The sequence below is a fragment of the Thermobia domestica genome, chromosome 3, assembly GCF_964235325.1.
Source record: "Thermobia domestica chromosome 3, izTheDome1.hap1.1, whole genome shotgun sequence".
NCBI classification, from domain to species: domain Eukaryota; kingdom Metazoa; phylum Arthropoda; class Insecta; order Zygentoma; family Lepismatidae; genus Thermobia; species Thermobia domestica.
In genome coordinates, this window is record NC_137456.1 from 352,070,365 (window position 1) to 352,183,378 (window position 113,014).

Genomic DNA, 113,014 nt, shown 5'->3' on the forward strand with positions numbered 1-113,014 from the left:
CGACTTCTGTTGAGCGGACTCCATCTTACTTAAACTGACTGGAAACTGAGAAGACATATTGACTGATATGTAACGACAATTTTCTGGAGCCAGACCAAGCCTATTCAAACAACACTCATTTCCTTACCTGCACGTCCCATTATCAAAACAACACTCTTAATAATGCCTGCGCCTAAATATTTTCAGTGGAGCACCATATTGAATAATGAATTATATCACCTTCGCACAAAATATATTCTAACTAACAAACAACCCAAATATTACTAGGTGCAGCTAACGAAGAAAAATTACTTCCGTAGGTCAAGTACATTTCATGGCTTCTAACCTGGTCATAGATGACGAGGGCCAGAAACCATGAAAAGTCCCACCAGAGGGCAATACAATAGAAGCTTAAGTAGATACATATATACTCCAAGTACACCAAGGAGCAAAAGTACATACATTCCATGTTAACAAGCTTACCAAAAATTTTTAAGAAGAATTACAATGTAATAAATTGAATTTGTAACAGACTTAGTTGAAAATAATAATGTAAAGATGGAAGATCATACGTTACACCCTCATCCATCACCTCAAAAAATTTATTTATTTTATTTCTTTATTATTATTATTATTATTATTATTATTATTATTATTATTATTATTATTATTATTATTATTATTATTATTTACTCTAACCAAAGACGATAATAGAAACTGTTCGTTTCAGAGACTGAAAACTACAAAGACACACACTCCATGCAATTAAAAAAAATAAAAATAAAAAGAACCCACTTCATTCATACAAAACCAGTCATACCAGAAAAGGATGTTAGTGTCGGATAAGAAATAGATATTCAAACTTCTGATCGAACATCGTTGCACGCACCAAAGATAATACGTAAATATTACATAGAATAAGAATATATAAATAATAAATATAATAAACACTAATTTACCCTATAAATGGAACAATCCTGACGAAAAATACTTTAGAATCATTTTTTTTATATACCTTAATATCACGTTCCGTTACAATAAACAACAAAGTTTTATATTTGTGATCAGAAATTTCCCAAACATTGGACAACAAGAACAGTATTAACAAATAGAAATGACGTCAATTAATTTTTTATTTTCTGATTTTCTTGAAAAAAAGGAGGTCCAAATCAGGTCCTCGACGAAGAAAAAGAGGAGCAGAAGAAAGAGAGGAGCCCTCCGGAAGAAAAGAAAAAAAAAAAAGGTATGGTGCAACAAATAAATGCATACATATCAGTGGTGTAGCCAGCAGGTTTATGTAGGAGGGGCCTGTCGTTTTTGAAGGGGAGCAGCTACAATGTAGAAAACCAACAATAATGTTTTTGAGGCCTGAAGAAACCGGAGAACTGTTTTCTTCCGGAAAACTAATAACACTGTTATTTGAACTACTACTACTTTCTTTCTTTATTTATTTGTTTGCTTTTTCTAAATTATATTCCAGGAAGTTTTTATTATGTTTAACCAAGAACTACTGCCCCGGACCAAACGCTATAACTTTGTGCATAATTATTTCGGTTTAAGCCCTTGTACACAGAACGCATCTATAAAGGAAACCAAGAAAGTTCCATCGCTTTCTTACCCACCACCTTCGAACATCGATGTGTCACCTGGGGCTAAAACGTACCTGCAAAATCAAAAATAGTCTCCATCAGCATCGATGACCTTCTGTCAGCATTCTGAAATGCATTCCATCGCAGTAGAAATTGGTGGGCCGTGAAGCGAAGTAGGTGTCAAGTGCATTTTCCACCTCTACTAGGGATTTGAACTGGCGTCCTCTAAGGTGATTGTCCAACAAATGGAACAGGTGATAATCGGACTGTGCAATGTGCGGGGAGTATGGTGGATGCAATAGTGTTTCCCATTTAAGGCGTAAAATAGTGTCCCGGGTCATCTTAGCTACGTGGGGCTTCGCGTTGTCCTGTAACAGGAGGACCCCTTTGCGATTTAGAACTCCTGACTCCAGAAGTTTTGAGTTTTTCTTGAATACGGCTCACCTGTTGACAGTACACAGTTGGATCGATGTTCTGACCAACTGTAGCAGTTCCCGATGTACGATACCGCGAGCAGTCCACCAAACATAGGATCATCATCTGGTGCAGTGCTGGTTTCGGCTGTTTTGGATGGGATGGTAACCAATGATGATGGCGCCGCGGAGCTTCGTACAGGACCCACTTCTCATCACATGTCAACACCCTGTCCAGAAATGGCTCCTTCCTCAGACGAGACAGCAAAGAAACACGGAGTCAAACCATGTGGGACCCATCGACCCAACTTGTAGTATTTCGTCAGTTGATGAAGGTGCTGTCGAATGGTTTCTCCAGTTCCCCACATGTCAGTCCACTGTTCGCCTCAATTGCTGCTTGAAGATCTTCATTTTGTACATTGGTGTTGGTTTTCCGGCACGTGGTGCGTCTTTGAGTGTTTCGTCAGTTCTTAAACTTGTTAAACCACCATTGCACTGTTCAGATAGTCACGACACCCTGACCAAAGGCCTGGTATATCTTCTGCCCCTTTGCAGCGGCGTTTGATCCCAGTTTGAACTCGTACAGCATACACGCCGTTATGACGCTCTGTGGAGGTTCCATGTTCACTCTGTCCTTACGGAAGTTCACGGTGTAACTGAACTGCCACAACCAGGTGGTAGGTTGGATATACCCATACCAACAACTGACCTTCGCCTTATCTCAATTCGCATTGAGCTCACGGTATGAGAGCCAATTGAAGAAAGACTTCCACAAAAAGCGACAGAACTTTCTTGGTTACCTTTATACATGACTGTTTTTCTTTGAAATTGCACTTAATTTCTTTAAGATTTCCTGACAAAAATATTTTATTATTCGTGACTAAAAAACATACTTATTTTATTAATAGCTATATCTTACTTCCTATTTTATACCAAGTAACATTAAAAAAAAGCGAATGAAATCCAAACTGAGAAACTGAATAAAAAAGTTTTTCACCAAATTTTCCATCTGATAAAAAATGTTTTTTAAAACTAGTTACGGATTTCCATCTGATAAAAAATAAAGTTACTTACTAATTAAGAGTCTTCATCCCGGCGAAATTAAAATATCGCTAATTTTACAGTAATTATGTGATATCTTCAAATAGATAAAAGATAATTGAAATATGGAACAAGAGCGCCCTAGACAATATTATTTTGCGTGAGGTACCGTTATCACAAGTCACCTAGTGGCTTTCCGTTTTCAGCTGTTTAGGAACGCGAAAATAAATGCCGATTTTCAAAATGGCTCGAAATCGAAAGCAGATAAGTGAGTCGTGATAACGGTTTCTCATGTAAAATTATATTGTCTAGGGCGCTCTTGTTCCACATTTCGATTATCTTTTATCTATTTGAAGATATCACATAATTACAGTAAAATTAGCGGTATTTTAATTTCGCCGGGATGAAGACTCTTAATTTAATAACATTGTTTTATGGTAGTACTTATAGTACCTTGTTAAAACATTAGTGTAATCTGCTATGACAAAAAAAAGTATAGTATTTTGGGTAAAGATGCCCCACTGAGTGAAGACGCTTCAGCTCGAATTGGTCAAGGCTTGTAACTCGTGGTCACAGCACTTGCCATGCGCGTGAAAGGATACACAGTCTTAAGTAAATGTATGTGGAAGTTGCGAATAAAATATAATTGCTTAAGAACTTCAGTCCTTAGTTATTGAAATATAAACTTCGGTGTAAAGTAACCCTATAGGTGGGTTTACTTTGCACAACATACAAAAAAGTATGTTCAACATAAGAACATAACGTTTCTATGCAATGTTTACCCTTCTAGAATGTTGGACTGGTATTCGTTATTTCTTTTCGTAAGCAGGCCTAGCTGTTTTAAATTGCCTCAGCAACGAAAATCTTGAATGTCCAACGAGAATCAAACCCGGAATATCCAATGCGAAAAGCGTGTTAATAACTCTGTTAAGATGAGTGAATAATATTTGAGGTAAAGTAAGATAGAAGTTATCTGTACTCACTGGCCGGCTTGGTCATCCCCAAGTAAAATATAAATCTGTCCTTTGTCCTCTTTCCAATACAGATAACCGACTTTTTTTTTTTCTAAAGTGATATATTGAAAGAGTAAAAAGAGTATGTCTTAAACTTATTTTGAAGCGGAACACTCGAATTTTGTCTGAGAACAAAGAACGAAAGGAAAAAACAGTGCGTGGGGAGTCGAGTTCAAAACCAGCTGATCATATATGCAGAAGTAGGCTATACTGACGTAGGAAAATGAAAATATTCATGGAGTGGTTGAGGTCTATTAAAGACAGCTCTACAATATGATACTGTTTTGTATACAAGCAAGAAATGTATGCGAAACGAAATTTTCTCGAGAAACAGCGAAACTGAACGACATTAAAAAAAAAAAAAAAAGAATGCTTGGTCTTCAAAAGCTCAGTGTACATTGAATTATCATTGAAAGTCATATTTGATATTTCTCTAATCGTAATTTATCTTAACTCCGAAGCATAGGTTGGGAAACACCGGAAGGAAATCACTTCACATAGAACTATACATGGAAGAAATATTGCTAGAAAACAAGTGAAATCATAAAAGGATTTGATGGCGAAATTAGAGCAATATCTTGGTAAGTCAATATTTTTTCAATATTTAATAGCTCTAGAATTTAGGTTCCCTTTCAGCAAGGAGGCTATGTGAGACGTAGATCTACAGTTTAACCTGGGATCCGAATTATATGAGCTTCCACTGAGAATCGTACCCAGGTTTCCCGCACGAAAGACACGTACGTTAACCATCTAACCACAAAATAGCTCAATATTTATTAATATGTACAGTCAGAAACAATATTAAGTAGGCCTATACACTGAGAAAAAATGTAGGTGGCGTACTTAAAAAGGTAGGTTACATGCGTATTCCTGTAGTTTTTGGACTTAACGTACAACAGACGTATAACTGAAAACGCATGTTTTATAATACTTTCTGTATAAGTGTTCCATCTATACGTACTTTCTGTATGAAACAATGTAGGCGGTCAGGATCTCACATGCAAATGGACGTATATAACATATGGCTGACGAAGGTAACATAAGTATATGCATGTGATATACGGAAAACTGTTAAATATCAGACATCCTGCAACGGCATGATGTAACATCTAAGGGCAGTGCCTATGTAGCATACTGATAACGTATGCTCCAGACTGATTTCTGTAGTAAGCAAGAGGATTCCTTATATTTGTACAATATACCGCTGTCCGGAGAACGGATTTTTCTCAGTGTAGGTTGGAGGTTTAAGAAATTATAGCTCCAACCAATATTAAATATTGTTTCTGACTGTGCAGTACGTTGTAAAACCGCAGTTGCATAATGGAATGTTATTTCTTTCCTTAATATAATCTTCACATTCTCAAGTCTCAGCTGAGTACGCTTTATTGTTTAAGAAGAGGATATTCCTTTATACTATATTCCAGTTCCAGGTTCGAATCTGAATGATAGAAAACCAAATGAGGTATTTGGATCCTAGTTTATGCGGTAATCATTCATAACATCGATGTTAAATAAGAATAAATTAATATCTACAAATAGAAACTTTAAGTCGCAGTCAAATATATTTAAAGTGAAATTGAATACATAAAATGCGTTATCTACCAATTTATCTCATTATCGTTCGTGACAGAGTTCTGTTAGTTCTCTAGATATGAGTATGCTTAGAACACATTATTAACATAATAAGGATATGTGGGGACAGGTCTTTAAAACTAGTGCGGGAAGATAATTTGAAAATCTGGGTATTATAATTTACAAAAGTGTACCAAAATCATAGCGAGTCTCGAGTGTGGCAACCCTGGTATAAAGTTAGGCATAATCGAGCGATCTCTCATTCGATAATAGAAATAATCGAATTAAGGGTAGTTCGCTTCTTTTACGAAATCAATTCTTTTCAGTCCATTTCAAATAAGAACTCGTTCCAGCGGATCAAATCCTTTGGTTCCGAGAAGTTATATGAATCCGAGTTTCTTGATTTTCCAATCTGATTCCAGTGGCGACTGCTCCGTAGAACAGAGAAAACAGACTGTTCGCTTCCTTCCCTAAGTAACGTTCGCATTACTTTAAAAATGTTATAATCAAACTGCAATTTCTAAGGAGGAAGTCCATCCGCTGACCTACTGTCACTATTTTCATCTGCACTGCAATGTCATTCAACACTTAATTGTGCCCAGTGAAAAGAGAAGTGTTTTGCATCGAGTATAAACGAGGAGACACGAACCTCACAAAGGTGAAGCTGCTGGTAGCGGTGTCGTTGAGCTCTTTCCTTCAGTGCATTGGACATCGTAGAAATTTAGCTGTCGTTCAATTCAGTTTAATTATGTAATTTTCTTTTGTTAAGCAATAAAGCAATTCGTTCACTTCTATTGTAACAGTTTCCGAGAAAAATCGGAAAGGTTTAGGTTTGGATACTGTAGCTAAATCTGTGCAAACAAGATGGCATAGGAACAGATATGCACTAATTGTTTCAAGCAGAGATGTGCGTCTACGCGTAAAAAACGATAGTTTACGTTTACGTGTCAACTATCCGTAGACAATGTAAACAACGTAGACTATGTAGAATATGTCAACAAGACGTAATTTAATATGGCGTCGTGGACAATAAAGGAGCTTTCTTTTGTCGTTATCTTGCGAAATTGCGTACAAAATAGAATGTCTAGACCAGCGAATAGTAACTTTCGAATACTTAGTTTCGTCTTGATGAAGGAAAATGAAAAATATTATGCATTTTTTAAAATATGCAATAAAAAATTGGCAAATTCAGCAGATTCAAGACTGAAAGCCCACAGGTGAGAATTAGTTTTGTAAATTTCATTATAAAAGCAGTGCTCGAAGTGGAAAATCTAAGGAAGTGGTATGTGCAGAGCAGAGTAAACATACAGATTAGATAATTCCCTCTACTTTTTATATGTTAGTCGTTTCCCTAATCTTTCGCTGCACCGAAGCAAAACAACTGAATGAGGAAATATGAACAAACGAGCAACGAAATCCTTTCTTACATTTGATAGTGGTTGTCTACATAGTCTACACGGGAAAAGGTATAATGTAGATTACGTATAGATTACAGTAGACAATCGCGTAGACGTAAAATTATAGTTTACGGCACATCCCTGGTTTCAAGTAGACAGTGTCGGGAATTTCGTTCTGCTGTGAGGTGCAGGTAGCCAGAGCCGAAACTACTGTTACCTAAGAACACCAACACAAATAAAAATAAAATAATTGAAGTGGAGTGGCTGGGAATATTTAGATCAAAAGAGATATTTGCATAAAATGCAAATCACAACACATCTAAAGGATTTCTTCCCTCTTGGAGAGAAAAGTGCTCTCCTGCAAGAGCCGCCACTCCCTTAAGTAAGTCGGTAGAGCATAAAATAAATTGTTAGTAATTTGGAACAGCAGATCTCAGGGTCTTCTGCATAACAGCCATGGTCAATGACGTTACTATAGTGAGTCAGTTCAAATTTCCAAAATAGGTTAAAAAAAATCTATACTTTAAAATTTACAGGTAGCAGCCTGTACTTGAGCTCACTATCTCATGACTGTTATATGGTTCCTTGGGCAGTAATACTCTCTCTGAGGCCCCATTCAGAGAGCCGGTCAGACATACACAAACAAGGGAAAAATGTCTCCTGGTATCACTTTCCTGAAAACAAACATTTCATTAGTACAGGTACTCACCCTACAGCAAATTGAGTAGACATGAATTCTGGTAAGAGACGGTAGTTTTATTCTCATAGGAACACAGGAACATAAAGATGAGAGTTGTGATGAGAGCCACACTCCAATACACTGATATTATAACTTTCCACGTAGTGCACTACCACACACACACTTTTCATGTATTTATATTTTAGATTTATATCTTTATATCACTGCTTCATAATATAAAATAACAAAAGGGTGGGAGGACTACACCTGATGTTAAAGATCTGTCTGACCTTTAAATTAAAAAAAAACTATATATATATATACACCTTTCTTATCTCCTCATGTTAGTGAGTTTCTGGTCTCTAAACAGTTTTAGAGAGGAGAGAAATATTTCACAGTAATTATCATATTTAAATGAATGCGTAGATAAAACAAACAGATTGAAACTTATAAAAAAAAACTTAATACGTTGATCCACTGTTCATGCTGTTCACTAGTTGTTGTCGCACAGTTCTAGTTAAATTTCACAGAGTCCTTCTGCATTGTCATTCCACTGCGAAGAGAAATGTTCCTTATAAGCTATGGTTCACTGGATACTGACGTTTCACAAGGTGACTTGTGGTATCTCTTTCACACAAGCAAAATAAATGCTTGAAGCCTTGTTCAAAATGTCCAAGGACCCGCACGGCATAAAAGTGTTACCGGCCTATGTTAATATCTCTACTGGAGATATTGTAAGTTACGTATCTCTCCCATACTGGAAGAGTATGTTTTCCCATATTAAAAATGGGTTTTCTTGACGAGTGACAAAGTTTGTGATCTCTTTTGAGTGACGGATAGCACTCAGAGAGGAAAAAAAAACAGGTTAAATGAATATAAATGTTAACTTTCCATTGTCACTTGTTGTAATAATCACAACTTATTTGTATGCACTACAGAAATGTGTACGGCTTCACACATTCTGTGAATTCACTTGAAAGCGATATGGAAAATTGAGTTCTCTACACACTCGCGTAGACTGTTGTTCACAGGACCTCCACGGGAACCGGAAAATTGTTCACACGTGTCCTGGGTTATCAAACACTATGTAAGTGAAGTCAGATGACTTCTTACACCGGAAAATTTCGTGTTCTCACTCGAAGCTACTAAGTTGAACTCCCCTTGTTCTCTCTCGAAAACAAGTATATGTATTCCCAAAAAACAAGGAAACGAGGAAACTCGCCTCCTCCAGTCTCTCTCACAAAGGTTTTGTCCCTTCAGGCTATTCTCACAGGTGGTCCTTACCGCAAAACACTAGTTTGGTTGCTTCTGAGAGCAACTTCAACCCTTCACCCCTGTGACAAGTGCTGCCCTATGCAACTTGCGGAGATCTGTGAACTTTCTGCTCCTAGCAGAAATCTTTGAGAGTATTCAAAACAATAAGTTTTTCTTCACTTATTATACTCATATGGAAATAGAAAATATATGTTAACATACACAAAATTGAATAACAATATTTATACAATACATTGACATTCTATACACACACTGTCATCTCTCCCAGAAGCCGAAGTAAGCCCAATTTCCTGTGGCTGTCCTTCAAGCGTCTGCTACTAATGCCACCATGTTTGCAAGGAGAGGGATATAGGAAACATCTTTGTTTATATTTAATTTTTTGAAAATTACAAGATCCAAATGTCTTGTACGACTAGGGATCACGCTGATAAAATAAATCAGAATTTTGTGCGGTATTTCCAAGAACGTGTTGAGCGTACTACGTAAATATTAATATTATACATAGAAAATAAGTCAAAACAGAGTACACATTTTTAAACTGGTGTTGCATCTCGGGAACAAACTAAAGGCTCGCTGGCTGACGTTACTGGTCTTCTGAGAAAGAGGGGGGAGGAAGTGACGCTAGAGCTCGCTACATAGAAAATCACACCTATAGAAAACTAAAATCTCGCATGTAGAAGCGAAAAAGTTTATGACTTTTGAAACAATACAAACGGTGTGTTTCGACCCACTGTATCAACGTCAGTGTGGTTCCACTAAGGAAGTTCGTAGGCTACTTCCTGTGTATAAAGATTCTTATTTAGTTCCTATTCTGGTTATTTCTTTCCATGGTGAGTTGTGAGGACCTCCCATCTTGAATACTAGGCGACACAAAGTCGGGAAAGAAAAAAAAACTTCTCTCAGCGCTCGCTCTATCTTCCAGCGTTCTGAAATTCATGTATGATTCCCATAGAATCTGCTTATTTCCTTTTTTAATTAATCCTTCATAGATGATTTTAATATATCATTTCTTCCATCATCCCCAGTAAGCTATACATTATTCAACGACTCAGTAATTAGATGCAACCCATAAATACACTATAACTTGCATATAAAAGGAATAAACACAAATGAATTAAATACAATATGATACAATATTGTATTAATATTTACGTACTACGCTCGGTGTTTTACACTTCATTACTCATAATATCTAATTAGTATGAAATGAGTATGTTAATATAAGCAATTAATTATACCAAAAAAACATTATATTTACATATGAATATGTAAATGTGCCCCTCATCTGCATTTCGATATGCAGATGATGGAGAAGGACATGGGCCTTCTACAGTATTTTCCCCCCTATGATTCTAGGTGCTGTACTTTCTAGTACAGGACGTAGATCATAAAGAGGGCACATTTTCGTTCCTGAAAATATAGGTACACAAGACATCCAAGGTTAAAAAAAAATCAAAGTTAAACACACTGTAAACATAATAAATGAAATAACAAATACACAAAACTAAATATCGAGAATTCAGTGTTCCCTAAGTTTACATAACATAAATGACATAGGTTCCCATACATACACTAATACACTAATACACTAATTCACTGAATATACACTAACACTAACACTATTTACACATGTTGTCAAATCCGGTAAGTGATGCATAGATGTGTGACCTGTTTCATCTCTATTGACCATTACCACTGTGATCCTTTTCTTCGTGTATGGCTTCAAGAGAAAAGCATTTCTCGTCATCTTGACTTCTTTTGTCGCTGGATCCCCTAGTGTGTACATATTACGGCCAGTGGTAGCGACAATTTCCCATGGCCCAGAGTACAAGAGCAAGAGCTTCTTCGACACACCTGCTAGAGCATCCGACTTGGGGAAAACTCTAGTTAGAACAAGGTCACCCACTTTGTACTCTACAGTGCGGTGTGACTTGTCGAAGTTGCGTTTTCGTGCAGCAGCATTCCTTTTGTGGTTCTTTCTTGCAATTTCAATATAGTACTGCACGTCACGGCGCTGATCCACTTCTGGGATTTCAAACAGCCTGGCTATGTCTCTAGACATAGACTGTCCAAAGTGACACTCAAAGGCTGACACGCCAGTGGTCAGGTGTTTCGCCGAATTTAAGCACTTCTCAATTTTATCCAGGTATTTGGGCCACAATCTCTGGTTATCATGGCACAATTTCCGTAGTAAACGTACTGTTGCCTTGACGGCGACCTCGGCCATCTCACCCTGAGGATAATATGGCGTCGAAGTGATGTGCCTGATACCAAGATCTGCTAACTCAGTTTTCCAGCGGTTAGACTGGAAAGGTGACCCTCTGTCTGTCAAGACTAGTTCACCACTAGGGTTAACTTTTAGGTACTCCTTCAGTTTCCTTATGGCAGTGGTAGTGTTGGCTTTTCTACACGCGTACAAGCCAATTAGCTTTGAAAATGCGTCATAAAATACTAATATATAATGGACTCCCCCAATTCCCTTGGTTAGAGGCCCTAACCAGTCAGCGCAGACCAAGTAGCCTGGCTTCTCAACAACAACGGGATTCAGAGGTCCCGGACGATAACATTGGGGAGGGTTGCTCTTTTGACATAATTCACAGGAAGCACAAAATCGCCTCACACTTGCCCTCATCTTCGGCCATACGAAGAATTCTGATAGAAGTGGGAGTAGTTTGCTGGCCGACATGTGCCCTCGATCTGAATGGTAATAATCGAGCAGTGGAACTACTAACACTTCTGGGATGCATATTCGGACTCCTTCCCGGTCACGCTTGCATAAGCGCCCGTTCAAAACTTCAAAACGGTGACAAGCACCATTCACCTTTGGTGAGTCCGTCTTCTCTTCGACATCTTTCTTGATCTTGCCGTAGACAGGATCTGAAGACTGCATCTCCGGTAGTATGGCTATCATCTTCCTCAACTCACATGGGATTTCCGTCAGGATGGACATCAGCGACTCCTGGAGGATAGGCTTCCGTGCAACACTGAGGTCTTCTTCTGTGTGAGGAGGGTACCTAGAGTGGTAATCACTTAGATTCTCATTGGACTTGACAAACTGAAATTCGAAATTGAAGTTGGAGAGCAGCATCGCCCACCGGGTGATGCGCTGGTTTGTAAGTCTACAATAGAGAATAAACTTAAGTGCAAGGTGGTCGCTGCGAATTATGAATTTAGTACCTACTAAATACTGTTTAAATTTCACAACCCCATCTATTAGTCCATAAAATTCCTTCTCTGTTATAGAATAATTTCTCTGTGCTGCATTAAACACCCGTGATGTAAATGCAATGACACGAATATCATCATTATCATCACGCTGGTACAACAGAGATGAACACGCTATGTCACACGCATCACACTCTAGAATCAGTTGTTTGTCAGGCAGGACGGTTTTTAGCACTACTTCCTCCTGGAAGATCTGCTTGATCTTTTCCATCGCTGCCTGATGTACTGGTTCCCACTTGAACCTCACATTCTTCTTTAGAAGTTGGAACAACGGATGGAGAACTTCTGAGTACTTCCTACTAAAACATCGATAGTACTGGCAGTAGCCAATGAAGGAACGCAGTTCCTTTACATTCCTCGGTGTTCTAAAATCTAACACCGCCTTCACTTTCGCCGGATCTTTACCGATACCGGATTGCGAAAGATGGAAACCAAGTATGTCCAAAGATTTCCTGGCAAAGTTGCACTTTTTCAGCCTGAGAGTTAGGCCGCCCGCAGTGAGTAAATCCAACACTCTGTCGAGGTGTACTAAGTGATCATCGAAGCTCCTGTCGGCTAAAATTAAATCATCAACATAAGCGCCGCAGTACTCTCTAGCTTCAGATCCAATCAGCATATCTAATGCTCTGACGCAAGAAGCAAGGCTTTGTTTCGTCCCAAATGGGAGTTTCTGGAAAACATACGAAATGCCTTCATGTAGGAACCCTAGATATTTCTGGTCGCTTTCTTTTACTTTAATCTGCAAAAACATCTCGGTTGCATCGACACAGCTGAACCAAGAATTGTCGCATATGTCTTGGAGAACAGATAGGGGTGGCATTGGTCTGTCGGAAAGATCACCTGAGATTTTGGCCAGAGCTCGACCATCAATACAGACCCGAATACGTCCATCACTCTTCGGCGTCACTACCAGAGGGTTAATATACGCTGTAGGCTGTTTCTTGATGACACCCCAGGCCAACCAACGCGAAATTTCATTAGATACTAAATTCCTGAATCTCTTTGGGTAAGGATACAATTTTGTCTTGATGGGACGTTCGTCCGTTACTCCAATCTCATGCTCGTAGTTAGCTATGCAACCAGGCTTGACATCAAAAAGCGCTTGGTGCTTTAGAAGAACAGCTTTCAAACTTTCTCTTTGGGAGGCTGAGAGATCTGAGTAGTTCGAGACAAACTCCTCTATATCTGAATGGGAGGCACGTGTGTTCACTTTCATCCACTCTTCTGGTGGGAATACATGAACTGCCATTTCTTGGGCACTTGGGAATCTACCATCATCCAAGTTCGGGGCACGAGCTGCCTTTTCTCTGCAGGTCTTAGGCTCATTCTGTGCGCTATCCCGTATGGCCTTCCGTCTTTCGTCTGACGGGGAAAAATTACACTCAAAAGTATCTACTTCGTCTATAAAACTATAAGGTTTCACGCACTCTCCATTCAATTCTAAACAACGAACTACTAGATCCTCAGTCTCGCAATCTACTGATCTAAACTTCACTTCTACATCATGAGGATGTTTGAGATGTAGAAGGCCGGTGTCATAGTCTAACACGGCACGAGATTCGGTAAAGAAGTTGGAACCTAAAATCAAAGATCTGTTCAGACCTGAAATAATAATGCCTAGAGTATGAAATTCCTTCCCATGTATCTCAATGACTAACGGCGTTTGGCCTATGATCGTCGCTGATTTACTCCCAAAAGCAGACGTAACCCGTATATTCTTCGCACTCAAAAATGCGGGTGTGGGGTGGCTATTTGAGACAGTGTCCCAAATATCTTTCGAAATTGCGGAGCAAGTAGCCCCTGTATCCAATAAAGAATTAACCTCTTTTCCAAACAAAACTACTTTTATCTCTGGCAGTGAGATGACGTTATTGGTAGGTAGTTCCTCATTACAAGAATCAAACAAATTTCTAAAAATGCCATTCGCCTCTTCATATATAGCCCTATCTAGATCGATGTGTTCTCCATTCCTACTCAATAATGTTAACTTATTTTCCAACATGCCTTCTCTGAAATGCTTCTTTGACTTAATTTCTAAACAAATTTTACAATTTTCTTCTTCTTTTCCTTCTACATTTTCAAAAATTTCTTTTACTGCGGTTTCACATGAGTTTTCATCTAAATGTATATTTTCAACGTTCTCTTCTAAATGTCGCACATACTTGGAATTTAAATTTGACAACTCAGATGTACTCGTTTTCTCCATTTCCATCTTACCGTTGTTCCAAGCACATGCGGACAATCCTCATTCTCTTGTAGCAGAAGCAGAGGATTGGTTACTCCTGGAATTGTTTATTTTTTGGCTGGTAGAAGGGGGCGCACGGTCATATCGTTCTAACAATTGAATTTCCTCGTCCTCGTGACGGAAGGAATTTCCTTGTGGTCTATCCGTACTGCGCATTCCGCCCCTCCTACCGCGGGCTCCACGAACGTTGTTGTGGGTGGAGTGGGAGTTCCCCCCACGTGACCAGCCAGACGACCCACTTCCGCTGCTCTGGTTTCGAGGCGGGGAGCGCTGGTGGTTGTTTTGGTTCGTGTGTTGTTGTCTCTGTCTCTGGTAAGGACGCTGGTTCTCACTCGTTCTGTTTTTCTTTCGAACAGCGTGCTTACCGCTATGGCCAGAGGGGTTATTGTCTTCATTTTCTATGCTCACTTGGAGCATGTTGACCCCTTTCCTCTGGTTGTTTTGGTAGAACTGGTCGCGATTTGTCATCGACGACTGCAGTTCTTGTACCAAATTCAAGAGTTCGGCTATGGATTTAGGGCGAGACGAGACTATTGCCCTAAATAGCCAATTCGGGAAGTGCCTCGGGAGTACCTTTAATAAAGTCGCATCAGACATGCGGGGCTCCAATATACTATTTTTGTGTAGCAAATCTAAGAGATATTCCGCCGGGGATTTATGTACTCTACTATCAAAGTGGGATGTGAGAATGTTCGCCCTTAGATTGGCCAGCCGCTCTTCGCTAAGGTAGCATTGCCTAAAATTGTATACAAAATCTTCATAACTCTTAATTTTGCTTCGGTTCACCTGGAACCATTGGTAACAGGTGTTCCGGACCGCTCGAGGGATGAAGCTGAGTCTCATCTCGTCCGGTACTCCAGTGACCTCGAAGTACCGGTCGAGATCTTGGAGGAAATTAAAAGTTTCAGTCTCTGATTCTGTTCCCATGTACACAGGTATAGTGACGTCCCTGTGAATGAGACCTAGTGCAGTAGCTAAGCTTTGTTTCGTCTCATGGGTACATGAGCGAGACGTCGACGGAACAGGTTCTGTCTCGTGGGAAGTAGCGAGGTTCCCAGGTTGAGAACCGGGCAGATCGCGACTCGAGGCGTTGTTCGGTGAAGTAGGACGTTCTTGTGTGCTGGAGACAGAGATGTTTGCGAGTCTCCCCTCAATCACCTCACTCGTCTCCTTTTGTATGGAGTTCTTCCACTCCTCCATTTTCTTTTCAAGTTGTGTGCACACATCTTGGACGGTATCTTGCATCTGTTGGATGCTACCGTTACATTCAGATCTGATCTCCTCGAGTGGCGTTTCCTGCTCTAGTTCCCCCCTGATCCTGGCTAGTTGGGAAGCGAAACTCACTTCCACTCGCCTGACCTGGTTATTCAGTTGGATTGTGGTCTGTTCGACACGAGACGAGACCTGTTTTACACTTTCCGAAAGCTCTGAGTAATTTTCCTCTAATTTCCTCGTGGTTTCAGTGACGCGTGAGTTGAGATCTTCACGAGCGCCTTCAATCTCCCCCCTGAGCTCTACTGTGGTGATCTCTAGTCGCTCAGTCAACTCCCGTTCACTCTGCTCAAGTCTTGACGTCATGGACTCTAACCGGATTTCAAGACGAGCATTGACCGACTCTATAGCCTGTTCAATCCTTTCGCTATTCTGTCTTGTTTCATTTTGGACCTGTACAAGACTTCTATCTAATTTTTCTAAACCCTTTGAGTTTTCTTCTAATTTCTTTTCTAATTTTCTTTCTAAACTGTGTGAGTTTTCTACTAATTTACTCTCTAAAGTTTTCGCATTCTCCTCTTGTCTTCTTGTACTTTCTTCTAGTTTCAACTCTAACTTTTTCTCTAACTTCTTTGCGTTCTCATCTTGTTTTAATAAAATCTCCCTTAACATAGCTGCTATATTTTCATTACTGATGTTTCCCAAAGAGCTACCTACATGTTTGGCTGGGCTAACTCCACTTTGATTTTCTATCGTTTCTTCCCTTTCCTCCCGCAACGGCACTTCCGGTTCCCTACCTGTAACTGTCGGGACCGTTTCCACCACGTCAGCGTCTCCCACTACGCTGATGTTGTGCTCGTTGTCGCTATGTACTTCAACAAGTACCTCATCTGAGAGCTCGTCAGCTCTCTGACCGAACTCTTCATTCATGAACTCTTTTTCCATACTTTCAAACTGTCGAGCCTGTGCTCGCGTTAAAACCATTTACAATTAAAAAAACGGAGTTACAAAAGTTTCTTCCCCCCAAAGTTCTAAAAAAACTGAATTCTCTAAACACAGTGTTGGTAATCAAAAATATTCAAAACACAAATAAATTTCAAAACACAAGACACCTTCGTTCTTGGAAATTTTTCGGGAAGAGAAAAAAAACATATACCGAAAATTTAATACAAACTGTATGCCGACCAGTGAGTATATAAAGTATACTCTATGCCCTTAACGCTGCTGGCGCCAAGTATTATTGTGAGGTGCAGGTAGCCAGAGCCGAAACTACTGTTACCTAAGAACACCAACACAAATAAAAATAAAATAATTGAAGTGGAGTGGCTGGGAATATTTAGATCAAAAGAGATATTTGCATAAAATGCAAATCACAACACATCTAAAGGATTTCTTCCCTCTTGGAGAGAAAAGTGCTCTCCTGCAAGAGCCGCCACTCCCTTAAGTAAGTCGGTAGAGCATAAAATAAATTGTTAGTAATTTGGAACAGCAGATCTCAGGGTCTTCTGCATAACAGCCATGGTCAATGACGTTACTATAGTGAGTCAGTTCAAATTTCCAAAATAGGTTAAAAAAAATCTACTTTAAAATTTACAGGTAGCAGCCTGTACTTGAGCTCACTATCTCATGACTGTTATATGGTTCCTTGGGCAGTAATACTCTCTCTGAGGCCCCATTCAGAGAGCCGGTCAGACATACACAAACAAGGGAAAAATGTCTCCTGGTATCACTTTCCTGAAAACAAACATTTCATTAGTACAGGTACTCACCCTACAGCAAATTGAGTAGACATGAATTCTGGTAAGAGACGGTAGTTTTATTCTCATAGGAACACAGGAACATAAAGATGAGAGTTGTGATGAGAGCCACACTCCAATACACTGATATTATAACTTTCCACGTAGTGCACTACCACACACACACTTTTCATGTATTTATATTTTAGATTTATATCTTTATATCACTGCTTCATAATATAAAATAACAAAAGGGTGGGAGGACTACACCTGATGTTAAAGATCTGTCTGACCTTTAAATAAAAAAAAACTATATATATATATATACACCTTTCTTATCTCCTCATGTTAGTGAGTTTCTGGTCTCTAAACAGTTTTAGAGAGGAGAGAAATATTTCACAGTAATTATCATATTTAAATGAATGCGTAGATAAAACAAACAGATTGAAACTTATAAAAAAAACTTAATACGTTGATCCACTGTTCATGCTGTTCACTAGTCGTTGTCGCACAGTTCTAGTTAAATTTCACAGAGTCCTTCTGCATTGTCATTCCACTGCGAAGAGAAATGTTCCTTATAAGCTATGGTTCACTGGATACTGACGTTTCACAAGGTGACTTGTGGTATCTCTTTCACACAAGCAAAATAAATGCTTGAAGCCTTGTTCAAAATGTCCAAGGACCGGCACGGCATAAAAGTGTTACCGGCCTATGTTAATATCTCTACTGGAGATATTGTAAGTTACGTATCTCTCCCATACTGGAAGAGTATGTTTTCCCATATTAAAAATGGGTTTTCTTGACGAGTGACAAAGTTTGTGATCTCTTTTGAGTGACGGATAGCACTCAGAGAGGAAAAAAAAACAGGTTAAATGAATATAAATGTTAACTTTCCATTGTCACTTGTTGTAATAATCACAACTTATTTGTATGCACTACAGAAATGTGTACGGCTTCACACATTCTGTGAATTCACTTGAAAGCGATATGGAAAATTGAGTTCTCTACACACTCGCGTAGACTGTTGTTCACAGGACCTCCACGGGAACCGGAAAATTGTTCACACGTGTCCTGGGTTATCAAACACTATGTAAGTGAAGTCAGATGACTTCTTACACCGGAAAATTTCGTGTTCTCACTCGAAGCTACTAAGTTGAACTCCCCTTGTTCTCTCTCGAAAACAAGTATATGTATTCCCAAAAAACAAGGAAACGAGGAAACTCGCCTCCTCCAGTCTCTCTCACAAAGGTTTTGTCCCTTCAGGCTATTCTCACAGGTGGTCCTTACCGCAAAACACTAGTTTGGTTGCTTCTGAGAGCAACTTCAACCCTTCACCCCTGTGACAAGTGCTGCCCTATGCAACTTGCGGAGATCTGTGAACTTTCTGCTCCTAGCAGAAATCTTTGAGAGTATTCAAAATAATAAGTTTTTCTTCACTTATTATACTCATATGGAAATAGAAAATATATGTTAACATACACAAAATTGAATAACAATATTTATACAATACATTGACATTCTATACACACACTGTCATCTCTCCCAGAAGCCGAAGTAAGCCCAATTTCCTGTGGCTGTCCTTCAAGCGTCTGCTACTAATGCCACCATGTTTGCAAGGAGAGGGATATAGGAAACATCTTTGTTTATATTTAATTTTTTGAAAATTACAAGATCCAAATGTCTTGTACGACTAGGGATCACGCTGATAAAATAAATCAGAATTTTGTGCGGTATTTTCAAGAACGTGTTGAGCGTACTACGTAAATATTAATATTATACATAGAAAATAAGTCAAAACAGAGTACACATTTTTAAACTGGTGTTGCATCTCGGGAACAAACTAAAGGCTCGCTGGCTGACGTTACTGGTCTTCTGAGAAAGAGGGGGGAGGAAGTGACGCTAGAGCTCGCTACATAGAAAATCACACCTATAGAAAACTAAAATCTCGCATGTAGAAGCGAAAAAGTTTATGACTTTTGAAACAATACAAACGGTGTGTTTCGACCCACTGTATCAACGTCAGTGTGGTTCCACTAAGGAAGTTCGTAGGCTACTTCCTGTGTATAAAGATTCTTATTTAGTTCCTATTCTGGTTATTTCTTTCCATGGTGAGTTGTGAGGACCTCCCATCTTGAATACTAGGCGACACAAAGTCGGGAAAGAAAAAAAAACTTCTCTCAGCGCTCGCTCTATCTTCCAGCGTTCTGAAATTCATGTATGATTCCCATAGAATCTGCTTATTTCCTTTTTTAATTAATCCTTCATAGATGATTTTAATATATCATTTCTTCCATCATCCCCAGTAAGCTATACATTATTCAACGACTCAGTAATTAGATGCAACCCATAAATACACTATAACTTGCATATAAAAGGAATAAACACAAATGAATTAAATACAATATGATACAATATTGTATTAATATTTACGTACTACGCTCGGTGTTTTACACTTCATTACTCATAATATCTAATTAGTATGAAATGAGTATGTTAATATAAGCAATTAATTATACCAAAAAAACATTATATTTACATATGAATATGTAAATGTGCCCCTCATCTGCATTTCGATATGCAGATGATGGAGAAGGACATGGGCCTTCTACACTGCACAGAAGTGAAGCAGAGAAAGAGTGGTTGACTAAATCCAATTGTGTCTTTTTAGTTCACTGAACTATACGTATAATAATTGAAGGTTATTTTAAATGACAGACCTAGCCTTACCTCACACTGTAAAAAATAAAACATGATTTAAACACTTTTAGTACAGATGTTCAGGGGAAAATTGATAAAATAGTGTTTATAAAGTGTTTCGCAATCCCAAAAGCGTTAATTCTCAAACAACAGTCTTCCCGGCAAACAGTTCGAAAACAAAGCAATGAAATACCATTTGCACATTTTGTACATATATCTGGGACATACTTGGTCATCTGGAGGTATTCAAAGAGTGTCGGTAATGTGTACAGTGTCCTACTGTGTCTAAAAGTACTTTCTTCTTCTTCTTCTTTTTTGCAGTGTACAAAACTTAAAACCGAAACAGAATCTTACACAATTCATTTTTAAAAGTTTTTTTTATAATTCAACGAATTTGTTAACCGGATATTAAGTGATAAATTGTAATATTGACAAAGTTTAGTTTGTTATTGAGAAAGGACTTTAGAAAGGCTCAGAATTCAGTGAAATAAATGTAGACAATGGTCTGATTCATAACCTCTCTCACATTTATCTCACTATATCTAATTTTCAAATTTCCTAACATTTAAGTGTTTGTATTTTCGTAGATGTGCTGGTGGACAACCTGTTCGTTTCTAAGGAGTTAGGCATAGTTATTCTGCGAGTTGTAGTTACGGGTCACTTGCTAATTTGCGTGGCAGAATTCTCTCAAAGGTACAAAGAGGCTTACAATCTCCCCATAAGTCAAAGGGGTGTCTGTAGGAGCTTCGAAGCACCTCTTGCTCCCACAGCAGAAAGAGGTACTCGGTGCAAAATGGTTATTTGATGACGATTTTGAAGATTTTTGTTGGGGATGCATTCATCAAATTTGCCGAGCAGGCTAATCAAATACCTAGAAGATTCGTAAGAGATTGTGTAATCCAATTTGATGCCAAATGTTTCAAAAATAGATACCGATTCCTTAAGAAAGATGAGGGAAATATTTTGCTTCCACTAGTACGCCGATTAAGTACTAGCTATGGTGTATAAGATCTATGGGAGGAATACCAATTTAATCTGAAATGCAACTATTACGCGCACTTCCCTCGCAGACTATTCAGTGTTTGGCAATGAACATTTGATGTAATTGTTTATCCTGTTTCCAAGAATTGAACAAAAATCACACCTTTTTGGCTCTAAAACACTGTTGCCATGTTTTTGGATTCCTTCCCTGTAGGAGTACCAAAGTGCTACAGTTGCATTGACTGCTGCTTCATCTCCTCAGTGGCGTACGATAGCCAAGCTTCATCCCCCGTCATTGTGTCAGAAAAGAAGTCATCTCCATCCTCCCCTTAGCGGGACGAATAATCTTTTGTGGCTATCATACAGTACTTTCTTCTTTTAAGCATCTTTCGGCATTTTTGGCACCTACCTCACCCACAGTTGATAACCCAACTTGTCAGTCACAATTCGATATACTGTTTCTGCAGACACTTATGGTAACTCATTGAACAGTTATGTTACTGTCAACTTGTATAAAGGTAACCAAGAAAGTTCTGTCGCTTTTGTGGAGGTCTGTGTTCAATTGGCCCTCACACCGTGAGTTCAATGCAAATGGAGATAAGGCGAAGGTCAGTTGTTGGTGTGGGTATATCCAACACTACCTGATTGTGGCAGTTCAGTTACAACGTGATCTTGCGTAAGGACAGAGTGGACATGGGACATCAACAGAGCGTCATAAGGGCGTGTATACTCTACGAGTTCAAACTAGAGGTCAAACGCCGCTGCAGCGGGACGGAAGATATAAGAGGCCTTTGGTGAGGATGTCGTGACTACGCGGAAGTGCAGCGGTTGTTTAACAAGTTTAAGGAAGGTGACGGAACACTCGAAGATGCACCACGTGCCAGAAGACCAACACATGTACAAAATGAAGAACTTCATTCAGCAATTGAGGCGAACAGTCGTCAGACATGTGAAAAATTGCGACTACAATTCAGTGTGAGTGCAGAAACCAATCGGCAGCACCTTCATCAACTTGGGAAGCAATACAACTTGGGTTGGTGTGTCTCACATGATTTGACTCCGGATCAGAAGGCAACGCGAGCAGACACCTGTGTTCCTTTGCTGTATCATCTGAGGAAGGAGCCATTTCTGGACAGGTGTTGACATGTGATGAGAAGTGAGTCATGTACGAAGCTCCACGGCGTCGTCATCATTGGTTAGCATCCCACGAACAGGTTTTAAAACAGCCAAAACGGCACTTCACCAGAAGAAGGTCCTCCTGTGTGTTTGGTGGACTGCTCGCGGCATCGTGCATCGGAAACTGCTACCAGTTGATCAAAGAATTAATGCAACTGTGTTCTGTCAGCAGTTGAGCCGTGTTCAAGAAAAACTCAAAACTCTGGAGCCAGCACCTCTGAATCGCAAAGAGGTCCTTCTGTTACAGGACAACGCTAAGCCGCACGTGGCTAGAATGACCCGGGACACCATTCTACGCCTTGGATGGGAACACTATTGTATCCTCCATACTCCCCGGACATTGCACCGTCCGATTATCACCTGTTCCATTTGTTGGACAATCACCTTAGAGGACGCAGTTCAAATCCCTAGTAGAGGTGCAAAATGCACTTGATACTTTCTTCGCTTCACTAAGTTCAAGGCCCACCAAGTTCTAGCGCGATGGAATCCATGGCCTTCCAGAACGTTGGAGAAGGTCGTCGATGGTGATGGGGACTATTTTTGATTTTCCAGGTACTTCTTAGGTGACTTATCAATGTTCGAAGGTGATGGATGAAAAAGCGACAGAACTTTCTTGGTTACCTTTATAGTTACTCGTAGATCGCACTTTCTCGTTAAATCGCCTGTCCCTTCTACGCTCAACATCATGAACTTTCAAACGCCATTTACGAAACTTCTCTTCATCATTGCCTGACCTTCTCTTCACTTAATACTGTAGGTTCGTAAATGACACCCAATCCCCGATGGATTTCAGCTGCATTGTACTCTTTGGCGCTCAGAAATCGTATGAGAGACCTCAATTCACATTTGACTGCATTTTATATTACGGCAACCATTTCTACCGCTACCCGAACGTACGCAAGTTTACTCAGACGATTCAACCTCCATTGTAAGCACATTGTCAGAGCCGGTTCTAGACATCTCTTAAGTGTAAGCAAACAATATTTAGGCGCCCCCACCTAAATGAGAATAAAAGAAGGTTGTAATGGACAAAATAGTTGGTACAATTATACATTTCTTCAATATATGTAGTTTCCCTGTGAATATTAACGAAAAATGGCAAAATCATAACTAATTGACTGTGGATGAATACTCAACAAAGTTTCAATTTTAATAATTAATAGCAATTTTTATTAAATAAGCACAAACCAAATTAAGATATTTACCTATGATGTATTTTGACAAGTACAATATTGAACCATAAAAGTCGAAATAGAATAAAATTTTAACATTACGACATGTATGATTTTGACAAAGACATATGCCCTTATGCTTCATTAAAAACATATTTACATAGCATTGTCTAGTGATAGTATTATGGTAATTATATTAATTCTCGCTTTGTTACTGTAAAGTCCACTTTTCTCGCTTTCAGTTTGGCAAAATCTCTTATTGTTGCATGTGTATGCCATTTTCAATGGACATCAAAGCTAGTCCATTTAATTTCAAATAATTCTTTATTAATTTTAGCTGAATTGTTTAATATACAACAAATGATAAAAGTGTGTGCCTTACTCGATATTTAATTTGTCTTCGATCCAGTAGCGGAACTTCGAAATCAGGTCCCCGTGCAACAATTCTTTTCAGGGCTCCTTAAGCCTATAAAACAATTCAGTCCTTTCATGTACCTTTCCAACATAGACGTTCGAAATCAAGCAATGAGTAACACAATGTAAACACAAGCAGTAGCACACCGAACATTTCTCTTTTGGGTCCGCAGATTCGGAGTAGCCTACAAAATTCAAATAATTGTGTGTATTTGTCCCATGAAATTGTGCTAATTTTATTAAAAGTTAGTTCTGGTGGATCCAGATCCTCGAACCACCTTTGTCGGTGCATCCTTGAACACAAATAACTAATAATGGAAACTATATTTTCCATTAGTACTATCACCAAATGTTTAAAAATATCACTCCATCTAAATCTAATACGACAGAATGGATTCATAATGATTGTTACACTGTTATAATACAACGAGTATATGCATATGCTGCTGTGATTGACAGTGCGAATACTTTAAAAAAAAGTAATACTTATAATACTAATGACCTTTCAATTACCATATGGGGTTACTGGGAAAGAGATAAAGAGTTTGTTATATTTGTTTTTGCGTATATTGTGGGATTGTGGAAAGAATGTCTGTTTTTAGTTGTACTAACGTAGTGGTTGATATAACATCTATTGAAAATAGGGTGACCAGATTCTGACAAGCAAAAAGTAAGACACACGCATAATATAACAGTCTACTGGGTCTGCAATACGCATGTCCTTATTTCATTTAACGTTAACCTTAACTTAATCATTCATTTTTGTTAAGAAATAAAGACGAAAAGGTACTCAATAAAAATATTTAAGAATTCATCACAACTACAAATGCTTTCATGAATGATAAACACAAGATTGCTGAAACAATTTAAAACAATTTGATGGAGTAAAATAAAGGAGTCACTTTTTGAAAAAGAAAATTTAAGTGTGCTGAAGCATAAAATTTTAATGAACCACAAAAATGAGGTTCGTATCAACAGTTGTTTGTCCCTTACCTTGTGAATTTTCTCCAAAAATCTTAACAATTTATTATTCTTAATATTTGACATCTATTTACCAACTAAACATCTGTACAATGCTTGATAATATACCGGTACAGGTACTTTTCGATTCTATGTACAAGGCAGCAACTTGCTGTTTTGCAAAATCATGTCGTGGAATTCTCTACAGGTACAATTATAGTTACATTTGCTTAAGAGTTTCAGCTTCCAACTGAGATTTCTAGGATTCGATGAGTTTGAAATCCTTACTTCGAAAAATTGTAGAAACCGTTGCACTGAAAGCAGCTGCACTCACCACTGACTTATGTATATTTCTTCGTTTTTAGATTACGTTCTATTTCACATTTTCCACTGTTGGCAATGGAAAACTGAGCTGAACATTTTTCACAATATACATCATTATCCGTCTTTCCTCTATAAATGATTAGAGATATTGGTAATTCTGAATTTGGAACACATTTTCGTCTTGGAAGTATCACGAAAGAAAAATGTCACAATTAAACTACAAAGAATTCTCGCAGGCATTAACTTGCTGTGTCTGTTCACACCAATGTATTTAGACAAATAATACTATTGAACGAAGCAAAAATACTTCACTGCGCAAGTCGCTAATGAGGGAATCAAATTCATGTATCATAATTAATTAGAGAGATAATTAATATTTGTGTTTGTGGTTTATTTTTATGGACATACAATGAAACTTCGTGTAGGGCTAAAGATTATTTTTTCCGATTTTCGGAATGTGGGGTTATTTTAAGGAATGAAGGAAAATTTAGTACGGTACAAGGGAACTTCTACTTAACTTGGTTGGCGTCACTGTCGAAACTTGAAATAAGATTGCTTACCGACATCTAAACAAGACCTTCTTAGTAAAAGCAATGTATTGTAAAACAATGGTTTGTTAATTGTTTCCTTTCTGAGGAGTGTTGAAAATCACAGCGGTTTATCATTGAGCAAAAGAGAACCTGTGTGCGCCTTCGAAATGTTGCGAATAAAGAATGAAAGATTAAAGTATTGCAAGTAAATCAAATCAGGACATTTTTAAAAAAGGACATTTCTCGATTTTCTAGATGTCTTTGCAACACGCAGGACACCTCTTTGAAAAACAGTACTGTACTGAGAAATCAGTACGTCTGGTCACCCTAATTGAAAAGCTAAATTGCCCTGCATTTTATCTCATATTAGTAAAATATTCCTTTTCCCTCTTTAAAAACTCTTTCCTAAATCACCGTGCGCCGCGGGGAATTTTCCTCAAACTAGCGTCATTTTTGAGTGTAGCATTTTTTCCAACTGTATACAAGTCCATTTCAGTTGTAAAGGGGTGTTTTACAGTGAACCACGCAAAACGTCGGTTGCAACTTTTGTCCTTTCGACTTTATTGTTCTTTTGATGTATTTTACCTGTATCTCAGTCTGTACACTATTTATTTGAAGCTATTTGGAAATTCTTTTCATTATAACACTTTCTCTAATAAGTATTCACATTTAAAACACAAAATTGATTTTCCAATTTGGCGCTTACTTAACCTGGCGCCTCCTGCAAACGCGTAGTTCGCAGGATTCAAGATCCGGCCCATAGGCTACTACCAAATCCTCAACTTCATCAGTGTTGCCAACCCAGCGTAAAATATATACTTTTCTATGTCTTTATAACGAAGTGTTTATATCATGTTGTAGGGTTTTACATAGAATTATCTATAAATGATTTTATTTCCGTTTTTTGATTTGTTACAATTTTATACTGTTAAATTGGAAGTTAAATTTAATTGTAAATAAAATTTCAGATGGTTCCATCACAATTATTTAAATATTGAAAATTTGTTGTGATCACTGGCAAGAAGAATTTTAAGTTGATCTTGTAACTCTTCTGTATGATGGTCGCCATGCAGTTGACTTATCACAAAGATATTTGTTGGAGAAGCTTTTCTGTCTACTGAACTATACACAGATTTATTTGTAAACTCCAGGAAGTGTTTTATGTGCTAAATATGTTTTGAGAATAGTTCCTGTCCGGTAGCAAGAGATCACGAACGTTTTTTTTTAAATGAATGTCTTTATATGATTGTGCCCGTAAAATAGAGAGTTCTATCCATTAATAATTTTCCGGGTGGAGAAAGTTTGTATTTGGGAGGTATGCATTATTGAGAAGCATCCGTTAACGGAAGTTTCACTGTGTATGTTATTTTTAGTATATACACAGACAACAATACTTTGGACAATCTACTCCGAGTAAATCACCATGGCGAGATTTCGTCCAGCGGGGTTATTGTGTGTTGTTTAATATAAGTTGAAAATATTATTTGAGTATAATTAAAACTTTAAGACACTTTTAAACATGTTTTTCTAAAAAGGCGATAGCAATATTTTTTAGAAGCAAGGTATTTCATCAGCCTTACAAATCATTGTAAACAATCTCTGGTGAAAGGGAAAGTGTCCTGCCACAATCATATGAAAAGCCTCACTTTTAACAACAACTTATGATTCGACTACCAAATCTTGAATAGGCGCTTCGAAGTTTTACAAGAATGGCAACACACTCTCCTGGTCAGTAAGTTGTCCTTCCTTTTGCTTACTGTTTATTGTTACGATGACATTGGCTATACCAGATTGTTGGAAAGGTTTTCCAACGACAGGTTTCACTGACCATTAATACTACTGAGCATTCAAACTTATCATTTATGCAATATCATGTTGACTTAGTACATTTGTTTTGAGAATATTAATCTCATTTGGCTCCCATTTATCATTGTGTTTTGTTTAGAAATATCTGTTTAAGCTAATGGCACATGTATATCTAATAGAATTAAATATTCTCCATAACAGTGCCTTGTAACAGCTAAATGCAGAACGTGACATTGTTTATTATTTGTTAAACAAATCTATTAACAGATCTTCATTCCTTTCATTTACATATATCATATCAAGATACATAAAGATATATTCTCAATAAATAACAATAGCAATAGTAGTAATAACTATCAATCAAATAACCTAACCATTAAGGTGGATCACTAGGTGTTCTCGGTGCTATGCTAAACGCTGCTTGAATAGTGCTGCGTTGACATGTAGTGTCCAGTGCTTACTGGTGCCAGATAATAAAAGAAGTAATCATGGATTTCTGTTTGGATACTTACTGGAGAAATTAGTTTTCGACCCTTACTGCAATTCACGGCTAAGTTCCGCTTCTCGAACTGCAACGCTAAAATCCAGGAATTAAACGTTCAAATTTGGCAGTAACGCATTATGGCGTTCTGCGCAAGTTTCGTCTCAAAATCTATTTCCTTAAATGAAAATTAATATTTAAATAAAATGTGAAACATAACACGAAAAACGATCAAACAATATATCTATTTCGTTATAAGATCGTTACTTTAAAATACTTTACACATACAAATAAACATTTCATAAAATTGAGCACTTCTAGTAAGATCTAACAGCAAGTGCCATCTTGTGTGCTTATTATGAAACGAATCAAGTATTTTCTTTTATTTGTTCCCTTTTTCGATATCAGAAGATACAACCAAATGAATCAGTGTCTTGTGTTGTAGCTGAAACATAACTTTATCTTATAGTACAATATTTATAATACGTAACGTTTCATTGCGCAGTAGTTAAAGGAATGAGCTAAAAATATGTACTGACTTCCGGGTAATGATCCACCGTAAATAAAATTAAAGATTCATTTCTATTTAGAGACGAAACAATTGGGCGACAAGGTTTGGTCAGGCGAGATTTCAGGCCGTGAATTTTTTGGTCGCTGAAGTTTGGATAATGCGAGATTGTAGCCTGCGAGGGTTTGTACTCAAACCTATATAATCAAATATTTGACTTTCGATCTAATGATTAGCAAATCGTTCCATGACTACCGTACATTGACCCAACATTTTTTCTGTTACTTGGTTTCAAAAGTATCGACATCTTTACACTCAGAACTTCCAATATTTTCTACATGGATGTTGTTATTCAGTCTCTTCGATGTTTCAGTGGATGGAATTAAAGGTTTTATTACAATGTTGCAACAATATATTTATATTATTACAGTTTGCTATAAATGTACAATTACAACGTTTTCTGACAAACAAATACGGCACCAAATATATACACAAAGTTACAATTTCTGTGAAGGTCTGCGAAGAAATCCTTCTTAACAGCGTTGAGTAAATGTGCCATTTTTGCTTTTTACTTATTTGATATAAACGGGAAATGAGTTGTGTTTTCTTTGAAACTAGAAGAGATTAAAGTGTTTTGATTTTACTGATTTCTTCCTCAAGTTTAACTAGAAATTTTTTGCTTCGTCAAAATGCATTTACATTGATTTTAAGATTATTCAGGACTGAGTCGAATATTCTCAAAACAAGGGAAATTTAAACTTTTACAAGAAATCAGCAAAAATTAAGCCGTTAAAATAGGAGGTAATATCAAGAAAAAATTAAGAATATCTTTCCATGTAAATAAATACACAAAAAATCAAGATGGCGCTGATACTCAACTCCGTTAAGCCTTACTTTTGTTGTGAGAACTTAAGCAGTTCATTGTATTATTATTATTATTATTATTATTATTATTATTATTATTATTTATTAGTTTTTATAATGACTTTATATAGCACTGAGCACTATTGCTACCGCTGATGATGTTGAATGGTAGAGACTTTAACTAATTAAGTTCTGCATGCTTTTTAAATTCTAAAATTTCGCGACACATCTTAGGGGACTGTGTGACAGACAAGTGTGTCGCGATACATCGGCTGAGAACCACTGTCCTATTCATATCACATAAATCAGAAAGCACATAATGAAAGCTTGATGCAATAACATTAATTGAGACATGTTACTGTGTGGACTTGTGGATTCCAGTGGAGAAACTTTAATCCGGATAAAAAAACAAAAAAAAAAAAAAATGAAATAAAGTACAAAGGTGAACATAAATAAAATACATCAACGTACAAGACAAAGTAAATTATAAGAAAGAAAGCAACGAAGGAATACTTTTCTAAAAAGCTATTTATAGTTCGCATGAATTGTCTGTTCTGAAGTATTGACGCAGAGGAGCATATCTCTGGAGAAGGAATCATATAACAGAAGATATTTCTAAGAAGAACATAGGCATCATGTCAAAATTACATTTCGCTTTCTTGAGATTTCTTAACACTTAGGCTACACTAATATGAACTAACATGACTGAATTATTACTTAGATAATTGCTATAAGAATCCTCGTTCGTACTCTACCCAGTGAATATCATATAATTAAATGCCTTCCAATTGTTATTCTTGACGTATCAATGACTAGATAGAATACGAGTACACACTTGCAATAGATACATGTATAACCCTTGTCAGAAAAATTTCAGGACCACTTTTTAATTGTCAAACTATAATATCACCCAATATTGTATTTATAAGGATATTGTATTTATATTATGTTGTGACATGTGTTGTTTAAACGTACTCCTTTGAAGCGATTCCCAGTAAATCAACCAGGCTGCACGACTCCATCTAATAACATAATGTTACTTGTGTTGCTGATTTAATTAGAGCTTCACAAGTTACGAGATGATGTTAATTTCTTTAGTTCAAGCAGTGTATTAATGGTGCGTTGACTTAGGTAAAACACCTACGAAGCGTGAAACATAATACAGGAAACCTAGCTGTTAGTACTCTATATTATTGGTAGGTCGAGGGTTTGATTACTACAAGGCTTCGGGAGTTGACGACTTTTGTGGAAGACCATCCGCTGTCAATCGACCTTCTTCACTCAATCATTGATGCAAAAGGTGTGGTGCATCGTGATTTCACTCTGAAGAACATACAACAAGCAAGACATTGAAATTATGCGTAATGCAATTTGGAGCTGCCGACCTAAGTTTGAGCATCTCGGCAATGGCTCAAATGCAAAGCCCTTCACTACTTCACCAATTAAGGAATATCTGCCCCCAAAACCTCTTCTACGTTCTCAATTTTCACCAGCGTGATTTCTTTCTGCTCTCCTATGTGAAAATATGGGTTAAATGCAAGCGACAACAAGACATTGCAGGGATCCAAAAGTATGTAGCAAATGTCGTCGGAAGTATTTCTAAAGTGGATTTTTCCTACTTGTTTTCGAAACCCTCGGAAACGCTGGCAACTGTGCATAAACTGGGGTGCCCACAAAGGGGGGCTATGACGCAAACTGCGTCATTGAAATATTTGGGGGGCTTAAAAATCTATATAAATATGTTTGAGGGGTGTAAAAATTAATCGAAAAGATTTTTTTTCCATGGAAGAACACCTACGGATAGACAATTAGGGGAGGGGGTGCGTCATGGACATAAGGGGGTGGGCGCCACTGCCATAGATAATGAAAGGCCCTTCACAAAACAGTTTCGTCAGTTGGTGAGTTCAAAATATCTATCTATCTATCTATCTATCTATATCTATATATCTATCTATATATCTATATACAGTGGCGTATTTAGGGGGGTGGCTTCCGGGCTTAAGCCCCCCCCGAAATCTTACTTAGTGTAGTAAAGTAAATGAAAGATCTTGCACAATTTTCACATTTCCAGGCAAAGCCCCCCCCCCCCCGAAAGTTAGCAAAGCCCCTTCCGAAACAAAATCGTAAATACGCCACTGTCTATATGTATATACAAGAGTCGATCTGAAAGTTTTCTAACAGAGGTTACGCGCATATAATGTTTTTCTACCTGTAATACAATGACAGATGTCTGCTTATTATTATTATTATTATTGTTATTTTAAATGTCAGTACTTTATAAACCAACACGTAACATGTATTTCACAGGACAGTTTCACAAATAAGTTACAGAGTTTCTTTCTCCATTTGTTTTCACTTATAGCCACTTCCACTCTATCTAATCGTAATATTGTTCACATCTCAGTAAAAGCACCGTTAATATTAGATGTTATTTTGTACACAACTTGCCGGCTCAGCACAACTTTTGTGATGCTCAGCTGCCTTGCACATTCTTTTCATATCTTTGGACTAAAATAGTCTTACTATTCCAACAAGTTCACACTCGAATAACCTAGAAATAAAAGTAAAACAGATGTAAATGTTTAAATCATTTCACATCTGATTTGAAAGGAAACATGCAATACAAAGCTCTACAGATGTTATCCAAAGAACTTTTTTTTGTTTTTTAAAATGAACTACTTATTAGTTGTGTCAAAATTCTTCGAAATCTCGTTATTCAAATAATTGTATTCCTCATAGAAAAATTACTTCTTTGTTCAATTAACTATAGTAGTAGAAAATGGATCGATCTGGCTCATATTAGAACATACTAGAACAAGTCAGGAGCCCCTGGGAAATCGAGCACCTTGAACCGTCCACCCACGATCTTTTACGACCTCCATTTTAGGGGTGTATTTGTTCCCTTTTATGAGCACTTTGTAGGGGGTGTACTCGTTCTCTTTATAAGTACATTTTAAGGGGTGGACTCGTTCCCTTTTATGATCACTTTGTAGGGGGTGTACTCGTTCTCTTTTATGAGTACATTTTAAGAGGTGGACTCGTTCCCTTTTATGATCACTTTTTCCACCCCTATTTTAACATTTTGCCATAGCAGAGACTATGAACACATTGTAGAGCATAAGACTACGTAACATAGCAGGGATGTATTCGTTTCCTTTTAGGGGTGTATTCGTTCCCTTTTATGATAAGGGGTGGAAAAAGTGATCATAAAAGTGAACGAGTTCACCCCTTAAAATGGGAACGAATACATCCCTGCTATGTTACGTAGTCTTATGCTCTGCTATGTGTTCGTAGTCTCTGCTATGGCAAAATGTTAAAATAGGGGTGGAAAAAGTGATCATAAAAGGGAACGAGTACACCCCCAAAAAAGTGCTCATAAAGGGGAACAAATACACCCCTAAAATGGAGGTCGTAAAAGACCGTGGGTGGACGGTTCAAGGTGCTCGATTTCCCAGGGGCTCCTGAGTTGTTCTCATATGAGCTAGTATGAGCCAGATCGATCCATTTTTTACTACTAACTATTATCCAAGAGTATTGACATAAGACCATATCAATAACAGTATTTGCCTGCATATAATTTGAAAGTGTTTCAATATGAGAAGCAGGCGTTTGGATATTAACATATGTATATTTTTGAGTGGCATATATCACGACATACCTTATAATATTCACCAAAACGTTAATTTCCAAAACTACAGTGGCGGATCCAGGGGGCGAACGCTCCCCCCCCCAGAAGAGAGGAAAGTTTTTAATTTTATATATAAATTAAACCCATCCCAGAGTTTGGAGCTCTTAAAAGTAGCTCAAAGTAGCAGTATTACAACCCATCGCCCCCCCCAGAAGTTCGTCCTGGATCCGCCCCTGCAAGACTAACTATAGATTACACATTTAGGACGAAAGAGTGTACATGCCAAGTATTACATTACAGTCTATCATCTCTTCCAAGTGAATACAGCGGCATTTGCAACAACGATTTGCAAGCCATTCAAACTCAAACATTAAAGGTAGCCATAGACACAGCTAGCTACCAGCAATTCGGTCGATGGGCCATCAAATTACGGTCCAAAGAAGTTTTTTGGTCCCGTCAATCAAGTAGGCAACTTCTACTTCGTCAGTTGTGAACTAGTTCTTGTGGTGTCAGGCATGGGCGACGATTAGGGGGGGGGGCAAAGGGGGGCAGTTGCCCCCCACGCCCACTTTTCTGAAATGTCCTATTAATGTATATAGTTTCAACCAGAGAAATTTGTATATTAACATTGATATACAAATATTCAAATCATGTCTTGCCTCCCCACTTTTAACGTCCAATCGCCGCCACTGGAGGTAAAGTAGAACATGTGGCTTGGACTGCTTGGCGCCTGCGTAAATACTCAATGGTCGATCGAAATCATTGCTTGCCACCACACTCGCCACGTTTTTAACAATTCCATCTCCCGACGGTGTTCAGCTTGGTCGGGAACTTGTAAATAGAATAAACTTTTCAATCGATCAAAACATGACTAGGCGATGATGAGATTGCTTGCGATATGGTCGAAACGTCTCCATACACAGTGCAATATTTGTGCAATCGTATTGCCCATCGACCATTGTCGGTCACTAATAAAGCAGCCATTAATTCACGTGTATGATCACCTTAAACACTCAACCTGTGTGGACATACGTACCTGGGGTATTGTCATCCTTAATCTTTTGAACTCTGGAATGTATGTTAGAATGTAGAATGTAAACATTCCTGCTAATAGCCATTCCGTAATTGTACTCGCCAGATGAAATTCCCAACCGCCATCGTTGGGACCCCATCTTGGTCTATCGTCTCCTTTAAGAAAATAATATTAAAAATGTAGCTATACAAAATGCAGCGATTTCTGCCGAAATCGTTCCATATAAAATATACCAACTTTAAGTAAAACTAAACTACAGTTTTGACAACAATGGTACATGGATCGTTTGGATGCCAAATAACACGAGAAATGATCTAATGTATGCATTCACTTCTATAGATTTTTGTAAACAATAAATTAAAGTACCATAAATTGCATAATTATTGTTTTAGATGGCATTATAACAAAAATATAAATTGCACATGAAGTACTGATCTTAAATTTATATCCAGCAAAGTATCAATTTTGGACTTAAGGCATTTATGCAAGCGGCTCACGAAATGGTGTCCTGAAAACGTTTCATTCAGTATAACAAAACATTCAACAATCGTTTAATATTTGACGCTTACGTGGTGTTATAGAAGAGTTTTAAGAGAGGTCTCCCATTGGTTAGTTGTAGTAGTGAGTAAATTAGGTCACGGGGTTAGGAAGAGAAAGCGTGTTGTGTTCCTGAAAGATCCTGAAAAGAATATCCTTCTGCCTGTAATATGTGGACCTTTATACAGTGATGCCAATTTAGCTTCTTTTTGGCTAAATCTAGCCTATTTGAAGAGGCATTTAGCCATACAAATCTACGAAATGCTTATAGCCTTAATTATAGCTTATTTTATGAAACTGTTTAGGAATTTTTTGCTTTTTTATTAGCCGTTAAATTAATTCTAAAAATACTTTTTCTTTGAAAATAAAGCATAATTTTTAAAAATTAGCCTATTTGTCATTGTATATTATCATATTCATTGATTTCTCTAGACAGGGGATGCTTTATTATGCAACAAACACTTGTTTTTTCTTCTTCTTCTCTCTGCCCACCCAGAGATTTACAACTGGTTAACAGTGTTGCCAGATCTACTGATTTTGCAGGAGATCTCCTGCTTTTTCTACGTTCTACTGATCTACTGCGAAAGAAAATGAAAAGTAAACAATCTCCTGCTTTTTCCTCACTTCGAGAAGTTAAAGAAATATATTATTATTAATATTGAATTTTCAATGTTTCCTTACATGAAAAGATGAAATTTCTCTATTATAATTTCTCTATTATAGCATATGGCTATAGAGCTTTACTGTATATAAATGAATCCAAAGAATATAACTGTACGACTTCTTCTATATGCATTATGGTTAGCGTTTTACAAGTAAGTGTTGTTTAGATTGGGATTTGGGTTGGAAGAGTGGCTTAGATCATTTCTCCACGATCGTCAGCAAGAAATCGTCTTACGCCACGATCACGTGTGATTGTACCATATAGCTACGTTATCGCTACGTGCATGAAAAACATTTTCCTACTCCACTTTGCTCTTTCACTACGTTTTACTTCACATATGTGGGTATCAAATAATATTAATATAAATCGGGACTTTTCCCTTTCATTTGCTCAACGTAGTTCATCCGAAATGAATTCTGGACTGCTTGTTTTGACAATGGTGGAAAGACTACAAGGTGGTTGCATGCGCATGTTGCCTGGAGCGCTGTCGTGACTGTGACGTCATCTGGTTTGCAAAAGAGAGCAGGAAAAGAGGCGGCTTTAAGTGACAAGTGGAAATTCTTTGTTACTTTGTTCTTTTAAATGATATCGAGAATGTACGGCTGTACGGCCGTACGAATTATTACAGAAAAACTAAGGGAACTAATATAAAATACTTTAGATTTCCTCAAAAAGAAGGGGAATTTCTCCAGAAATGGATTTTAGCTTGCAGGAGACAGGACAAAATAAACCTAAAATATAGTAGGTTTTACATAAAAGTAATAAATAAATGCAATGTTAAATGAAATTATAAAAAATCTATTACATTATGTAGTTTTTTTAGTATTAATAGTTTGTAATAGTAGTATATAGAGCTACAGTAGCTTGTGTTGATTCTGCATACAAAAATCCAATAGTACGATTTAAAAAGACGAACTTTGAGGCAAGACCCGGATTCAAAATCATGAGGGAGGGGAACCGACAGAGGTGATCATTTCTATCATCATTTCCTTCTACATAAGATATTGAGACAAAATTTTCCTCACAGAGGCAGGCATGTAACTCGAGATGGGAGGCACGATGATCTAGGAGGCTGACCTCCCTCGAGTTACGCAAATGGAGAGCACTGAACGCGTTAAAGTAGTTCAGGTCCCATTTCATTCTGCAGATCTGTATTCCCTTCATTCCCTGCAGATCTGTATTTCATTCTGTATTCCCTGTAGCCGTCGGGATGTTGCACTTCAAATTAACTAACGAATGGAACGTTCGTAATAACGATTAACGGTTACAAAGATATATAACAATGTATTAGATCAAGAGAATAAAGTATCCACCTACCATGTCTGAGCGATATTGTCGGGACATTTTTACACTCAGATTTTGAAATTTTTGTTCATTTTAATCATAACTTTGGATAATTACATATACATATTTAGGGGCCCCCTCCAGAATTACAACATTAAGAATGACTGCAGTAAATTTAAAAATATGGTAGATTCTCAACCAATCAAGGAAGCACGGTGGCTCAATTGCAGAAGGCTCACCTCTGGTGCAAGGGATACTGGTCCGCTTCTCGCTCAAGTGAGTTTGTGATGGAACTCCCGCATTCTCATTCCACCAAATTCCAGATAATCATTCACTTGTGTTTATCTTTTGTCTTCTTTAGTCCATGGGACAGAAAAAAGAAAACTTATCAAGAAAATTATGTAATTTTACGGTTTATATGTTTTCTAGTCTAGCTGTAACACCCCTACATCGTCTTCACCTACGCCTAGTATTTTGTTTCTTGCTTGAAATATTCAAGTTGCAATTTCTTTGTTTGGGGTGCTTTGTATATACATATTTATTTCTATATATTTTTAGAATACAATAGTATATGTAACGTTCTATTTTGTACAAATATTTAATAATATTATTTGCTGTGGCGTAAATTTTGACACTAATATTCAGAGAACTGTCAGTTTCAGGAAACCGTTTTCTTAAATACAAATTCTATAAATAAGCGATCAGCGATTTCAAATAAGATTACTTTTTTATAAATCAAAAATAAAAAACGATATTTAAAATATTAAATACGTGCGTCCCTGCTCAATACATTTTTTAGCCTCCCATGAGATTCTGACGAAACTTACGTGAGCAACCTCTTCAAAAAACTGTCCAAGCATAACGAAAATATACGTACGTGCATTTCTGTTTACGAAAACCATAAATTCTCCCTTGAGATATTCTCAAAATTTATATGGGGTTATCAGTAAAGAATTCCCTTTCAAGCAAAATAATAATAATAGTAAATCAAAACCGATCAATGTGTTACGAAAATATACTTGAGCATACATAAATATATAATAATGAAATGCATTAGCGACACACTGTGTTATAGATTATTCAGGCCTATACATACTTGAGTGTATTACTTCAGATGTTTAAAAAAGAAAAGAAAGAAAGAAAAAGCAGAAAATGTAGTGAGTAATATTGGCTTGTTCAAGCTTCAAAGTTGTTTAAAAATGATATTGCTGTTTCTTTTGCTATTGTAAATATCTTCCTTTGAATTCACTTAGCTTAAGCATTGATTACATTACGTTTATATAATTATTGTGTGTACTAAAATTTTTACTTCGTTGAAGATCACTATAAATAGAAGAGAAGTTTGCGTGTAAGATACCAGCGAGCAAGCGCTTGTTAAAAGTTCATCTGACTCTCACTGGCCACGTCTGCGACCAAGATGACGTCATGCGCCAGAGCGACAAGAATGTAGCACTGCATTGCATCCACCTTGTAGTCCTTCCACCATGGTTTTGACTACTGCCCCCTTAATAATGGCAAATTTTATTGCCTACTCCCCGGATTTACATCAAACGCCACCACTGTATGTGTCTACTGCTTTCTCTTGTTTTTTATCTTCGAATCTCCTGCTTTTCCAACTGACTGGTCTGGCAACACTGCTGCTTAACAATGCTTATCGACTCAGAATTTTAATGTCGCTCCCTGAGAGCTCCGTTTGTTACATTTTAATTATTTTAATTTTCGCATTTCATTGCAAGAATGAAACCTATCTAATACAAATTTATTAAACTGTTCGATTAATCAAGTCACAGAGACTGTTTTTGTTTATTAAGGAGACAATATTGACAAATCTTAAAGCCATAAGCCGGAATCGAAGCCGGAAGTCCCACGCCAAAGGCGTGTATGCTAACCGCTTAGCTACGAGTGAGCTCTAATTCAATGTAAAATGCGCTGTGAAGCTTTGTTTTAGTGTTATGTTTATATAGTATATTTTTAACTAATTTACTATTGCATTTCTAATTTTAGACGAACCAGAGTTGACAAAAACAAAAGATCGTCATCAGATTTAGAATTTTCAATAAAACCAGAGCGTAGCTATCTATCTAAAGAAATATGTAACGAAAAAAAAAAAAAAACATTTTATTCCAAATGTGAAATGAAAAAAAGGACATGTCTAATTGTAGGTTTCTCTAATAGTTATTACTGTAAAATTATTATAATAATAAAAATGTTATTCCCTCTTAATCAGAAAAATATACAAAATTACGTTTCTAATATAAGAAAAATGTTTAAAACGATATTTGCAACACATTATGTTCGTGCGGTCCTTTTGACCGCGCGCGACTACTCGCGTTACTTTTTCAGCGCGACTTCTCGAGGGTTAAATGAAAACAAATAGTATATCTAATTAGCTTGAAAACTCGCAATGCAATCATGATGATTCACGTATGTGTATGGAGAAATAAGAAGTGTTTGTAAGGATTATGACGTGTCGAAAGAAGTACTACTGAAAATTGGAACAATGGCAGTTTACACGAACATAACAATGCAACCAGCTCCAGCGTCTCGACTAGCTGCGACGTCATCGACGATGACTTATTTCAATTGAACTAATAATATGTTGTTAACTTTCACAAATCAGATGAGTTGTTGATGAATTTTATTGTACCTAAGTTATAGTGATGTATGTTGTTTGTTAGTCTTCAGCTAATAAAATTCAACATTTCAAATTTTACTATAACTCGCTTATAATCCTACACACAAAAAAGGGGTTTACAATTTGCGTAAAAATGCTTATTTCTGAAGGCCATCTAACCTATTTTCTTCAGAGGTTGTTGGCAACACTGCCTTTATACCCATCTAAGTAACAACGTGTAACCGGCTGTTGGCAGATTTGCGTGCCTATAATAATGGAGGAAAAATTGCAGGCAGCTGTTTGTATGCATTAAATGCTTAAAATCATAGGCGCAAATCTGTCTTGAACATTGGGGGGGACGGGTAAGACGTTCCCATATATATATAAGCGATGTTCAAAATTTTTATGAAGTTGAAAAACAATGCTGTGAAGGATCAGGGGAGCAGAATTGTCTTCAGTGACGTATTTAGGAGGCTATCGGGCTCATTCTCCCCTCGAAATAATTTGTTAGTTTTACGCATTCCACGTACAACAATAATCGTTCTTACCATTTCTAAGAATGTCATTGACTTTCCATTTTCTTATGCTCTTTGTTCAGAAATAATACTGTATTTGTCAAATTTCATTTCATGTAAGAACTGCGTCCTTTTGTTCTTTCTTTCGTCCTTTCTACTTTTCTGTTTCTTTTTCTTGACGTTACTTTCTTTCATTTCGCCTATCATACTTTATCGACCCTTGTTAGTTGTGATTCAAGTCGGCCGTCATCAGTAACACCAAAACTAAGAGGAGTTGATAAGCGAAACTAGTGTTCCACACCAACATGCGCGGATATCAACATGACAGGACTTTAGTTATTATAACAAAGGAACAATTATATCGTTTAGTTATTTTTAAAAGAAGGAAATGTTTGAATTAAAGAAAATCAAAACGGGGGAATAATTAGCCCGGGAAATTAGGAAGGCCCAGAGGATGCTTCCTTTTTTTGTATGAATAGAATAAAGGGTTATATTCACTCCTAAATTTTTGTATCATATCACATAGGATTTATCGGTCTGCAATTCTTGCCATTATAATTTATGCATAAATTAAAATATATTTAATTCTCAAACTCAGGTGGGCAATTGCCCACTTCCTTCCTTGTGTTGGGCATAGCCCTCGAAAGAAAATCCTAAATACGCCATTGGTTGTCTTCAACATTGGAAAGTGGACAGATTTTAGGCTTATTCTAGATAAGGGAGATGAAGTAGTACTACATATCAGTATTACAAATCACTGCCGTGAAAACATTCTGAAATCTGAATACATGCATATTTATAATTGGTATGTTTCTAATTAGGCATCCACAAAGATCCTCATTAAAATTGTTTTATAGTAATATAATAATATAAATGACGACTTCCCCAAAACTATGAAGAAAGAATATCAATTATGTATGACGCAACAATACTCTTTAAGCAAAATGATTATAATCTCAATAACATTACAGGAATCGTTTCAGAAATCTGACGCATGTCACTCTTTACTTAACAGATGTAACCTTAAGATTATAGAGAAAAATGTTCCAGCAATTGAATTCTTTTCTTTGCTTACGAAACATCCTCTCTCAAAAGAAAAATTGGGACACGCGGAAATACGTAGGAACAAACCATGGTTCGAACTAGTAGAGAAGAGAAAATAGGCAAAATTACGTTGGCTAAAATCCGAATGAAGGAACTACACAAAATTTCGTAGACATCAGGCGAGGAACTTCCAAAACTTTTAGAACAAAGAAACGCGATATTTTGAAAGCTAAAATTTAGGAACTTGAAGATAATAGTAAAAATAAAAACATTCGGGACATGTATAAAGGGATCAACGAATTTAAGAAAGGCTATCAACCTCTTTCTTATATATGAAAGAAAGCTGATGGAACAGTTCTCACTGATACAAATAGCATTTTAAATAGATGGAAAGATTTCTTTGACGATTTGCTTAACACGCAGCCAAAAACTAATGTGCGTGGAGAAAGGAAGATACACACCGCAGAACCATATATTCCAGAACCCAATCGAATAGAAGTAAAAATCGCTATAAAGAAATTAAAGAAACACAAATCTTGGGTGTAAACGAAATTCCGGCTGAGTTAATTTTAGCTGGAGGCGACTAATTGTGGAACAAGATACACAAACTCATTCTCCTTATCTACAACAAGGAAAAATTGCCAAAAGAGTGGGAAGAATCAATCACTGTTCCAATCCACAAGAAAGGCGACAAAACTGACTGTAATAATTATCGAAGCATCTCTCTTCTGTTAACATCCTATAAAATCCTTTCAAACATTCTATTAGCAAGATTGACCCCATACGCAGATGAAATTTTTGGAGATTATCAGTGTGGATTCAGACGAAATCGATCAACTATCGACCAAACATTTACCATTCGCCAAATACTCGAAAACAAGCGGGAATACAGTAGTCCGGTACATCAACTATTTATTGATTTTAGAAAGGGTTATAACTCGGTTAGGAGAGAAACATTGTACAACGTTCTTACAGAATTTGGAATACCGAGAAAGCTAATTAGATTAATTAAGATATGTTTAAATAAATCCCAAAGTAAAGTCCGGGTAGGAAAATTTTTGGCCACGAGTTTTCAAGTTAAGAATGGCCTGAAACAAGAAGATGCGTTGTCGCCATTATTATTCAACTTTGTCCTGGAATACGCTATAAGGAAAATCAAAGATAGCAAGCAGAGCCTAGAGCTGAACGGTGTTCACTAGGTTATGCGTACGCTCATTATGTAAATTTAGTAGGGGATGATAGGAGAAAAATAGAAAGAAATGCAGAGGTCTTATTAGACGCGCTTGCATGGACATGGGTTTAGATATAAATGCAGCGATAACTAAATACATGGAAATGCGTCGGGATCGTAATACGGCAAATTATGTATGTGTTAAAATATTAAATAATACTTTTGATAAAGTGGATACTTTCAAATATCTAGAATCAATATTAACAGACGAAAATCATATTCACGAAGAAATTAAATGTCGACTAAAAACAGGGAATTCGTGTTATTATTCAGTTCAAAACCTCTTGTCGTCGCGAATTCTGTCGAGGGATTTGAAACTTAAAATGTATAAAACGATAATCATACCTGTTGTTCTGTATGGTTTCGAAACATGGTCGCTTACTGAGTGCAGAGCATAGACTGAAAGTATTTGAGAACAAGATCCCAAGAGAAATATTCGGACCAAGAGGAACGGGAATGGGGAATGGTGGAAACTTCATAACGACGAACTATGTAAATTATACGGCTTACCAAACATTGTTAAGGTCATCAAGTCTAGGAGGCTTAGGTGGGCAGGACATGTAGCCAGGATGGAAGAAAGGAACGCTTTCAAAGTGTTAGCGGTAAGACCAATCGGAAAACGACTATTAAGAAGACCTAGGCGCAGATGGGAAGACAATATTAAGATGGATCTCGCAGAGATAGGAATACAAAGTAGAAACTGGATCCAGTTGGCTAAGAATAGAAGTCAGTGGAGAGCTTTTGTGAACGCGGCACTGAACCTCCGGGTTCCATAGGCTATAGAGTTAGTTAGCTTACGAAGCATGAGTAGATGCCTAGGCTGATACTACAAATAGATTAAATGCGCATTTACTGAAAAGATGGGTTCTACTGACATTGGATAGTCTATATACTCTTCGTGTGCTAGGGCCTAGGGGAGAGGAGGAGATAAGATTTCATATCAGGTTACGTCCCGCACAGTCGCACGCCTTCATTTTCATTAAAAATGGAAAAGCCAAGAGAAACAAATTTCATCTCACTTTCCTTTGTGGCAGTCGGACACAACTCATCACAGTTATCTGCAAAAAGCACTTTTCAAATCGGATTATTGGGAGAGCCTCCAGTTCCATAAATTCATACAGTTGCTATTGGCAGAGAACAGGTAAAGAGTATAATCACTTACAAAAATGTTATGAAGTTATATAGCTTTAAAGCGAAACAATGTGATACATCAAGAATAGTTCGGATAGTCAAACGTACGATGCATTTATGTAATACTACACTGACACTAGTTTCTAATTTTCGATTTTTACGGCATCGAAGCTTTTACAGTCTTAATATGCATCCATATATCCGAGCATATTGATTGTTCCTGTGTGTTTTAAAGCAGTGTTCGGATAATCAGTACCTGTTGTATTTCTGAAATATAGTTGTATTAATTTCCGTAAAATGTGGTCTTCCTGTCACCACGGCATGGCACGTCCTCAGGTTGTGGATCGAGGAGAAGGCCTCTCGGATATAGAGTTTAGCTGCGAATATACTGAGTAAGCAGTCGCGGACAGACAAGGGGTGATAATCCAGCTTGAGAATTTGGTGTGAGGCTAACAGCCTCATCCTGTAAAAAAAGGATTGTTCAGATAAGTTCGCAGAATCCTCGGATCAGAACTGATAACTTGGCACAAACTCAGCAAAGTAAAATCGACATGAGAATTGGAACATGGAAGATAAGAAGCCTCTATAGAGCAGGCGCGTTAAAATTTGTTAAAAAAATTTTAGAAGTAGAGGTTGTACCTAGTAGGATATCAGGAAGTTAGATGAGAAGAAAATGAAGGAGTCAAGTCGGAAAATTTTACGTTCTTTTACGGGGAACAAATTAAAAATTACCAACTAGAAACAGGGCTTTCCGTTCACAAACGAATACGTAATATCAGCAATTACATAGGTTGGATTTGTTAATGATAGATTTTCTTTTACTTCTCTTAAGGGTCGGTGGTGTAATATTGTTTTAAATGCACATGCCCCAACAGAAAATAAGGATGGCGATTAAAAAAAAAATGCAGTTTCTACGAAAAAATAGAACGGGTATTTGATCATCTCCTGCAATACCATATGAAAATTCTGTTAAGCGGTTTCAATGCGAAGGTAGGACCAGACGGTATTTTCAAACCGATTATAGGGAATAAATGTCTGCATAAGAAAGGTTGGGACAACAGCGTTAGACTCGTGAACTGTGCAATACCCAGAAACCTTATCGTGAAGATTACAAAATTCCAACATCGCGACATTCATAAATATACTTGGACTTCATCAGATGGAAAAACACGTATTCAAACTGATCATGTTTTAGTAGACAGAAAAGAACAGTCTAGCACAACTGATCTTCGGTCGTTCAGAGGAGTTGATTGTGATAGTAACAGAAAGACTATCGTTGAATAAAGGAAATATTCAATATCTGAAAACGGAGAGGTTTAATTTTTTTAAATAGAGGAGAGTCAGGTGAGAGGAGAGCCAGATTGGAGTGTTGAATAGATTCTCGGTTTTAGAAGGTTCGGAGTGCACTAGTGTTCAAGATACTTGGTTGAAATTAGAGATAACATTAAAATTTCAGCAAAAGAAATATTGGCGCACGCAGAAATACGTAGGAACAAACCATGGTTCAACCAGGAATGTACTAAAGTAGCAGAGAAGAGAAAACAGAAGAAACTGCGTTGGCTACAAAATCCGAACGAAGTAACTGCATAAAATTTCATTGTCATCTGGCAGAAAACTTCTAAAACTTTTAGAACAAAGAAACGAGGCTTTTGAAAATTAAAATTAATTAACTTGAAGATAATAGTGAAAACAAAAACATTCGGAGCATGTATAAATGCATCAACGAATTTAAGGAAGCCTATTAACTTCGTGCTTATATATTAAAGAAACCTAAAGGAACAGTTCTCACTGATACAGATAGCATCTTAAATAGATGGAAAGATTTCTTTGACGATTTGCTTAACACATAGCCAAAAACTAATGCGCGTGGAGAAAGTGAAATGCATCATAACCGTATATTCCAGAACCTAACCAGACAGAAATAGAAATCGCTATTTTTTTTAAAAAAATAAACACATATCTCCGGGTGTAGACGAAATTCTGGTTGACTTAATTTTAGCTGGAGGGGAAAAGTTGTAGAGCAAGATACACAAACTCATTCTCATTATCTGGAACAAGGAGGAATTACCACAAGAGTGAAGAGAATCAATCATTGTTCCAGTTCAGAAGAAAAGCAACAAAACAGATTTAATACTTATCGAGTCATTTCTCTTCTGCCAACATCCAATAAATCCTCTTAAACATAGTATTAGCAAGATTGATTCCATACGCAGATGAAATTATTGGAGAGTATCACAACGGATTTAGGTAAAATCTATCAACTATCGACCAGATATTTACCATTCGACTAATACTTGAAAATAAATGAGAGAATACAACATTCTGGCACATCAATTATTGACTTTAGACTCTGGTAGGAGGAAAACATTTTACAACATGCTTACAGAAAAGGTAGACTAATTAAGATATGTTTAAATGAATCCCAGAGCAAGGTTCGAGTAGAGAAATTCTCGTCCACGAACTTTCACGTTGGGAATGGCCTGAAACAGGGAGATGCGTTGTCGTCATTATTATTTAACTTTGTTCTGGAGAACACGATAAGGAAAATCAAAGACAGCAATCAAGTCCTAGAGCTGAATTGTATTTGCCAGGTTATGACGTATGCTGATGATGTAAATTTAATAGGTAATGATAGAATAATAGAAAGAAATGCAGAAATCTTAATTATCGCTTGCAGGGATATAGGCTTAAAAGTAAATGCAGAGAAAATTAAATAAATGGAAGTTTGTTGGGATCGTAATACTGCATTTAATGGATGCGTTAAAATACCAAATATTTTCTTTCGACAAAGTGGATACTTTCAAATATCTAGGATCATTATCAACAGACCAAAACCATAATCACTAAAAAATTTGATGTCAACTGAAAGCAGGAATTTCGTGCTATTATTCAGTTAAAAATCTATTTTGTCGCTAATTCTGTTGAGGAATTTATAGCTCAAAATATAAAACGATAATCATGCCTGTTGTGCTGTATCGTTGCGAAACATGGTCACTGACTCTGAGGGAATATCGCGGACTGAAAGTATTTGAAAACAAGATTCTTAAACCAATATTTGAACTCCAAAAGGAACGGGAATGGGGAAAGGCGGAAACTTCATAAAAAGGAACTGCATAATTTTATACCGTTTACCAAACATTGTTAGGATCATCAAGTCTAGGAGGCTCAAATGATCAGGTTATGTAGCCAGAATGGAAGAAATTAGAAACGCTTTCGAAGTTGTAACTGGAAATCCAAATAGGAAAATGAGCGTTAGGAAGACCGAGGCACAGATGGGAGGACAATATTAAAATGGTTCTTGCAGAGATTGAAATTCAAAGTAGAAACTGGGTTCAGTTTTCTAAGGTCAGAAATCAATGGAGAGCTTTTTTAAACGCCGCAATGAGCGTCCTGTGTCCATAGGCGTGCTATATTAAGTTGTTGATACATTTAACTTGTTTTTATTTGGCAGAAATGTTATTACAGGAACTAAAAGTTTTTCTGTAGTAAAGAGGGTTTCGATACGAGGTTAGCTATTTACGTTAATACTAAAACAAATTTGGTGGTGATTTTGATATAAAATGGCACCCATACTTTCTTTCAAAGTCTCTCTCTCTCTCTCTCTCTCTCTCTCTATATATATATATATATATATATATATATATATATATATATATATATATATATATAGCTATTCCTGTTTGTATGGACGCCCTTTTACTAGACTTGTCCACCGCCCTCATTAGTATCCCAGCACGACCCTGGTCACGTATGCCACTTATTACTGTTTGGTTAACCGAAAACTACTTTAGGCCACTGCTGTCCTTTGGGAAGACATAAAATCTCAACAATTTTAACCAGGGTGTAGAGTATTAAAAGTGAAGAACAGAGTTCGTTGACGCAGATGAATGATCCACCGGAAGTGGTAGAAATCAACCATTTCCGGTTTTAACATTGAACAATCTAGACTAAAAAAGGTCCTGGATAGCGAGTGGCGGTCTTCTGCAATCGATTAAACATTACAAGAATACATTCAGTAAATAAGATATAGCTCTTCGAAATTTATTTTCTGATTTATGCCTTGATAGTTTCAGGTAAAAATGCTTAATTTACTACTTATAGTACGTACATGATTATTATGAAGACCGTATCTATGCATGCGTTATAAAATATCAAAATATAATTTGTAGATTATCGAGAAATACTGCATTGTTAACATTTTATCCTATCTAAACTGCGGTGCACACATTCAGATTTTTAGGATACGTCACTACCCCTCACACTTCATATGTTAATCCATTTGAATATTTTCTCTGAGGTATTTCATGGAAAAGATTTTTTCCCCAAACATTTTCAAAATTTGATGAAGTTCGGAAGACTTACTGCTCAGCAGGGCCGTGGCGTGGAAAATCAGCGCCCGGGGCGAGAGTATACGACGGCGCCCCCATACATATATTCCAAACAATTTTTCCTATCTTTTTTCCTTTTTTCTCCCGAATTTTTCGCCCCCCTTACTTCGGCGCTCGGGGCCGTCGCCCCGCTCGCCCCACCCTACGGTACGGCCCTACAGCTCAGCCGCAGTGAAATTACAGAAAACATGAAGTCTGGTAAGCAATAACTTTAAGGTTTACTTAAATGAAGTGCAAAATCAGAATGGCAAACATATTCAACATATTCTGCACTGGAATATTTCTCCAAAGTATATTCTTCCTTTTCATTCTAGTTTCATTGCAATATTCTTACCATTCAAAGTTTTATTTATTTTTTTAATGGTGGATCATCTCGTACGTTATCCTATATTCGAGTCAATGTCCAAAGAGATTTTGCAGCAGCGGGGGTAAGAAAGACGGGGATGAGATCAATAATGATAGTGGAATGAAGAAAGAATTAGAAACGGGAAAAAGCTAAGAACCCCCCCCCCCCCTCAACTTTTTTTTTTCACTACAAAGTCTACTTGATGCGGGCTACGTTCATACCAGGGACCTCTCACACCACAGATGGGTTACTCTACATGTCCTCTATCTTGACCGATTCCGTATACATTACACTTAAGTGATTGCGTTACTTTTATTTCATTATCAGCCAGGCTAAAATTCTCTTAACGGATATTGGTCTTCAATATAAGAATAATTTCAATCTTAGATGCGGTAATTATTATAATATGGTACGGGTACTAATAATATGAGTATTGTGTTAATTATTAGTGATATTAGTTCTGAAGCGAACCAATAATTTATTTGTAAAATATTCAAATTATGATTAAATGTAATTGTGTAAAATTCTTTTACAGCAGTAATTTAGTGACCCCCGTAGCGTACTAGCTAACGCTCTCGCCTTCGGTGCAAGCGGTCCCGGGCACGATTCCCGGTGGGAGCACTCGGTCGAAAAAGTGTGAAAAGTTTTTTCAGGCCGGCCATCTTGAATGAACTTTTTGTCAATCACATTAGGCAAATGCCAGGCTGGTACCTAACTTATAGGTCCCAGGCCGCTTCCTTTCTCCCTAATCTTTCCTTCCTTCCCCTTCCCCGGATAATGTGCTAGCCGAGGGACCAGGGCCGGATTTAGCATTTTGGCGCCCCTAGGCCCAATAATTTTTTCCGCTCCCTAGTCTGGTTGAAGTTACTAGTCTGGAGCAGTGATTTGAACATTGGCACGCACACGGCGCATGCACCCCTAATCACTCCGAGCAGTAGCGCCGAGCCAGCCTAGTGGCAGTGGCAATACGACATCCCTACAGCCAGTTCTCCCGTGTTTGAGATCAATGTTGTAACGAAGTTGATGCATAATGTTGAAAAATAGTTTAACTTTACCAACAATTATTTGTTCCAATTAACTTCAAAATCAGAATTCTTTATTAGCCTCATTTTTTAAAATCAATTCAAAAAATATGTTAAGTTATGGCTATTTATTTTTATTTCTAGATATTTTTTAATTTTTTTCTCTCGGCCGTGCGCCCCCTGGGAGCTTGCGCCCATAGGCCCGGGCCTATTGGGAAATCCGGCCCTGCGAGGGACGTCATCCCTCATACGTGACGGGCCAAATGGCCTTAGATGCCGAAAGCACAGAAATCGAAATCCTAAATCCTAAGCAGTAAATATGAGGGTCTTGGGCGAACATAATGGTATGTCACATTTTTTAACTTTCGAATACAATGGAAAAGACTTATCATTCCCATGTAATTCAATGGAATGACACATACCACATAAACTTTCCCTGCCATCTACAGGAACATTTTCGAACTTAAACTACCTACTCACTCTTCCGTGGTTTGATCACAACCCATTTCACCTAATAACTCAATTCCACCGAAAGTGGCGTTTATCATTATGTTTGTCCGAGCTCCCCATACATAATTATTTTGTATTCTTTCCTACCTGTAAATTCCACTTCGGCTCTCACCAAACAAAACAGAGCCACGATGAAAAGTATTGTGCTTAGAACGCAGACGAAGAATCGAACTTTCACCAATGCTAAGCTCACTTGAGGCCCTCGCATGTACCACGAAACTCCTGTCTGAAATAAAATAAATATTTATTCAATTAAGCCTGTGTACACTAACATAAGCAATATGTAATCGTTACTAATATTGTTTACTTCGACACTTTATTTCCATGTTCCTCGGTGTTGTGTGCGAAACATTAATACACTTAATTCACAGTATGAACTCTGTTTAATTAGGAACTTACCCTGAGAGGAAAGCATTAACATTTTGGCCCCTTAGAAAAATATGAGACATGAAATTTAGCCCCCCCTGCGATTTAAAATCTTAATAAACATGTTTATTGCTTCCAGGAGACAAAAGTAAAACCCAGATGACGTTTATGCTTCAGCGTAGAGATATATATTTTGTTCAAATGATGGAGCAGCACTACCAGGGCCACAAATTATTTTCAGTTATTGATAAAGTCGATCACTCCATGTTCACAAGTTAAATAGAAAACAATATTTGAAAGATCTTAAAACATTAAGAAATATACAGGGTGTTTCAAAAGAACACCGACAACGTTTGGGAGGTGATTCCTCACACCAAGATAAGACAAAAAGTGTAGACCAACCTGGGTGCACAAATGCTTCCTTTTGGAGTTATAGGCTGCCGAAAACATGATAAAAATGAACTTTAAAGGTCAATAACTCCAAAATTATGGGATCTACCGTAGTCGGGTCAGCACTTCACTTAGGAACTAATATGTGCGCTATTCAAATATCCATGTTTCAGAATCCTGCGATACCTCTGCAACAATTTTCCTAGAGGTAGTTGGTGAGTACTTCAAATTACATGCCCTCTATAAAAAGTCGCGTGAGTACCTTAGTATTCCTGAACATGGATTTTTGAATAGGGCACATATTAGTTCCTAAGTGAAGTGTTGACCCGATTACAGTAGGTCCCATAGTTTTGGAGCTGTGGACCTTTAAAGTTCATTTTTTCATGTTTTCGACAGCCTATAACTCCGAAAGGAAGCATTTGTGCACCCAGGTTAGTCTATACTTTTTGTCTTATCTTGGTGTCAGGAATCACCTCCCAAACGTTTTCGATGTTGTTTTGAAACACCCTATATATTATACTAGAGAGCTTTAATAATAGACATTTTAGTGAAGTGGGTTAAGATCACACATTCGTTCTATTTATGAGTTTATTCCATGCTTCATTTATACATCCATTCCTTCCATTTAAGAGATTCTTATGTGGTGGACTTATTCTACGCTTCAGTTATACATTCATGCTCTTGTTCTATCATTTGGAGTTGACTTGAGTTGATTTTAGTTTAGCGTCCCTTTCAGCAGCGAGGTGCTACTGATTAACGTGGAATCCGAATCACATGAGCTCCCGCCGGGAATCGAACCCGAGTCTCCCACGCCATAGGCGCGTACGCTAACCGCTTAGCCACGAAGGAGTTCTGACAAAAGTTTATCAGGCCTTACTTTCGCTTTAGTTCACCTCTGGTGCTTGGGGTCCCGGGTTCGATCCCAGCCCCCGCCAAGTGAACTTTTTGGTGGACAAACACCGTGTCCGTGGGTTTTCTCGGGGTTCTCCCGTTTCCTCCCACTTTCTTCATTCCAGCATTTTCATTTATTTCTCATAATCACCGTCTCCTTTAGCCTAACCGGCATAACCGTGGGACGTAAAACTCAAAGATTTCATTTCATTTTTTTATTTTCGCTTCATGCTTTACATTGTCCTTACTAAAGTTTAGTTCTGTATAATTCTGCAAATGTATCAGCTGGAAATAAACCACGCGTTTAATACAAAGTTACAAACATTGGTTCTTTAAAGACACTTGGTCCTGTTGTACGCTGTTTAAAATGACGTTGACTTCTCATTTGGAACTCTTGCTGGTCCTTTTTACCTTGTTCTTCATATCAGGGGCGGATCCAGGACCGACTTCTGGGGGGGGGGGGCGGTGGGTTGTCATACTGCTACTTTTAAGGGCTCCAAACTTTGGGATGGGTTTTATTTATATGTATAAAGTAAGAAAGTTTCCTCTTCTGGGGGGGGGCGATCGCCCCGATTGCCCCCCCCCTGGATCCGCCCCTGCTTCATATTAATAATGATAGACGCTTAGGAAGAAAACGAATTAATTCTAGGAAACTATTAGATGTTCCCAGGTGTCATCCATAGTAAAATGAAGTAATTACTATTTTCGTTAATATAATTGACTTGAATTGAATTGAAGCGCTTGGAGGATAAAGGTGTTATGTAACAAATTGAATATGATGGGAAAATTGACTTTCACAACTTTGTTCGTTAACATACCACCTTCATCGTTTCTAAATATCTGCACTCAGACGAGAACTCACTACATAATATGTTACGTAGCATGATTAACATATAACACGTGCATGAATCGCCAGAATGCAACGTTTCAGAAAACATAACATAACACCTTTATCGTACAAGCGCTTCAATTCTAAGGGAGTGGCTTATTTGCAGGTACGGCGACATTGCAATCTCATACGATAAATGTTTGAAACCTAAGGAATACTGCTTCTGGTATCATTACTGCTAGATATTGCTTTTGTACTATCTTTTTTTGTAACTGTACTTTCTATAATTATGGTTCATATTCATAGATTTCTTATTAGTTCTACAGGCTTTCCGACAAGTCCCCGCAACCCAGGTTCGATTATCACAAAGACCAAATTTAAGTGTATTTAGTATACACTCCATTGACTACTTACATATATGAACTACGTATCTAACGCATATACTTGTGCTCCAACGTTCCTCAACCAATATACATGCCACTAAATGTTTCCCAACTATGCAACTGCAACCACTCACATGAGGCATGGCTTCGCAACTGGAATATTCGACGTTAGCTTGACCGCAGAGATGTCAGACACTGGTTCAAAGTTGGGATATTAGATATTGCTGCCTGTAACCATGAAAGAAGTGTTGCCAATACCATAACTAAAATTACACTTGATATTGTTTTGTGTGTGACTGAAACTTAAAGGGGCGAGGACTTCTGAGACACCCTGTACAGCGTTAAAACGATCTATTCTTGCCTATTGCAATCATTTTGAACAGCTATTCCTTTAAGTACGTATGTGACACACAAATCATATTTGCTATTATTAATATTTCTCCTGTTAACTTTCAAATTTTGTGACACCGTGTACGAGTATAACTATATACAAACGATACCTCTATCTATCTACCGTCAAATGGGGTGAATAGAAACACATTTTTGGCTATATGAGAATATAAGTCTGGTAATGTTAAAGATTTCGCGTATCAGATTATTCCAAAAGAAAGGTCTTAATATGCTAATGAATTTCAGTAAACGTCATATTAATTTATCAACTCCACTTTTCTTCACCTTGATTTTTCTTAATGTTTCTATTCACCCCTACCCATGGGGTGAATAGAAACAATTACTTTATTTTCATTGTTGTTTCTTTTATACTATTGGAAAGGTAAAAAAGAAACAGCGTATTTGTTGAAACGAACTATTTATTTAATACCTGCAAGATATTAGTTCAATAAGACCAGTATTACGTAAGTTACAAACTTATAAAACAATACAATGCACAATATAGGTATAAATGACCATATAGTTTTGATGATATTTGAATAAGATTTAAACCACTGAAATCATCAGGGAAACTTATCATGAGTTGAGTTGATTTTGAGGTTTACGTCCCGTTCAGTAGCGAGGCTATATGAGACGTGGACCTACTGTTTTAACGTAAAATCAGAACTACATGAGCTCCCGCCGGGAATCGAACCCGGGTCTCCCACGCCAAAGGCGCGTACGCTAACCGCTTAGCCACGAAGGGGCCCGAAAGTTATCATATACTTAAAGCGTGCTGACGAACTCCTAATAAAACCCAACAGTTTCGTTCTGAAAATTTCATTGTTTATGTGCTCTCTTATAAAACACTCCCACATATGCATCATGTTCCCATTTTCGCACTTGGGTGCTGAATAGTCTCATCGAGTTTTAGCTTCTCATTTTACCACAGCAAAATCACCAGCTTTAGAAAACCATCATCTAGTTCGTGATCGTCTGGAATGTTGTCTTCTGGAGTGTTGTCTTTCTCCTCTTCCGACAATACAAATGTAGGTTGAGTTTCGTTGTGATTTGATGAAAATGTATCATTTTCAGAAAACAAACCAAAACTCTTACCAGAAACATCTATTCGTATTCTCTTCTTGACTTATTTAATTTTTTCATCTTCTCTCATGCTCCTGAGAAGATCCATAAGGGAACGGTTTACAGTCTGAGATGACTTTTGCTGTTCTGTTTCTTCTCGTTCATTGTCTTTTCTTGGCAACATCCTCAGTATTTGGTCTCGACAAAGGGGAAAAAATCCACACTTTTCAAATCCAGCCCTGATATTTTCCTCCTTCAGTTTCACACTTTTTTTTTTCAGAAGACTTGGAAATTTGTTCTTAGAGATGGTTGATACATTCCTATCAGGTCCTTTTTTCTGCTCCTCAAGAATTTTCCACTCCTTGAGGAATTTCAAGAATTTCCCAAGAAGTGTTTCTATTCACCCCACTAATTAAAAATCATAACAATAACCCATAAAGTTAAATTTTGATTAAAAATAATTTACAAAAGGAAAACTTTTACTATGAACGTCAGTAAATGAGACAACAAACTACAAAATAGGCATATGTTCAAATGCAACAAATATGAAAATGTCATACTTACCAAGAAAGTTTAAGGAGCGCTAAAATACCGTGTAAGATTTCAGTAACACATTAATGCTACTGCAGTCTACCTCAGTGTTCCCAACTCAGTAAAACATTTTGTCTCTGCCCTGGACACTTTAGCCGTTTAAAACTATGTTAAGAAATTTCAGTTTTCTTGATTAATTTATCGTCCAGATAAATCCAAAACTAATCTGGGAGTTTTGTTTCTATTCACCCCCATGTTTCTATTCACCCCATTTGACGGTATCTATCTATATTTAGAGTGCTGCAAAGATCTGGATACATTCACGTAATTCCAAGACATCTCTGAAAGAATGATATGTGGTTACGAACAAGGAATAAATTAAAAAGGAGCCAGATTTGATAGGGTATAGCAACATAATGATAATAATTTTGATGTAGGATCTAGATTGTAAGCATCCCCTTGATTTTTGAACACTTGGGGCATTAAATTTTCCTTGTGTACTAACTAACGTAAGTGGAAATCAATACCTTTCTTCTCCACCTTAAGACCAGTCATTATGAATATCTGTACCTCTGAAGTGACCCAGAGGGAAAAAAAAAAAAACTGACACAGCAAAAGATGGTCAAATTGAGCACCTCCTGCACGATGGCATTGCTTCATTTTCACACTCAATAGCTCTAACACTAGTAAAGTTGCTAGGAAACAACTTGAGTTTTGTTTTTGTGTTGAAAAGTTACCTCAAAACGATATACCAAATGATTCTGTTCCGATTTAAAACTTCGGATCTGAATCAAAAATGGCTGCTATGATAGACTAATACTGCTCCCTAGTAGTTGCTCCTCCTTCTTCATTATTTCTACCTAAAGAATTTTCCGTCATTTATTATATACTGAGAGCGAGTGCGGAAGGCTGCAACAAATTTTCATTTACGACAATGTTTTAATACGTATTTGTTAGACTATGTTTAAGTGTGTTTACCTGAATCCAATGATAGAGAATTCCAAAACCGAAAGCGAACAGAGCACCAACTGAATGCGTAATGTAGGATGTGGTGACTTGAAAGCAGCCGGTCACCATTATTCCAATGCAAGATATTATGGTGATCACCACACCCACTATGTTCAGCACATACAACTTCTGCCTTCCTATTGGCTCCGTTTTGCAATAATCACAAACTTGGCGATAACGAACCCAAGCGAAAACTGCATCTGAAACAAAAGGAGAGAGGATATTCAGTAACGGAACACGCTTGATAAGTAAAACATGAAACCGTAAGGCAAGTAGAATTGTGTTGCTTATTTGCATCCCTGTGATATATATCACAGGGATGCAAATACGCAACAAAATTCTACTCGCCTAAGGAAAAAGCTACTAGCCCACATCCCAGTTTTTACAGTTTGAAATAAATAATAGTGACTCGCCCGCACCGATGACCCACTCGCCAGGGGCGAGTGGGCGAGTGTTTATTAGTAGTGGACACAAAAACCGGTTTCGGTTTTCTTCAGAACCGGTTCGGTTTTCTCCGAAACCGGTTATCGGTTTTCTTCAAAACCGATTCCGTTTTTTCCAAAATTTGTTCTATTTTTGACCAGAATGGTGTTTCGTTGTTCTCCGGAAACCGAATCCATTTCCACAGAAATAGTTTTATGTGTTTTCGAAAAGTTTTCACCGAAACCAGTTTCGCTGAAAACCGAACTGGTTTTGGAGAAAACCGAAACCCGTTTCGGTGAAAAACCGAACCGGTTTTTCGGGTTTCGGTTTTTATAGAAACCGGTTTTCGGTTTTTATAAAAACCGGTTTTGCCCATCCCTAGTGTTTATTTGCATCCCTGAATATCTCAACAGCCATAGTGGCAAGTATTTAAAATAAATTATACTTACTGAAAAGAGAGAAAAACACACACATCTTATTTTACAAGTGTTCCTAAACCTCCCTTAACGGATACTTTCTGATAGTGAATCCATCCAAAGTGTGGACAAACATTTTTCTCCAGGCAATCATATATGTAATGTTATGTGAGAGGAAACCTTTAATTTTATAGACACTTTGAGATACAGAAATAGAAGAACGTTTCCTCCCCTACGTTTTAGTAATGTCTTCATAACGGACTGGAATTATTCTCAGCTCGTACTACATGGAATAAGGGTGCCTGTAGGCAGGGCCGGATCCAGGATTGTCTGAGGGGGGGGTGCACCAATAACTACCAAAATAAAAAATCACATTGAAACTCTTCAAAGTGACATGTGACAATATTCTTTACCCCTGACAACGATGATGCATAGAACGGAGGAAAAGATTTTAAAGCGGGTCGCAAGCGATATGCAAGGAAAAAAGTGTTTTCTCCTCCTGGCTTCTGTTTTATTTCCTACTTAACAAATGCTGTATTGTTTTCCTTGGTGAATCCTTTTCTTTCAACCTTCTGAAAATCGACTTAAACCATTGCTTTTGTAAAACTCTACTTTTTTTTTTTTTTTAAATCCTCAAACGGAAACCTGAAGGCACAAAGTTTCAGAAAGTGTTGGTATTTTCACTGCTAGCTTCTCATTTTATATAATGTATATTTACAACGAAGGGGGAGTGCACGTGCACCTTTTCACCCCCTAAATCCGGCCCTTCCTGTAGGCGAGTTTTAGGGTGGAGCTTGCACCCATGAGAATATTTGCCGGGACAAAATTTTCTACTGAAAGTGGTACGAGGCTGCCTCCTCTCTATAATTGTATTTCTATTACAGCTACTGAACTATCTATGCATGATATTAGAGGTAATCTTACTCTATTAATGTCTTTTGTTTTTCAGATTGACTGATTAGAACAATGGATCTGTAGCTAAAAAAATGAATCGTCTCTGAATTTGTGGCAGTGGTTGTCCATAATCCCTTGTAAACTCTTTATGGGGATATTCTAATGGACATCAGCAATGTGTGGCGTTGGGTGAAGAAGTTCAGAAACAGAGAAACAGAAACTGCAGGTAATCTGAGCAGCGGCCGGCCGACTACATGAATCACAAATGCAAATCGAGAACGTGCTGATGAATTGATTCAAGGAGACAAGCGTGCTACAGCTCAGAATGTTGCTGATGCATTGACTATCTCAAGGAGTAAGTCTTGCTGACTTGGGATATCATAAAGTCACAGATTCAATGACTTTGATGAATAAAACAGCTTTAAAATCGTGGGTCAAGAAGGAAACCGCCGATTTTTCCCAAAGTTGTTTTGATCCCTTGGTTCGGAGATGTCGCAAATACCTTCAAAATCATGGAGATTATGTTGAGATGACAGTTGAATTTAAAATATATGTTCATCAATATATTTGTATGCCAAAGGAAGCATTACATTTTGATCCACCCTCGTAGAACTGAAGTTAAAAATGTTGAATTACGAGGAGGGAGATTTTTGAGGCATGACTGGTAAATTTAAAGGGATAAATTTAAATTAGGGAGAAATAACGCTAAATTTTGAAGTGAGAAAGGTATATTTAGGGATTGCGCTGAAACATTTGCGGGATTGGTACATTCATGTCCAAAATAATTGTCGCATATCTATAACATGTATGCATTGTAAGAATATAATGTGATAATGATTTTGCAGGGTACTTTTAATACTGATACTATGTGTATAATCGGGAAATGTATATTTGTGGTAAATTTCATAGGAAAAGAATTATAAATACGAAATTTAGAATGAGAATGAGAAAACAAATGTTGCTAAATGGACAAGGAAGTTTTATTTTCGTTTTATTGTTCTTATTTACTGTTGTTTTGACATTAAATCTGCCACATACATGTCTTTAACGATTATACACATACTAACATTATAAGAAATACCGGGCGAATTCGTTATCAAATTATACTCCTACAACAACGTATTTATAGACATGCGACAATAATTTTGGGCATGAGTATACCTCTGGCATGGAAAATAATTCCTACAACTCGTTCAACTATTTCCTTCAACTGTCGCAGCAGTTACAAGCAAATTTCGATCAGAAACAAAGTAGTGTTCGAAGAGTTACAGGACACACAAGTATTGTAGGCTTTTCCCCTAACAAATTCATAAACCGTGACGAATGTTTCATTTTGTCTACATTTATAGTTAATAAAATAATCTTACATACGTACTTAGTGGGTTACTTTTACTTCTAATACAGTCAGTAAGGCAATTAAGACAGTTTTATATAAGAATATTACCACAAAGCTCATATTTTTCAAGCGGTCCCGGGTTTGATTCCCGGTGGGGGTCACTCGATCGAAAAAGTATAAAACGCTTTTTCAGGCCAGCCATGCTGAATGAGGTTTCCCTGGGTTTTCCTCATTCACACCAGACAAATGCCAGGATGGTACCTAACTTATAGGTCCCCTGATAGTGTGCTCGCCGAGGGACGTCATTCCTCATACGTCACAGGCTAAATGGCCATAGATGCCAACAGCCCAGAAATCTAAATCCTAAATCCTAAATAATATTTTCCAGTAGATGTTGATATAAACGCATTCTCCAACTATTACTGTCATTTGTTTAAAGAGTTAACCTTTTCCCTCATTCTCCAGTACTTTGAACGTTGAGTCCAGTAATTTGGTATTAATCTATTTGTTTTTAACAATTATGATAGATATTTACTGTATATAGGCTATATCAATAGTGCACAGAGTTACAAAATGGGCTGAGTAATCTCTGTCCAACGATTATCCCTCATTTATAGAAACATAATTGGTGTCCGTCCGTTTTCCAGAGGAACTTTTGGGGGGCGCGGTGGCTCACTGGTAGAGCGTTCATCTCGGGTGCTTGGGGTCCCTGGTTCGATCCCAGCTCGTGCAGTGTGGACTTTATGGTGGACAAACACCGTGCTTGTGGGTTTACTCGGGGTTCTCCCGTTTCTTCCCCCTTTATTCATTCCATCATTTCACTCATCTCTCATCATCACCGTCTCCTTTAGCCTAACCGGCATAATCGTGGGACGTAAAGCTGAAAGATTTTATTTCATTTCATTATAACTTTTTAAAATAATAATAATAATAATAATAATAATAATAATAATAATAATAATAATAATAATAATAATAATAATAATAATAATATGTGTGCCTAAGTCATCAGCTTTTCACATAGGATAGATTTAGCCAGACGCACCAGAGTTTGTACATAGATAGGTCTTCACCAGATGTAATCGTGTACAAAGCTGTTTTTTAATTTCTGAATGAAAGGGGGTGGGGTCAGAGTTTATACATATTCCTGGTTGTTTGTAATAACACTTGCCCATATATTTTCGGACGGAAGGAATGAAAAAGATGTAAGTTGCAGAATCGTGCAGACTAAACAAGCATTCAATACGAAAAGAGGACTACTAACATCAAGAAATGTGTCGTTGGACGTTCGAAAACGATTTATTAAGACTCTGGTATGGAACGTGGCGCTTTACGGGTCAGAGACATGGACATTGAGAAAAGCTGAAATATCCAAGCTGGAAGTATTTGAAATGTGATGTTGACGCAGAATGCTGCGCATCAATGGCGGCGTAAGGCAAACTGGGGCCCGGGGCCAGTGAAGTAGGTTGGGGCCCCTTTTCAAACAATCGTGATTTATACACTTCTATTTTTGATATTCATTTACATAATCATTCTTTCTGTTTGCTCCTTTCCCGTTGGTGTGTGTGTTTAGATCATTATAATCTGGGATATATTAAACAAATAGAGCTGACATTCAGCATCCCTGTCTATTTTTTAAATGCTTAGAACGCCTTCAGGCTGGTATCTACAAATAAAACTGGACCACGATTATCATTGCATATTTTTTTCTTTTTTTATTCGTTTTTAAACAAAGGACACGATAGAAAAAGGATTAGGGATACAAGTGTAACGGAAACTACAACCCACAACAGAAATAACAATTTTAAGGACAAAGAAAACGTAACAATCAAGAGTCCAGAATTTATCCTACACCTATACTATCGTAGTATCAACGCGTACTGTAATTAGATGGAATAGTGGAAGTAATGCTCCTAATAATACAGAGCCAAATTTACGTACAAAACGTAACAATGAGTTGATATTGCAAAAATTGCAAATAATAATATAACCGATGCTATTTTTAAATGTAAGCTCTGTTTTCTAGAATATTTTTGTTCGGTTCTCGCCTTTGGTGTTTCTCCTGCGCAATTTCTCATATGATTAAGTTTATTCATAGTTTCTCACCTGTCTGAATTTACGTTAGATGGGTTTTATTTGATTAGATTTTTCTTCCTACAATTAGCCCCATTCACTTTAACATTCGGTGTCTCTCCAGTGATAATGTACGATCTATTTAGTCCCTCTGCTTTTGCCGAAATATCATTGAATAGTTAAGCACTAGAATATTTCTCTCCTGCTTGTTTTTTTTTTTTTTTTTTTTTTTTTTTTTTTTTACTATTGTTTCCAGATTTTGCACTTGTTGTATGATTATATTATTTTGTATTTAATAATTCAGTCATATTTATATTATGTCACTTATGACTATTTCCATTACCATTTACTAACATTTAATATTAGAATATATTATAACAGAAAATCCTGAATATATTGAACAATTGGGGATATTATAGATTAAATATGTGAGCACAGAATTCTACTACGGGTTATACCATCCTACTTTTCATTACCACCTATCACCAGTCAATTGACAAATCTTGACAGTTTTTTATTACTCTTTTGGTACTTTTGGGGACGCGGTGGCTCAGTGGTAGAGCGTTCATCTTCTCTGCTTGGGGTCCCTGGTTCTAACCCAGCTTGCGCCGTGTGGACTTTGTGGTGGACAAACACCGTGCTCGTGGCTTTTCTCGGGGTTCTCCCGTTTCCTCCCACTTTCTTCATTTTACCTTTTAATTCATTTCTCATCATCACCGTCCCCTTTAGCCTAACCGGCATAACCGTGGGACGTAAAACAAAGATTTCATTTTCTTTTGGTACTTTTGTAATTTTATTGCCTTTACTTGAAACATGAAAATACTTTCGACAGTAGTTCCACTATCATATTAGCCTATGTTCCACCAACATTCAGAATGGTACCTTCCTTGCTTTGGTAGCAGCGAAAGTCTCAACTATATTATCAGAATCCAGTGGATGCTATTTCATTTTCAATAGAAAGAATGGCCAGATTCGTGAATCTTTCCTGACTCATTGTGGAACGCAAGTAGGATTTTATCAATTTCATTTTGATGAAAAACCTTTCACATGATGCGACAGATACGGGCAGTGTTATCAAAATCTGAAGAGCGGTTGCCAAACTTTAGTAAATTTCAGGCACCATTGAAGATACATATTTCAGGATACATTGTGGTGAAAAGTCAAGTTGTTCTTTATCTTTCTGAGAACACCTTAGTGAACGGATCCTTACAATCCTGAAATAATAATAGGCCATCCAGGTCATTCGGGTAGAACAAAGCCAAATCAGAGCAACATGCTTTTAGCCTTTCCTCGCTCTCATCATCTAGCTGCTGCACAAAGTTGGCCATAGAACGCAGGAATCGAAATCTGCCGTTCAGGTCATGCATCTGAGTAAAATAATCATACATTTGTTGTCTCATATCTAGAATTTCATTGATAGAGCGCTTCACTTCGGCCTGTACAGTCAGGCTTCATTCTTTGCTTCTCCAGGCATGCATCTCCTTCTACTATGTGTACCCACAGTTATGTTCCATGCCCTGCAACTTCTTTCAGCTGTGGATATGATTTCCTTGCCCAGCTCAAGTCTCCAGATATTAATGGTGTTAACCAGGCTCTGTAACTGTAAGAGTTTGATTGAAACTCATATCCTGAGATTGAAGGCATTTTTGGATCCGATCAATATATGAGAGATTTGCAGACCAGAAATATAGTAAAGCGATGAAGTTAAATGACTGGATGCTTGCAAGAAGACCAGCATCTCTTCTAGTATCAAACGTTTCAATCGAAGTGTCACGTAGATCTTCCAACAAATCAATTACTTCATCCAATTGACTAGAAAATGCCTTTAAAGCTTCTGCTTTTGAACTCCATCTAGTGTCATTTTCACGTTTCAGACCAATCTTTACGTGATTTTGCAGCACATTCCATCGGTAAGTAGATCTAGAGAAGAATACCAACAAACGTTCCATTGCTCTCAACAAAGTCACCACCAGAATGTTAACGTGCGCAGCATGTAAGCCACAAGGTTCAATGAATTATTGTTACAAGGAACGAAAATGGCCAAAGGACTTATATTCCGTATCAAAGTTTGAACTCCAGAATATTGCCCGACCATTGTAGCCTGATTATCACAAGACTGGTCTCTGGAATCTTAATACCAAGCGTATCACATTGAAGTTTCTTCAGTATTTCGAATGATTTGTGACAAGTGTTCCACATGAGAACAATCAGGAGTTGAATTAAATATAATGCTGAAGTATTTTGATTATTTGAACACTTGTTTTCTTATTGAACATTTTCTTCACTAAATTTGTGGGTTGAAATGTAAATTCATACGCCAAAAAACAAGAGCAGAAATGGGGAAACCAGGTAAGCAAACGGGTTTCGCTCGCTGGAAATTCGACTTGTAAAGGACAAAAAAATAAAAACAGAAGGAAAACAAGTGAATCAGCGACTATAGCGTCTGCACCAAAGAGCTTTTAATTAGGAACAGAATGCTAGTACCTTAATAAAGAATTATATACGTTGATTCCTTCTTTCTACCCTTCTCTTGAACTGATATATAAATAAATAAATAAACATTGATAGTTTAGGAAGCAGGCTAGCAGACGGGGCTCCATTACTTGCATCATAAGACCTTAGAATGTAAATAACAAAGTATACTTTAACTTTCATTATATTTTAATCTACACTCAGCTTTTCCTTTAAATTTCTCTGAGATCATTGAACAGAGTGAAACTTTTATTTTATTCATATTTTAATCCACATACATTTTTTCCTTTAAATTTCTTTGGGTTCCCAAGAGAGTAAAACTTTTATTTTATTTATTTTTCACCTACATTCAACCTGTTTTTAAAATTTTCTTGGGGGCCCCAAGAAAGTGAAACGTCTTATTTTTTCGCCCGCATTCAGCCTTTTCCCTTAAAATTCTTTGGGGGGCCCCAAGAGTATGAAACATTTACTTTATTTTTCACCTATATTCACAGCTTTTTCCTTTAAATTTCTTTGGGAGCCTCCAAGATAATGAAACTTTTATTTGATTTATTTTTAATCTACATTCAGTTTTTTCTTTAAATTTCTTTCGGGTCCCCAAGAGAGTGAGGCCCGAAGCTTATAGTTTGTTTAGCTTATACGGAAATCCAGCACTGATTAGCTTTACTAGACAGATATTTCTGTTGTTTTATCCGTTATTTGGTGTAATAGTGATTGACAATTAATTGCGTTTATATTTAGGGAAGGTGTGGATTATAAGCCTTGACGGCCCTTGTACGGCTCATGCTAACAAGGTTCCTTAGTATTTTTTTTTTTACCTACAGTCGGGGGCCCCCCACAAAGTGGGGCCCGGGGCGGGGGCACCGCTCGCCCCGCCCTTACGCCGCCACTGCTGCGCATATCATGGACGGAAAGGAAAAGGAATGAAGACGTACTAAAGGAAGCTAATGAAGGACGACAGATCATGAAGATAATAGGGAGAAAGAAGAAACAGCATGCTTTGCCATCTATATCTGCACTCCGATTGGGTCAAAGTGCTGATAGAGGGAAAGGCAGAAAGAAAACCAGGAAGAGGAAGACCAAGGATAGAGAAATAAAATGAAATCTTAGGGTTGTACGTCCCACGGTTATGCCGGTTAGGCTAAAGGAGACGGTGATGATGAGTAATGAATGAAATGGTGGAATGAAGGAAGTGGGAGGAAACGGGAGAACCCCGAGAAAACCCACGCACACGGTGTTTGTCCACCATAAAGTTCACTTGGCGGGGGCTGGGATCGACCAAGGATAGAATATCTAGATGCGGTTACGAAAAAGAGACCTTATTAAATTATAAAACAGCTCTCCCAAGTGAGAGAAAAGTTTTAAAATTTCCATGTTGGCCACCAATCTATGGTTGAGGTGAGAAAGAAGAAGAAGATATCCGACCAGCAATACCGGGATTGCATAACATGAAAGAATAGAAAGTTCCTCTTTATTTCAGTTATTTCTTTGCGTTGCATGGTGAACGTTACCCTCCCTGTACGAAGGGCATTTCAGTTAATAACAAATAAACTTACCTCAGACCATGGTAATTGCTTAATCACAGTGAAATGGTCTGAGAGCTGCGTCCCTCTGTAAACATATTTCTTCAAAATTGAGCCATTACAGCAATTTTGGCGTGATGATACAGGTAATGAATTTGCACTTAATTTTATTTCTACCAGTATAAGATGAAACGAGATGGTAATACTTACATATGAAGCTGCCTGTGCACAGTCCCATTGTAAAGATAGAGCTTTCAGGTGGTAACGCCCCTGTGTCACTGATGTAAGGGACAACTGGCTGCACATGTCCAAGGCTCACGGAGATTATGTACCTTTTAAAATAACAAAAAGAAAATGAAATAAAGTCAGGTAAAAGTAATAAGTATAAATTGTAGAGTTGTTAGACTTAAAGCCCAGAAATCAGCTCTATCCAAATAACTCGAAAGAGAAATTTGAAACTGAAGCTATTTTTCTTCATGGGGGGAGGGGCATGGTGGCCCAGTGATAGAGCGCTTACTTCTGGTGGGTGGGGTCTCTGGTTCGATCTCAGGCCAAGGCAAGCGCTCTACCAATGGGCCACCTTGCTCCCCCATGAAGAAAAATTATCTTCAGTTTCAAATTTCTCTTTCCAGTTACAAAGATGGAGTTATATGGACAACATCGTATACGTGGGTTTTTCAGGGTATTCCTGTTCTCCCCCCCCACACTTTCTCATTCACCAATTCTTCCGTCCTTATTCACTTGCTTTAATCATCGTTTCCCTTAGCCTAAAGGGAATAATTGTGGGACGTTAAACTCAAAGATTTTATTTTTATTTTATATTTTTCATGTTATTGCCAAAGTTACTTCTGAACTTTAAAACTACTAACAGAGTCTATTAACTGATAACACTCTTATTATGATGGACAGGCTCTGTAGTAAGCAGGGAAGGGTCCAAATTGAATATGAGGTTAAATTATATTAAAAGTTGTAAAATTACAGTAAATTTGCACAGAAGTCGAGATTTCGAGGGTGGCCCGGATTCTCAGGAACCACCCCCCTGCGTGCGTCTCTGTTATATATTATATGTCTACTGTATTTAGCTAAATAAAATTAACTCAAAACATCTATCTTATTACTAATATGTTTTAGGACTTGTCATTACTGAAGACTCTAATTTCCAGAATTGTTCTATGCAAAAGTTGACAGATCAAATTTTCCTTTGCACAGATTTTGGCCAAACAGGTGTTCTGTTGTAATTTTAACACGTTACCATAGAGATCTCATTACATTAAGCACTCACTCAACATCTGCATAACTGAATAGAATAGCATTATATATTGCCAGTGGCGTATTTAGGGGGCTATCGGGCTCAAGCCCCCCGAAATAAATTTGCTAGTTTTTCGCATTTCACGTACAACAATAACCTTCTTACCATTTCTAAGAATTTTATTGACTTTCCATTTTCTTATGCTCTTTGTTCAGAAATAATACTGTATTTGTAAATTTCATTCTGTGTAAGAACTGCGTTCTTTCTCTCTTTGTTTTGTACATTCTACTCTTCTGTTTCTTTTTCGCAGTTGTTACTTTCTTTCGTTTTTCCTATCATACTTTCGATCGGTGTTAGTTGTGATTCAATTCGGTCGTCGTCAGTAACACCAAAACTAAGAGGAGGTGATAAAATAAACTGGTATTCCACATCAACTTGTATGGATATCAACATAATGGGACTGTAGTTATTATAGATAAGGACGTCGTTTAGTTATAAAGAAAGGTAAATGTTTGCAATAAAGAAAATCAAAAGGTAGCACTAAGTAGCCCGGGAAATTAGGTAGGCCAAGAAGATGGTTCCTTTTTTCTATGAATAGAACAAAAGCTTAGATTTTCTGATAATTTTTTGTGTGCAACATGCCACAAGATGCACCATTGTCCAAGTCTTTCCATTAAAACTGCAATCAGTATATTTCAGCTTCAATTTGTCTCAACAGTTTCTTTCAGTTTAAAACTTACACAGATAAAACTAAATATTTCTGTTTGTTTCTAAAATGAAATCAGTTAAGTTACAAGTATTCAACGTGTGTTTGCAGGAACGTCATTTCAGATTTGCCTGGGGGTAAGATTCTCAACCATACGACTTTCACTTTTTTCCTAGTATATTGCTAGAGAATCGATTAAAATATATTTAATTTTCAAACTCAGGTAGGCAATCGCCCCCCTGCTTCCCCGTGTTGTGCATAGCCCCCGAAACAAAATCCTAAATACGCTACTGTATATTGCAATTTTTCGATAAAGTTCGGCGCATCTTCTTTCTCAGAAACGCAATATACAATTATTATTATTATTATTATTATTATTATTATTATTATTATTATTATTATTATTATTATTATTATTATTATTATTATTATTATTATTATTAATCTCCTTTTATCATGTATTGATATTATAGGCTTCTAATCAGAGAACTCATTGCACAATTTCTCACGGTTGAAACTAATTTTAAAATAAATCATTAAATGAAAACAGTGTTGATAACGCCATAATATACATATAGTATTGAAAAGAATTTCAACGTAGCTTTTTTCTTACAAGAGAGATATGTATAATCCTTGTACATTGCTAAGTAATAATACCTGACGTAAATACATAAATGGCGTTGATGATTAGTTATAGGTTATTTAATATGTAATCCCGTAATTTGATTTCGTTTTCCCGTAGGCCTGCAGAACGTATTTGGAACACGGGCCCCTGGAGATCTCGCAACTGTAATAAACATCTACACTTAACGTGACCATATTTTTGTTATTCAAAACCGGAACAGGGTTCCCAACTATAGTTTGAGCCATTCCCGGACAAATATTTGGCGATAGGGTTTGTATACCCATTTATCTGGGAGTGACTTAACACTCAAGCGTTACAAGATATACCCGTTACAAGAAAGATTTGTATAAAAAAGGGGAAAAAACCTTTATATTACAACTTAAATTATAAAGCTATGAGGCATGTAATGCAGCTCTGGAAGAGAGTGATAGAAGCAAGGTTGAGGGAAGATATCAAAATAACAGAGAATCCTTTATCCTTTCTCAATGCTCTGGAAGATGGCGATGTGCTATGGCTGAACTCGCGATTCTTAACCACAGAAAGTGTAAAGATGCTGAAACTATACGTCCTTTCTACTACCAGAGAGGTCGACAATGGAACTTGATTAAAATTTCAGGTGTGGAAATTCATTAACTTGATTCATACTGGACATGATTGTGTCGGTGACAGTGAACCTTATTCAAGACCAGGAATGATCCTTCAGCCTGAAGACAATATTTTGCCTGTTAATCCAATATCTGCACAATTGCATATTTTGTTATCTTCTTATAGATTTAATAAAATGAAAGGTTTGAGAGAGCTGAAATGATCTATTCTTGCATGCCGTTTTTTTGATATTCTTTCAACAGGACTAAAATACCAATTGATATTAGGGTCCGTAGTGGCTTACTGGTAGAGCGTTCAACTCTGCTGCTTGGGGTCCCTGGTTTGATCCCAGCTCGCTGCAAGTGAACTTTGTGGTGGACAAACACCATGTTTGTGGGTTTTCTCGGGGTTCTCCTGTTTCCTCCCACTTTCTTCATTCCGCCATTTCATTCATTTCTCATCATCACCGTCTCCTTTAGGCTATCCGGCATAGTATCCGTGCAGGGCGGATCCAAGGGGGGGCGATCGCCCCCAGAAAAGGAAACTTTCTTATTTTATATATATATATATAAATAAAACCCATCCCAAAGTTTGGAGCCCTTAAAAATAGCAGTATGACAACCCATCGCCCCCCCCCCGAAGTCGGTCCTGGATCCGCCTCTGCATCCGTGAGACGTAGAACTCAAAAATTTCATTTTTTTACCAATTGATATTTGAACATGAAGTTTTATATTGTATTTATAAATACTGTATTACTCTGGTAAAATATTGTAATAATATACATTCGCCTTAATCTATAATGTAAATGTAAAGATGTAAGATGTAAAATATTGTACATCTTACATTTAGTAGAGTTATAATAGCCTAAGGCATTTGATATAGGCCCTACCATTTGTATTATTTTGCTTTAGGAGACTACTGAACCGTGAAGGTCATCGAACCAGATTGGACCAAATAAACCTTTATTACCAAGATATGTTACGTAAGAACTCCTTCATTTCATTTTTTTTGTTATTATTTTTTTCTCTGATAGAAATAAACAAGCTGATATCGCTCCTTTATCACTTTTATAAGTGTGACGCGTGAGTAACAAGTCACGCTTCGATTCATAGCCAACAGGATGTGTTTGTCTGTCTGACATGATTAAGAAACAGTTTCACCGTTGCTCATTTGCTGAAAATTGATAAAAGAAATATTACGTCTTAGGAATTCATAATAAATATAAGTGCAAATTCCCAGGGAGATAGCGCCAAACATTTTTGTTTTGATCTGCGAAAGTCTGACATGTAAAGAGTTTGGAATTGCAATGGATTTGCCATTCATGTAAAATTATTCATGCAGTTAAAATTTCATGTTGGTTAGATCAATCGATGCCTCAAAACGTTTCAAACAGTTACTTTTGATTGTCGATAGAATTGGAGTTTAGCGTCCCTTTATGACACATGGACCTACATCTTAACGTAGATTAGAACCAGGACCTCCTGGGGAAAAGACATCTAAGCTAACCACACAGCCTCGAAGGAGCTAATTTAATTTTGATTTATTATGACTTATTGGTTATTCATTACAATAATAAGACCCGGGTTCGATTCCCGGCGGGAGCTCATGTGGTTCGGATTCCACGTTAATCAGTAGGTCCACGTCTCATATAGCCTCGCTGCTGAAAGGGACGTTAAACTAAAATCAACAAATCATTACAATAATAATGGTTATTCATTACGACATTAAATGAAATAGAAAGAAAATGTAAAAATGCCTTCATCCTATATATATATATATATATATATATATATATATATATATATATATAACTCTATGGCCTATGGAACCCGGAGGTTCAGTGCCGCGTTCACAAAAGCTCTCCACTGACTTCTATCCTTAGCTAATTGCATCCAGTTTCTACTTTGTATTCCTATCTCTGCGAGATCCATCTTAATATTATCCTCCCATCTGCGCCTAGGTCTTCCTAATGGTCGTTTTCCTATGGGTCTTCCAGTCAAGACTTTGAAAGCGTTTCTACTTTCATCCATTCTAGCTACATGACCCGCCCACCTAAGCCTCCTAGACTTGACGACCCTAACAATGTTGGGTAAACCGTATAAACTATGTAGTTCCTCGTTATGAAGTTTCCGCCATTCCCCATTCTCGTTCCTCTTGGGTCCGAATATTCTTCTCAGGATCCTGTTCTCAAATACTTTCAGTCTATATATATATATATATATATATATATATATATATATATATATATATATATATATATATATATATATATATATATATATATATCACTTCTTGCGTCTATTTTAATTATGCCATAATTTGTCTTTAATATTTGGTTTTAAAAGTGCTACCTACACGCAGACATATGTTTATCAAGTGGTACTCAACCTTTTCAGCCTAGCGGATGAATGCGATTATCCTGAGCGCTCTGCGTAATCTCAACCCAAAGCACCCACGGACAAACCTGAACGTAAGACTTGGACAATGCGATCTGAGAACCAGAAAATTTGCTTCGATTTTTATAATGTCAGACAGAATATACAGGGTGTTAGTGAACTATACTGACAAAATGTAAGAGGTGATTCCTTACATCAAAATAAGAGAAAAAGTTCATATGGACCTATGGCGAAAAATGCATAGTTTCAGAGCTAGGGCTGTCCAAAATCGCGAAAAAGATAAATTTCAAGAGGTCTTATTTCGAATTCCAGAAACTGTGGATGGTGGTCCTTCTCAGCGAAAAGGAAGTCACGCATACGCAATCCAAAAATGCATATTTCATTAATGTTCAATGGGTGTACAGAGTATTTCATGCAGGGTGAAATTCCCAGATATGCCATCAACCAAATTTTGAGATATGCTCTGACTTTATGATTAGTCCAAACGAGGCAAATGATAAGTTTTGATAGCAGTGAACACGGAATTCTTTGGCCCGATGTCGGAAGTGTTAAGGATCGTCAGCAGCACGGTCTCTCGTACTCGGGGAAACGCATGGTGCGATGTTTTCTTTCACGCTTATAAATGAAGAAAACGTGAAATATACCGTGACAAAATACATCACATCACACGTTATTCCAAACACGGACAGACAGAAAAAAAAGCTGCCGGTTCCTAACACTTCCGACTTCCCTCCGAAGCACTAGATGTCTATTGTTGTCAAGGCTTACCTTCTGCCTACTTTGGACCCTCCTTGAAATCATGGTATACCTGAAAACTCTAATGACAGTATATGTGAGAATTATACCCTGTAGGGAATGCCCTGTACACCTATTGAAAATTGACATAATAGGCACTTTTGGATTTGCCACAGGCCCTAAGAACTTTTTCTCTTATTTTGATGTGAGGAATCACCTCTGACAGTTTGTCGGTATAGTTCATTAACACCCTGTATATAGTGAAAGAAAATTATTTGTCTTATATTAGCCGTCATTTCCCTTATATTCCTTCCATCAAATGCCCCGTAAATAGTACATCGCTTCCCAATCGCCCCTCTATGTTTAACCCCCTCCCCTTAGGAACGTTAAAAGCCACGTTGAGAACCATGGATTAAACTGATGAATTGCTTTCCTGATTTTTAAGAGTGAAAGTATAAAGCGAAAGTCAGGGTGGCCGAGCGGTCTAAGGCGCTGCGTTCAGGTCGCAGTCCGTTTCTACGGGCGTGGGTTCGAATACCACTCCTGACAATCTGCCTTTTCTTTTTCGACTATCTTGAATTAACTATATAGACAGGTGCTTGAATTTATTTTAATAATTAATTCGTATTCATAAGCAGATCAATTTTGTGTCTCCGAAAAGGAGTTTAAATCAGAAATGGCATTCACCCCAAGCAAATGTTCAAATTGAACTGAAGAAGTAAACAAACATCTTTATTAATTGTTAGATATATCACTCACAAGGAAACCGATTCAAGTGTGACACGAAATTGTGGACGAGTTTATGCGCAAACGAAGTGTTTTTGTGTTCAATTAAACCCATTAGAGGGAAAAACCCTCGATCTCAGCTGTTCCGGAGATATAGAGGAATAAGGGGAAGGCTGGTGTTCCAGTATTTTGCGAATTTTTGAATATGTACAAGCAAAAGATCCTTTTAGAAATGAAGAATTCGTATATCCAAGAAACTTTAATAATACGTCGTCTTAGACATGAGGGTTACGAAACCGAAAAGTCCATAAAAATTCTAGGGGAAGTTTTTTTGAGGGGGGAAGCCGAAATTAACGGAGTTTCATTGTTGCCTGAAATAGGCATGTAAAGTGACTATGTATAGTTTTTGGGTAAGCTGAATGGAATAAGAGAATCAACAGGTCAAATCGGATGAAAAATGTAGAAAATGGTGGCCGTCCGAACTTTCCGTTGATCTAGCGTTTAAAACTTTGTATCGTTTCACAAGGTATGTTCTTATGTACAACGGTATGAGGAACTACTTTACTATGTGACGTCAAGTGTTGCTTACATGCAACAATTTTATGTTATCTACACGTTATCTTTACTCTTCACTCCGATACACTTCCCCCTGATGATCCTGATTTTACAGTGCTCGCGGATTATCGTTTCCATGATGATCTACCGCATCTAATGATACGCAGTCACTCTAATAAATGTTTTAATGATAAAAAGGTAGCGCTAATAGATGTCGTAATGATAAATAGTTCCAACTCGAATATAGATGTTACGACCTGTGGTAACGTGCGTTACAGTGTGCAGACAATTTTACGATTTGAAGGCACTGATCTAGTTTAAGTATTATTTTCAATATGTAAGAAATAAGCAAATGCAATATGCATTTACATACCATTATTATGAGGATCGTGCAAGTCGAACTTATAATATTGTAAAATTGGAACATTCGTCCGTTACTCCACACAATGACTCTTGAAAACGAAAATGTTTTTTTCTTTCAATATATAGCTACAGAGCTTTAATCGAGTGAATTCGTTAACATTTTAACAGGTAACGATGACTCTCATACGTCCGTTTCTTCATTCGATAACTCTTGAACAAAAGCGAATTTTTGAATTCTTTTTTTTTTCTGCCATAGATAAGTAGAGCAATTATCTCGGTCTACTTCGTTAGTGAGATCAATCCGTTAATGTCTTCAGAGATAACGGTGATTTTAACGGTGGCTATCCATATTCCATTTTCTTCTATTGAAACAAATGTAGAAGTTACAAATATTGCCCTTAGATGGCAACAAATGTCCTCCCCCGGCTGCCATCTACAGGACGAAATTGAAACTTGTGTGTGACCCTTCTTACTGAATACCAGTGTTTGTTATTGTGTTTAAGGGCTCTATTATATTAGGTCACTGGTTACGCCACCGGTAGCACAACTGGTTGCTACGCCACATTCTCGCGCACCGCCCACCAGTGGCGGAACTAAAACAAGACGAATATTTTCACAAGAAAATGTCTTCAGTTAGTGAAAGCATGCTTCTCTTTGCCCTCTTGATGACAAATAGGAGTCGAAGAAAGAAGAAAGTGTACATGCATCCAATATCAATGTCAAGGGAAGATAAAGGGCTGTATTACACACTATTGAATGATCTTTGTGCAGACGACACTAAGTTCTTTTAAATTACTTTCGAATGTCAAAGTCATCGATTTGTAAACTATTAGGCATCGAAATGTCCAGTCGCTTGTCCTTGCGAATGAATTTTTAACTTAACTGCATTTCCGTGACCACCTTCAATTTCACTTGCGATTTTCTAGCGAATCAAAAGAAACAACCAACACTACACAGAGTGACAATATATTGAGGTCTGATGAGTCTCAGAGCAAGCACCGATTATTATCAGACATCCCTTGAACCTGCTATTGGTGCTCTGGTGTAATACGCTACGTTACGAACAATGCCCAAAGTGTGTTCCGCGCCACCAATGGTTGCTAGGGCAGTTGCTGAACTCGTTCACCAGCCATCCACCGATATCTTGCTGGCGCCACCAGTTGCCCGAGTGTAATGGGCTCTGTATACTTCAATGCCCCGCCACGCCCTACGTTACTGGTTGCGCCACCGGTAGCGCAATCAGCGGTCAAATATAATAGGGCTCTATAATATCAGTAGCATGAACTTGACTATTGCTAACCGCTCTCAATGAATATCTGTATACGTTAGTGATTAAAACACGTGATTGTACAATTATTCCAAATTCGTTTTTCCTTATCACAGCGATTACTGAAATTTATATTTATTAGAATAATTATCTGGATATTTAATCATTGTTAGAATAACAATCCAAACATTCGTTTGTTCTTATAATAATTTCATGAAAATTTTCTTAATTTTCAAATAACTATTAACACATTTGTTATTGTTTAATTATCTCTACAAGTAGTATAAATATTTATTGTTATTTAAATGTTAAAAAAGGATAGTTATATAAATCAGTATGCAAACACTTTTTTGACCTTCACATATTCAGGCATTCATTCTTTATTTGAATAATAATTGAAAAGATCATTCAAGACACAAATAATTATTAAAATAATTTAATCATTATTCAAATAATTAATTATTTATATTATTAGAAAATTTATTTATTAATAAAACAATATTATAGATATTTTGTAGGTTTTTGATTAAAGAGCTGTGAAAAAGACGGATCAAATATTTGGTATGGACTATTCAATAAGATATATAAGAGTAGTGACTTTTCAAAACTCGTCTTATCCTGTTTTTTTTTTTTTTTTTCATCTTTTAGTTAACAGAATTCAGTAATGTTGGATATGCTCTCTTCAAATGTCATGTCATTCTTGTGAAAAAATGGCTACAAATAACAATAATTCCAATTTGAATTATGGTTGCTGATGCAAAACTTGTTATATTTCCAAGCAGTGCCAGTGGAAAACTTGTCTTATCCATTTCGAGTAATGAGGCGACGTTTTGTGACGGGTAGGGATATAAAATAACAAGGATCTTTTTTTTACGTTTTCTGAAAAATTTACTTAAATATGTAAGGCGAGTTTTGAAAAGGCACTACAGATATGACTGAACTATTACTAAATGTGGGTGTGGAGAAGAATTGAGAAAATTAGATGGATCAAACGAAAAACTAATTAGAACGTTATAGAGATATAGAAAGAATTAGAAAGAGGAAGAGAAACCCCTTGGAAGGAACTGTATTGTGACGGATGAGATAAAAATTATGGAGGTAGGAAAAAGAGGGAAGAGCAAAGGACGCTATAGCTGATGGGCAGTATTCATTCGAAAAATCTTACGTGAAAGCAAGATTTCCTGCGGATTGTGGAGTATCGAAATTTCTCAGTTTGAGACAAGAGACTTGCAAATAATGGCAGAATACTTAGGTAAGGATTTAAGACATTTATAAAGAATGAATTTTAATAAAAATGACGAGTTGTATACACTATATTTTCAGTTATATATTCATTACTTCCTTATATTATATAATAGTCATGAATTATTATGCAACATTTCTTTAAATATCAACAAAAGATAAATCGCTGAGGCAGTTCAAGGATAAATGGATAAGTTAATGCCTAAGCAATCAATGTTATAATTTCGCTTTCCTAGGAAAACGACCATTTCTGGTTTTAACCTCTTCGGTCCTGATCATATTTTTGTGAGAATTTTATGTATTTCTGTCTTTGTTTCCATCTATAGCCTTGGCTTGTTCTTGCAGTGTTTGCCTTGCTTTCAGTAGTTTTGTAGTTCTTATAGTGTTACCAGTGTCGGGGGGGGGTCTATGTATCCTGTAGGAGACATTGGGACTCAGTGAGTCAAAAATGTATCGTACTATGGTTATGTCTCCTACAGGAGACACGGGGACTGAAGAGGTTAATGTTGATCGCTACAGAGTAAAAACGATGATAGATAGCGATTCGCGAAAAGCGGTTTTCTGAAATCAATCAAGCATCGTAGGAATATGTTCCCTCAACTTCTCAAATCTGGCTGCTAAAACAAGAAGTTATACAAATCTTCTTCTACTTCCGGCTTCAATATTAATTGAGAAAGAAATAATCCATTAAAAACAAATTCTTTCGTGTTCCATACAATTGACAGAGCTACTTATTTTTCCTTAGCGAAAGTTTTTTCTCTCAGATATCTGCGTTTAAATTAATTTATATTTAAAGCTGCAGGCCTTTATTAATCGTTGGAATTTGAAGCTCCTTCCCAGTGCTGAGAGTATTTGAGGAGGAATTTTGTGATATCCGAATCATCAGTCGAGTTATATTTTATCCCAAGCAAATTGCTTTGTAATGGAAATCGAACTCTGGACCATGGTACAGAAAACACAAATGTTCACTATTTAGCCACTTACGTGCTTTAAAAAAGCTTCCATTACTAGTTGTTAGATATACTTACGTAATTGTGAAACAGACACAGAAAGAGCTGGCCATAAACACAGGAATCAGGTATAATTTACTGTACACTGTGGTTCCTCCTGAAACGAAAAAAGAATTTTAAAAATTACAATCTTCCCTTTTTATCAATTACTTTGTAATCTGTTTATTGTAATCAAGCTGAAATTCTGTCTGCAACGAAATAATGAGCAGAGAAAAATTTAAAATCCTAGTTTGCAACATGTGATGTAATCGCCTCTCGAAAAGTAGGTGGTATTTCCCTTGATCTTCTGTATTACGAGGGGTATCTGAAGGGTAAGCTTACAGGGCATTTGGCGATAATCATCTTTAATGTTGTGTATAAACCAATGCAGATTGTGTGCTACAATTAACACTTTATTTTTTAAACATAGTTCCCGAGACGATTTAGGCCCTAGGCATTTGGGTAACGTGAGACGAATCTGTCGGCAACTTTCGTTAAATACGAAGTCCTGACTGTTGATCCAGCATTACACTGCTGTTTTGACGTTGCAATATTGTGGCGCTTACGAGCTGTCATTCGCCAGAAATGCTCTGAGTTGCTGTCAGAGGATGTAATATTTCTGGATGATGATACTTGTCCACATATTACCACTAGCACTTAAGAACTATTGCGACTGTTTCGGTGCAGGTGTGTGTGCAACATCCATCGTATAGTCCTGATGTAGCGCCCAGTGATTATCATCTCTTCCTGATCTTGAAAGAACATCTTAGGGAGAAAATATTCCAAAGTGGTGAAGATGTCAGAAACGGGAGCAGGAAAATTCGGTGTAGGAAAACTTGGTGTAAGAAAATTCGGTGCACGGAAAATTTGATGTACGGAAAATTCGGTGTGGGGAATGCTAGGTGTAAAGAAAGATTTGTTGTAGTAGACCGTAGAATTCATTAGAAACTTAAGTTTGAAGATAAAGGAGCGTATTAGTTTTAATTTCAAACTATGTGTAGAACTTACTTTTACTGTCTACTATAACAAATTTTAAAAGTTGTGTTCCTGAAATAATTTGAATTCTACATTTCGACGGATTTTAACATTTCATGGCCCTTACATGACGAGAAATTCGTTTTTCGATGTCCGTTCGTGTGATTTAGCAAAGAGACCATCGCTACCAATCGACATTTAATTTAAAACAGTTTTTATGCTGTTTTAGAGAGTGTCTCTTAGAATTTTCTACTTCCAAAAATAAATGTAGGTTACTGGACGGGTAAAGTTGAAAATTACAGATTTTTCAAAAATGTTCTAATGATTTTATGTCTATTTTATAAATATTTAAGTCTAAAGTCTTCAAAAACAACATAGGCCTAGTTTATTTATGTTACTCAAATGTGTAAAAATAAATGCCTCAATTAAAATATCTACGCCTGATTGGAGGAGAAGTCAATAAGGAGTCAAGTGTCTGAATGGAGGAGAAGTCAACTATTTGTACAACTCTTATCTGATAAAACCATCCTGCTTTATATTGCACGTTCCACTAAGACTTTTTTGATCAATACATTTTTGCATCTTACATATGTATATACAGAGTGATTCTTTTAAAACTCACGGATTTCATTCGGCTCTAGAATTTGTAACTGAAGTCCGATTTTCATGCGGTTTGTTGCAAATCATCAAGGAAGAATGGGAGATTTATGGGGCTATATTTACTGGGTTAAATTCATCCAGGGTAATATCGAGCAGGCCGCAAGAAAAACAGCAAATATTCGCCAGTGTACCTTACAGTTCGAATGAGATATTGGACATTTGAAGCGAAATTGAAGAATACAAATTAAGTGTTAGTGAGAATACAATTTAAGTGTTAGTGGTAACACATAAATAATATGTTAAATAGCTATAGCCGGTTTCTCGCTATAAACGACAGAGGGATTTCTTGCACGACTTAAAGAGTCGGTAACTGACATCTTCCACAACATCCGCCAGCGGGGTCCGATGCTTCTCTGTCTCACTCAGAAGCGATCCTGTTTCTTGTAATTTATTCACTAACGACCATATTATGTTCCTGTCTGGAGCAGAACGTGAGGCAAAGTTGCGTGTAACTACCCTTTGCGTAGCAACAACAGATTCTGTTCTCCAAAAACTTTTTAACGAAAAAATCACGTTGCTCCAAAAAGTACATTATTGTAACTATGTCCTTACCATATTGATACAGTAGCACAGCATAATTCTCAAATACAGTGGCCCAATTTCCTGTTTCTTATTATCCGTCGCGAGGTTGCCATCTAACGAAGAAACTCAAATCTCCACACCGCACCTCACCTAATTCCAGTTGTAAGGTACACTGGCGAATATTTGGTATTTTTCTAGAGGCGTGGCCAATATTACCCCAAATGAATTTAAACCAGTAAGCATAGTTCCATAAATCTCCCAACGTTCCTTTATCATTTGCTACAAACCGCATGAAAATCGGACTTCAGTTAGAAATTCTAGACCCAAATGAAATCCGTAAGTTTTTTAAAAAATTACTCTGTATATGTTCTATGATGTACTATATGAAAGGTGTTTTTAATTGTTTCTATAACTATTCTCTGAACTTAAAGTTGAAATTGTTTTATTTGTGACAAAAAGTGTCACTTCATTGTGTGGTGAAAAGTAATTTATAGTAATACCCCGCAAAAGACATGCAAGAGGTATTGGACTAGAGGCAAAAAAAAAATAAAATAAAATAAAAAATAAATAAATAAATAAATAAAAATAAAAAATAAAATAAAATAAAATAAAATAAAATAAAATAAAATAAATTTGCTTCTCTTGAAATAGGTAATAACATTTTATTCGTTACATTTTATGGTTTTCGTTTTCACAATACGAAGTGTCGTAAATTATCGTAAGTGATAATATTCAATATGTATTACACCGAATCTACCTTACGCTGAAATTTCCCCACACCGAGTTTTCCGTACACCGATTTTTCTGTACACCGAATTTTCCTAGACTCGTCGGAAACAGCTGTGCAGCGCCCCCTCAACAGTCAGGACCTCACTTATTTTAGACAAGGTAGTAAAATGCTTCATTCATCTTACCGACTATGTTGCAAATTAAACTGTTGACTTTAGCACACAATGTACACTTCTTTATGTACAATATAACACATGATTATTCGCAGGGGTAAAAGTAAGGGGAACATGGGAAGACGCCGTTACCCCACTTCCAAAGTGTCTATGGCATACCTCCACTTAAAAAAAAAAACAAAACAATGGGCAAAGATAGCACGGGGACGGCGTAACGCCATGCTTCCCCCTATCTTTTCAGATCCTTACACCTTATTATTGCTAAATATGCTTTGTAAATTTATTTTTGAGACGTTCCTCATGTTCCGTATAAACAAATCGAAATCGCTAGCGGAAATTGTTAGTAAATGTAACCAAGAATAAAGTAAAATATTTTTGCTGCTTCAAACATCATGTATAGGGAATAAAACATAGCAAATAACATGGTTTAGTGCATCTTCAATTGTGTCGGAGTAATCAATGTAGTTGTTATATATAGGGTGTTCCAAAACAACACCGACAACGTTTGGGCGGTGATTCCTGACACCAAGATAAGACAAAAAGTATAGATCAACCTGGGTGCACAAATGCTTCCTTTTGGAGTTATGGTCTGCCGAAAAGATGAAGAAATGAACTTTAAATGTTGATAGCTCCAAAACTATGGGATTTACCGTAGTCGGGTCAAGACTTCACTTAGGAACTAATACGTGCGCTATCCAAAAAGATCGGAATCCTAAGGTACTCACGCAACAATTTTTGTAGAGTGAGTTTGGCTATGGACATATGATTGGAAGTAGTTTCCAACTACCTCTATAAAAATTGTTGCGGAAGTACCACAGGATTCTGAAACTTAGATATTTGCGTAGGGTACATACTAGTTCCTAACTAAAGTCTTGACCCGACTAGGGTAGGTCACTTAGTTTGGGAGCAATGGACCTTTAAAGTTCATTTTGTCATGTTTTCGGGAGCCTATAACTCCGAAAGGAAGCATTTGTGCATCCAGGTTACTACACTTTTTGCCTTATCTTGGTGTCCGGAATCACCTCCCAAATGTGTTGTTTTGAAACACCCCGTATTTGCAAAAGGTTTAGATACATTTTTCAGACCGGTTTACGATCAAACTAAACAGCTCTATATATTGTAATGATCACCTAGGAACAGGACAATATACACTGCGAGAATGAAAAAAAAAAAAATAAATAAAAAAATTAATTCCAATATTAAACAAAATAAACGTATTTTCCTACAAGTCAACAAGAAACCGTTAGAGCAGCAAACAATATTTAAACTTCGGGTTTTGAGATCACGGGGGTCGTTCTCGGAGGGTAGGCCAAGGTGCTGCATGTTCAACGACGAGTTCTTGGCTAGCAGACTCCGGTCGGAAGAGAGAGGTCCTGAGTTCAATCCAGTTCTATCCAGCTCCATAAGCCACGCAAAGAGGTTTGCTGTGGGCCGTGACTGTTGCCTACCTCAGAGGTCCTGAGATCCATACCGTTCTATATAGCCACGCAAAGAGGTTTGCTGTGGTTTACCACTGATGCTATTCTTAGAGGTCCAAAGTTCGATCCCGACTCCGTAACCACACAAAGAGGTTTGTTGTGGGCTGCAACCTGATCGCTGCTCTAGGGTTGGTAGGGGAAGGCGTGATGCATCCATGGAATTATAGTGCCAATAATTAGTGTGCGATTAAAATGAGACATGAAAATGAGACGAGAAGCTAACCTCCAAGACGAGGCTGAAACGTGTAAGTAGACAGTAATAGAATTTAATGATAGATTCACTCTTAAAACAGATTTAAGCGATATAGCCCAAGGCTTATCACATGCCTGGCGTATTACTTCAAATCACGTTGCTAATATAATGGTCTTTGTAAGTCAAACAAAATCTTTATTATTTAATTAAAATTTCTGGAACTAACTTTTATGACACACAGAGTCTGGTCTTGATTTACATTCAACATAAAGAGTTTGACCCTGGTTTAGCATGCTTCCTAAATATTGAAGATAAGGAGTAGTAACCAACAGATTCCCTTTTGTTGTATGTATAGCTTGTGTAAATAAACAATCATCGTCATTATATGTTTTCTCTCTTATTCCACTTTGGAATTCTTAAATAAGGTTAGCGAAAGGTTGTAAGAAGTAGTAGCGTTATATTAGCGAAGGCTCACCAAGTAATTTGTAAAATGGTTACGTCCATATTTATGATAGAGTTGCATTGGTTTACCATCCAGCTCATTAGGAAGAAGAAGTAGTATATACTTGCATTGCATTTGCTGAAGCCTCATTGCATTGTAGATAGCATACTTTACAGGGGAATCAAACCCTAGGTCACACTCTATCACTGTACTGCCACACCGACTCAAATAATAATAGGTCCCGGGTTCGACCCCAGCCCCCGCCAAGTGAACTTTGTGGAGGACAAACACCGTTTTCTCGGGGTTGTCCCGTTTCCTCCTACTTTCTTCATTCCACCATTTCACTCATTACTCATAATCATCGTCTCCTTTAGCCTAACCGGCATAACTGTGGGACGTAAGACTTAAAGATTTCATTTCATTTCATTTCAAATAATAATAGTAATATTCTATGACAACGACTATTGTCTTGTTCTAATATATTATTAACAAAAGAGTCATACAATTAACAGAATTAAATACGGCGCCAGTGGTATTAAGCCATTCACGACATACAGTGCCATGTATTGAAGACGTAATGTATTAGTTTCAGGTGTTGAAGTTGCTGTTCTGAATCTGCCGTCTTTCACTGTAGCGTTGCCAACAATACCCGTGGGGATTAAAACATTGCCATGCAGAATGCGAGCTCAATGGAAAAGAGTATCTTTAATGGACTAACGCAGCCTGACAATTGGCATGAAATGAAATGAAATCTTTTAGTTTAACGTCCTTTAGGCTAAGGGACACGGATGATTAAGGCAAGTGAATGATTATGGAAAAGTCAATGGAATGATAATGTGCAAGGAAACGGGAGAACGTCGAGAAAGTCTATGGACACATGTTGACCACCACAAACTTACTTAGCCGGGGATTGAACCAGGGACAGCCCACACCATAATAATAATAATAATAATAATAATAATAATAATAATAATAATAATAATAATAATAATAATAATAATAAACAGTGAAAGGGTGAAACTGGTAACACAGAGGGACTAGAATTGTGTGATTTGTTTTGTCCTTAACAGTCTAATGTTCTTGGTCGAAATTCATCTGCATGACTTCACCGAAAGGAATCCAATCACAAGTGAAACCGTTGGTCAGGTATACCTAATGATGAATATACTGTAACTATTAAAACAACACCCGACAGAAATGTGGAGTCATTTTCAAGAAATAGATATGTCCTGTCTTCAAACGTATTTAGTGTTGACTCTTCCCAAACATAATTACTCACACAATTACTCAGAACGAAAGCAAGTACAGTAAACTAACAAAAGATTACATTAATATAAAAATATTGTTGATTATTTATAAAATTTATAGCTTACCAGAGAGATCAGTCATTTTGATATCAAATATGATGTTTCTATTGTTCCCATGGTCTTGAAATAATGTTCCTTTCTTACTGTTTATTTTCTTTACATGGAAGAATTTCATAACCACTCGTCCACTACATATATATGTTTGCACTTTCACTGGAAATTGTTACCGGTTTTACAAGCAAAGAACAGTATTTTGTGATATCACGCAGTTTATCTTTGTACAGGAAATTAAAAAAAAAATAATTGAAAGAGGAAGTGGTCTACCAGCATTTTAACCTTGGTTCATAAAAAGGTGTTTGGGTTCATTTAATGATATTTATTGTTTGAGTGGCTACATGACATTACCGGGTGCTGTCGTCGAGAGTATTCTTAGTCATCCACATTGAATTTATGTAAGTGAATGGTTGATTCGCAAACAGCTGAAAAGATACAGATAATCATAGTGTCTTTTTTCCCGTACAGTGCTGGCTTTTGAGGGAAGTTTCATCGGTAAATATATATGTACAGTCAGCGACTTTAGAAAATGGAGGTTGGATACATAAGAAATGATAGCTTTTTCCAGTAGCAGAATAGTTTCACTGTATGTCTGATAGTTGGACAACCAACATGACAGCAAATACATGCCCGAAAACATAACATGCCAGGATATTCCTCCATTTGGAGGAAAAAGTATTACTATCTGAGAGCATCACTTAGAGAAACAACCACGAGATAAATCTGCAGAAAATCCATTCACTTTAAGATCAAAGAGATAGGAATTAATGCAAAGGAAACGAAAAGAATAATACGCATCATGCAGAGACCGAAAAAGTATGGAAAGCTAAACAAAATGAGAAAAGAAGGAAAGAGGGAAAGGAAAGAGCAAAAGACATGGGAATAAATTAAATTTTAACACTTAAGGATAAACAGTGTCCGTCTTTCCCCCTGACCCCATCGTGGGTTTTCTCCCTTCATAGGATAAATCTCTTTCAGTATCAAACGCGAACATCATTTATAGCGTTGAAAAAAAATTAACTCAGTCTAGGCCGAGACTCGAACCCCACACCCTTAGAATGACAGTCTCACGCGGTACCCACTTACCTACACAGGCTCTATCTATAAACCAGCTCTTACCCGCGCTGTTATCAAACGTGTTAAATCAGCCATTGTCGGTGAATCACCCCAGTTCCATTTGAAGTTTAAATTTTATTTACCTCACTTAGCCATCTATGGGTAGCAGTCCCCTTGCTTTCATAAAAAACATTTGTTCTGTAGATTAAAATCAAGAATAAATTAATCTGTACTCTTGGGAGCTTACTGGTGCACCAACATATCTATCTATCTATCTATCTATCTATCTCTCTCTCTCTCTCTCTCTCTCTCTCTCTCTCTCTCTCTCTCTCTCTCTCTCTCTCTCTCTCTCTCTATATATATATATATATATATATATATATATATATATATATATATATATATATATATATATATATATATGTGTGTGTGTGTGTGTATGTATGTGTATGTGTGTGTGTGTGTGTGTGTGTGTGTGTCGAATTGATTTTGGATTAAAAGAGCGACTTCGTAAATTTACGGAACGCGTGTTAACACGACAGTAAGGACATCTCGTAACGTTGTTAGGTAACACACGCAGTGTAAATAAAGTTTCAAAACCCGAAGTCGGAAGATATGCCGTGGGTAAGTCGGTAAGACGTCTGCTTGCTGAGTGCAGAAATTCGGGTTCAAATCTTGGCTGTTACGTTTTTTTTGTTTTTTTTTTGTTCCGTTGAAAATACATTTCTATATTTTTGCGTTTGAAATTGCTTTCTTTCATTTTTTGTAGATTATCTTAAATTAGTGAAGGCCAAGTAAGGTCAGATTACATATATGTCTGCTTTATCTGTGTGTACAGTCCAGAGATGGAGTGAGTCAATTGGGTCAAGATTTGTGAGTAGGTCAGTGGATCGTGGGTCAACAGGACGTGACTAACTGTGACACACCACCCCCCGTGACCTCTCTGACTCACACTGACCCTACGTTTTAAATTTTAAAGTCTCCCTCTTTATTCGGCCTCCCTCCTTATTATTAAATTCAATGTATAGATAATTATTGAGTTGAGTTGATTTTGAGTTTAGCGCCCTTTTCAGCAGCGAGGCTATATGAGACGGGACCTACTGATTAACATAGAAACCGAAAAACGTGAGCTCCCGTTGGGAATCAAACCAGGGTCTTCCACGCCACAGGTATATAATAGTGTCTTATATAGCAGTTAATATTCTTGCTATAAAGTATCAAATAACTAAACATTTGATGTAAATAAATGAGAAACCTAAAATATTGCAGATTACTGCAATTGCGATTTAATTCAATTTAAGCATTATACATCCATATGATTGTTAAAGTTGCTTTATAAAGATGCAGATTATGAATTATAGTAATTTTTTCAATGAAATGAAATTAAATTAAGTTTGACGTCCCATGCTTATGTCGGCTAGGTAAAGGAGATGGGTGATGATGAGAAGTGAACGAAAATTGTGCAACGATGTAGGTAGGAGGAAACAGGAGAATCCTGAAGAAACGAATGCACACGGTGTTTCTTCACCACAAATCTGAGTTTGTGCAAGCTGGGATCGAACCAAGGACCCCATGCACCAGAGGTGAACGCTCTACCACTAAGCCACTTTGGCCCTATGAAAAATACAACCATATTTATTCTCTCTCTCTCTCTCTCCATTTTTATATAGGTATCAGAAGCATGAATAATTTTCATTTTGGGGGGTGCGGTGGCTCAGTGGTAGAGCGTTCACCTCCGGTGCTTCGGGTCCCTAATTCGATCCCAGCTCGCGCCGTTTGGACTTTGTGGTGGACAAACGCGGTGCTGGTGGGTTTTCTCGGGGTTCTCCCGTTTCCTCCCACTTTCTTCATTCCACCATTTCACTCCTTTCTCATTATCACCGTCTCCTTTAGCCTAACCGGCATAACCATGGGACGTTAAACATAAAGATTTCATTTTATTTCAATTTTTGCTTTGAACGTATGGTTTCAAGTTGGTATTAAACTCAGAACTCTGATCTTAATGAGTTGAGTTGATTTGGAGTTTAACGTCTCTTTCAACAGCAAGACCTTATATGACGTGGACATATTGATTAACGTAAAACCCGAACCATGTAAACTCCCGCCGTGTGGTGGTGATTGTGATTTTGAGTTTAACTGCCCGGTCAGCAGCGTGGCTATAGGAGACGTGGACCTACTGATTAACATGGAATACGAAACACATGAACTCCCACCAGGAATCGAACCCGGGTCTCCCACGATAAAGTCGTGCGTACGCTAACTCCCACCGGGAATTGAAATCTGTTCTCATTGTAAGAATGTTAACGTTCCTTATTTTACCGATTTTTGTATAACTTCATGGACCAAATTTCACAGAAGTAAATCCCCACGGTAAGCAGGTTTGCATATCCAGACTCCTAAGTATGAAAACATTTACGCTCACTTCAACCTCAAACAATTCATGAATTGAAGAATAAAGGATAATATTCCCGATAAAGTATATGGTTTGAAAAATACCATATAGGAGAGGGACATATCAGTCCTTTCTGCTCATGGAGTTATTAAAACAGGATCATCGGGCAGTGGTCTTTACCATTGAAAGATATTGCTTCTAAAATATTTCCAAGTAACTTCCAATTTTCCATCTATGGGTAGCCGTCCCCTTGCTTTCATAAAAAACATTTGTTCTGTAGATTAAAATCAAGAATGAATTAATCTGTACTCTTGGGTGCTCACTGGTGCACCAACGTATCTATCTATCTATCTATCTATCTATCTATATATATCTATATCTATATCTATCTATCTATCTATCTATATATATATATATATATATATATATATATATATATATATATATATATATATATGTGTGTGTGTGTGTGTGTGTCGAATTGATTTTGGATTAAAAGAGCGACTTCGTAAATTTACGGAACGCGTGTTAACACGACAGTAAGGACATCTCGTAACGTTGTTAGGTAACACACGCAGTGTAAATAAAGTTTCAAAACCAGAAGTCGGAAGATATGCCGTGGGTAAGTCGGTAAGACGTCTGCTTGCTGAGTGCAGAAATTCGGGTTCAAATCTTGGCTGTTACGTTTTTTTTTGTTTTTTTTTGTTCCGTTGAAAATACATTTCTATATTTTTGCGTTTGAAATTGCTTTCTTTCATTTTTTGTAGATTATCTTAAATTAGTGAAGGCCAAGTAAGGTCAGATTACATATATGTCTTCTTTATCTGTGTGTACAGTCCAGAGATGGAGTGAGTCAATTGGGTCAAGATTTGTGAGTAGGTCAGTGGATCGTGGGTCAACAGGACGTGACTAACTGTGACACACCACCCCCCGTGACCTCTCTGACTCACGCTGACCCTACGTTTTAAATTTTAAGGTCTCCCTCTTTATTCGGCCTCCCTCCTTCAAGGTCTCCCTCCTTATTATTAAATTCAATGTATAGATAATTATTAAGTTGAGTTGATTTAGAGTTTAGCGCCCTTTTCAGCAGCGAGGCTATATGAGACGGGACCTACTGATTAACATGTAATCCGAAACACATGAGGTCCCGTTGGAATCAAACCAGGGTCTCACACGCCACAGTATATAATTGTTTTTTATATAGCAGTTAATATTCTTGCTATAAAGTATAAAGTTAAAGAAAACTTGTAGCTTCACGAAAGGCATTTGTTGGTCCTTCAAGGTCAACACAAGAACAAAAATGAAAAACTAATACTAGGTGTGCCTTTACAAGTGACTACTATGATAACAACAGAATGCTGCCTACGTTTAACATATTATGCCTCCGGGGGTTAGTAAAACGCTTAACTGTGTGAAAATCGCTGCACACAACAGGTCTTAGGAACACTCGCAAATACGTAAAATTGAAAGAACAGAAAATAGTGCATTTTTGAAATGAGCATACAATTCACACTTCACGCAAAGTTCCAATATGGGAAATCAGTCAATATCTTCAGTTGGAATTACTGAAAAAGACAGAAACTGGCTATTTAAAATTCCAAGTGTAAACCTGCGCTTGGAGCGATTCTATTAGCTATATCACAACGCATTTTCGTGTGTTGCCTCTGTGGTCAAGCGTGCTTAATAGCGCTGTTGAAGTTCTAGAACCGGAGGGCGGCGGTTCGAGCCTAAGTACAGTAATTTTTTTTTTCAAAATAGGGATGGCTTTTTAAAAGTATATATAAAGTTGTATTTTGAAGTGATTGTAAAACAAATTCAGATGAACTTTCACATTTCCAAGCTCACTCGTATTTATTCGCCATGTCCCAAATTTCACAGAAATAAATCCCTACGTTAAGCGGGTTTACATATCCAGACTCCTAACTGTAAGTGTGAAAACATTTACGTTCACTCCAACCTCAATCATTTCATGAATTCAACCTGCTTTACATATGTTATTAGGACGTAAAATTGAATGTGATTTATTCTACAAACACTTTTATACATTGCAAGAGCTGTGACGTCTAAATATTCACTGAGAACTCATAGTCGTATCGCAATAAACAAAAGCGAGTATGGAACAGTAAACTGCTTTCACAAAGGTTAAAAGAAAGCCTCCAAAAGCATGCAAAATGGTCGAGTGGTTTAGGTCGATACTCTATCAATCATATGTTTGTGTTTTAAAACCCGATAATAAGTTTCTCTAAGTGTCTTCCTATTTTCATTTGGAGGCGGAAAACATTTCTTTGAATAACTCATTGGAAACTTCTTTTGTTTCAAATTCGGCTAAGACGGAACAATATATCAATTGCAAATCTAAAATCCATAGCTGAAAACAAAATATAAAGTATGTTTTCCCATTATTATCCTCCGATTTGTAACGAGACCCGGGTTCGATTCCCGGAGGGAGTTCATGTGGTTCGGATTCCACCTTAATCAGTAGGTCCCCGTCTCATATAGCCTCGCTGCTGAACGGGACGTAAAACTCAAAATCAATCAATCAATCTCCAAGAGAGAGAAATAAAAAAAAGTTTTTTTTGGTAAATTCTAGTTCAAAGTTCGAAGCACTTGCTTTTGCACGTGATTTTTTGTTTCTTTTTTCAGGGAACAGAAAAGTTCTGGCGCCTAAGAAATTATACCATATAATATTGCAAATTTGCAAGTGGATGTATTTACATTGCAATTTGTGGTAATGAAGATATTATGATTAGAAAACAATATTGTAATAAGTAAGTTTAATTTCTTCATCCATCGCCAGTCTTAGGGGCCCCTTATACCTCGCCGCCCCCCGAATATCGATATCGAAAATTTCGAATGATATATTCATGTCCATATATTCGCGATATCGAATGTTGATATATGATTATATATATATATATATATATATATATATATATATATATATATATATATATATATATATATATCGACGATAGCGATTTATCGACATATCACAGGCCCAGGTCCGAGAAGTGATGCTTGAAATATACTGGAATCAACAATCAAATTCTAAATAAGTTCCCCATTTCCCTATTCAATGTTGAGGGGGAAGAGTGTGAACCCGAATAGAAATTTTAAGAAAAACAAATGTTAAGATAAAAGTAGGTTTTCCGTCTCCCCTTGAATATAAAAATTAACAGAAAACTATTACTGCAATTTACCTTTTACTTCTGTTTCTGATTGTTATCACAAATCAGCGACAGTACACATACTTTACATAGTATACCAATACCAATACACTCTATAACTTTTCACAACCAAGCAAGCCGGAAGATGAATTTCCTGTAATATTAAAGTGGAATATTCTACAAAATAGTCATAATTCATTGGCCATATTTCTATCAGTACTTTGGTACGGACTAAGAGCTACAAGACTAACAGAACTAGAAATTAAAGATTTCATTCCTTTTTTCTCTCAGACTAAAAGACTTCTGCATTTTCCTAAGATTTTCATTTTCTTAATATAAGTCCCCTATCCTGGGCTAATTCTGGCTACCGCGGTTTCGAGGTAATCGGTAAACGAAAGAGCAAAGTTTGTCGACTCTCAGCTCTCGACAGTTTGTAAGAAGATATTTCACAGTTCATGTTGTTATTTCTTCGTTACAAAAACACTTCTAGTTGACTCTATTCATGGTGAATTACTGAACTTATAAACATTGACAATTATTGAAAAATGAATAATTATTTTTAAACATAAAAGGCATTACAGTTCACTAGAATGCAGTAGTAGAATGCAGAAGTGAAAGAAAATATTGTTTATTTGTTGAGATGCGCAAACTGAATGTGAATAATAAGTGTTTCCCATTCTCTTGTCCAGAGGTGGATCTACGATGGACTTCTGGGGGCTCGGTGGTTGGTAATACTCCTATTTAGAGCTACTTTTAAGAGCTCCAAACTCTGGAATGGGTTTTATTTCTATATAAAAACACAAATATTCCCTTTCTGGGAGGCTATCGCCATGATCGCCCACTGGATCCGCCCCCGCTCTTGTGTAGCAGACTTTGAAGATATTTAGCTCCTGCGATGGTGATTAAGGATTGTAACATCTGGATAATTTTTATACTGATATCGGATAGAAACTTATCCGGATTTGCAATATCCGGTTGACGGACAACAAAACGGATGACGGATAACGGATATTATCAGTCATTCATTATCCTGATATTATCCGTTATACGGATAATATCAGGATAATGGATGACTGATAATATCCGGATAGCGAATGACGGATAATATAGAGGTAACGGATACTATCCGCATGATGGATAACGGATGACGGATAAGATCCGGATAACGGATGTTATCCGGATGTCGGATAACACTGGCTTACAGTGGTTTTGGTGCCGGGTGTTTCTTAGCTGATTTGAAGTAGAATTGGGACGCTGAATCCAAATATGGCGTTAGTTTTCCCCTAACAGCTTTAGTTTTTGAGATATAGGAATTGCAAGACTGACCTGCTACAACGTTGAAAATTGCATAGGTGCTGTTTTACTGTAAGTGAAAAGAAAACTATGACATTTAAATCTGTTATTTGGAACACTTTGAAAATAATGAAAACCATATAAACACAAACATCAAGTACATAATAACTCTGTAACTACATTTTATAATAGTTTTTATGAATAAAAAATCAAATAATTTGTTCAAAACGATCTATTCAACACTTCGGAAGCTTCGTTTTCGTGACATCCTTGAATGTTTCTTTGCACAGTCTCTTTTTAGGTTCCAGCAGTAATCTGCCATCATATGGGCATCCCATCTTCCTTGGTAGCGGTCCTCCATTGTTTTAATATCTTGGTGAAATCTTTCACCTTGTTCTTCACTCAGACTGCCTACGTTGTCTGGGAAACGGTCCAAATGGCTGTGCAGGTAATGAATTTTGATACTCATATTACATCCAAGTTTTTGGAATGCATTAAGCATCTGGTTCACTAGCTCAACATAGTTATCAGCTTTATTATTGCCAAGGAAATTCTTGATAACTTCTACAAATGAGGTCCAAGCTCTACGTTCAGTCTCATTCATGGACTCCACGAAAGCCGGATCTTTCATGAGTTGTCTTATTTGGGGACCATCAAATATTCCAGCTTTTAATTTTTCTGTGCTGATCTGAGGTAGCTTGTTTCCCATGTAAGCAAAGCACGGCCCGTCCTTATTTAGCGCCTTTACAAACTGCTTCATCAAACCGAGCTTGAGATGTAGAGGTGGCAAAATGATTTTGTCACACTCAACAATAGGCATGTTAATAATATTTTTCTTACCAACAACCATGTCGTCTCTCTGCGGCCACTCTTTTTTTGACCAATGGTTTGCTTTGTCTCTGCTATCCCACAAACATAGAAAACAAGGATATTTTGTGTAGCCACTTTGCTGTCCAAGAAGAAAGTTCACCATCTTTAAATCCACACAAATCACCCACTGATGGTCCTGATATTTAATTTTTTCCATAACCAAAGCAATTGCTTCATATTCTTCTTTCAGTCGTGTTGAATGAGCGATTGGAATTGAGCCATATTTATTGCCATTGTGTAGAAGGACGCATTTTAAACTTCGCTTGGAGCTATCAATAAACAGGCGCCAATCATCTGGATTGTATTCTGGAAGACCCATGTGTTCTAGGAGACCTCTAACATCGTGACAGAATACGAGATTTGTGTCTTCAGTGAAAAATGGTAAAAACTCCTTTTCCCTTGTTCGGTAGAATGTGATTTTAGTTCCTTGTTCTAGTACGTTTTTCTCCTTCAATTTGGAAGCAAGTAATTCAGACGATTCTTTTGAAAGATTAAGGTCCCTAACTAGATCATTTAGCTCATCTTGATTAAACTGTTGAGGAATTGTTGACATTCCCTCATAATCACTGTCACTTCCATCATCCATGTCACAAGAATGTTCACTACGTTCGTTTTCAGTCTCACAAAGCTCTGGCAAGTGGTGAAACGTTGGGATTGGTATTTCATCGGAATGAACAACTGGACGTCTTGCTGAAGGCAGATCAGGATATGTCCACTTGTTCCGGTTATTTCTATTCATACCCGTAACATTTACCAGGCAGAAATAACAGTCATCAACATGGTTTGTGGGTTCCCTCCAAACCATTGGAACACCAAACTTAAGACTTTTTCTTTTTCCAGTTGTCCACTGTCGCAAGTGTTCAGTACACATTTTACACACAATATGTGGAGCCCACGTTTTATCTTGGTCCCCTAGGCGTACACCAAAATATGCATGATATGCTTTTTATACAAAGTCACTGATATGTTTTCTATTGTCTTTAAATGTGTACTCACCACATATGTAGCAAAACACATCAGGATGGTTAACACAACTTCTTCGACTTGAACTCATTTTATGTTCAGGCCACTAACACGGATGTTAAATATAAAGCCTTAGTATACGCGATACAAGTTATGATTTCAGAACAAAACTCACATGTTCCAACATGTCACTCCACCTGCAAGACAACAACTACGATCCACTAGCCAAGTAGAATACCAATGCAATCTAGTGGACGTTCCTGGAACTACTATATGACTAGTTTCCGTTTAGTACCGACAGATAGCAGCACTAATGAGAAAAGAGCGCCGTTCTTCCAAATAGAAATCTCTATAGAGCACAGTAGGATTTATTTGAGTTGCAGAGTTTTTAAGATCATATTCAAACTTGTTATTACGAGAATATTTGTATTTCTTTTGCTTATTTTGTATACTATTGCAAGAAGCATGCAGAAATAGTGGTTACATCATTTATAATTTACATATTTATTTTGGATTGTAATATTTCTTCCACATACATTGTAACGTAAATAGCACTACTGGTACAGTAGCCTGTATCTACCAAAGTAGAGCTGATAGAAAAAAACTGCTTACATTATTGGATTCAGCGCCCCACACATAGTTAAAATCAGCTCTAAAATTTTAGGCACCAAGAAATTTTTTTTTTCTGTAGGCCTGTGTAATTTTCGGATAATGGATTTATCCGGATAATTTATAAAATTAAGATAACGGATAATATCTGGATAATAGAACATTCGGATAACTGATTACATCCGGATGACGAATAAAGGATAGTATCCGGATAAAGTATGTGGTTTGAAAAAGACAATATAGGAGAGAGACTTATCAATGCTTTCTCCTCATGGAGTTATTAAAAGACGATCGTCGGGCAGTGGTCTTTACCATTGAAAGATATTGCTTCTTAAAATGTTTCCTAGTAACTTCCAATTTTCTTGTTCTTGTTGAGCGCGGTGGCTAATGGTAGACCGCTTACTTTGGCGCGTGGGGTCCTTATTGTTTCGATCCCCGGCCAATTAAGTTTGCGGTGGACAAGATCGTATCCGTAGCTTCTCTCAGGGTACTCCCGCTTCTTGCCACTTTTCACTCCATCAATTCTTCTATTATCAATGACTTGCTTTAATCATTCGACACGGCAGCTCAGTGGTAGAGCGCTTCCTCTTTTGCGTGGGGTCCTTATTGTTTTGATCACCACCCAAGGAAATTTGTAGTGGACAATATCATATCCGTGGTTTTTCTCAGGGTACTCCCACTTCTTCCCACTTTTCATTCCACAAATTCCTCTATTATTATTGACTGGCTTTAATAATTGCGCGCGGTGGCTCAGTGGTATAGCGCTTCCTCTGGTGGACCAATTAACATTGAGGTGGATGAGATCGTATCCGTGGGTTTTCTCAGGGTACTCCCGATTCTTCCTACTCTTCATTCCACCAATTCCTGTATTATCATTAACTTGTTTTAATCATTGGGAGCGGTGGCTCAGTGGTAGAGCGCTTCCTCTGGTGCGTGGGGTCCTTATTGTTTCGATCTCCAGTCAAGTAAGTTTGTTGTTGACAAGATCGTCTTCGTGGTTTTTCTCAGGGTACTCCCGCTTCTTCACACTTTCCATTCCACCAACTTCTCTATTAGCATTGACGCTTTAATCGTTGGGCGCGATAGCGCAGTGGTAGAGCTCTATCTCTGGTGCATGGGGTCCTTATTGTTTCGATTCCCGGCCTAGTAAGTTTGTGGTGGACAAGGTCGTATTCGTGGGTCTTCCCAGGTACTCTCGCTTCCTCCCACATTTCATTCAACCAATTCTTCTATCATCATTGACTTGCTTTAATCATTGGAGAGGTCTTGGTCCCTTGAGGATTGCGGTGATGTAAGAAATCAGATTCGATCCTAAGCATTTGGGTTGTGATGTAAACCTTTGCTGTGGTTCAGTCTCAGTATTTTATTACGCGACATAAAGCCATCCATACAGCTATAAATGTTGTTCTATCTTGTGCAAGCAGGTATTGATTTTGAGCCAATTCGGAACCACATTTTTGGCGCTTTGAGGCCAGAAACCGATTTCGGACATTACGCTGTCCTCAAACTACTAGGATCTTTTCAATGTTACCATCCGCGTCCAACAACCCCATGTTTAAAAGGGAAATAGAAAGGACTCGTGTCTAAAACTTCCGGACCCAGTTTCTTGAGGTTCAAGAGTAGGGATCGATTTCTGATATCACCATTGTGCTCAACGGATCAAAACCTTTGAAATGTCGCCAACGCCGTCCAATAACTTCATCTTTAACAGGTGAATAGAAGGGACCTGAGCCCATAACGTCAGGACCCCATTCCTTGAGCTTCGTGGTCTGAGCCTGATTTCTGACATTACTACTGCACTCAGGGGCAGTGGTTAGGGATGGGCACGAGCGAGTTCGAGTGTTTTTTTTTTAAACTTGATTCGACTCGAAACAGACATCTTTTAGCTCGACTCGGGAACTCGACTCGAAACATTTCTTCTGACTCCACTCGAAACTGGACTCGAATTTGGATCGAGTTTCGAGTCGAGTCGAGCCAAATCGAGCCAAATCTTGTGTGTAGTTTCAAGTTCCTTTTTCACTTATTCTGCATAAACAATATAATTATTATCAATGTTGCTACTTCCACTACAGCTTATTATTATTATTATTATTATTATTATTATTATTATTATTATTATTATTATTATTATTATTAAATTCTGTAATTAAGCTTGAAAGATAGGCGGTTTCCATCTGAATACTAAAAACTAGTTAACTGCCGATTTCGGTAGTCGTGAAATCTAGGACACAAGGACATCGTTCACGAGGTTTTGGGTTTGAGTTCCGGAGGATCAAGTATTCGTGCTTGGGCCAAAATTTGTTAAAAGTTATAGCGTGCCAGGAAAACATGTTTAAAACTGTTCTGCCTGGGTCTACGGTTGTCAACGACTTGTGCGGCTTGGCTCACAGCTTATTTAATATCGAACCGAACCGAGAACCGAACCGGATGTGCACGAGTCGAGACACAATTTGTAAAATTCGAGTCGAATCGAGACTGCTCGTAAAAATCTTGATTCGACTCGAATGTCTCAAAACTCTTCACATATTTTTAACAATAGTTTTGAAGAAACTAATCACTCAGAAACAGTTATATATATATATATATATATATATATATATATATATATATATTATACAGGTGCGGATCCAAGGGGAGCTACAGCCCTCTTGACACTCAGGTATACACTGGATAAAATAGGCTTCAATCCTGCTTTACACTGGATAAAGCGGCAAACAGTGATTTAGTCGCTCCCTTGATCATATCCTGGATCCGGGGCTTTAAGGGTTCATAGCTGTAAAACTATGGGACCTATCGTTAGTGATGCGCACGAGACGAGTCGAGACAGAATTTTCCTGACAAATTTCGAGTCGAGACACAGCTCTTGCAATAAAAAAGAATACATTTTTCGAGTCGAGACATCACTTTTACAGCACATTTTCGAGACGAGAAAGCCTCAAATCTTGTCTCGTGCGCATCCCTACCTATCGTAGTCGGGTTAAGACTTCACTTAGAAACTAATATGTGCGCTATCCAAAAATACAATGTTTCAGAATCTAGAGTACACATGCGACATTTTTTAGAGAGGAACTTTGGCTATGTGCATATAATTTGAAGTACTCACCAAATACCTGTATAAAAATTGTTGCAGAAGTATGTTAGAATTCTAAAATATGGATATTTGGACAGCGCACGTACTAGTTCCTAAATAAGGTCTTGACCGTACTACGGTAGGTCGCCTAGTTTTGGAGCTATGGACCTTTAAAGTTCATTTCTTCATGTTTTTGGCAGCCTATAACTCCGAAATTAAGCATTTGTGCGCCCAGGTTTGTTATTACCTTTTGTCTTATCTTGGTGTCAGGAACAGTATTTCTTCCAGATATGTTTTTGGGGCACTGCCCCCCTCCCGGAGCTCTGAGAGTGCCCCCGGAGGAGACCAAAATATTACGTCTATAATACAATAATAAATAGAATAGTACCAGCAGTGCCCCTTCCCCCACCCTGAACATTTTTTCTGAAAGAACAACTGGTCAGGAATCTCCTTGCATTTTTTAAATGGAGTATCGCATCGCAGTTTGCAGTGCAAATGGGAATGCAATGCAGCGCAAACATGGAAATGCAACATTGCATTTACATGTTTGCACTGCAAATTGAAAAATGTATTGCAAATTGCGATACATCTTTGTGTCTTAAATTACTACATAAGCTAAAATAAGGAGCAAGTTAAAAATATATTACTATTATTTCAAGAAACTTCCCCCGACTTGAAGGGTCAGTTATTGCAAGAAAAAATGCCTCGACTTTGAATTACAATAGTTTTCCACTTTTGTATTTCCTTCCCTTTGTCAGTTTATTGTTACTGGGTCATTCTCCAGATCTTCTCAGGTTTCGGGTGATTATCCTTGTTTCTGAGCGTGTAATAATAAAAAAAATGTTCCTTGAAGAAAAGGCGCATTGGCAGCAGATTGGACCTAGCCGATATATGGTATATATAGCATGATTGTGGGTTAGTTAGTAAAACGCAGAAGTGCGTACAGTAGATCAATAAAACAGTAACGGTATTCTTCAATGCCAAAAATACAGTATAGGAAATTACTCATCTTTATCTCTCTTTTCTTTTTGCTTTCCATTTGAAGTACTGATATACCTGATACCCATTTACGTTCCTTGTTAAAAACAGCATATGTTTTAGCAAGATTTCTTCTTGGGAGCCGCCGCGAACCTCAAAAAACATCCCGAACAAATGGACTCTCTCTTTCTGTGTGTGTTTGAACCAATGAGTTGTTTTTCCTAAACCTAATTGTTGAATTTGCCGCTGTGGTAAAACTATTTCGCTCAATTTGACAAATAATATAATAAAATATAATACTTATCCAGCAATGAGCGTGGATTGCAAGGAAAAGCAGTGAACTCTAAAGTACCCCTGTAGCAGGGGCGGATCCAGAACGGACTTCTGGGGGGGGGGGCGTGGATTGTAATACTGCTACTTAGCTAGTTTTAAGAGCTCCAAATTTTGGGATGGGTTTTATTTATATATAAAATAAGAAAGCTTCCTCTTCCGTGGGAGGGGGGCGATTGCCCCGATCGCTCCCTGGATCCGTGTCTGCCCTATAGCCTCTCCTCGAAATTAAATGCATTGATCTATTATTTCCAATTCGAAGTCATTTTCGCTTCCATGTTAATGGTGACGGAGTTCTTGTTCTTTGTATCTCTGTACTCAAGAAAATAATAATAATAATAATAATAATAATAATAATAATAATAATAATAATAATAATAATAATAATAATAATAATAATAATAATAATAATAATAATAATAAAGCATCTGAATAATAACGATATTTTTAACCCCCCTTCTTTAAACTTTCTGTGTATTTCTCTGAATCTGGATATGTTGTTTTATAGTGTATAATACAAAAAGGCTTCAAACAGCAATCAGGCAAAAATTATTTGTGTAAAAGACACAAACGCCTTATCAGTGGCTCTGCAAAGAAGTACTAAACAACTGACGTTGTTTCTGCTTGCCTTTAAACATAATGTTACGGTTTACAAGGCACAGACAAAAGTAGAGAGCAACGTGAAATTTCGCCTAAGGGCACCTTCGTTGCTAAACTGAAGACTAGCACTCTGTCAACATATTGCATAGCTATCAATAAGTTACACTCAAAGGTTCTTTCCAAACGTTTGGTACAACAGGTTAATCAAACTACGCTGTTGTAGGTAAGGGATGAGACTCTGAATGACCGATAAGTGTTGGAGTTCAGAGCCGTAGCTAGAAATTTCGTTGCCCGGGGCGAAGTAGAATTCGGCGTCCCCCGACACTCACCTTACCAAACTTTGACTTTTTCATTCTGTGCTTTTATTTTTAACATATAAGAGAAACACCTTTTTGTTGTTATGCTACGCTGTTTTTTCTTTTTTATCAAGCCGCTTAGACAGACCATTGCAACAGCCAAAAGCGATCGTTATGTATTCTTTAACAAATAAGAGCCACTCTCAAGAGGCTTATTTTAGACCTGCTGCTAAACTTGCCAAACTACCTTGTATACAAATCCATTTGGAGAATAATTATGAAAAAAGCATGGAGTCGATTCTCCTACGTCAGGACGACCATGTTAGACATGGAGTTGCTGGACGCGAGTGGTAGCGTTGGAAAGGCCCGGGTCCCCTGAGTGCAGTAGTAATGTCAGAAGTCTGGCCCAGACCACGCAACTCAAGGAATGGGGTCCTGACGTTATGGATTCGGGTCCCTTCTATTCACCTATTAAAGATGAAGTTGTTGGACGGCGTTGGCGGCATTTAAAAGGTTTTGATCCGTTGAGCACAATTGTGATGTCAGAAGTCGATCCCTAAACTTGAACGTCAAGAAACTGGGTCCAGAAGTTTTAGACACGGGCTCTTTCTATTCCCCTTTTAAACATGGGGTTGTTGGACGCGGATGGTAACATTGGAAAGATCCTAGTAGTTTGAAAACAGCGTAATGTCCGAAGTCAGTTCCTGGCCTCAAAGCGCCAAAAATGAGGTTCCGCATTGGCTCAATATCAATACCTGGTTGCGTAAGATAGAACAACATTTATAGCTGTATGGATGGTTTTACCTCGCGTAATAAAATACTGAGACTGAACCACAGCAAAGGTTTACATCACAACCTAAATGCTTGGGACCGAATCTGATTTCTGACATCACCGCAATGCTCAAGGGACCAAGGCATCTCCAATGATTAAAGCAAGTCAATGATGATAGAAGAATTGGTTGAATGAAAAGTGGCAAAAAGCGGGAGTACCCTGAGAAAACCTACGGATACGATCTTCTCCAACGCGAACTTCCTTGCCCGGGGATCGAAACAATAAAGACCACACGCACCAGCGTAAGCGGTTTACCATTGAGCCCCACAACAAGAACAAGAAAATTGGAAGTTACTTGGAAATATTTTAGAAGCAATATCTTTCAATGGTAAAGACCACTGCCCGATGATCCTGTTTTAATAACTCCATGAGCAGAAAGGACTGATATGTCCCTCTCCTATATGGTATTTTTCAAACCATATACCTTATCGGGAATATTATCCTTTATTCTTCAATTCATGAATTGTTTGAGGTTGAAGTGAGCGTAAATGTTTTCATACTTAGGAGTCTGGATATGCAAACCTGCTTACCGTGGGGATTTACTTCTGTGAAATTTGGTCCTTGAAGTTATACAAAAACCGGTAAAATAAGGAACGTTAACATTCTTACAATGAGAACAGATTTCAATTCCCGGTGGGAGTTAGCGTACGCACGACTTTATCCTGGGAGACCCGGGTTCGATTCCCGGTGGGAGCTCATGTGTTTCGTATTCCATGTTAATCAGTAGGTCCAGGTCTCCTATAGCCACGCTGCTGACCGGGCAGTTAAACTCAAAATCACAATCACCACCACACGGCGGGAGTTTACATGGTTCGGGTTTTACGTTAATCAATATGTCCACGTCATATATGGTCTTGCTGTTGAAAGAGACGTTAAACTCCAAATCAACTCAACTCATTAAGATCAGAGTTCTGAGTTTAATACCAACTTGAAACCATACGTTCAAAGCAAAAATTGAAATAAAATGAAATCTTTATGTTTAACGTCCCATGGTTATGCCGGTTAGGCTAAAGGAGACGGTGATAATGAGAAAGGAGTGAAATGGTGGAATGAAGAAAGTAGGAGGAAACGGGAGAACCCCGAGAAAACCCACCAGCACCGCGTTTGTCCACCACAAAGTCCAAACGGCGCGAGCTGGGATCGAATTAGGGACCCGAAGCACCGGAGGTGAACGCTCTTCCACTAAACCACCACACCCCCCAAAATGAAAATTATTCATGCTTCTGATAACTGTATAAAAATGGAGAGGGAGAGAGAGAGAACAAATATGGTTGTATTTTTCATAGGGCCAAAGTGGCTTAGTGGTAGAACGTTCACCTCTGGTGCATGGGGTCCTTGGTTCGATCCCAGCTTGCACAAACTCAGATTTGTGGTGAAGAAACACCGTGTGCGTTCGTTTCTTCAGGATTCTCCTGTTTCCTCCTACCTACATCGTTGCACAATTTTCGTTCACTTCTCATCATCACCGTCTCCTTTGCCTAGCCGACATAAGCATGGGACGTCAAACTTAATTTAATTCATTTCATTGAAAAAATTACTATAATTCATAATCTGCATCTTTATAAAGCAACTTTAACAATCATATGGATGTATAATGCTTAAATTGAATTAAATCGCAATTGCAGTAATCTGCAATATTTTAGGTTTCTCATTTATTTACATCAAATGTTTAGTTATTTGATACTTTATAGCAAGAATATTAACTGCTATATAAGACACTATTATATACCTGTGGCGTGGAAGACCCTGGTTTGATTCCCAACGGGAGCTCACGTTTTTCGGTTTCTATGTTAATCAGTAGGTCCCGTCTCATATAGCCTCGCTGCTGAAAAGGGCGCTAAACTCAAAATCAACTCAACTCAATAATTATCTATACATTGAATTTAATAATAAGGAGGGAGGCCGAATAAAGAGGGAGACCTTAAAATTTAAAACGTAGGGTCAGTGTGAGTCAGAGAGGTCACGGGGGGTGGTGTGTCACAGTTAGTTGACCCACGATCCGACGTGACCTAACTGTGCACACACCCGTGACCTCTATTGACTCACTCCATCTCTGGACTGTACACACAGATAAAGCAGACATATATGTAATCTGACCTTACTTGGCCTTCACTAATTTAAGATAATCTACAAAAAATGAAAGAAAGCAATTTCAAACGCAAAAAAATAGAAATGTATTTTCAACGGAACAAAAAAAAAACAAAAAAAACGTAACAGCCAAGATTTGAACCCGAATTTCTGCACTCAGCAAGCAGACGTCTTACCGACTTACCCACGGCATATCTTCCGACTTCTGGTTTTGAAACTTTATTTACACTGCGTGTGTTACCTAACAACGTTACGAGATGTCCTTACTGTCGTGTTAACACGCGTTCCGTAAATTTACGAAGTCGCTCTTTTAATCCAAAATCAATTCGACACACACACACACACACACATATATATATATATATATATATATATATATATATATATATATATATATATATATATATATTTAATAGGGGATGACAGGAGAACAGTAGAAATAAATGCAGAGATATTATTAAGCGCTTGCAGGGACATGGGTTTAGAAGTAAATGCAGAGAAAACTAAATACATGGAAGTGCGTCGGGACCGTAATACGGCAAATTGTGGAGGCGTTAAAATATTAAATAATACTTTTGATAAAGTGGATACTTTCAAATATTTAGGATCAATATTAACAGACGAAAATCATATTCACGAAGAAATTAAATGTCGACTAAAAGCAGGAAATTCGTGTTACTATTCGGTTCAAAATCTCTTGTCGTCGCGAATTCTGTCAAAGAATTTGAAGCTTAAAATATACGAAACGATAATCATGCCTGTTGTTCTGTATGGTAGCGAAACATGGTCACTTACTCTGAGGGAAGAACATAGACTGAAAGTATTTGAGAACAGGATCCTGAGACGAATATTTGGACCCAAGAGGAACGGAAATGGGGAATGGCGGAAACTTGATAACGAGGAACTACATAATTTATACGGTTTACCCAACATTGTTAGAGTCGTCAAGTCTAGGAGGCTTAGGTGGGCAGGTCATGTAGCTAGAATGGAAGAAAGTAGAAACGCTTTCAAAGTCTTGACTGGTAGACCCATAGGAAAACGACCATTAGGAAGACCTAGGCGCAGATGGGAGGATAATATTAAGATGGATCTCGCAGAGATAGGAATACAAAGTAGAAACTGGATCCAATTAGCTAAGGATAGAAGTCAGTGGAGGGCTTTTGTGAACGCGGCACTGAACCTCCGGGTTCCATAGGCCATAGAGTTAGTTAGTTAGTTAGTTATATATATATATATATATATATATATATATATATATATATATATATATATATATATATATAGATAGATAGATAGATAGATAGATAGACATATAGATATAGATAGATAGATAGATATGTTGGTGCAGCAGTAAGCTCCCAAGAGTACAGATTAATTCATTCTTGATTTTAATCTACAGAACAAATGTTTTTTATGAAAGCAAGGGGACTGCTACCCATAGATGGCTAAGTGAGGTAAATAAAATTTAAACTTCAAATGGAACTGGGGTGGCTCACCGACAATGGCTGATTTAACACGTTTGTTAACAGCGCGGGTAATAGGTGGTTTATAGATAGAGCCTGTGTAGGTAAGTGGATACCGCGTGAGACTGTCATTCTAAGGGTGTGGGGTTCGAGTCTCGGCCTAGACTGAGTTCATTTTTTTTCAACACTATAAATGATGTTCGCGTTTGATACTGAAAGAGATTTATCCTATGAAGGGAGAAAACCCACGATGGGGTCAGGGGGAAAGACGGACACTGTTTATCCTTAAGTGTTAAAATTTAATTTATTCCCATGTCTTTTGCTCTTTCCTTTCCCTCTTTCCTTCTTTTCTCATTTTGTTTAGCTTTCCATACTTTTTCGGTCTCTGCATGATGCGTATTATTCTTTTCGTTTCCTTTGCATTAATTCCTATCTCTTTGATCTTAAAGTGAATGGATTTTCTGCAGATTTATCTCGTGGTTGTTTCTCTAAGTGATGCTCTCAGATAGTAATACTTCTTCCTCCAAATGGAGGAATATCCTGGCATGTTATGTTTTCGGGCATGTATTTGCTGTCATGTTGGTTGTCCAACTATCAGACATACAGTGAAACTATTCTGCTACTGGAAAAAGCTATCATTTCTTATGTATCCAACCTCCATTTTCTAAAGTCGCTGACTGTACAAATTCGTGCTCTAAGTTTCTTTCCTTAAATTCATCTAGAAAATATCAGAATGGTTCTGAGCCATGAGAAGTCCAAGAAGAGTTAGGTTAGGTATAACAACATTTATTATAAGAGTATATTGTGTAAGAATTACGTATTTTTAAATGTTGGTAACTGGCTTTCATTGTTTTCATACAATTACTTCATCAATTTATAGTTTTTATAGTATAACATCAAAGTAGTGTTTGAGAAAATGAAATGAAATCTTTGAGTTTCACGTCCCACGGTTATGCCGGTTAGGCTAAAAGAGACGGTGATGATGAGTAGTAAATGAATTGGTGAATGAAGAAACTGCGAGGAAACGGGAGAACCCCGAGAAAACCCACGCACACGGTATTTGTCCACCACAAAGTCCACTTGGCGGAGGCTTGGATCGAACCCGATACCCCAAGCACCAGAGGTGAACGCTCTAGCACTGCGGCCCCAAAGTAGTGTTTGAGATGTAAGACTTGGGTGAACTAGAGACTCGTGAACTTTATCGTCTCATGTGGATTCTTGTCTCAAAAACGAGACGACAATTTTCATTTTTATGGTCTCGTCTCGAATTTAAAAATTCAATTCGTATTTTGATTTTTATGTTGTTTTCGAGATGACAATCGAATCAGGACGATGCATTTCTCGTGTCATGAGGAGGACTATTTGTCCCCTTTAACATTCTGAAGTTGTGTCAAGCTTTCTCTGTTTAGCTTCTGGCAATAAAATTTATTTACTTTTTATCCGACTCGACTGAAGAGCCCAGGCCCGTACTTAGGTAAGTACTATTCTGTACTCGAGCACAGGACGGCAAAATTTAAGGGGCGGCAATTTTTTTTTTTTTAACATTCACAATAAAGGAAATTTAAAACTAGCAACCTGCTGAGCCCCGCGCAAGCGCGAGAAAATATGTTATTGTGTTTAATTCTCTCTAATTGCAGTAGTTACTAATTAGTTAGTTATCTGATTATTTTTAAAAAAGTGTTCCTCTCCTACCCCCACCTCAAGGGGTGAGGATGAACTTGAACATCATGAAAACTGATACCGTTAAACTCAGCGACCTCGAAAACTATGAATTCAACACTATAGACCTTTCTGTCGTTACGGGCCTGGAAGAGCCCCATCGCTTCTACCTTCCTCTGGGTTCAGATATTAACTTATTCAACGTGAGAAAAATTCAATATTCAATATACAATGTATTACCTAAGAAAGGGACAAAATTTCCAAAGCAGACGCACTCGCCAAACCAAAAATGATGGGCGCCAGTATCTCTCACAAATTATGAAAGGTCCCCTCCCTCCACGCGCCCTTTCGTTTGACAAAGAAAGAGATTACACCAAGGCTTGACATTTCAGAACGAGTCAATTAGATTCAGGATAATAAGTTGGACATTCATATACATGTTACAATAATATGTTATCTTAACACTTCACGTTTGTGTAAATCTCGCTCTCTGCATTCAAGTACCATTGATGGAAATTGTCAACAAATCATTTAGTGTGTCAGTCTTCACTGAATTCCTTTAGACATTAACTCTGTTGAGACAGCTGAAGCCTCTCCCGCATGAAGCAGTACTCACAGGTAAAACTACACAAAATATGACAACTGGAAGCAAATTTAGGAATCTCGTAATGAAGTTTTCAATTAAGGGTTGGAAAGGAGGGGCGAATATAACGTTGTAAAGACTTCAGTTTCATCTTCGTTGTGAAGACTTCACATTCCGTGTTTTGTCTTACTCAGTGACAATTATTTTCACGCGAAACAGAAACTACACAGCCTTGTGACTTTAGGCAGAAACGATCCCTACTGAACGCTGGTCGCTGGCTCTAAATTTCTAGTCGCCAGTGGCGACCGAAAATTCTGCGTCCTGACCTAAGGAATGACTTGTTCTAATAAAATAGTAAAAATGATTGCGATAGATAAAAATATAGTTATTTTCCATACACTACATCATTTTTATTTACTTAATAAGATTTCCTCTACGCTCTCCTTTATGTCCTCTACGACGAGACAAAAAGTCTATTTTTCAATTCCAGACGAGACGACGAACTGCAGTCTCTTACATGATTCCTAATATAAAATAAGAAGATATAAATTGATGAAGTGATCATACGAACATAATGAAAAGCATTTATCAACGTTTAAAGATACGCAACTCGATACATAATCTACTCAAATAATAAATATCATTTAGATGTTATTATATCACACCCTTCGCGGGCCTCTCGTGACGCGGAAGGATTCTGATAACTTCTGAATGAAATTAAGAAAAGAAAAAAATCAGATCAGACATTTTGTAGATACGTTTACAAAACGAGACGCGAGATACTCTCAGACAATCGAGACGAGATGAAGAAAATTCTTCAAGGAGACGAGACTTCTACAAGATTTATCAAGACGAGACGAACTTACTTTGTATCTCGTCTCGTTTCGTCTCGCTTCGTGGGCAACGCTGGTATTAGGAATGTGTTTTACTATTAGGAGTATATATAAATGACGCTGAGGATTATATGTGTAGCCGTTCAGAGAAAATAAGCACGAATAATTACAATTTGGCACGTCACAGTGTTTTTAGTTACATAGATAGCAATCTATTTTATCACAATAACATGCACATGTGTCACGGTACACCACGTCAAGAAGTTTGATTTGCAAAACATGGTATTTTCTCAATCCTTATTGAAACCAGAACTGGTATAATTGGTTTTAGTAGATAAATTAGAATGGTGATTGAATATAGTTTTGGGGAGATTAATTGATCATAGAAAATCTGCTTCTCTCTATCTATTACTGCTTTCACTCTATGGGGAATAACGTTAAAACCGGAAGTGCATGATATTTGCCACTTCCGGTTTTAGAGAAGAGATTAAAGTGGAGATGGAATAAATTCTTGGGACGCTTAATCGATTGGAGAAAATGCTTCTCTCTATCTATTGTTTTTGCTCCATGGAACTAAACGAGCAAACCGGAAGTGGTTGACTTTCTAACATTTTTGGTTTGAGTATCGGGTCTAAAAAAACGATTTCTATTCCTAACACTTTAAGTTAACATTCTGACAAAATTTCGTGTCCATTGATCAAGGAATTTTTGAAATTTTATTTTTGCCTCTCGGACGGACAAACGGGGTAAATATATAAATGCGTTTAGGTCAGGGATGCAAATAACCACCCGCCTACTCGCCCTGGGCGATTGGTTCATCGGTGCGGGCGAGTATTTAGTATCATACCGAATGTAAGTAAATTATCTCTGTTGTGGGATGGCGGCTAGTAGCCTTTTTTTCTTAGGCTAGTAAAATTTTGTTGCTTATTTGCACCCGTGGTTTAGGCAAACCAAATTCCTAAAACCTATCAATTACCAAGGACATATCTTTTAACACCATAAAAACTGGAACTTGAGTTTTCGAAATTACCCGTAAATATCCTATTATGTTGAGCTCTATGCGATGTATCGATCTATCGTTAGCTATCAATTGTGATGTATTAATAGTTAATGAAATTTTCGTCTTAATAGGTGACTCGGTTATTGTATAGCGTTATTTTTTGTAGGTACTCATCCGAGTTGGTCTAGGGGCCGCGGTGGCTCAGTGGTAGAGCGTTCATCTCTGGTGCTTGGGGTTCCGGGTTCGATCCCAGCCCCCGCCAAGTGAACTTTGTGGTGGACAAACACCGTGTGCGTCGGTTTTCTCGGGGTTCTCCCGTTTCCTCCCACTTTCTTCATTCCACCATTTCATTCATACTCATCATCACCGTCTCCTTTAGCCTAACTGGCATAACCATGGGACGTAAAACTCACAGATATTTCCGAGTTGGTCTAGTGGCTAGCGTTCGAGTATTTTAGAGAACGGGTTATCGGGTTCGATTTCTGCTGGAAGAGGTTCAGATTCCGCCTTTAACTGTTGAAATACGTCTTATATAATTTCGGTGCTGAAAAGGGAAGATAAATATCTATAAACAAACATTTTTAGGTTTACAAAAATAGTTGTTTTCGATTTTCTTTAAAACTGTGGATGAGCATTTACAGTCACCGAATAATATAATTATTTTATTCAGGCCAATGAGGTCTATTTGATTCGATCTTGTCTATTGAGTATCTCATCTTTTAGAATTGAAGCTGTGAGGCTGGATTAAACTGATGACTACGTAATCTAACAGAGAAAATAGAAAATAAATATTTTACCTTTTTTACAAGATTCAACCATCAGTCCATCTTTGGTTTCAACCATCCTTGTACTCTAAAATTGATGTATCTATCCAACGGGGAAAAAAAATGCAACTATTGTTGCCAAAAATACAATGAACAACAAAGACGTTGATAGCACAACCAATGTTGAATATGGAAAGACCACTGCGTTTATCTGCGTGCGTATCGAATGAGAGGATATAAAAGTGTGACGTGTTCACAGGGTATTATACAAATTCGTTATAGTTGTAAAATCCACTCATATCCGGGATGTGAGGAAGGCGATGTAGAAAATAAATAAATAAATAAATAATATAAAAAAATGCGTATCCTTGAATTTCTTTTTGTTTTGTTTTGGGTTATAAGTTCAAATGCCAGGCAGAATAGAAAGCTAAATAGATTCACCCGGACGTAGATCTGATATATACATACACTAGACACTTTTTACATATCTGTCTACAACGTTTTCTGTTGGTAGCCCTTATCAACAGAGTTTTAATAAGGTCAGAGATGCAATTTTTTTATGTGTCATGTGTCTGAATATCTTGACATATTTTCTTTTAAAGGGTTATCGCTTGGATATCTCCGAATTCATGTTATGAACACTGTCAATAGATGTTCTCTTTATTTTACGTAAATTTGAGTTCTGATGTCGGATTTGTCTGGCTAGTTATCTTTTCTTTTTTATAATTTGTTCTGTCAATTTTCCAAAATAATTATGAGAGATTATGAGAGATTTGTACTTGATTCTCTGTCATAAGTTCTTTTATATTTGGAATTAATGTTGACCAGAATACAAGACAAGACGACACGATAAATAACATGTTGTTGTCTTGTCTCGAACATTTTTTTTTAAAAAGTTTCGTCTCGTTTCAATTCTCGAAAAAGAATTTCTCGTGTTCATTCGTAAATGTATGTAAAAAAAAAAATCTTAATTTCTCTCTTAACTTTATCTACAAGTTATCAGCATCCTCCTACGTCACGAGAGGTCCTCGAAGGGTGTGATATAACAACATTTCAACTATATTTATTACTGAATTATAATAGTCTAATGCAGCGTTTCCCAACCGGTGTGCCGTAAATGGGCCGCTGGTGTGCCGCGAGGAATCGAAACAAAATTATTAATAGCAATCAAATTGCAAATGTATAGGAGAAAAAGTATATTTGTATTTCACATTACTATGAACCTGTACTATGAATCTACAATTTTAAGTTTCACACTCGGTTACTTTTCTGTACATTTCTAATATTGAAAAAAAAAAGTATTTGTTGTCATTGTTATGACCATTATTGGTTCTTTATTGTTGAAGACTATTTCGTAACTTGAAAATTTAAAATATCATTCAATCCTTTCGACAAATTACCTACATTTGTGTTTTAAAAGTAAATGAGATTTGTTTGTTTGTTAGTAATTTTTCTTCTTAGTAAATGGTTGGATACAGTTTTTAAAAACAAAGCGTATTTTTAAAAACTTGAGTCCAATATTTCGTTGCAATTGTTTTCTATTTTTAAATTAGAATGAAAAATAAACATAATGATTTACCACGGAGAAAAACAGTGTTCGAGCTTTCTTCTCAGTGAGAAGGAGATCAATAATCAGAGAAAAAATAACATTGTGTTTTATATTTATAAATAATAATATCTATAAGTGTGCCGCGAGAATCCAAGTAACACTCGTAGTGTGCCGCAAGTTGAAAAAGGTTGGGAAACGCTGGTCTAATGACTTCTATATCTTTAAATGTTGATAAATGCTGTTCGTTGTGTATGTACAATCATTTTATAAATCTATATCTTTTCTACTATGAATCACGTAATACTATAACACTGTTGGAGATGTAAGACTTGGGTCAACAAATGTTGCTCACGACACGACATTCGTAAAACTTCTCGTTTCGTCTCGGAAAAGGAGATGATAATCGTAATGTTTCTCATGTTCTCTCGAATTTAAATATACATTTCTCGTCTCTTTTTGGAGAAGATAGGAAACAGTAGTATATTTATGGGGAGGGGGCTATCGGGCTCAAGCGCCCCCCGAAATAAATGTTATATGCAAAACTTATTTAAAATTTGTCGGCACCGAAAAGGAAAAATATAAGTGTTTATTCACGTCTTGTACCCACCCCCGAAACAAAATCCTAAATACGCCACTGATAAGAGATATTTCCGGTCTCGTGGGCTACATTGGTTATAATATGCTTTCTGATACAAGCCTTCCTCAATTCACGAAGTCCCTCTTGAAGCTCAAAGAGTTAAAGCTATTTCGTTTTGAAAACATACGAAAGTGATGTTTAGTCTCCGAAAGTGTGTTTATCTCTATTAGAAGAACTCTGTTTTGTTACGGAAATTCTGTTTCCTGGGAACCCTATTAAACTGTAGGTTCACGTCTCCTACAGTCTCGGTGCTGAATACGTTCGTTAAACTTTAATAAACAACAATTAAAATCCCTGTGTTCTGAGTTCTTCTACACTCTATCTTGCATCTCCCGTTTTCGAACTTTTCCATACTTCGGAAAAATTTAAGTTTGCATTAATAAGCATTAACTACTTAACTAGCTAAAATCCTCTCGAATTATGACGTCATTAACTTGACACCCAGACATAACACCAATAATTGAATATCTTGCAACATTAGGCAGCAGTAGCTTAGTGGTTGAACGCGTGATTATCCGCAATGCGACTTCAATTTGTACCAAATAACCTCTGTCCTGAAGAAACACCAATTTTCTCGTGCTTTTCCTGTTTCAACCCACTTTCATTATTGCAGCATTGTCACCATCATCATTATGACCGTGTCCGTTTGCCTCGCAGCACAATCGTGCAGCACTAAACTAGAGATTTTGTGTCATTTCATTCGATTTCAATAGCATTTTCCAGATATTGTCTGGCCGATTTTCTACATTTGTGATATTCTTTATTAGCGTGTAAAACCCTTATGTTCCTCTTCTTCTACAAGCGTAAACTTTCAAGGATTGCTTATTGGTTATTTTCCATCCTAGTTTCATGTATTATCGAGCCCCACTCCTACCACAAGTGACGTAACTCATAATAGGTCACCCAGATACTTGGATCAGAATCTTTATTCGTGTGTGCCTCTCAGATCTGGTCTGAGCCGATGACCCGTATAGATCTGGCGACCGAGCAGACCTGGTGACCCTTGACACTTTGACACACTCAAACAACAAGCTAAAAAGAAAATTGATAGATTTGGTGTTTCTTAGACTTCCTTTAGCAGCCTCACACACTCCACACTGCTTCTTCACGTGTACAACGATGTTTCGTGCTCTTGGTCCGTACTGGGACTGTCCGAGTTACCAGGTCACTCCGAGTTGTGGGTCTGTCTGAATCACCGGGTCTTACACTATCTGAGTCTCCCGGGTCATGGGTCACCAGAGATGGTGCGAGTTAATGAAAACTTGACCCTGATCCACTAACCCACCACTCATGATAACCTACCACTCACTGTGACCCACAACCCACCATGACCCATCACCCAATAAAAACCATCGTCATCAACTCTGACCTATGATCCCTCCTCTCGACTGATTAAAGAGTTTAAAACAAGGCTGTGAATTATCACTAATTGGAGTTTGAATTTCTACGGTCAATCATTCAAACTCCCTCTGTGTACAATACCAGCTGATACTGGATTGTCACTATTCATCACAGCGACCCCGAAAATTATGAATTCGACATTAATGTCGTCAATTTTAATATTTTATTTTTACTTCCGTCCTTACCCCTTCCATAAGGTTGGGTCCAAACTTGAACGGGTTGAAAATTGTCACTATTATTCTCAGCGACTACAAAAGCTATGTATTCGACAATAATCTCGGTCAATTTGGACATTAATTTTTCTCTTCCCCCTTCCCTCATGCCAATGGGGCTAATCTTGCACTTGAACGACTTCGAGATTGTTACTATGTATCTCAGAGAACCCGAAGACTATGGGTTCGACAATAATATCGATCGTTTTCGATTATTTTTACATCTCAACCTACTACCAATTTCTCGTATATAGAAAATGCCCGTCGCCCCCATTAAAGGAGAATTTAAGAAAATGCTACAACATGTTCCATTTAATTTTAATAAAGAGTTAATATAGTGAGTTTCAGCTCCCTATGTTAAACGGCTCCTGAGATACTCAATTTTTCCCAAAACTTCGGATCCCCACTCCCTCCTTAGGGTATGTATTATAATGAAAGTGATATGATAACATCCCAGTTTGGATTAAGGCCTAACTATATACCATAAATTATTACATTTTTGTTTGCAATTTAACCGTGATGATCAGGCACACATAGTTATATTCAATTTTTTGTTTAATAATTGATATATTACAGATGACTCAAAAATCTATTTTTCCCAGTAGTTAGCTCCTCTAAATGTGCACAGGTTATGTGTCTCGAAAGTCAACTAGTATGTTCTATTGCTACTGTTACAATTACAAATACCAAAATCCAAAAGTGCCTGAAGTTCTTTTTTCTCTTAGATATAATCATCTCAGGTAAGAAAATAAAAACAAATGGAAAACGAAGAAAAATGGAAGCCTTGAAAGTAAAACGGAGACAAATTTACCAATGCTCAAAAGATGCTGTCAACAATACACTGAGCAGAGTGGGTCGGTAGGTCAGAGTAGGTCACTGTGGGTAGTGGGTGGAAATGGGTCACGTGCTGTTGATCCACTCTATCTCTGCAAGTCACCCATTCTACCACTGCCTATCCTCTACTTGATTGCCACTTGTAGATCCATTCAATAGATCCATACAGTGCAAATTTATTTTTTTTTTTCGGGCAAGCGGAGGGGAGACGCAATTTTTGGGAAGGCAGTTTTTTTTATATCGAAAATAATTGTTTGATATTACTTAACCTACATTACAATACAATATGACTGGGAATATTTCCAGGAGGGGAAAGATGATGTCGCCGAAGGTACTCCCACCTCTTCTTCCAGGCCCGTAGCCAACCTGATTTATTAGGGGGAACAGAAATAAAGAATGGGGGGGACAATGACAAAAACATCAAAGAACACCTAAAAGTTGTTTATTTATTTATTATTTACAGAATCTGTATTTATTTTTGAGTTATTGAAACCGTACATTTTTGTTTCATTTGTGTGTGCTTAATAGGACGAGGTACTTTGTTTCATATTAATAATTAAAATTGAAGTATTTATTTTTTTAAACATTAAAACAAAATTATGTTACAGCAATTTTAGATTATATCAGTATAAAGTAGAAGTATATGTTTTATTCAGCGTTTGCACTCAATTTCCTGTCTTCCAAAATAAGCGAGGCACTACAGTTTATTAATATTCACAACTAACGTTGTAAACTATGATAGTGGTGTTTGAAAGCGCACCTAGTCATGCTTGTCATGGTTGTAATAATAGGGTACGCTTTGAAATTCTTGAAATGGGTAAAGGCAATGGAAGATGTTTGGTGCATCTAGCAAGAAACATAATTTTACACAGAAGTGAGTAGAATTCGCAAAGTTGATTTTAATTTGGTAAATTTAATTGCAACAATTTCACGGGTTTTGAGCCAGTTTGAAAATTCTATTCATCATAATATTTAGAGGGGGCAAAAATTATTTAGAGGAGGACTCCCCCTCTAGCACCTCCCTAGCTACGGGTGTGTCTTCCTTACTTTTAGGGTCGTCACTGGATCCATGACTTTGATAGCATTCGCTCTGAAAATGGACGGTAAACTCTGAGAAGTGAAAATAAATTAAGAACTGAATTATAGCATAAATCATACAAACAATAATCTATATATATAAAAGAGAACGTACAAATCCTTTGTCCGCTCATCACGCTAATACGGCTGAACCAATTTCTTTTATTTTTGGGGGGTTATTAGGATTTGGACCCTAGATGGTTTTTATCATATCACTTTAATTTTGAATTACCAGTGTCTTGTAATAAAATAAAATAACCTGGT

The 113,014-nt window shown here is 37.3% G+C and overlaps 1 protein-coding gene and 1 non-coding gene across 2 annotated transcripts; one reads left to right on the forward strand and one right to left on the reverse strand.

The window, feature by feature from the left end:
- Nucleotides 1–28,814: 28,814 nt before the first annotated feature.
- LOC145681311 (DNA damage-regulated autophagy modulator protein 1-like) lies at nt 28,815–107,338 on the reverse strand. The gene is made up of 7 exons (XM_081752973.1): nt 107,074–107,338; nt 75,701–75,779; nt 64,434–64,555; nt 55,057–55,286; nt 49,324–49,462; nt 33,954–34,105; nt 28,815–31,840 (listed from the first exon to the last, which is right to left on the reverse strand). Exons 1-7 carry the CDS (start codon nt 107,117–107,119, stop codon nt 31,826–31,828), a joined length of 783 nt encoding a protein of 260 aa, XP_081609099.1. The 5' UTR covers nt 107,120–107,338; the 3' UTR covers nt 28,815–31,825.
- TRNAL-CAG (transfer RNA leucine (anticodon CAG)) lies at nt 70,985–71,068 on the forward strand. Its single transcript has one exon. It is a non-coding gene; the product is annotated as a tRNA-Leu (tRNA).
- Nucleotides 107,339–113,014: the final 5,676 nt, after the last annotated feature.

Bases quoted from the DNA above. Each gene is read 5' to 3' on its own strand.
- LOC145681311 (XM_081752973.1), bottom strand. From the start codon at position 107,119: ATGGTTGAAACCAAAGATGGACTGATGGTTGAATCTTGTAAAAAAG. The intron at 75,780-107,073 runs GTAAAATATTTA...TTTTCGTTTCAG, and splicing joins GGTTGAATCTTGTAAAAAAG to GAGGAACCACAGTGTACAGT. The intron at 49,463-55,056 runs GTAAACACACTT...ATTTTATTTCAG, and splicing joins TTCTCTATCATTGGATTCAG to ACAGGAGTTTCGTGGTACAT.